The sequence below is a fragment of the Canis lupus genome, chromosome X (assembly GCF_048164855.1).
Source record: "Canis lupus baileyi chromosome X, mCanLup2.hap1, whole genome shotgun sequence".
Taxonomy (NCBI): Eukaryota; Metazoa; Chordata; class Mammalia; order Carnivora; family Canidae; genus Canis; species Canis lupus.
This window is the reverse complement of record NC_132876.1, coordinates 102,026,280-102,170,458: the sequence shown is the minus strand read 5'-3', so window position 1 is coordinate 102,170,458 and position 144,179 is coordinate 102,026,280. Positions and strand designations below refer to the sequence as shown.

The 144,179-nt window shown below is 36.7% G+C and overlaps 3 protein-coding genes, 1 long non-coding RNA gene and 1 pseudogene across 11 annotated transcripts; 4 read left to right on the top strand and 1 right to left on the bottom strand.

Annotated features, from left to right (window-relative positions):
- Positions 1–34,577: 34,577 nt before the first annotated feature.
- LOC140628831 (DDB1- and CUL4-associated factor 8 pseudogene) lies at positions 34,578–37,561 on the top strand (annotated as a pseudogene).
- Positions 37,562–48,211: 10,650 nt separating this feature from the next.
- LOC140628832 (melanoma-associated antigen B10-like) lies at positions 48,212–94,476 on the top strand. 6 transcript variants are annotated; one of them, XM_072818371.1, is made up of 2 exons: positions 48,212–48,363; positions 92,652–94,476. In XM_072818371.1, the coding sequence occupies exon 2, from the start codon at positions 92,713–92,715 to the stop codon at positions 93,754–93,756; it is 1,044 nt and encodes a 347-aa protein (XP_072674472.1). In that variant the 5' UTR covers positions 48,212–48,363; positions 92,652–92,712; the 3' UTR covers positions 93,757–94,476. The 6 variants fall into 6 exon arrangements, with proteins under 6 accessions (XP_072674472.1, XP_072674473.1, XP_072674471.1 ...); XM_072818372.1 differs by having other exon boundaries at positions 48,213–48,363; positions 92,706–94,476; XM_072818370.1 differs by lacking the exon at positions 48,212–48,363 and adding an exon at positions 90,686–90,802.
- Positions 57,022–91,783, bottom strand: LOC140628834 (uncharacterized). 2 transcript variants are annotated; one of them, XR_012026768.1, is made up of 4 exons: positions 90,463–91,783; positions 79,314–79,437; positions 76,674–76,805; positions 57,022–57,194 (listed from the first exon to the last, which is right to left on the bottom strand). It is a non-coding gene; the product is annotated as an uncharacterized lncRNA (long non-coding RNA). The 2 variants fall into 2 exon arrangements; XR_012026769.1 differs by having other exon boundaries at positions 90,648–91,783.
- Positions 94,477–102,971: 8,495 nt separating the features above from the next.
- On the top strand, positions 102,972–105,000 carry LOC140627542 (melanoma-associated antigen B10). The gene is made up of 2 exons (XM_072815926.1): positions 102,972–103,111; positions 103,799–105,000. The coding sequence occupies exon 2, from the start codon at positions 103,851–103,853 to the stop codon at positions 104,985–104,987; it is 1,137 nt and encodes a 378-aa protein (XP_072672027.1). The 5' UTR covers positions 102,972–103,111; positions 103,799–103,850; the 3' UTR covers positions 104,988–105,000.
- A 32,633-nt stretch (positions 105,001–137,633) lies between these two features.
- Positions 137,634–140,144, top strand: LOC140628644 (melanoma-associated antigen B18-like). Of its 2 annotated transcripts, none has more exons than XM_072818021.1 (2): positions 137,634–137,940; positions 138,594–140,144. In XM_072818021.1, the coding sequence occupies exon 2, from the start codon at positions 138,655–138,657 to the stop codon at positions 139,696–139,698; it is 1,044 nt and encodes a 347-aa protein (XP_072674122.1). In that variant the 5' UTR covers positions 137,634–137,940; positions 138,594–138,654; the 3' UTR covers positions 139,699–140,144. The 2 variants fall into 2 exon arrangements, with proteins under 2 accessions (XP_072674122.1, XP_072674121.1); XM_072818020.1 differs by having other exon boundaries at positions 137,646–137,953.
- The last annotated feature ends 4,035 nt before the right edge of the window (positions 140,145–144,179 follow it).

Genomic DNA, 144,179 nt, shown 5'->3' with positions numbered 1-144,179 from the left:
TTAGTTTAGTAGAGAAATATTTATTTCTATTGTATAAAATGACTGTATTTCAATATCACTAAGATTTAGGAAGTATTTTATTTTTGTAAAGGAGTACATTTTGGGCAGCCAACATCTTTACAGAAGATGCTGTGAACTATGGAGATTGTGAAACTAATAGCAGTGAGGATACAGATATTTGAGAAAATCATGTTTTCTGAGAGATTGAATATGTTGACAAATAATTTCCAACCTGCCCATCTCCCCTATTCCTCCAAATTTTGAAGTAATTCCAAATGTTGGTGCCCTGCATTCTATTGGGTTTGAGGCCATATTACCACAGTTTTATTGGTAAAAAGCCTTCAGCCACCTTACAAAGCATGTTTAAAGTAGAAAAACAGAGATTTAAAAAAACTTCAAAGGCATATATTTCTGGATACAGACAGAATTTTCTGAAAATAGCTCCTCACCTGCATGTTAGTAGGGACTTAAAATATTTTTACCATGGCACCAATATTTTCCCCTCCCTAAGTTATGATGCTCCATAACGCCTAAGGAAAATAACATATATGGGGGGAAATGGGAGTCATAAGTAACTAATATCAGATCTATTCTTGGTGAAATTTGGAAAAAGTAATAAAACAATAATAAATTCTATCCCTTTCTACCAGGAAGGATAGAAAAATTTTTGCTTTTCTATCACAGAACTTTTCCTCTGTTATTGCTGGACATTTTAAAAATCACATATTGTATAACCTTAAATGTTATGTTAAACGTGTTATGTTCCTTCTTTATTGGTATCAGATAAACTGGAATGCCAATAAGTCAGTTACTTCTTATCTTCATTAAGAAATCTCATTAGACTTGCACTGAAACAATTTATTTTATCCTGTTAGGAAGTTGCACTATTCAAGAGGTCCATTAACTCTTTCATGATGTTGTGGAATCAGTGGGGAAATCTCTAATTGCTACAGGCACAGGTGAGTGCCATGAGTACCAAATTATGCACGGAAGCAGCAATTTCCTAAAAGATCCATGATTTCTTAGTGGTTAAAAGCTTTAATGCGCCTCCAGTGAGTGCCTAAGTCATTAAGAGAGAATGATTTAGGCACGGGAAGAATCTAACTAAAATGTAAAACTGTGAGGCCCTAAAAAAAAAAAACCAAAACAGCAACAACAACAACAACAACAAAAACAAACTGTGAGGCCCTTACAAATAATAGTATACCCAATAAAAAGGCTTGAATAGTTGTGTCAGATGCAAGCATTTTTCCCATTAATTCTCATGTCGTGAGATATACAAAGCAACCAAAAAGCACAAAGAGAAATCTTGTCATAAAAATGGGACAAGAACAATCAGAAACAAACCAAAAATCTTTTTCTTTATATATTAGCATCTTCTTCACATTTATAAGATCTTCACTTTGGAAGAATTTAAAATAACCATAGCCTCTATATTATTTGCATTCCTCCCTTTACTATAAGCTCCTTTGGGAAATGTGTCATTCAGTTTTTAAAGTGGGGGAAACTGAGACTAGATGTATTTCTGTGGCTGTGGGACTTGTGATATTCAATTATTTTATTTTTCTTTAGACTGTATTTATTCTTATAAAAATATAAATAAAAATTTTAAATATTATATTTTTTTCTTAACTATTTCTAAATGTCCAAGTTCTCCTTTTAGTGTATATTGAAATGTGATTTTTAAATAGTTTCAGTCATAACATACCAGCCATGTATGATTCAAAATACATTTTCAATTCCACCCTTTTCACGAGTGCATAATATTTCATTCAATTGAAATGCTGTAACTTAATCATTTCTTTATTTTGAAATATTCTACTGAGTGCCTGAGTAGCTTAGTCAGTTAAGCATCTGCCTTCGGCTCAGGTCATGATTTCAGGCCCTGGGATCCAGCCCCATGATTTCAGGTCCTGGGATCCAGCCCTAAGCAGGGAGCCTGCTTCTCCCTCTGCCTCTGCCCCTCCCCCTGCTTACGCTGTGTGCTCTCTCAGTCAAATGAATAAAATCGTAAAAAACAAGAAATATTCTACTCCCATAAATAATGCTGTAATTAACATCCTCTTTTTCTCTGGCTTCACTGGGAAAAATTTACATACAATAAAATCAGTCCATATTAAGTGTACAGTTTGGTAAGTTTTGGCAATTGTTTGTATTTGTGTAGCCATCTCCATGAACATGTTATAGAACTTCTAAATCAATCCCCCAAATTTCTTAGTGACTCTTTGCATTTATTCCCCCCATCCTTTGCCCCAAGCAACCACAGCTTTGCTTTATGACACCATAATTTAACCTTTCCTAAATTTTATACAAACAGAATCATACATCATGTAGTCTTCTGTGTCTCACTTTCTAACTTAGTATCATGTTTTTGAGATTCACCCATGTTATTGTGTATATTAGTATTTTTTCCTTTTCATTACTGAGTAATATCCCATAATATGGATATACCAAATTTGTTTATTCATTCCCCAGTTATGGGAAACTTATTTCTTCCAATTTGGGGATGATATAAATAATGCTACTTTGGAAATGTGTATATAACTCTGTGTTAGTTAATTTTATGTGTCATCTTGACTGGGCCATGGGATGCCCAGATTTATGATGAAATGTTATCTTGGGTGTGTCTGTGAAGGTAGTTTTAGATGAGATTGACATTTGAATCAGCAGACTGAGTAAGGCAGATAGGTCTCCCTAATGTGGGTGGCCCTTATGTAATCACATGAAGGCCTTAATATAACAAAAAGCCTGACCCTTTTTCAAGTAAGAGGAAACTCTGCCTGCTTGGCTGTTTGAGCTGGAACATAGACCTCTACCATCCTTCAGATTCAGATGGAAACATCAGCTTTTCTTGGGTCTCAAGCCTGCCAACTTTCCAACTGAAACACACAGCATTGGCTTTCCTGTATCTCTAGCTTGCTGACTGAAGACATGGGGACTTTTCAGCCTCTGTAATACTCTGAGCCAATTCCTTATAATATCTTTATATAAACACATACACAGACATACACACATTCTAATGGCTCAGTTTCTCTGGAGAACCCTAATTAATACAAAGTCTTTGTATGGACCTATTTTTAAAATTTATCGTGAGTAAATACCTAGATGTGGGATTGCTGGGTATGAGATGAGAACATATTTAATGCTCATGTTTAAGTGACAAAATGCTTTTTCAAAATGGCAGCACCATTTTGCATCTCCACCAGCAATGTATAAGAAATGTAGTTGCTTCATATGCTTGTCAAAACTTAGTATTTCAGGGTTTTTATTTTTTTAGGTCTTAGCAATTCTAGTGTCTGTATTGATTGTGGTTTTAATTTGAATTACTCTGTTGACCAGTGATGTTGAGCATCTTTTCATGTGATTACTGGCTATACATGTTATCTTCTTTGGTTAAGTAAATCTTTAAATCTTTTGCCCAGCTAAAAAAAAAAACAGTTTTCTTAATATTGAATTAAATTTGTTCTGTATATTTTCTAGATACATGCCTTTTGTCAAATAGAAGACTTCCAAATATCTTTTCCCATTTTGTGGCTAGAGATTTCATTTTCTTAACCATGTTTATCAAAGAACAAGAGTTTTTTTTTTTATTTTCTTTTATGGATAATGCCTTTTTGTCCTGCTTTAGAAACTTTGTCAAAGACAATATGGCAAAAATTTTATCCTATGTTTTCTCCAAGAGGTTTTATATCTTTATCTAATAGGTCTATAATTCTCTTAATGCTAAATTTTGCATATGATATAAAGAGGCAGCTATATATATTTTTTTTAACCATACAAATGACCAATTATTCCAGTAACATTTATTGAAAAGAATATCTTTCCCTGATTCAGTTGCCTGAATTTTACCTACAGCAAAAACCAAGTGATCATATATATGTGGATCTATTACAGAAATCTTCATTTTGTTTAATTAAGTTTGATGTCTTCTATTATGCCAATACCACACTATATTAGTCATTTTAGCATTATATTAAGTCTTGAATCAGGTAATGTAAGTTTCTCAATGTCATTCTTTATCACGCTGTTTTGACTATTGAAGATTCTATTTTCATATATTGTAATCAACCTATCAATTTTCTAGGATTTTATTGAATCTATAGATCAATCAAATTCAGCAGGCCAATTAAACTCAGCAATGAATGTTTTGCAATTTTTCAGTATTCAGACCTTGCATATCTATATTTAAACATATTTCTAAATAGTTTATATTTTCACATGATTTAAGATGGAATTTAAATATTATTTCTTGGGACACGTCCCAGCAGTTGAGCATCTATCTGCCTTTGGCTTAGGGTGTGATCCCGGGGTCTAGGAATCAAGTCCCACATGGGGTTTCCTGCATGGAGCCTGCTTCTCCTTCTGCCTGTGTCTCTGCCTCTCTCTCTCTATGTCTCTCATGAATAAGTAAACAAAACCTTTAAAAAAATAGATTATTTCTTAAATATGCATTTCCATTTTTTAAAAGATTTTATTTATTTGAGAGAGAGACAGCGAGCATGCACACAAAAGCAGGGAGGGGGAGAGGGAGAAACAGCTCCCGCTGAGCAAGAAGCCCGATGTAGGACTCAATCCCAGAACCCCAAGATCATGACCTGAGCCAAAGGCAGACGCACTGATTGAGGCACCCAGTTGCCCTGAATTTCCATTTTATAGAAATAAAATTAATTTTTGTGTACTGGCCTCGTAAATTGCAACTTTGCTAAATGTACTATTTATAGTAACTTTTTTTTCAGTTATTTTCCCAAGTTTTCCATGTACATAATTAGATCTGCAAATACAGTTTTACTTCTTTATTTCCCAGTCAAAAGGTGTCCCTTTTTTCATCCAATCATTCAGTTTCATGTTTTTGCACTGTCTGGGTCTTTTAGTATAATGTTGAACATAATGGTGGTATTATAAAAGGTAATACTATTGAACAAACTGAACATAGGAGGAGAAGGAAAAGAAGGAAAATTTATAAGCTAATTAATTTTACTATTGCTCATAATGAGGTACCAACAGATACTTTCTAAAGAGAAAGAAAACTAAGGATATTATGTAAATATATACGTTTAATGGTAACCACTAGAACAAAGTTTTTTTTTTTTATTCCAAATACTAAGAGGGTCTACAAAACACTAAACATATGTAAATATGTTTTTTAAGTCAGACGAATCAGAGAGCAAAAAAAAAAATCAGTGAAAGAAATCATTAGCATCCTTAGTAAAGACAAAAATAAAGAGTAAAACACAAGATGAGAAGTAATATAGATAAATAATCAAAGTCCCAAAAGGAATTTAAAAAGTCGTTTACAAACTACTTTAGGTAAGTAGGATTTTATTGAATCCTATGCAAAAAAAAAAAAAAAATCTAAATGAAATAGATAATTATCTAGAAAAATAAAATCTACCAGAAGTATTACCAGAAGAGAAAGTGGAAATAGATTAATTTCTCTAGAGAACTAGAGAAATTTGTAAATGATATAATACCCCCTTCTCTGCAAATACCACTAAGCACAGATAGGTTAGCATGAAATTCTACCAAATCCATAAAGAACATAACATTTGGATAGCAAGTCCCCTATTCAAGAGTATATACCAGAAGGAATTCTTAAAATTATTTTCATAAAATATAAGTAATATTTTATCCATAACTAGAAAAAAAGGACAAAATGTGAAAACTATGGAGTAAATTCTCATTTATTTTTCACTAATGCATCTCATTGATGCAACTCGACGCAAATTCATATGATTGATTTTTTAAAATGCTGAAAGGGCATTTTTGACTTGATTTAAACTTGTTGCTTTTATTTTTTTAAGATTTTATTATTTATTCATGAGAGACACACGGAGAGAGAGAGGCAGAGACACAGGCAGAGGGAGAAGCAGTCTCCATGCAGGGAGCCCAAGGTGGGACTCAATCCCAGGTCTCCAGGATCACGCCCTGAGCTGAAGGCGGCGCTAAACCGCTGAGTCACCCAGGCTGCCCAAACCTGTTGCTTTTAAAACGAAACGAAAACACCTTGATAAAATAAGATTCAATAGATATTTCATTAAAATGAACACACAGATATAAATGTATTATTTTTTTGCAGTATCAGTGTCCTCCAGTATAATGTTAAACATATATATAATATATATGTAATATTTTATTTAATTAGGATACATTTCAGTTACAATCATTAAGAGAAAATAATGCTCACCACCACCACTGATATTTAACATTATATAAAATGCATCAGCCAGTGAGATTAACAAGGGAAAGAAATTAGAGGTATAACAACGTAAAATGAAAATATGAATGTATTTCAGATGACAGAAGGTAATAAAGTGTTTTCTGTAGTTCCGGGAAAATGATCTGAAAATCTACTAAAAACAATGTTACTGGGATATAAAATTAGAACTGAGAAATCAATAGACACCTTCTGCATAAATAAAATCTATTTAATTAAAAAAAAACTCTGCTCATTAAAATAGCAACAAAAAATAATATATCTAGAAACAAAATCTAAAATGAAACCTATAGGGATGCCTGGGTGGCTTAGCAGCTGAGCATCTGCCTTGGCTCCAGTCGTGATCCCGCGGTCAAGGGATCGAGTCCTATATCGGGCTCTCTGTATGGAGCCTGCTTCTCCCTCTGACTCTGTCTCTGCCTCTCTCTGTGTCTCTCATAAAAAAAATAAATAAAATCTTTAAAAAGCGAAAAATTTTAAAAATTAAAAAATCAAACCTATAAGTTTTCTGAAGAACCTACATAGAGTTGAACAGAAAACTGCATTATGCCTTAGCTAAGGAGAATCAATAATAAAAATGTTTATTCCTCCTTAAGTAAATATGTATATCATAAAATCTAAAAGTACCAAATTAATCCTTTCTATCAACAGTGTCGTTGCTACTATTGTTTTGTTCTCTAAAATTAAGCAAATATGGTTGAAAATTTATACAGGAAAGGAACCAGTCAAAAGTAGATACCAAAACATTGTTTTAAAAAGACAACTAAGGGGCACTAGCCAAACAAAATTTAAAGTATATCATAAGATTTTAATAATTGCTGAGGAGGGCATTTGATGGGATGAGCACTGTTGTTATACTACATGTTGGCAAACTGAATTTAAATGAAAAATATATAAAAAAAATTTAATAGTTAAAAGGATGTTATATTTGTATATAGAGACAAGAATGGAATAGGATGGAAAGTTCAAAAATAGAGTGGTATAAATATGGAAATTAGTATGTGATAATGGTGGATTCTAAAAATCAGTAGGTAAAACGGATTTTTTTTAAAATAAATCATTTGGGGGGTCAGGGCAAGATGGCGGAAGAGTAGGGTCCCCAAGTCACCGGTCCCCACCAACTTACCTAGATAACTTTCAAATCATCCTGAAAACCTACGAATTCGGTCTGAGATTTAAAGAGAGAACAGCTGGAACCCTACAGTGAGAAGAGTTCGTGCTTCTACCAAGGTAGAAAGACGGAAAAAAATAAAGAAATAAAAAAGCATCCAACGGGGAGGGGCCCCCCAGGAGCCGGGCTAAGGCCCTGCAGCGAGTGTCCCCAGGACAGGAAAGCCCCGTCCCGGAGAAGCAGGAGCTGCACCAACCTTCCTAGACAGAAAGGCGCTCGGAGGGAGTTGGAGCAGGAACCCAGGAGGGCGGGGATGCCCTCAGGCTCCCGGGGTCACTACAGACACCTGCGCCCCGGGGGTGAGCCCCACAGCCCACGGCCGAGCTCCCTGAAGGGCTGCAGCGCGCGCACGGCTGGACGCGGGAGCAGCTCAGGCGGCTCAGGTGGCGGCTCCCCGCGGAGGGGGCTGCGCGGATCTGGGAGCGCGAGTCCAGCGGCGCAGGCCCCGGAGCCCAGGGCGCCAGGGGACACAGCCCGGGATCTGGCGCTCCCCCCGGGACAGGCAGACGCGGGGAGGACACAGGACAGCGAGGATGCTATCCCGAGCTGTGCAGATCGGCACCCCCGCCACCCCAGCATCCAGGCCCCTGCAGACTGGGAGCTGTGGTAGTTACTGCGGAGCTGACTCCAGAGCTCGACAGCTGGCCCCCGCCGATGTTGTTCCTCCTGGCGTCACCTTGTACCTGGGACTGAGCAGGGGTCTCACAGGATAAACAACTCCCACTGAGCCGTGCATGTGGCAGGTGCACACACCTGAGAGTCAGCACAGCAGGCCCCTCCCCCAGAAGACCAGCAGGAAGGACAGGGGAAAAGCAAGTTATTGACCAAGCAGCGCTGGAAAGTTCCAGGGGAAGTCGAGGGATTTACAGTACATAGAATCAGAGGATATTCCCCCTTGTTTTTTGTTTTCTGTTTCTTTACCCCCCCCCCCCTTTTTTTTCTTTTTTTTTCTCTCTTTTTCTCCTTTTTCCAGTACAACTTGTTTTTGGCCACTCTGCACTGAGCAAAATGGCTAGAAGAAAAACTCACCTCAAAAGAAAGAATCAGAAACAGTCCTCTTTCCCACAGTTACAAAATTTGGATTACAATTCAGTGTCAGAAATCCAATCCAGAAGCACAATTATAAAGCTACTGGTGGCTCTAGAAAAAAGCCTAAAGGATTCAAGAGACTTCATGACTGCAGAATTTAGATCTAATCAGGCAGAAATTAAAAATCAATTAAATGAGATGCAATCCAAATTGGAGGTCCAAACGACGAGGGTTAACAAGGTAGAAGAACAAGTGAGTGACACAGAAGACAAGTTGATGGCAAGGAGGGAAACTGAAGAAAAAAATGAAAAACAATTAAAAGATCATGAGGATAGGTTAAGGGAAATAAATGACAGCCTCAGAAGGAAAAATCTACGTTTAATTGTGGTTCCCGAGGGCGCCGAAAGGGACAGAGGTCCAGAATATATTGAACAAATCATAGCTAAGAACTTCCCTAATTTGGGAAGGGAAGCAGGCATTCAGATCCAGGAGATAGAGAGATCCCCCCCTAAATCAATAAAAACCGCTCAACACCTCGGCATTTAATAGTGAAACTTGCAAATTCCAAAGATAAGGAGAAGATCCTTAAAGCAGCAAGAGACAAGAAATCTCTAGCTTTTATGGGGAGAAGCATTAGGATAACAGCAGACCTCTCCACAGAGACCTGGCAGCCAGAAAGGGATGGCAGGATATATTCAGGGTCTTAAATGAGAAGAACCTGCAGCCAACAATACTTTATCCAGCAAGGCTCTCATTCAGAATAGAAGAAGACATAAAGAGCTTCCAAGATAGGCAGAAACTGAAAGAATATGTGACCACCAAACCGGCTCTCCAAGAAATACTAAGGAGGACTCTGTAATAGAAAGAGGAAGTCCAAGGAAACAATCCACAAAAACAGGGACTGAATAGGTATCATGATGACACTAAATTCATATCTTTCAATAGTAACTCTGAACGTGAATGGGCTTAATGACCCCATCAAAAGGCGCAGGTTTTCAGACTGGATAAAAAGGCAAGACCCATCAATTTTCTGTTTACAAGAGACTCATTTTAGACATAAGGACACCTACAGTCTGAAAATAAAAGGTTGGAGAACCACTTACGATTCAAATGGTCTTAAAAAGAAAGCAGGGGTAGCCATCCTTATATCAGACAAATTGAACTTTATCCCAAAGACTGTAGTAAGAGGTGAAGAGGGATACTATATCATACTTAAAGGATCTATCCAACAAGAGGACCTAACAATCATGAGTATTTATGCCCCGAATGTGGGAGTTGCCAAATATATCAATCAATTAATAACCAAAGTTAGGACATACTTAGATAATAATACACTTATACTTGGTGACTTGAGTGTAGCACTTTCTACAATCGACAGATAATCTGAGCACAACATCTCTAAAGAAACAAGAGCTTTAAATGATACACTGGACCAGATGGATTTCACAGATATTTACAGAACTTTACATCCAAACGCAACTGAATACACATTCTTCTCAAGTGCACATGGAACTTTCTCCAGAATAGACCACATACTGGGTCACAAATCAGCTCTTAACCGATACCAAAAGATTGGGATCGTCCCCGGCATATTTTAAGACCGTAATGCTTTGAAATTAGAACTAAATCACAAGAATAAGTTTGGAAGGATTCTAAGCACGTGGAGGTTAAGGACCATCCTGCTAAAAGATGAAAGGGTCAACCAGGAAATTAGGGAAGAATTAAAAAGATTTATAGAAACTAATGAGAATGAAGATACAACCGTTCAAAATCTTTGGGATACAACAAAAGCAGTCCTGAGGGGGAAATACATCGCAATACAAGCATCCATCCAAAAAACTGGAAATAACTCAAATACAAAAGCTAAACTTACACCCAAAGAAGCTGGAGAAAAAACAGCAAATAGATCCTACACCCAGCAGAAGAAGACAGTTAATAAAGATTCGAGCAGAACTCAATGAAATAGAGACCAAAAGAAGTGTGGAAGAGATCAACAAAACCAGGAGTTGGTTCTTTGATAGCATTCATGAGATAGATAAACCATTAGCCAGCCTTACTAAAAAGAAGAGATAAAAGACTCAATAAAATCATGAATGAAAAAGGAGAGATCACCACCAATACCAAGGAAATACAAAGGATCTTAAAAACTTATTATGAGCAGCTTTACGCCAATAAATTAGGCAATCTAAAAGAAATGGAGATATTTCTAGAAAACCACAAACTACCAAAACTGGAACAGGAAGAAACAGAAAACCTGAACAGGCCAATAACCAGAGAGGAAATTGAAGCAGTCATCAAAAACCTCCCAAGACACAAAAGTCCAGGGCCAGATGGCTTCCCAGGGGAATTCTGTCAAACGTTTAAAGAAGAAACCATATCTATTCTACTAAAGCTGTTCAGCAAGATAGAAAGAGATGGAATACTTCCAAACTTACTCTATGAGGCCAGCATCACCTTAATTCCAAAACCAGACAAAGACCCAACCAAAAAGGAGAATTATAGACCAATATCCCTGATGAACATGGATGCAAAAATTCTCAACAAGATACTAGCCAATAGGATCCAACAATACATTACGAAGATTATTCACCATGACCAAGTGGGATTTATCCCTGGGATGCAGGGCTGGTTCAACACTCATAAAGCAATCAATGTGATTGATCATAACAGCGAAAGAGAAAACAAGAATCATATGATCATCTCAATAGATGCAGAGAAAGCATTTGACAAAATACAGCATCCATTCCTGATCAAAACTCTTGAGAGTGTAGAGATAGAGGGAACACTCCTCAGCATCTTAAAAGCCATCTACAAAAAGCCCACAGCAAATATCATTCTCAATGGGGAAACACTGGGAGCCTTTCCCCTAAGATCAGGAACAAGACAGGGATGTCCACTCTCACCACTGCTATTCAGCATAGTACGAGAAGTCCTAGCCTCAGCAGTCAGGCAACAAAAAGAAATAAAAGGCATCAAATTGGCAAAGAAGAAGTCAAACTCTCCCTCTTTGAGGATGGCATGATACTGGACATAGAGAACCCAAAAGACTCCACCCCAAGATTGCTAGAACTCATACAGCAATTCGGCAGTGTGGCAGGATACAAAATCAATGCCCAGAAGGCAGTGGCATTTCTATACAATAACAATGAGACTGAAGAAAGAGATATTAAGGAGTCAATCCCATTTACAATTGTACCCAAAGGCATAAGATACATAGGAATAAACCTAACCGAAGAGGTAAAGGATCTATACCTTAAAAACTACAGAACACTTCTGAAAGAAATTGAGGAAGACACAAAGAGATGGAAAAATATTCCATGCTTATGAATTGGAAGAATTAATATTGTGAAAATGTCAATGCTACCCAGGGCAATTTACTTATTTAATGCAATCCCTATCAAAATACCATGGACTTTCTTCAGAGAGTTTTAACAAATCATCTTAAGATTTGTGTGGAATCAGAAAAGACCCCAAATAGCCAGGGGAATATTAAAAAAGAAAACCATAGCTGGGGGCATCACAATGCCAGATTTCAGGTTGTACTACAAAGCTCTGGTCATCAAGACAGTGTGGTACTGGCACAAAAACAGACACATAGATCAATGGAACAGAATAGAGAATCCAGAAGTGGACCCTCAACTTTATGGTCAACTAATATTCGACAAAGCAGGAAAGACTATCCACTGGAAAAAAATGACAGTCTCTTCAATAAATGGTGCTGAGAAAATTGGACAGCCACATGCAGAAGAATGAAACTGGACCATTCTCTTACACCATACACAAAGATAAACTCAAAATGGATGAAACATCTAAATGTGAGACAGGATTCCATCAAAATCCTAGAGGAGCACACAGGCAACACCCTTTTTGAACTTGGCCACAGCAACTTCTTGCAAGATACATCCATGAAGGCAAGAGAGACAAAAGGAAAAATGAATTATTGGGACTTCATCAAGATAAGAAGCTTCTGCACAGCAAAAGAAACAGTCAACCAAACTAAAAGACAACCTACAGAATGGGAGAAGATATTTGCAAATGATCTATCAGAGAAAGGGCTAGTATCCAAGATCTATAAAGAACTTATTAAACTCAACAGCAAAGAAACAATCTAATAATGAAATGGGCAAAAGACATGAATAGAAATTTCACAGAGGAAGACATAGACATGGCCAATAAGCACATGAGAAAATGCTCCGCATCACTGGCCATCAGGGAAATACACATCAAAACCACAGTGAGATACCACCTCACACCAGTGAAAATGGGGAAAATTAAGAAGACAGGAAACAACAACTGTTGGATAAGATGTGGAGAAAGAGGAACCCTCTTACACTGTTGGTGGGAATGTGAACTGGTGCGACTCTGGAAAACTGTGTGGAGGTTCCTCAAAGAGTTAAAAATAGATCTGCCCTCCGACCCAGCAATTGCACTGCTGGGGATTTACCCCAAAGATACAGATGCAGTGAAATGCCGGGACACCTGAACCCCAATGTTTATAGCAGCAATGTCCACAATAGCCAAACTGTGGAAGGAGCCTCGGTGTCCATCGAAAGATGAATGGATAAAGAAGATGTGGTCTATGTATACAATGGAATATTACCTAGCCATGAGAAAGGACAAATACCCACCATTTGCTTCGACGTGGATGGAACTGGAGGGTATTATGCTGAGTGAAATAAGTCAATCGGAGAAGGACAAACATTATATGGTCTCATTCATTTGGGGTATATAAGAAATAGTGAAAGAGAATAAAGGGGAAAGGAGAGAAAATAAGTGGGAAATATCAGAGAGGGTGACAGAACATGAGAGACACCTAACTCTGGGAAAAGAACAAGGGGTAGTGGAAAGGTAGGTGGGCGAGAGGTTGGGGTGACTGGGTGACGGGCACTGAGGTGGGCACTTGATGGGATGAGAACTGGGTGTTATGCTGTATGTTGGCAAATTTAACTCCAATAAAAAGAAATTTAAAAAAATAAATCATTTGGACAGCTGGGAAGCATTTAGGATAAATAAGTTTTAGAACTCTCCCAGTATGCATCAGGGTTAATTTCAACTGGTTTAAAGATTAAAAAAAAGAAACCCCACAAATATTAGAAGTAAATATAAGTGTAGTTTTTAGAAGTCTGTTGTTGGGTAGTACTTGCTAAGACAAGAGTCAAAATCCAGAAAGCTTAAATAAACAGAGTAATACATTTTACTAAATTATTTTTTAAGTCACAAGCAAAGTAAAAGACAAATGAAAAATAGTGAAACATCTTTACAGTTTGTACCACAGACAAACAGACAAAAGACTAGCCTTCTTAAGACATGTAGAGCTTTTCGAAATAGAGAATAATAAGATGAAGAATCCAATAGAAAAATTAGCAAGGAATATGAATTTGGCAATTCTCAGGAAGACATATACAAATGGCCTTTTTTTTTAAGAGAGAAAGAGAGAAAAAAAACAAAAGAGAGAAAGAGAGAGCAAAACAGCAGGGCTGGGGGAGGGGGTAAGCAGAGAGAATCTTAAGCAGGCTCCATGCCCAGCACAGAGCTTATGCAGGGTTTGATCTCATGACCCTGAGATCATGACCTGAGCCAAAATCAAGAGTCAGATGCTTAATTCACTGAGTCAAATGCCCCACAAATAGTCTTTAAAAATAGAAAATAATTTTCTGATTTTTCAATTATAATAAGAGAAATGGAAACACACTACAGAGATGCCTTTTCTCACCTATCATATTCCATTTTTTTAATGCATAGTTGGTGAGGCTGTGGGAAAACAACATTCCCATACATTGCTAGTGAGACTGATAAATGGTATAATTCCTATGCAGAGGAATCTGACATTATATATCAAAATACAAATACAATTATCCTTTAACCCATGATACCCACTTCTGTGTATTTGTCCTACAAAAATGCCTTCTACGTGAATTCTAAATGTCATATGAATGATCTTACTCATCAAGGGAGTGTAATAGTAAACAACTGGAAACAAACCATATGTATATCAATAGAAAATTGATTAAATAACTTAGGCTACACCTACACAATAAAATATTATGTATTTGTAAAAAGAATGAATATAGTCTTTATGTACCAAAATAGAGTGATCTTCAATAAAATTTTATTTTTTTACAATTAAATTTTAAAGTAAAAAAGAGATGAAATAGTATATACGCTATCAATTTTCTAAGAAATAAAGCTAGTGAATATATTTTTATATTTGTACATATTTGCATGAAATACTGAGGAGATAAGAAAATTCTAATAAAAATACTTGTCAGTACGATGGAGCAGAATGGGTTGGAGAGTGGTATGGTAAGAAGACTTCCAGAGCATGTATTTTATATTATTTTGATTTTTGAATCATATACATAATATTTAGTCAAAAATATTTAAATGTAAAAAATAATCAATAGGCGTATGTCTCTGATCTCTACATTTGAAGTACATTTTAAGTAACAGTTTAGGGCAGCCCCCATGGCCCAGCGGTTTGGCGCCACCTTCAGCCTGGTGTATGATCCTGGAGACCTGGGATCGAGTCCCACGTCAGGCTCCCTGCATAGAGCCTGCTTCTCCCTCTGCCTGTCTCTCTGCCTCTCTCTCTCTGTGTCTGTCATGAATAAATAAAATAATAAAATCTTAAAAAAATAAATAATAGTTTACATGGATTTTTGTACTTGATTTTAAGTCATATGATTATATGTGGAAAGAAGTTAGTGATAAATTTGATATTAGAGGATTTACATATCTCCCATATATAAGACAAGAGTGTTCTATTAATTATTGTTTCTATTTTTGTGAGGAACAGTGTCTCTTGTTTACTTTGCTGGGATAAACTGTTGGGAAACTGAGTTTGTAACAGGTTGGAAGATAGAAATTGTTTAAATGTCTGCTAGGAAGAACAAGGGGGAAATAAAAGTTTTTACTTCATCTATAATTGAAGTATAATTGAATAGGTTACTGGCCTACTAACTGCAAGAATATATGAAGTTAATCAAGAAACAGGGAAGCAGGTTATAAAAATTCACTGTGTTAATTCATTTTTAAAATCACAAAGGATATTTAATTCTTCACTGATACAAAATGGATTCTCCAAGTAACAGGACTATATTCATATTCATTAACAACATGATAGATCGTTGCCTAATTTTAACTAAATGCAGTTGATCTGCTTGCACATTCTAGGTATATTTCTTTTTTATATATTTCTTTTTTTGAAGATTTTATTTATTTATTTGACAGAGAGAGCACAAAAAGGGGAACAGCAGGTGAAGGGAGAAGGAGAATCAGGCTCCCTGCTCAGCAGGGAGTCCAACGCGGGGCTGGATTCCCGGACCTTGGGATCATGACCTCAGCTGAAAGCAGACGCTTAACTGACTGAGTCACTCAGGTGCCCTGCTATATTTCTATTTTAAATTAATCCATCTCACATACGGTATAAAATGGGAAAAAACAATAGTTTAGCCAGAAGGAACCATCTTGGAAATAAGTATATATACTCTGTTTCTGAGAAAATGGAATAACATCTTGTATATTTAAACATATTTAACATTAAATAATTATTAAGGGAAACAAAATATTAATGTTGTTATAGGATTCAAACCAAATACTGCATTTAGATTCCATGTTTGAAACTCCATGTTTTTAAAAATAAGAGTCATGGTAATAAGTTGTACCATATGCGAATTGCAGGACAGAAAGACTCTAGCCACAAGGACAAACTGCATGAATTGAGGTAGAATCCTTCGTTGTATCTTTCAGTAGCCCTGTAAGATTCATTCTGTGACAATTAAATTTGTAATATGTAGGAAAATGCAATCAAATACTAATCTAATTTCTAAAGGATGTGCAAACTGTTTAAGCAATGCATTCTCCTTCTAACATACTTAGAAATACTCTTTAGTATTAAAATAAAAGCTCAGATCAGCAATCCTCAAATGAAGACTACACTAAGAGTAAATAGCAGCCAGGACTGAAAATTTGTTTTTCTTCACCCAAGACCGAACTTATCTGCAATAATTATAAATAATAAATTTGACCTGCTGAATGCAGATGCTGGCATTTTAACAAGGTTAATATATTTACAATATCTTTATATTCAGATTTTATGTTTTATAAAGATCACACACTGCACTTTAAATGCCACTGAAAACCCACAGACACACGCGTACACACTGGCAGTGTTACAGATAGAATAATATAACTTGCCAATTAAAATTATCATAAATGAACTACATTTAATGTTAAATATAAATTTATAGGAATAATACAAAGTATATTATGAAATTGCTCAACAAAATGTCATTAATCCTTTAAGTATAAATATATAAGGTTAATATTTATATATAATAATAAATGTAAATCAGGACCTCTGTTGAAAAATAAAATACTGCAAATATAAATGTCCTTTCCACTTATTTCCCAACTATAATGTAGCTACTCTTGACAAGAACAAGAAGAAAGAGTTAGCAGCCTATCCTAGTGTTTTGTATTACCTACATCACTATAGTGTTAGCCTCTGCTTGTGTACTTTACTCAGTCTAACCAAAGCTTGATAACTTACAATCACCAAGAAACCAAAGACCACCCTCTACCATCCCATGCCAGTGGCCCTTAGGACATCCTTCTCTTCTATCTCTCTCCAAATAAATTTTCTCAGGGGCAGCTAAGTGATATTCTCTCTTTTATCAGTTCTCATAATCTCTTATTTTTAATCTGAATGAGACTTGGGGGATCAGTTCTTAACAGATTTTTCCAGACTAATTCACTAGCCCCTTCTTTTATGCCATTAGCTAATATCAATTATGTACTTCCTTCAAGCCAGTCATGAGACATATATCATCTCATGTATTTTGAAAAATGCATTTAGGTAGGCACAAATTTTAAAGAAAATTAAAATTTTTAACTATTTCTTAAAACTGAACTCCTATGTGAACAGTATTAGTTATTCACAAAATGAATATCTACCTAAAGCACACAGAGCCAGAAATAATGTTTCCATCACTCAGAGGCCATATTCCCTGACTTTTCCTAAAAAGACAATGAATATCTTGACTTTCAACAAAAGATTATTTGCTTGTTTTGGAACATTTTACAAATGGAATTACACAGTATGTATTCTTTTACATATGGCTTCTAATCTGCTCAAAGTGTTTGTTATATTTATCAGTGGTGTTTTGTGCAGTAGCAGTGCCTTTTTCTTTGTAATATAGCACGCCATTATCTGAATAGATGACTCATTTATCCATTTTATTGTTGAGTGGTATTTGGGTCGTTTCCAAGCTTGGGCATTGATCAGAGGATATGCATATCTGCAAATTTAGTGGATACTGCCAAATAACTTTTCAAAGTAATTCTATCAACATACACCCTAATAAGGAGTATATGAAAGCTCCATTTCTCCACATCCTTGTCAATACTATTGGACATTTTCAAGTCTTTTCAATTGTATTCATGCTAGTGAACATATATATATGGTAGATTTAATTTGAATTTCCCTGGTTACTAGTGAAATTGAGAATCTTTTCATAGATTATAAGCTACTTTTATATTCCCCTTTTCAAAGGTTATTAAAAAATCTCTTGTTCCTTTTGTTACTTGGATTTTCTATCTTTTTTTCATTTATTGATCTTCTTTGTGTATTGTGGATATGTTACTTTGTCAGTTACTACATAGATTGTATTATTTTTATTTTTCTTTCTTTTTTTAAATAAATTTATTTTTTTATTGGTGTTCAACTTGTCAACATACAGAATAACACCCAGGACTCATCCCGTCAAGTGCCCACCTCAGTGCCCGTCACCCAGTCACCCCAACCCCCCGCTCACCTCCACTTCCACCACCCCTAGTTCGTTTCCCAGAGTTAGGAGTCTTTCATGTTCTGTCTCCCTTTCTGATATTTCCCACTTATTTTTTCTCCTTTCTCCTTTATTCCCTTTCACTATTTTTTATATTCTCCAAATGAATGAGACCATATAATGTTTGTCCTTCTCTGATTGACTTATTTCACTCAGCATAATACCCTCCAGTTCCATCCATGTCGAAGCAAATGGTGGGTTTTCATCATTCCTAATGGCTGAGTAATATTCCATTGTATACATAAACCACATCTTCTTTATCCATTCATCTTTTGATGGACACCGAGGCTCCTTCCACAGTTTGGCTATTGTGGACATTGCTGCTATAAACATCGGGGTGCAGGTGTCCCGGCGTTTCACTGCATTTTTATCTTTGGGGTAAATCCCCAACAGTGCAATTGCTGGGTCGTAGGGCAGGTCTATTTTTAACTTTTTGAGGAACCTCCACACAGTTTTCCAGAGTGGCTGCACCAGTTCACATTCCCACCAACAGTGCAGGAGGGTTCCCTTTTCTCTGCGTCCTCTCCATATACTGGCTTCTTAAGTATTAAATGGTGTCTTTTGAGAAGAGAATTTCCTTCTTGTAAAATAGCCCAACATGTCGATCTTTTCCTTTATAGTTGGAACAATCTTCCCCTTTCCCCAAGCACATGAATATATTCTCCTATGACATATTTAGTGATAACTTTTTCATAATTTCAGCCCTTACTGTGTGGTTATGTTTCTGGCCTTTCTGTTTTGTTCCACTGATATATTTGTTTCCATACCAACACCACACTATCTTAATCATAATCTTAATATCTATCTTAATATCTAATCCAACTTTCTTCTTCAAAGTTGTTTTAGCTATACTTGAATTCTTCATAAATTTTAGACTCATTCATCAATTTCCACATTCCCCTTAACCCCTACACACACACACACCCCTTGCTGGAATTTTATTTTGATTGTATTGATTTTATACATCAAATTTGGGAAAATTGACATATTTTTGATAATAAATTTTCCTATCTATGAACATGTGTTCTTTCATTTCACTTTCATCTCCCAGATGAACGCCTCTGGGGAACATTTGCTGCAGTTTTTCAGATGATACTATGGATGGAGCAGCCAGCCAGTCACTTGTAGTAATGGCCAGATCAATAATATATTTTTTTAAACTGTTTTTTTCCTCTCCTGTCTTCTCTGCTTGGATTCCTCTCTTCCTCACTGCTATTTCCTGAGGTACATTCCCTAATAAAGAACTCACACATAAGCCTTTTTTCCAAAGTCGGCTTTCTTGCCAAGAAATCTCAACATCATGTGTAAGGGAAAGCCACAGACTTTTCCAACAGGCCATGCAGTTCTAAATAGACTGGCATCTTGCTACCTGCCTGACCTCATCTTTCTCTCCTGCTTAATTTTTTGACGTAGCATATCACCTAATATTAATATATCAGGACATGGGTTTTTGTTTCCTCATTCTTTTATCTGTTGCATCTATAACACTGCCTGACATTTAGTGACATTTGGTAAATATTTTGTTGAGTGAAATATTTTGATAAACCTGTGAAGAACATGCTTCCATTTTTGTAAAGAGAGGAGATAAAGAGGGGAGAGTAAGAAAATGTCTGAGTTAATAACTATTGAAAGAGTAATTTTTTAAATTTAAATTAAAACATAAATTCTAAAATAGAATATTAAGCTACCTGGAGATAGAGAGTTCTATAACACACTTCAAGTTTAGCAAGATGAAAATGAGGAGTACTCAGGTCTCTAGGGTGAGAGAATAAAGGAGAATGGAAGGAAGCAGCTTTAGGGAGGTATAATTTATATGCAATACAAATCATCCATTTAAGTCTATGGTGTGATGAGTTTTAACAAATGTATTCAGTCATATAACTATCACAGAAATCATAATATAGATTATTTCCATCACCTTCCAAAATTTCCCTCATGCTACCTTGCACTCAATCCTCTCCCATGACCCTGGCTCTAGGCAAGAGAGGACTGGTATTTTTTTTATTATTATTTTTTCAATCACTGTCCTAAACCAATTTTGTGGCTGTACTCCTAGCTGGGTATGAGATGAAAAATACTGAGTCCTAAGAAGTATATCCACAGGTACCCAAAACAGAGGACTCCATGGTTGGGCTAAGCACTGCAGCCTTGCTTGAAGATTCTCACTGGTGACTTTTGTAGGGATTAGCTATAAGATTGTAAGATTAGTTGTCAAAAATGTCTCTATATGGTGGTGGGGAAACAAACACTAAGGAACTTATCGGATAATCCTTATTTGGATTTAGAAGTTGGACTGACCCTCTCTCCCCATGACACCTGCGAACATTTAGGTCTTTATAAGCCATATGTTTCTAATGAATTAGACATGGGAGTTGGTTAGGGCAAGGAGAAAGATAGAGTGTTCTGTTAATTTAGTCCTATGATATATAAAACTGCACATTTTATTTTTGAAAAAAAAAACTTTAACTGTATTTGTAATTCATGCTGCAGAACATGATCACAAAATGATACATATTTAAAGTAAATTTATCATGATGATGGTGAATATTTGGGATGTAAACCTTTGATTTTGAACCTAAATATATTTCATTTCATTGGCTTTAACCTGGCATTCGATTTTAACTTTCAATTTTATATCACTAGTTTTTTTTTTCTTTTTCTTTATTTTTTTTTAAGATTTTATTTATTTATTCACGAGAGACACACAGAGAGAGGCAGAGACATAGGCAGAGGGAGAAGCAGACTCCCAGCGGGGAGCCCGATGTGGGACTTGATCCCAGAACTCCAGGATCACGCCCTGAGCCAAAGGCATATGCTCAACCACTGAGTCACCCAGGTGCCCCTATATCACTGGTTTTTAATGTCATTATTCAATACATTGATACAAGTGCTGAAATGTGTTGAATCAAGTACAGAAGTTTGAAACTTGTGATCACAAAATTTACTTTAGGCTGGCACTAATAATAATGACAACTAACATTTACATAGGGCTCACTATGTACCATAGTGAGCAAACGTTCTGAGCATTTTTAAAGTATTAATTTATGTAATATTAATTGATGAATATCAATTGTATTAATTTTTAATCACATAATTCTTTGAGATAGTTGCAATAAATAATCCCATTTTTCATACAGGGTTGCAGAAGCACAGAAATGTCCAGTGGTTTGTCCAAGATTATATAACTAGAAAAAGGCAGGGCAGGACTCAAACTCATCCCTTGGATTCCATGTTTTTAAACATCATGTTTTGAGTTTATCTATTGTGACAGTTTCAAATCTGATAGCACACATTATTGCATAGTCTTAACTTCTCTACCTTAGCTCAGAAACATTTGAAAGGTGCTGTGAAGTACCTTGCAGAGATTAATATATACATGCATCCCTATATTACTTTCCTATTGCTGCTGTAATAAATTATCACAAATTTAGTGACTTAAAACAACATAAGTTTTATCTTACAGTTCTGAAAGTCAGAAGCCTAAAATGGGTAGGCAGGGGTTCATTTGTTCTGGAAGCTCCATATTTCTTTTCCTTTTCTAGCTTCTAGAGGCTACCTACATCTCTTGCCTCACGGCCCCACATTACTCCCACCTCTCCTTCAATCATCACATCTTTTTCTCTGACTCTGACCCTTCTGCCTCTCTTGTATAAGTATCCTTATGATTACATTGGGCCTATCTGGATAATCCAGGATAATCTTTCCATCTCAAGATCCTGAATTTAATCACATTTGCAAATTCCCTTTTGCCATGTAAATTAATATATTCACAGGTTTGGGGGAGGAATATTATTCTGTCTACCACAATTCCCCTGTTCATACGAAGAGGAAACTCATCACTCAGAATAATCATGCTTCATGGTCACGCACTTACGACATTTGTGTTGAATAATGACAATGCACTGTCTCTCCACAGTTCAAGATTATTTAATAAGCCTTGGACAATCTCATCTTCAAATGATTTTTACTATTGTCCTTACACATAAATTATCAGCCTGATGAAAATGTGTCTGTTCATGTTCTGAAAGAAACAAGCTTTGTGTATTCTCAGTCCTGAAGCTTTTTAACCTTTTCCGGGAGGACCCTTCCTCTTCCTCTTACCAGTTTAGTCTCTGTTTTTCAATTCTTTTAAATTGTTTCCCCAGCTGCCCACCCTTTGGGACCCTTCTCTATTCTGTACCTCTTTGATTATAATCGTCTTTATAGCTCACTTGGTAATGAACACATGCTATTTGAGTGACTTCCTTTAGAATGTAAGTGGTGTAACTAAAATGAATGACAATATGTACTAATTGTTTTAAAGAAACTCACTAAACCTTTATGTTCCAAATGAGCACTACTTTTCAAAGTAGTCGCTGTGGAAGGTGATGCATTTGTTCCAAAGAATATGATATTCATCATATTTGTAGTCTCTTTTTTGACGCTGCCTTTAGGATTTATTTAGAAGTCATATAAGAAAAGCACAGTTTCAGCTTGTATTTGACTAAAATTGGCTATAGAAATGTAGAGTCTAGTCGTCTCATTTGCATTTTTGAAAACCAAATGGAAGCAACCAAATACTACCATTCACCTCTTTTCCCGTCAAGTAAATTCACTTAAAATACTTTATAAACCACCATCTTCCCCAATCCCTCGCAACACCATTTACCAGTAAAAGTTGGACTAGTAGGAAAACATGGTTTTAATGTCAGAAGCTAAAGTGGGGCTCACCTAACTCACCCCAAATCTAAAGCTCGAAATTCAATATTCATGGAAAGTGGGCTGGGTGGGGAGGGTGATAAGAGAAAGAAAAAACAAACCATATAAACTGAGAGTTAATGTGAACTGCCCAGCAGTGAGTCTATGTACCCCAACAGTGCATAGAAACTGATGGCAGGTCCAACAAACACACAGATTCAGTGGTGAAAGACAACACCAACAGGAAGGATGGCTAGCACTGCTATGAAAAGCAGGCCCTGATCACTGTCCGAGCATACTTACTGCATGTTAAAAGAAGCCCAAGCGTACTCACCATGTTTGAGCATCAAGACAAAAGCATGGGCAAGAAAGCAAGAGGGTATGTCACACATGAGCAGTGACTCTGCCCAACAATAAAATGTGGTCTGCCATCTATTTCAGAGACTTAAGTATACATTAGAAGTAAAGATTACTCCCAGTAATACATATTCAATAAAATATACCTTTGGTTACTTTTAAATCTAATGTGCATAATTCTCTATCATGGCAGAGGGCAAAAATTTCCATTAGATTATACCAGAATATTTTGTATCTTAGTTTTATAGCTTTATTTCACACATTATCATGAATATCTATCTTACATCTTCTTAGAAATAATGTTATGTTATTCATTTAAATTATATAAATACCTTCAGTGAGATGTATGAATATTCAGTTTTCTATGTTCATTATGTGCTTTATTAAATGTATAATTAATAATTGATGAAAATCAAAGATAATTTAGTTTTCAAAATTATATTTTTTACTTTCCTGAATGCCACAATTTCTATAACTCACTGAATTATGCAACTGATATAAATGTGTGGTATATATCAGGAGCTCAAACTTAGGCAAACCCAATTTGTTTTTCATTTGAAGCAAAGAAAATAATCAGAGTTGGGGGAGCCATATTCAGCTTTTATGACAGGTAGTAGTCATTTGTTCTTTGGAGATATTGATACATTTTTTGGCATAAATGAAAGAGACAAATAGACTAATTATAATGAAATAGCTGCTATTTTCTATCTATGCAGATGCTTCTCTTTCTAACTTTAAAATTATTCACATCCTCCTGGGACAGGGCAACAATTAGGCTGACAGAATAGGTTGGAAACAAAAGGTAAGGATAGAATAATACTAAATAGAGAAGTACTGGATAAAACAGCAACTCTGGCCAGATGGAAAAATAAGTATCAATAAAGGACATGAGAACTGAGTCTCTTTAGTGTTTAAAGTATTCTTTTTGTCTGTTGGAGCTACTCTCTTGAAAACATGAAGCCTAACTGTTTGGTTATCTTCTGAACTCATTTTAAGTTGTTCACAACACATTTTTTGCACAACGTGTCTTTACTTTCAATCACATCATGTCTATTTAATGAATTTTGAATTACAAAAATGCATGCTTGCTGATAAACATACTTCTGATTGTGTCATCAACCCTAGCTGGGGCTTCAGAAGTAGGAGGATGTGACAGGAGATTTGGTCAGTTTCTATGAGTAAGTCAAAGACTGTGTCTCCCATTTTCTACCACACATTCATATTAAGAGTAGGGTCAGCAAATTCCTTCAGACTTGTGGAAGTAATTCAACTTTCCACATTATGGATGGAATTTAGAAGTAGTGAATTTGAAAACAAGCCACTGTGCAACAGCTAAATTAATCGCACTTGGTTGGCAGTTAATCGGCATCCACTAAAAGAACTGTACATTTAGGAGAGCAAAAATCCAAGAATTCTGATTAATTATTTAAAATACTAAGACATTAAAAATAAACACTAAAACATCAAAAGTATTAAAAAATAAATACTAAAATATTAAAGCATTGAAAACAAATATTAGAATATACTGTGATCTCAACTTAATTAGATAAGACACTATGTAACTTTAAAACCCCCAAAGGCACTAGGAAAGGCTCAAATCCCATAAGCATCTGAAATTTTTCATATTCATAATGCAAATAGAAATCACCCCTTCAAACCTCACCCCATTCTATCCTTCTCATCAACCCTGAATCAGGGTCACATAAGGTAGATGACCAAAGTAACGGTGTTCCTTACTCTTTCTTCCACAATCCTTGTCCAGTAAGTAGGTCAATGGCATTTTCAGTCAACAGTGAATTCAGTACACCTCTTGAATCTCCTCTGGGTTGCCATTGCCATTAAGTTCAAGATTAGATCATCATCTATCTGTAATATACTATGTTACTTCTTTCATTTATTTTCAACAAATCTTTACTGGGTGCCTATTCTGTATACTTTGCCAAAAGCTGTAGTTATAAAGAATCAAAAGCAATACCTACTTTCAAGCAACTTACTCTTGAGTAGAGGAAACTAGACACATAAAAAACTATTACTGGTATTATATATGTGTCTGCAAAACAGTCCTTCCAGAGAGAATGCAAGAAATTGTTCAAATTTAGTTAGTTTCCAAACATGTAATCTTTCTCCAACTTATTTTCCACTCTGAGATTAATGATTATAAAATGCAAATCCAATCCTCGCTTAAATTATTTAAGTATCTATGCATCACCTACTAGACAGAATCCAATCTGTTCCCTGTAAGCCTTTACAAGAAGTAGCAGTTGTCAAAGTGTGTTTGGGGAATCCATGGTGGGGAGGGGTGTCCCTGAGACCTTTTTAGTAGGTCTGAAAGGTCAAAATTATGTTCACGATAGTTCTAAAATCTGCCTTTTTTTCCCTCATTCTCTCACAAACATACAGTTGAGTTTTCCAGACACTGCATAACTTGTGATATTGCAATAGATTGCTTGAAGCAGCAGAAAGGAGAATGCAGATGTTTCCTATGAAACCAGACAATAAAAAAAATTTGACATTGTACAACAATTCCAATTGTCTCATTAAATTTGTTTTGCTTGGGAAAATTGATTATCTTTTATAAAAATATATTATTCATGTTAGCATGTAATGAATTTAAAATTCTTGTTTTAGTTACTTACATATTTCTGAGCTTTAATTTCTAGTATGGAAAATATCAGTAGATGTAAATCACGTAAATATAAGTACTTCAGGGGATGCCTGGGTGGCTCAGTGGTTTAGTGCCTGCCTTTGGCACAGGGCATGGTCCTGGCGTCCCGGGATCAAGTCCCACATCAGGCTGCTTCTCCCTGCAGCCTGTGGAGCCTGCTTCTCCCTCTGCCTATGTCTCTGCCTCTCTCTCTCTGTGTCGCTCATGAATAAATAAATAAAATATTAAAAAATATATATATAAGTACTTCAGGATTCTCAATAATTTTTAAGAACACAAAGAGGTCCTGAGGCCAAAAGGTTTGAGAACTGCTACAATAAAGCATCCCAAGTTACAGGCTGGCCTTGTCTCATACTGTTGTTAGCACTTACTTGGTGCTTCAATCAAAGCAAGACTTTCCATTTTCCAGAATCTATCATGCTGTCTCCTCCCTCCCATCACAGACCTTGTGTTAATCTTCAACTGCTTCCAGTAGCTTCCCACCTTGCAGCATCCCACACAGAAAAGGAATTCAGGCAGAATGAGGATGAGGCAGGGGTGTGGGCATGCATACACAAAGGCACAGAAGAAAATTCATGTTAGGTGGCAGTGTACTGTTCTGTTGCTCTTCCTTCGATGTTATGCTCAAATATCCTTCTTGGAAGCCCACTGAAGTCCTATGGCTACCCCAAAACATCCTCTCTTGTCACTCTACTTTCATGGGATCCTCTTTAATAATTTCATTAACACACATGTTGCTACTTTAATTATTATTAATTATTTGTTTATAATGAAAATTATTCCAGAATATAGAGGGGTTTTTTTTCCCTCTTTTGATTCCAAATGGCATCTCAAAGTTTCTGGGCTTCCTAAATATTTGAATAGGTATTTCTAAAATCTAGGAAGCACATATAAGTGTGGGTTTTGCCAACATTTTATGAAATCTTCACAGAAACATTTCTACTAATCTTAGTGTTCACTTCACTTTATGATACTAGTTTACAAGTCTGTCCCTCAATGGGATGTTATATCTATGAGCACAGAAAACAAGACAAGCTTATTACATGAGGGAGGTAATATAGCATTTTAGAAATGATTGTCCCTTGAATCCCCAAACTCACTGAGGTAATCAGATAAAGGCTCCTTTGACTGCCACTTTCAGAATCATATTGATTCTGACATATTGCTGGTCTCTAAGAGTAGTTATGGCAACGTTCTGGGATATTCAAATGGCTCTGGAAGGTTTCTTCTAAAAAATATTTCTCCTAGAATAGGAAGTCCTTTTAGATTAAGGAAAGAGTTTCTGGGAAAATTAAGCTTATCAGTCAGTCATGTCTTAGAGTGAGTCACTTTAATCTTTTAATCAAATTGCTTTTGCTTTAACATCTTAGGTACAGATTACAGTGCTCTGGGTCATCCTGTCCTCCTAAGCTTCATGTATACTTGCAGGCTATAAAGTAGTGAAGCAAAAATGAACTCTAGTCCTCTCTAGTTGAACACACTTGCCGATCACAACAAAAATTGACTCCACTGGGGCCTCCAATCTGCTGATCCTATCAAATTTGTCTTCTTCATCTTCCCCATCTTATCCTTTATTCCCTTTTTAAAATAGTTAAATTCTGTGGTTCATTATAATTTCCCTATGTTGAATCTAACCTCCTTTGCCTCCCCCCAACTTCCCATTATCCTCAACTAGCAAAAGAATTCAGAATTTAGTTTGAATCCAAGTATTTGTCTACTCCACTCCTGTCCTCGAGTGTCTGAACTAGATAAAAACAAATAAACATGCTGTTTCTTTTTACTTTTATAGTATAAAACCATAAGTGAACCCTCTAAATTTACAGGCAACAATTCTCCATTTCCCTGCTGGACATTTCCCCATTTTCTGAGTTGACTATTCAGCACCTTCTTTGCCTCAAAGATCAACGCAGCTTTAATCTTCTTCATTCTTAGCTGATACCCTTCTTTCTTTATTCATTGGGAGAACAGAAGCAATTAGAAGAAAGTATGTTCTTCCAACACCAAATCTAACAACCTACTTGCCTCTGTGATACATATTTTGTCTCCCCTTCTGTTACAATTCCTCTACTTGAATCCTAGTCTTTCCCTCCTATTCAAGACTTCCCTCCTGAAAATTCTTCTATCTCTTCTGCATTGGCAGTTTTCACCCTTACTACTAAATCACTGTTACTAGCATATAACATTCTGTGATAACTAAGGTTTAAAAAAATGTTCTTGACTCGACTCCCCCTTGGAGCTCTGATTCTTTTCTCTGCTATGCAATAAAACTCCTATAGGAGCTGTCTTTACCCACTGTCTTCAATTCTTCCCTCTCTTTTCTCTCCCCAGACTTCCCTGGTCAAGTATTTGTTCTCACAAGTGCTATAAAACAGTTCTAACAGAGACCCTTGGGTGGCTTGGTGGTTGAGCATCTGCCTTCAGCTCAGGGTGATCCCAGAGTCCCTGGATTGAGTCCTGCATCGGGCTCCCCACAGGGAGCCTGTTTCTCCCTCTGCCTGTGTCTCTGCCTCTCTCTCTCTCTCTCTCTCTCTCTCTCTCCCTCTGCCTGTGTCTCTGCCTCTCTCTCTCTCTGTGTGTGTCTCTCGTGAATAAATAAATAAAATCTTTTTTTTTTAAAAAAAAAAAAAACAGTTCCAACAAGTCACTTGTCACCACCCTGTTATCAAATCCAATGGTCAGTTCTCAGGCCTTATCTTAACTTTGCACAGTTGATCACTCCTCCCCCTGTGAAATAGTTTCTACACTTCCTTCATATTCTTATGTTTCTCTCCTGCATAACTGGCCACTCCTTGGGCTGATATGATTGGATTCTCTTTTTTTTACCCTAAAATAAATATTCCAGTGCCCAACCCTCAGATGTTTGCTCTTTCCACTGTCTACTCACTCCCTAGGTGATTTCCTTTATTCCCAGTGGCTAATGACTTCCAAATTTATTTTTATATTTATAAACTTTCCTATAAACTTCAGACATCTGTATCCAATTGTCAACTCACTTTTTCTTCTGTCTCAGTGTTTAGTGGGTATTTTTATACTTGATATAAACAAAACAGAACTCTTGATTCTTCCATTCCCATGTCTCTAGCCCTCATTTCAGCAAATTTTACCACCATTCACTTACTGTTTCTCATAAACACTTGGGAGTTATTACTGATTCTTCTGCATCCTCCAGAAACTGGATATCTTATATGTGCCCATCCAGATTTATTCTCATCCCTTCTTTTCTATAAAAAATTTTATTGGGCAGCCCCGGTGACCCAGCGGTTTAGTGCTGCCTTCAGCCCAGGGCGTGATCCTGGAGACCCGGGATCGAGTCCCGCATCGGGTTCCCTGAATGGAGCCTGCTTCTCCCTCTGGCTGTTTCTGCTTCTCTCTGTGTGTGTCTCTCATGAATAGATAAATTTTAAAAATCTTAAAAAATTTTTATTAAAGAAATATTTTATATTTGTATTTTTTATTTTGGTAAGAACACCTAAGATCTACCCTTTTGACAAAATTTTAAGTGAACAATACAGCACTTTTAACTATAGGTCCCATGTTATACATCTGATCCCTAGGACTTCCCACTGCAGTTCCAAATGAATTTGAGCTTTGGCTTTCCCATTTCTTAAAAAAAAAAAAAAAAAAAAAAAGACTGTTGGAATTTTGATAGGGATTTCACTGAATCCATAGATCACTTTGAGTAGTACAGATATTTTAATATTAAATCTTTCAATCTATTGACATGGCCTGTCTTTCCACTTATTTGTGTCTTTAAATTCTTTCATCAATGTTTTGTAGTTTTCATTGTACAAGTCTTTTACCTCCTTGGTTAAATTTATTCTTAAGCATTTTATTCTTTTTGGTGCTAATGTAAATGGGATTTCTTTTCTTTTTTGAAAAAAAATTATTTATTTATCTGAGAGAGAGAAGGTGTGAGTAGAAGGGAGGAGGCAGAGGGAGAGGGAGAAGCAGACTCCCCACTGAGCAGGAAGCCTGACCAACTGACCAACTAGGCCCGATTCCAAAACCTCAATATCATGACCTGAGTCAAAGGCAGACACTTAACTAACTGAGCCACCCAGGTTCCCCTAAATGGGATTATTTCCTTAATTTATTTTTTGAATAGTTGTTAATTGTTAGTATCCTGATAGCAAATACAACAAACTAGGAATAGAAGAAATTGGCTTCAACATAATAAAAGCCATATATGAAAGTCCCACAGCTAATGTCATACTCAATGGTGAAAAACTAAAAGATTTTCCTCTAAATCAGGAAAATGGCAAGGATGCACACTTTAGACACTTTGATTCAGCATAGGACTGGAACTCTTAGAGAAATTAGGTAAGAAAAAAGGAAATAAAAGGCAACCAAATTGGTTAGGAAGTAAAATGATCTGTTTGTAAATGACATGATCTAATATATGGAAAATTATTCAAAAAAGATTTTATTACTTATTCATGAGAGACACAGAGAGACAGGCAGAGACATAAGCAGAGGGAGAAGCAGGGAGCCCAATGTTAGACTCCATCCCAAGACCCCAGGATCACGACCTGAGCCAAAGGCAGATGCTCAACCACTGAGCTACCCAAATGCCCCTAGTGGAAAATTCTAAAGACTCCACACATACTGCCTCTGTCTCAGTCTCTGCCTCTCTCACATACATACACTTTTAAAACAAATACATTCAGGGACACCTGAGTGGCTCAGTGGTTGAGCATTTGCCTTCAGCTCAGGTTGTGATCCTGGGGTCCCGGAATCGAGTACCACATTGGGCTCCCTGCAGGGAGCCTGCTTCCTCCACTGCCTATGTCTCTGCCTCTGTGTATGTGTGTGTGTGTGTGTGTGTCTCATGAATAAATAAATAAAATCTTTAAAAAAATAAAACAAATACATTCAGTGAAGTTACAGGATACAAAATCCTACCCTCTCCACATTACTCAGTGGGAAGTACCTGCAGGCAAGCAGAAAGAGAATAAATTTGGAGAATTTGTTTCCCTGGCTCTCTCTTTATGGGTTCATAGAGGGATGGCTAATGATAGCTCCTTTCAGGTCACACTCTCCACATCGCTCTATCTCAGGTTTTTGACAACTGCTCTCTCCCCTTCCCACCTTTAGGCTTAGGGGGTATAATATCTTCCTGTTCATAATAGCCCTGAGGTCCTGATCCTTCCCTTGTGATTTCCCTACAGGCTTCTCTCACCTTTTTAAAAAGCTCACTTATTGAACTGCTTCAGATTGTTCAAATAATATGTATTTCTTGCCAGTGGCCTGACTAATTTCCCTCACATTCACATTCAACTAATCAGTAAATGCTGTAGATTCCATAAATCATATTCCAAAACTAACCAATTTTCACCACCTGCGCTATTCACCCTAGTTTAAGCCACCTTAATTTCTCACCTACATTACGACAGTTGAGTGCTTCTGCTCTCTCTTCCCACTCCATTCTATTCTCACAGTAGCCAGTAATATCTTTTTAAAAAGATAATGCCATTATACTCCTCACAAGCTTCTAAAGGCTTTCCAGTATGCATAAAATGAAATAAACATGAAAATTCTTTATGATGTTCAGCAAGGCTCTTTAGTTGGCCTTTGATTCTTCCAGTCCTATTGCTGACACTCTCCCTAATGCTTACTGATCCTGTTTCAGCCACAGTGACCTCCTTGAAGTTCCATAAGCATTCATATTATACTATTTTATTTATTTTTATGCTATGATTTTATAGCATTTGCACTCAAGTGTCATTCTATAGAGAATGTTATCTTAGATATTTGCATGTTCCATTTATCTTTGCATTCAGCCCTCTACTTAAATATCATCCCATAAAAAAAAGACTTTCCCTGTATGCACTTTCTAAAATAACAACAGGCAGTCTATGTCTTACACACCTTTATTTCTTTTCATAATATTCATCACTGCCTCATATGATGTATCTATGTATTGACTGTCTATTGTCACTTTTTTCTGCTATATTATATACTTCATGAGTGGAGGAATTACCACTTTTATTCACCACTTGTAATATTGGGACCTAGAACATTGCATTATGCATTGAAGTTCTAATAAACTTTTGGTGAATGAATAGGAGTGGACATAAACCAAAGGGATCAGTTAAATTAAAAGCAAACTTAAGGGCAGCCCGGGTGGCCCAGCCATTTAGCGCCACCTTTGGCCAGGGTGTGATCCTGGAGACCCGGGATCGAGTCACGCGTCAGGCTCCCTGAATGGAGCCTGCTTCTGCCTGTGCCTGTACCTCTCTCTCTGTGTGTCTCTCATGAATAAATAAATAAAATCTTAAAAAAAAGCAAATGTAAATGAAAAGCCAATACATAGTCAAAGTTCGCTTAATGAGCATAGAAAAAAAGTCAGATGAATACAATAGCATCAGGTTAAAATGACCTGATTCAACCTCTAACACTGGAACTGTTCCTTGCAACAATACAAGGCATTTCCAAAACAAGTTAATAAGGTTTCCTCCCCTGGCCATTGCCAGGATGGGCATACTAGGGTTTGATGCTCTAGTTTTCCTGTTTTTGTGCTCCACGGCCAAGCAAGACCCCTTGCTTATCTCTTTAAAAAAACCTACTATGCAATACATCATACTTAGAAATACATCACACTTAGAAAAGGGCATATAAATGTATATGCCAGGAAATAAATAGTATATGTGCTGCCGAAGCGAGCGCATGTGCTGCCGAAGCGAGCACTGCCAGGCAATAAATAATAAAAAAAAGAATAACAACATACCTATATTTGGGGCAAGACATAAATATTACCAAGAATTTTTTAATTTTTTTCATTTATTTATGATAGTCACAGAGAGAGAGAGAGAGAGAGAGAGGCAGAGACACAGGCAGAGGGAGAAGCAGGCTCCATGCACCCGGAGCCCGACGTGGGATTCGATCCCGGGTCTCCAGGATCGGGCCCTGGGCCAAAGGCAGGTGCCAAACCGCTGCACCACCCAGGGATCCCTACCAAAAATTTTTGAAGCTCCCTCTCTACCAGATTTTAACTTCCTCCCTCCTGTAAAGGTAATGATTAATCTGAAGTTTGAGTTAATTATTTCCTTGCCTTTTAAAATCGTTTTATTCAAAGGGTTGCAGAAGGGGAGGTGGGTGGGGGGATGGGGTAACCGGGGTTTGGGTAATGAGGAGGGTACTTGATGGGATGAGCACTGGGTGTTATACTAGATGTTGACAAATTGAATTTAAATTAAAAATGTACACTGAGGAGGGCACTTGACGGGATGGGCACTGGGTGTTATACTATATGTTGGCAAATCGAACTTCAAAAAAATATTTTTAAGATGTAAAAAAAAAATAAAAGTTTTGTTAACATGAAAACTATAAAGATCTGCACAAAAATGAAATTACTGACTATTCTTTCACTTGTGTTTCCATTCACCATTCTGTTTTTAAGATTCATCCATGTTGATGTATTTAATTCATTAATCCTCATTTTTGTATATTATTCCATTATAAGGAAGATATACTGATTTATTTATGCACCTTACTCTTGATGGGCTTTCAGGTGGTTCTCAGGTTGTTGTGCTACTCTTTACAAATGGCTGTGAATATTCTTTTATGTGTCCTTCCATTACTACCACCTTGGAACCATTCTCTTTCTTTAGAAGACTTTATACTTCTATGTTTAATCAATTTTGCATTGATCTTGCAATTGCTCTGAGGGAACTCTTGTTTTCCTCATTCCAGCATTCTTAGCAGTTTAAAGTAGCCCTTCAAAAATTTACTGACATTACCTTAGATAATTCACTTGGAGAATCTCTGAACTTAACGGAGCAGTGCCAATTAATTGTCTCTGAAGAGTTTTCTTTCCTAAAAGGCCCACAAGAAGCCTCTGAAATATTTTGGGAGATATTTAAAATATTTTGATAGTTCTATGACATCACAAAAGAAAGCTTTCTTTCATTAAATTGTGTTGATGTTCCCTAAGTATCCTAAATTGAATTAACCCCTGTGGTAGAAAAAGAAAAAGGCTGTACTTCTATCTCAAATTGGTGAAGCAGTGACTAATTTCAAGGTCTATTTTAAATTGACCAGTTGATTTCAGCCTTGATTACACTGAGGAACTAAATTACTCTTCTCACTAAGAAAGTGTGCCAGATGTAACAAATAAATGTACAGGACACACGGTTACATTTGCATGTTAGATAAAAAAGGAGTATTTTTTGGTAGAAGTATGTCCAACTCAATATTAGGGATCTACTCATACTAAAAAGTATTGTTTAAATCTAAAATGCAATTAGCTAGGCAATGTGTATTTTATTTATGACATCTCTACCATCAAGGTTTCCCTAAGGTATCTGATTTCCTTAAGATATTTTTTAGATATCATAAACTCACTAGCTGTGGGGACCTCAGCAATCTTTCATTGTGTTTGCGTATCCATTTCGTACTGTACAGTACCTTCAAGCGAAGCACCGAGAGTCTCCGATAACAGTTCTGCCCAAGAAGTATCAACTTTTGCTGATGGTTCTCTAAGAATGTTTTCCAAAGTGCAACATGTTCCCATCTTCAAAAGAACAGAATGTACAGCGGCCAACAAGTGTAAGACAGATCCGGGGTGGGGCTGAGCGCCTGGAAAAGTCTGAGCAGTGCTGAGATACCGCGAGATGCTAGAAGGGACAAAGTCTTGTGAACCTCACCAGCTCCCATACTTCCAATTGCCTCAGCCGGCTGAGCACCCCTTCCATTTTCCTCCCGCGTTGGCGTCTTGCCGCTTGCCCCAGCCAATTTTCTCTGGACTGTCCGGAGCCCGGCCAGGCCCGCTCTCCTCCCCAGACTTCTGGGGGCTTTTTCCCACTCCCGACCGGCTACAGGAAGCATCATTTTAAAATGTCTGACAACGAGAGCAGCGCAGATAGCCCACAAAGAAGCCTGCTGAATAGCCCCGAGGAGCAGTCCGAAATGGACGCCAGGAGAGAGACATCTTCAGACACGGAGCTGAGCTTGAATTTGCCCGGAGATGGCGGCATCCTCAGCCAGGTCGGCCCAGAAGACGAAGGCACAGACGCAGACGTTTCGGGTGAATACATCAACTTTGAAGGCACGGAAGATTCTGACCAATTCTTCGTCTGTGAGGAAAACCTGTCCCCTTACCGCCCAGAAGGAGAGGAGGCGCGAGGCGCGGAAGCGGAGGAGAGAGGAGCGGCAGAAGAACAGCCGCAGGTACAGTGCAATGAGGCTAATTATGATCAGTATTTATCAGATGAGGATCGGGCCCTGGAGGAGTGGGTGACCTCCGAAACATCTACCCTGCCCCGCCCTCGCTGGCAAATCGTTTCCGCTCTTCGAGAGCGGCAGCTGGGTTCCAGTGCCCGCTTCGTATATGAGGCCTGTGGGGCAAGGCTGTTTGTGCAGCGTTTCCACCTGCTCCATGAGCTTGAAGGCCACCATGGTTGTGTCAATACTGTGCACTTTAATCAGCGTGGCACCTGGCTGGCCAGTAGCAGCGACGACCTTAAAGTGATAGTGTGGGACTGGGTGCGTAAGCACCCAGTACTGGAGTTTATGAGTGGCCACAAAAATAATGTCTTTCAAGCCAAGTTCCTTCCCAATTGTGGTGATTCCACCTTGGCGATGTGTGCCCGTGATGGGCAGGTACGCATAGCGGAGCTATCTGCTATACCACACTGTAAGAATACTAAGCGCGTGGCCCAGCATAGGGGAGCCTCCCACAAGCTGGCTCTGGAGCCAGACTCCCCTTTTAAGTTCCTAACTTCGGGCGAAGACGCAGTTGTTTTCGCCATTGACCTCAGACAAGGCCGGCCAGCTTCCAGAGTGGTGGTAACCAAAGAGAGGGAGAAGAAAGTGGGGCTGTATACAATCCATGTGAATCCTGCCAATACTTACCAGTTTGCAGTGGGAGGAAGAGATCAGTTCGTAAGAATTTATGACCAGAGGAAGATTGATGAGAATGAGAATAATGGGGTACTCAAAAAATTCTGTCCCCATCACCTAGTCAATTGTGAGTCCAAAGCAAACATCACCTGCCTGGTGTACAGCCATGATGGCACAGAGCTCCTGGCCAGTTATAATGATGAAGATATTTATCTCTTCAACTCCTCTGATGGAGATGGAGCCCAGTATGTTAAGAAATACAAGGGGCACAGAAATAATGCCACGATCAAAGGCGTCAATTTCTATGGCCCCAGAAGTGAGTTTGTGGTGAGTGGCAGTGATTGTGGCCACATCTTCCTCTGGGAAAAATCATCCTGCCAGATCGTTCAGTTCATGGAGGGGGACAAGGGAGGCACCATAAACTGTCTTGAACCCCATCCTTACCTACCTGTGATGGCGACCAGTGGCCTTGATCATAATGCCAAGATCTGGGCACCCACAGCTGAAGCTACCACTGAGCTGACTGGGTTAAAGAATATGATTAAGAGAAACAAGCAAGAACGGGATGAAGATCGCATGCACCACACCGACCTTTTTGACAGCCACATGCTTTGGTTCCTGATGCGTCACCTAACACAGAGAGGTCATCACCAGCGCCAGAGAGCTCCTGGAGTTGGAGTCATGGATGCAGAGTCCGATGAGTCTTCCACTACTTCCAGTTCATCTGAGGAGGAAGAGAACCAAGACCATGTGCAGTGCCTACCGTCCTGAATGCCTCATCCCTGTTCCAGCTAGCTGTCACTTCAGTAGGCTGGACTTTAAGTTTAAAATTCAGTTTAACTAATAAGTTTGTTTTTGTCTTCTATCTAGTTTCCATAATAAAAACTATCTCTTCCATCTCTTTACTCTCCCTTCTTTTACATTCTTCCTCTCCCATTCCTTTCCTCTCCCTTGGTTTCTTTACTCCTCTCTCTTTACCCATTATATCTCTGTAAGACAATATGTAAGGTTTTTTAATTTGGTGTTTTTTTTTTTTTTTAACCTCTTTTCATTTATTTTCCATAGGGGGAAAAAATCCCATTTTCCTATGGCTCAGCTCTTATAGCTGACTTCTAAAGGTTTCTAGTTCTGGTGAAAAAAAATTAATAGCCTTATTGAATCTTTCTTTTCATTTCTGACACCCTGAAAACTATCACCTTTTTTTCATCTTTAGCAGTTTAAAGTTAATTTCTCTAATTGACTTGAAAATTTCAGAAATGTGTTTATTCTTTAAAAGTAAAGTAAAATAAAGCAAACCATGGTCTTGTTCCTTGAATGCGGACACTTGGCCATACACACACACCCACGCACACACACACAGACTCTCTCTCACTGCCTCTCAAAAGGAAAAGAAGGGAAGGGGTGCATAATACCAACAGGATAATTCATGCTTCTTGAATAATTAGAGATTGTTGACATTTTCTGAATCCGTATATTAATATTGATTAATTTGAGCAGACAGAGACTGGTAAAAATTAAACCACTCTCAATTCTCTTGAAGTTTCATGGCAAGAACTCACAGGACTGCCTTCCAGGAAGTCCTCTTGGGACAACCATCAGGGATATAGGAATTCCTAATATTTGAGAATATATATTTGAACTGACTTTAAGAATGACTTAGTGTTGCAATAAAGAGTTGTTTATCCTTCTAGATAACTGATACCATTGGAAAAAATTCCCATTAGACATCCATGTATTGCTAAAAATTCTCTTCACCTGCTTATAAAAGGTTAAATTAGTTTTAAAAAAAACTTTGTTTTAAACCGTATTTAATGTAAATTTTGTGTGCTGGATGTTCAATTCGTGTACAAAAATAATACTCATTTTTGTTTTATACCTGTCACTTGTGTAAGTGAATGCAAAGGACTTCCCTTACTCCAATACCCCTGCTTTCCTTTGATAATACTCCTTAAAGTGGATATTATCTCTAGCACCTTGAGAGCAAGTTGAGACATTTACATAATGAAATTAGGCTTTGGAATGGAAAATAACCTGACCAAATTTCCTGTTCACTGAGATTCAAAGTCAGCAAAAACTGCCTGGGAATCTGGGAGGCTAGGGCAGCCCCTACCAAGGCCTGCTGTTAGGAAATAACCTAAAGGCCCAAAGGAACCCATGAGTCTGAACTAAGCACTGTGGTTTAAAATGGACACAAAGAGCACAAAATCATAAACTTGCACCTAAGTTTGGGGCAACCCTGCACAGTTGGGTGAGATGTATACTAGCAACAGCAACAAAACATTGAAAAAACACTTTTGGAATTTCTAGTGACACTGGGTGGCAGTGAGAACAATGACAAGAGCAGATTAATTATCCAAGTTTTTTTTCACCTGCTGTTTGGAAGCAGTTCTGAGTGGGAGTGTGGGGGAGGGAAGTGGGGGGGCAGGGTGGAGGTATAGGTGGTACTATGAACTGAAACTTTGCTTCAGAATTCCCTGCATGCTTCTGAAATTTTATTTTTTTTGAGGTTTATTTCATTTAGATAAAGTGGGTGCATAAGCAGGGCGGGAGGGGTGGGCAGAGGGAGGGAGAGAAAGAATCCCAAGTAAACTCCCCACTGAACCTGGAGCCAGCCATGGGGCTCGATCCCACAATGGCTGAGATGACCTGAGCCGAAACCAAGAGTTGGAAGCTTAACCGAATGAGCCACCCAGGAGTCCTGGTTCTGAGATTTCTTGTGCTGTATGAGACATTTGAGAGATCTGCAAGGCAAAGGTAAAGTAGTAGCTTTTTTTTTTAATGCTCAGGAAGTAGAGGAAGGGGCACATTGTCACTGATCTGCTGGCTTTACTGTGAGGCAGCAAAAAAGACTGACTACTTCTCCTGCAGGGCACTCACTCATCAAAGTTGGAGGTTTGGAGGCAGTGAAAGATCAACATGGGTTCCAGTCTGTCCTTGTAAGTTCCAGCTACTCATGGATTCTAATGTATCCTGGTTTCCCCCTATTTCACACCCATCTCTTCCTGAATGGTGTACTGACTTTAGGCTCCAGCACCTGAAGCAGACAAAAACCTTATGAAGACTGCTTAACAGCTCCCAAAATTACATACTATGAGGTCTCTGTTATAGAAGTCACTTGTTACCTGTGTATCTATCACCCCAGTGTTTCTGTTTCTCTGAACTGTGATAAGTACAACTGCCTCCACCTAATTTGAACTGAGTAAGTCTCTAGATTACTTAAACAATTTGCCATTGGAGGAGTAAAAGTCCTCCAAAGAGAGGTTGGATTTGAGTAAGATAGGTGATAGATGATAGCTAGCTAGCTAGCTAGCTAGATAGGACTCAAGTTGTTAATTTGAAAAATAAAGTTATGATTACAGGTAAAAGCCAAACAGATAAAGTAAGTCCCAGAAAATGAAGGTAATTGTTACAATTTTAATTTATGCAAATATTGGTCCTACTGATGTATAGAAGAGATCAATACGATATCACTACCAGCCTTCCATGAGATGGCAGGCAAAGCTAACAATCCTATCAAATAAGCAGACAAAACTGCACTTTTAAATTTAAATTTTCAACACCAATTATTTTCATTCCAATATGGAATTTCTACAGGACAGTTCTGTGTAAGCCCTCATGGCCTTTATGCAGTATTATAATTGTCTCCTAATTATGTACAAAATTTAACTGCATAAAATTGTGACAGATGCCAAACTATACTTTTAAAAAGACATCTTCTGGCAGCCACTCCTTAAGACAGGTATAGAAAAGAATACACATGAAAAAAAAATATAATGGGGCCTAATTGCTGAATAGCAGGCCAAAAAAATTTGGGTGAATTTTGTTAGTCTAACAACAACCTTCAGCAGTGCTCATTCTATCATGTGAGCCAAAAGCATAATGCAATAAAGTTACAATAGACTGGATCTTAGCCATCCTGTGATCAACTTCTATGAACTTCACTATCTTAATTTGCTTTGACTTTAGTCTCTTCAATGGTAAAGTGAGAGGTTAGATTTCTATATTTAGTTTTCGAGCCTTATGGAGCACTTAATATATATTCCTTTACTGGATAGTGAAAGTTCAAAGATGGATGTATGATAATCCAGGTTCACAAGGAGCTTAAGGTACATGAAAGCTGTGTTCTAGGGAGAACTAGAGATTTTTGGATATTTTCATTGGGGGGAGGTTAGGTAGTTTCCTAACCTGCGCTTTATTTAAAGTATAATGTTTATTCTTATTCTTCCTTCCTAGCTTTAGCAGCTTCTTTATCTTTAACTCCATTATATAAGCAACCACCTAAGGAAATTACATATACATATGCTATTAAGTATATTCAAGTGTAATTTCTCTTAAAAAGCATATTAAAATGAAGGACAGGAAACATAAGCTCTGAAAAATTAACCTTCCAAAGTCATTGAGCTAATAATATACAGAGTAGGGACTCAAATAGAATTTACAACTAAATCCAACTTAATAATGGTGCAGAGTGTCATTGTTTTGGTGCATAGTGATTTGGTTTGGTTGACAATAGAAATTGAGAACCCACATCTCAAGATTCTTTCATGACATATAAAAGGCTCCTTTCATCTATTAAGGTGGCCATAGTCTCACTTTGGATTTCTGCCAGCTATATGGCAGGTGTATTAGCAGCCCAAACCCCTGAAATTGAATTGTAGGTCACTGAAGAGAACAAACAGAACAACCATAACAATGAACCAATGAAAAACAAAAATGAATATGCAAAATGTAAAAATACTGCATGCTGGAGTAGGGACAGTACTTCTAGCCTCTGCTACACATTGATCGGGATGACATTAACTGGAAAAGTTGTTCCTCATGAATCTCTGTTTAGAATCAAATGCAAATCAAGGCCAATTTTGCATGATTGGTTCTTTTGATTATTCTGCTAAAAAGCTATAACAACCCAGATATTCTAGAAACTCTTCCTCAGCTGACAGGGATTATGAACACTGTGAGGGACCAAGAGCCATAATCAGTAACCATAAGATCTTCAGTCAAATGAAGAAGCCTCTCTTTTCTACAATGAGTTGTTCTCTAAGAGACAGGATTTGGGCCTTAACTGTCATCTTCTTAAGACTAATTAATGATAATTGATAATCCCCATCATAAATATTTTTAAAAGATTTTATTTATTTATTCATGAGAGACAGAGAGAGAGAGAGAGAGAGAGAGAGAGGCAGAGACACAGGCAGAGAGAGAAGCCTGCTCCATGCAGGGAGCCCAATGTGGGGCTCGATTCTGGGACCCGAGGATCATGCCCTGGGCGGAAGGCAGGTGCTCAACTGCTGAGCCACCCAGGCATCCTATAAATATTTTTTAAAAAGCTTGCAATGATAAATTCTTGAATGAATACAGGTATCCTTACAATTTTTTAAAAGATGTCTTTAGATATATGGAAATACACTTACTTTAACATTATCAGATAGAACCAAATATTTTTAGGGACAGATTTTTCTTTGCACATGCTTTTTCATAGAAGATTCCTCTCCAGAAACATCTCTGTAGAATTTTAGGGTGATGGAACTACTCTGTATGGCACTGGAGTGGTGTATATATGATTCAATGCATTTGTCAAAATTCATAGAATTGTACATCACAAAGAGTAAACTTTAAGATATGCAAAGTACAAGAATTTCAGCCAGGATGTCAGGAAGTCTCAGAATGTAGTACACATGATGACAAATGATTCTAACTCTATTACAAATTTATGACAACACCTCACTGAAGCACGTGGGAGAAAAGAAGCCGGCTAAACAACTTTGTCAAAACTAAAGACAAAAAGAACTGTACATAAAAACTGTACTCCAGGTGGCAAATTTGTTTCTCGTGATGATTCAGGTTAAATAATTCTCAACCTACTTTACAAATATATCTCATGTTTAATAATCAAGTAAATGGATGGTAAGAACTAGATTTCTTACTGTCAGAGAGGGAAATTATGGATAAGCAAGGAAGGAAGGCTAGATGAACTCTGTGGTACTGAATTTGAGTTGGGAAATACCAGTATGAATTCATAATTAAGTTAGCATAATATATATACAGATGGCTAAATGCTGAAATAATGATACAAATGTGTGTATACATAGGTTATTAGGTCATTATACTGATATATATATTTCATAGCTCTCTTCACTGAGAGGCCTTGTGACCCCTGACACCCCTGTAGTAATGAGCACTACCAGCACCTGGATTTTATTTCTTTTTTTTTTATTTTAATTTCTAATCCCATTTTCCAATGAAAGGAACCAGAGATCCTTGGAAAACTGTCTGATTCCAATGCTAGGGCAGGGAATATACAAGATAACCCTGGAGCACCTTGTAGGGCTGGAGAGTAAGGAAGTGGGATGAAGGTATATCAAAGTGGCAAATGGAATAATAGAGTTCCCAATGACCAAAGCTAGAAGAGTTTGATTTAAAAAATAATAATGTGGTATTACATTATGACCTAAAGTATAAGACAAATATTCATGAGTCCATCCTGATATAAAATTAAAACAACAATTTGGGGATAAAGGATAAATGTCCCTACAGAATAATTCCAAATAGCATAAATAGAGATGGATATTGATTTCCCTCCTGCTTTTAAGTATCTTGTATCCAAAAGAACAGAGTATAAAAAGAGAAAAAAGAGTAACTTTACAGTAAATAAATCCTACAAACACCACTTAAACAAGTGATAGTGACTATCACCAGTGATAAAGTCACATCAGTATTACATGCCTCCAATATGATACAGGAAGGGCATTCACCTCCATGGTTGTTCTTCCCCAGAGCCCAATAACTTCAGTCTAGCCATGAAGAAAATATCAGACAACCCCAAATTAAGGAACATTCTACAAAATACTTGGCCAGTATGCTTCAAAAATTCCAAGGTCATAGCAAAGAAAAAAAGGCTGAGAGTCTAAGGAGACTTGGTGACTAAATGCATAGTGGTATCCTAGATAGGACCCTGTAACAGAAAAAGTATATTAGAGGACAAAGTTGGGAAAACATGAATAAATTCTGCAGTTTACTTAATAGTCACAAACCAATATTGATTTCTTAGTTTTAACAAATATATTAAGGTAATATAGATGTTAACATTAGGGGAAACTGAGTAAGGGGTGTGTGAGAACTCTCAGTATTAACTTTGGAACTCTTTTTGTATAAATCTAAAATTCTTTCAAAGTAAAAAAAAATTAAATGTCAAAAACCCCATGAAAAAAATCTCTAACTTTAGTAGTCATAATAATTGTGGTAATGTTTATCATATCAGCAGAAATAATTCAGTTCCCTTGGTTTTTGAAGTCTCTGCTTATTTTGTGATTCATGCTGAGTAACTTTCATTACTTGTGACCTTTTGAAAATGTTCTTTCTTTCATCATTTCTCTATTTTGTTTGATGATCTGCTTCTGGTAAGTTGTTGCTAATAAAAGTGCAATAAAAAATGTAAATTCAAATAAAGATGAAATTTTAAAGGACAGCATTTAGTAAATTCTTAAAAGAAAGAAATGTGCTTAAAGAGAGACATTTTACCAAACTAAATTGTAAAGTACTTAGTATTTAGGAACTGCACAAAATATGCATGAATAGTTGCTTTCTTTAAACCACTGATAATTTAATAGAAAACTTATCTCTGCAGTAACATTTTTCGGATCTTTTTAGAACAAAGACGGAATGGAAGCCAGATTTGCCTTGGTTGAAAGTATACAGGAGGAGAGTAAGTAGATAGTGAGCATAGGCAAATCTTTCCAGAAGTTTTGCTATGAAGAGGAAAAGAACAATGGAGTGATAGCTGGAATAAGATGTATATTTAAGGGATCATTGTTATACTTTATATTTAAGGTGAAGGAAATTAGAAAAATTTATATTGACAATAAAACATGAGAAAGAAATGAATGATATGGGAAATTGTGGAAAACTCCAGGATTCAAGCACTGAGGGAGATGTTATTTAGAAACAAGTGGAGGAATGCCCTTTCCTAGGATCAGACCATATGTTATGGATTTGGTCAAAGAAAAAACTGACAAATTTGGGGGCAGGAAGGGGTGGGGGAGACTGATGTTATTGCTTTGACTCTCTGTCCTATAAAATATGAAGTAAGGCCATCAGTTTAGATTCCTGGGGAGGGAATTTTGTAGTTCTGAAGAGAGAAGACCACTGAACTTAATTTTCTCAGAAAGTAGGGAATAAACTTCCTAGAGAAATTTTTTTCAAGAAATTTAGAATTTTTGAATAAAACTGTTAACTAAAGGAATTTTCCTTGGCCATTACAGCAATGGCATTTTATTTGAAATTCAAATCTAGCTTGAAAGTACATAAAAAATAATGTGTGGCAAAACCTCACTCCACTGGAGACAAAGGCAGTGCCTCTATCTCATTTAGATAGCAGGCATTATCATGGCATCTATTATTTCTGTGCAGTGTCACACTAACTTGATTTAAGATCCAAACTGAAATTTATACTTTCCACCAAAATGCTTATAAAACTTTCTCTTGATTATACCAACACATGTATATAGAAAGAGTAGGCACTTTAGTGCCACTTAAATCTAGGTCCTTCCTAGAGTTATCAAGTAAGAAGCCTTCTACAGAATACCACAGTGGAGATCCATGCTCTACTACTTTTAATATTTTTATTTTTTACTTTTTAAAATATTTATTTATTTATTTGAGAGAGAGAGAGAGCACACGCAAGTGGGTGGTGGTGCTGAGGCAGAGAGAGAGAAATCCTCCAGCAGATTCCCTGCTGAGTACAGAGTCCAATGTGGGGCCTGATCCCAGGACCCTGAGATCATGACCTGAGCCAAAAATCAAGAGCTGGACACACTTAACTGACTAAGCCACCCAGGCACTCCTCTAATACCTTTTTAGGACCACAGTTTCTATAACCTGGACTAAAACTTGAGAAATCTCTGCAATGAGTATTAGAAGTCCAGACATGAGAAAACGACCACTTCAACATAGTCCAGAATGATGTATAAAGAAAAAAATCAGTGAAACAGTTCCCTCAGTTTCTAAGTGGGTACAGACAGATTGTAAAGTACAGAGTGGGGTCTAATGGGATTGTCCTTAAAGGCTGAAATTGTCCATTGAAATCAAAAGCCACTTTAGGGCAATTGGTATATTAGAGCAAAGACAATAAACTATTTACTCTTAAGTGAGTGCAGGAATCACATATGAGCTATTTGAAAATGGTCACTTTGTTAAACTCTCATATTAGTTCTAATTATTAATGAGATTATCTCAGATAGTCCATATGTGCTATCATATCATCGACATTCAGTCTTCAATATATTTTACATTTCTTATACTTCTTATTTCTCCTTCACTGTTTCTGGCATTTGCTGGGATCTCCTAAGCAAAGCTGAATGATAGGGGTATTGGGGTACATCCGTGTTTGTTCCATTAACGAAAATGTTTTTAATCTGTAATCATGTTTTTGTTTTTGTTTTTTTTTTTTTTTTACTTTTGGCATATATCTGTGCCTTGACTCTTTTTCTTATTTATATTAGCCAATTTTTAAATGTATTTTACCTAATTTTTCAATGTCAGGTTTTGGTTTTAGTGTAAATGAGATTACTAGTGTGTGTTTGTTTTGAATGGTTTTTCTACCTCATTAATTTCTGCACGTATACATGTTTTATTTCAATTTATTTGGGGTTTTATTCATTTTTATTTTTTTTATTCTTAAAGAGAAAATTTTCATCCTTTTAATTTCGATTTTTCAAGTAAAATCCATTTAATTCTGTAAAATTTCTTCTGAGTATGATTTAGGCCACTTCCCATAGGTTTTTCTTATAAAGATTTTATTTATTTATGTATTTATTTATTGAGAGAGAGAGAGAGAGAGCGCATGCAAGCAGGGGGAGGGAGAAGGACAAGCCAACTCCTTGCTGAGCCTGGAGTCCAACATGGGGCTCGATCTTATGACCCCGAGATCATGACCTGACCCAAAATTAAGAGTTGGACACTTAACCGACTGAGCCACCCAGGCCTCCCCATAGGTTTTAATATATAGTGTCCTCATTCTTCTCTAAATACATTGTGATGCTGGCTATGATTTTCTCATTAAAACAAAACTAAAAACTAAACTAGACAACACTAGCACTTTTAGTTATTTTATTATGATGATTAAGAAATAACCCATTTTCATAATAAAATATCCAAACAGTGGAGAACAGTATAAAATAAAATGAATTCCCCATGTCTTCATACTCTGTTATTGGAGGTTAGTAATATTAACAATTTCTTCAATCTTTTTGCAAAACATACTTTATACATATAAGAGCACATGTATCTTTTTTTTTTTTTTTACACAAAAGGGAATCTAAACTAGTTATCCATCACTGTGAAACACATTAACCCAAAATTTGGTGACTTAAGACAGTCAACTTATTTTTATTTCATATTTTCTGTGCATTAGGAATCTGCATGTGACTTAACTGGGTCATCTAACTCCAGGTATCCCACAAGGTTTCAATCAATGTGTCAGCCAGGACTGCAGTCACCTCAAAGCTCAAGAGGGAAAGGAGCAATGCCTCTGAGGTCACTCATGTGGCTCTCCGCAGGCCTTTAGTCCCTGCTAGCTATTGGTCAGAGACAACAATTCGTTGTCAAGTTGGCCTTTCCATAGGGCAGTTTACAAAAAGGTAGCTGACTTTCCTCAGAGAAAACAAGTGAGTGCAGGAGGGTACAAAAAAGATACTACAGTCTTGTAACCTAATCTTTGTCACCTCTGCTACATTCTTTTCACTAAAGTGAATCATGAAACCCAGCCCACTGGGATGCTTGGGTGGCTCAGTGGTTTGCCGCCTGCCTTTGGCCCAGAGTATGATCCTGGAGACCTGGGACTGAGTCATACGTGGGGCTCCCTGCATGGAGAGAGATCTCTGCCTATGTCTCTGCCTCTCTCTGTCTCTCATGAATAAATAAATAAAATCTTTATACAATAAATGAAACCCAACCCATTTTCAAAGGATAATACCAGGAGGGCAATGATTGAAGGTAGTTTTAGAGACTGCTTACCTCAGGATCATATTATGCCTTTATCCCCTGAAAAATATCTTTTACATCCTTTCGTGTTGTTAATTTACCTAATGCTTTCCAATCACTGCCAGTGTGATGGGGGGAAAAGCAGTGAACAAGCAAGCAAGCAAAAAATAAATACATAAAGAAACACATAAATGAGAACTCAATTTAGTAAATATATTTAGGTATGATTACTAAGCATATGTGAAAACTTCATGGTTAGTGGCGTACCCCTCAATACTGTAAACTCATTTCAAACTTGGCCAAGTAGTATAATGGACTAGCAGGATCCTCTTGAGAATGGAATCAAGGGTCACAGAGAAAAATAGAGAAGAGAATTCCTTCTGGGAAAGCAGAAGAGTCCAAATGGATAATCAGTGATCACAACTGTAGAATAGACTTAGAAGACATTGGTCTTCCTTTTTACACAAAATATTTGGAATCATAATGGGGCAAATTCTCCTGTTCCCTAATTCCTCAGCTGAAGCTGAGAGATGAGGACTTAGACGAGGGAGAATATAGGTTCAAAAGGCAGCTTCTACTGTACTGTGTCAAATAATCACCTTATTGGTTTTTCCAGGGCTTTTTCCTGGTCCCTATCAACCCCTTCCAGTCATGGAGTACCCTTGGACTAGTTTTAATCATTTGTAGCATTCTTCCTTGTACATATGATCTATTTCACCTTATGTATTCCAGTATTCCTTTATCAACTTTGTTCCAACATGGGAACTCCATATGTTTTCCAGTAGAATTATAGATTTTGGGGATATTTTTTGTTCATTATTTTCTAATCCAGAGCATTTTAAATCCAGTAGACCCATATTATAACATTTTTCTAGTTTGCTATACCAACATTGCAAATCCTTTCCTCCATTACATGGAATAATTAACATGAGAGGCTGAAGACTTCTTACCTGTCATGGAATAACCATTCATATTTTTTTAACCATTCATATTTTTATCTCCTTCTAGGGTTTTTAGAAGTTTCATGATTAGCAATGCTATCACTTTAAATTGTGAAGTTCTACATATTTCATGCAACTGCCCTCTTCCCAGTGTTCATCAAGATACTTTGAAATTCCACCATCCTTTCATGAAAATAGCCAAAGATATACAAATGATTCACTTGATTAATACTTTTTAATTTTATGAATATTTTTCCTATTCTGATTTTTTAATGAAGAAAATATATAGGTTTCTAAGGTATGTGATGGTCAAAAATAGGCATAGCCCTTCCCTACTATTGTTAAATAGGAAACTGTAGCAGTAGTGAGGAAGAAAAAATAGGTTAACATTTGCTCTACATAGATAATTTGGCTTCAATGTGTCCAATAACAGATTAGATTTACTAACTATGAGACAACTCAATGAGAATCTTCACTTGGTGTTTTTTTTTTAGTTTAGAGTCTCTTTTTACTGATTACGGTATGATGGTCAAAAGAACAAGCTAAAACTATTTTTTAAACTTTACTTATTTATTTTAAAGAGAAAAAACGTGCACGTGTGAGTGGGGGTTGGGAGAGAAGGAGAGAATCTTCAAGCCGACTTTCTGGTGAGTGCAGAGCCCAAGGTGGAGCTCATTCCTACTACCCATGAGATCACTAATCATAAGATCATGACCTGAGCTGAAACCAAGAGTCAGACACTTAACTGACTGAGCCACACAGGTACCCCAAGCTAAAACTATTTTTTGAAAAGATAACTGTCTGAGGATATTTAATCTGTAAAAAATGAAGCGTAAAATTACCTCTTAAGTATAAAATGAGAGGAGTGAGTCAAGTGGAAGCAGGTCCAAAAAGTGAGATAGATGTGTTTTATCAATGCAAACAAGAAACATGTCAGAAAGAGTACTGGATTTGTTTGGGGCTCTAAAAAATTACCTGAAGTGGCCGAGGCTGGGCATCTTATGTTTAGAAAGTTCTGGGGAATTCTGATCTCCTAGATTAGTTACAATGAGTGTGGTGCTAATTCACACTGAGACATCATCCTTATTTAAAGACCTTAAGATGTTTGAAAAAAGAAGAGGATAGTGCAGAAAAATTGAAATTCTTAGAGAGTTACACTGTTCAGATGTTAGGAAACCTGCTGAATCTTACAGCCTTCAGCAAGACTGTAGCCTCTGTTTTTGAGGGTGATAGAACTTCTCTGAAGAACTTCAGAAGATTATGTGGAGGAAGCTTGCTTAGTGTCTATAAATAATGGCTTTTTGGAATAAACGTCTGCATATACTTTCATTACACAAGACAAAAGATATCCCAGGTCATGCTGTGCTCCAAAATTTCTTACTTGGTTTCTTGCAAAATATTGAAGGTAAATAAGCTTAATTGTTTTCAGAAGTATCATTCACAAAAATGATTAGTTTAAAATACATTAAAAATATTTATAAGATTGATGAGAACTTATTTTAAGGAAACCTTTGCATGCCCTCAAAATTATTATTTCTTTGAGTGATTTTATGAAACATAAAAAAACCCTGCAATTTCATTTCAAATACTTCTTTTGGCCTAATTATGGGTAGCTGCTTTTCTCATATAATTAATAAAAATCAGGTTTCAGATTTATTGGATTTTGGATTTTAAAAAATTTCCTAGGAAAATTAGAAGCCATTCTAATAATGCCTATATTGCATATACGAAGAAATCTATTCCTTCTCTTAATTATTAAAGTAGGTCATAGACAAGTCAATTTGTGGTAAATACAGAGGAAAAATATAAACTATAGCTAAGGGTTTTTAACTATTCTAAAAACTTTTAATTGTGAAAACAAGGTATCTGTTGAGTCTGTGGAAAGGAAGTGCTATTATCCTTTCTCCTTAATTCACTGTCCAGTTGGTATGCAAGAATGAGAGCTAAGCAAGATTTTAACTTTCATACAAGTTTCCACTCCAAATAGGCTTCAGCGAAATTGTTATTTTAGAATAAATTTACAGAAACAGCATTGCTGGGAAAATGGTATATAAAAGACAAGCTTTTTGTTGTCCCTAAATTGCTCTTCATGCATTTGTTTCAGTTTTGGCTCCCATCAACAGTTTTAGACAATACTGGCTTTCTCATACTATAAACAAAAAAAGCCATATTTTAAAACTTTTCTTACAATGTTTAGTTACTCTCTTTCTTCTTTTGTTTCTATTTGATATTTTTATAGTAGCTACAATACATTATTTCACTGGATTTAAAACAATGAAGAGTCTATATAACGAAGTGAGAAAAATGAGGATTGCTCTTCTCTTTCAGTCATCCCATATATGTTCTTTTGGGCTTATTTATGATTCCCAGAAAGAGAGAAAAAGGGGGAGGGTAGGGAAGGAAAGGAGAGAGTGATGGAATAAGGAAGAAAGGAAGGAAAGAAGGAAGGAGGGTTGGCTGGTTGTAGCTCTAAAAAGAATTTTATCCTAGTATCTTGCATAGCCAAAGAATATTTTTCCCCCAGGGTCATAACCATAATATGCAAATGGTACCTTTGATTTTCTAAACAAATCTGTTTATTGGCATAGCACATGGGTTTGTCCTTATGCAAGGAACTGTAGTCCATAGAATCCATGCTCTCCCAGACAGTTAACTACTAGATTTGTACAAAAAAAGCACCGAACCTACCTTGTCTGAGACAAAAGTGAATGTCATATAAGAGGACAGTGTCAGAGATATGATGAGTTCATCATATCACATCCTCCGTCTTTCTTTACAAAGACTCTTCCAGATAGCACCATTACCCATAGCCTCAAAATAAGAGAAGCTATCTAAGCTATTTTAGTTATTGATTGCAATTGGATGTTGGTAAGAGAAACCCATATTATCCGGGGCTTAAACACAATGCAAGTTTGTTTCCTCTTAAACAAGTCCAAAGATGGGCAGTTCGTGGCCCTCAATATCCCAACCAACTCTTACCTTTATGCCTTGCCATTTATATCATGGTGGGGAGATGCTCTACCCAACATAATTTTTTAAAGATTTATTTATTCATGAGAGACACAGACTGAGAGAGACAGGCAGAGACACAGGCAGAGGGAGAAGCAGGCTCCTCACAGGAAGCCTGATGCGGGACTTGATGCCAGGATCTTGGCATCACACCCTGAGTCGAAGGCAGGCGCCCAACCGCTGAGCCACCCAGGCGTCCCTCCACAAAACTTTAATAAGCAATTGTGTTCCAGGCAGAAAGGGCAAAGTGGGGGAAGCAAAAAGAGATAACCTCTATATAGAGAATCAAAATCTTTTCCAGAAGTGCCTAGCCAACTTCTTACATCTTATCACCTCCTCCCAAATGTAAGTGACCTTGATAATTTCTATTATTTTAGCTGATCATATGGTCACATGTAACCTACAGAGTTTCTATTCATAAGGAGAAAGGAAAGAGAAGGACAGATACTGGGTAGATTTCCTGCTACAGGAATGCCAAAAGTATTTCATAAAGAAAGGAATTCCCAACAGTGCCAAGGATAGCTGAAAATCAAGTAAGTTAAAAGTGAAGAAATATCCATTAATTCTAAGAATAAGGTTATTTAGTGACCATGGCAAGGAAAGTTTCAATGATTGATGCAGGAGAAATCAAAAGGAGTGAGGGAGGGCTAGCACTAAGTGGACTACTAAAGACAAGGGTTCATAAGCAAAAACAGATTTTAAAAAAGAATCATTTTATAAACTGCACATGTGCACAAGGGAATTTTGGAGGGTGATGAGAATGTTTCTGGATTTTGGTGCTGGTTGCACGCATTCATAAATTCACTAAAAACATCACTGAGTTGACACAACCTGTGAATTTTATGACATGTAAATTATACTTCAATAAAACCTAAAAATAAAACAAATGATATTAACCTCTACAGATATTTGGCTGTGAAGGAAACAAGAAAGATGTAGCAATTTTCCCCATTATTAAGAAATCCCAACACTTGGTTTCATTCTTGTTAAAGATTTTTTTTAATTTTTTAAAGATTTATTTATTTGAGAGAGAGAGAGAGCACACTCGCCCATGCATGAGCAGGGGGAGGGGCAGTGAAGGATGGAGAAGGAGAAACTAAAAAAAAAAAAAAAAAAAAAAAAAAAGAGAGAAGGAGAAACTGACTTCCCACTGAGCATGGGGCTCATGCAGGGCTCAATCTCATGACCCTGATATCACGACCTGAGCTGAAATCAAGAAGGGGACATTTAACTGACTGAACCACCCAGGTGCCCTTACTTGGTTTCATTTTTATTTTGTTTTGTTTTAGTTTTTTGGCAGGGTGTGGGGGCAGGCAGATTTTATCAAAATCTAAGTTATTTTGAAGAAATGAGAATTTTGTTTCTTTTTTGTCAGGAATTAAGAAAAAAAATACAAAACACAATAGAGCAAAAGCTTATAAAGTTATGTGAGGTTAAATTTAAAAAATCTTTCCCTACTTGGTCTGCCATCACTACTTCTCAAAGGTCAATGCACTTATTAGCCTGGTGGTCTATCTTTTTAAAGTTATATGTATATACAAACATATACAAAGGTGGGCCCAGGCTAAGTGGAGCCCAAAGTCTATACAATACGATGGCTAATAAAAAAATACAAAAATTAAGAAAAATAATACAAAATTATATATTTATAATTAGGTTCAAATATATATATATGTTTTTTTAATTTCAGTTAAGTAATAAACAGCATAATAACACTTTTGTGTGTCAGCGTAATATTAGTTTCAGGTGCAGAATTTAGTGATTCAGCACTTCTGTACATCACCCAGTGCTCATCACAAGTGTCCTCCTTAATCCCCATCACCTTTTTCACCCATCCCCAACTCACCTCCTCTCTGGTAACTATGTTTATTCTCTATGGTTAAGAGTCTGTATTTTTTCAGCCATAAAAAAGAATGAAATCTTGCCATTTGCAACGACATGGTTGGAGCTACAGGATATTATGCTAAGCAAAATAAAGCAGTCAGAGAAATACGAATACCATATGATTTCACTCACATAGGGAATTTAAGAAACAAAACAAATGAGCAAAGAAAAAAGAGACAAAAGTGTACATATATTTTAATGAAAAGAGAAATCACAAGGAATTTCTGGAGCTTTAACAATTGAGATTCATTTCTTCTGAGGTCTCTTTACACAATTTTGTAGAAATGCTTATAGAGAAATACTTTCTGTGCAAACTGGTTTCCAGAATGTACTACAACTCCAAGCACTCCTACAAACCTAGGGACTTGTATAAGAGAGAGAGAGACCCTGAAGTTTAAGTTTCTTTACTCTCAGAAAATTTGCCACCATATATATATTTTATATATCATAAACATTAATAAATATATTAAAATTGATAAATAAATGTCAATTTATTAATAATTGATATTAATCTATTAATAAATAATATATTAATGTATGACATATTATATAGTGGGTAGCCAGCATATGGAGCTTAGTTGTGCAAAAGATACAATTCTTTTTATTTTCTCATATCCACTTTATTTTTATTGAAGATCTCTACTGGAGTAGTGGAAAGTTGTTCTCAGTTCAATAGGGTTTTATCCTATTCCTTAGAGATTTGGTCAAAGTTCCTGGAGACTTAAAGGTGCAAAGGAATGAGAACAGATAATTCTTTTTATTTTATTTTATTTTATTTTATTTTATTTTATTTTATTTTATTTTATTTATTTTATTTTATTTTATTATTTTTGTATATTTTTTATTGGAACCGATATTTTGGTTGGAGCCAATATTTTATTGAACCAATATTTTTATTGGTTCGATTTGCCAACATATAGCATAACACCCAGTGCTCATCCTGTCAAGTGCCTCCCTTAGTGCCCGTCACCCAGTCACCCCATACCCCCGCCCTCCTCCCCTTCCACTACCCCCTGTTCGTTTCCCAGAGTTAGGAGTCTCTCATGCTCTGTCACCCTCTCTAATATTTCCCACTCATTTTCTCTTCTTTCCTCTTTAATCCCTTTCATGATTTTTTTATATTCCCTGTATGAATGAAAGCATATAATGTTTGTCCTTCTCTGATTGACTTACTTCACTCAGAATATACCCTCCAGTTCTATCCATGTTGAAGCAAATGGTGGGTATTTGTCGTTTCTAATGGCTGAGTAATATTCCATTGTATATATACATAGACCACATCTTCTTTATCCATTCATCTTTCGATGGACACCGAGGCTCCTTCCATAATTTGGCTATTGTGGACCAACTGTGGAAGGAGCCTCGGTGTCCATCGAAAGATAATTCTTGATAAGGTCATTGAAGAACCAGCGTATCTAGGGCCATTGTATAGCCATTTTTTCCCTTGGTTCTTTTGTTACCAGGGCTTGCCCCCTTTCCCTCCCCTTCCTGGGACACTACAATACTTAGACTCTTACCTGGCAGGTTATCTCCAGAATAGCTCATCCAAGTTGTTTACAACCAACATATGTGCCTGATAGGTCGACAGCAGACCAGTACAGATCATTCTCTATTTTGAATACCAGTCTATTATTTTCTCCCCACCCCGTAAATAAACTTCTAAGATTTTTTGGGTAGAGACATTTTTAAAAATGAAGAAATTCTCATTCTTGATTTTTCCCCCATTTTCAATCAATTCTCAACATTCTCTAAGGACTTTAGATTTTAGGTGTCTATATCCAGAAGAAACATGAAAGCTCTTTTCTTTCTCATTCCTCCCCTGAAGCTATGAACTTAGGAATTTGAGTGGGGTGGGTTGGGGGACAGAGTGGAAATGGTATGAAAAGTAGTGAATAATTGCTAGGAAAACAATTAGTTAAAATTTATTAAATAATCTAACTGTACATTTTCCAACATATAAAAGATGTCATCAATGATTATTACATTAAATATATGCAATTTAGTTTTAAAATTTTACTTGATTACATTAATCTATGAAATATCTTACTGATTTTTTTCCTTATAGTTAAAGTTTGAATATTAGCTGGCTTCACATGGAGAATATAAAGATTCTGCTGCACCACTTTTGGACCCCAACAGTGAATGTATCATATTACTCTTTTGATATATACTGAAAACCAATTATATGACAATGTTCCAGCGTTGGGAGTGTAGTGGCTCACAAAAAAAGCCTCTGTCCTAATGAAGCTTTGACTTTACTGGGAATAAGGATAATAAAGATGTATACACATTTATAATGTCACCAAAGTACAGGTAAAGGCTATGGGAAAAAAAAGGGGGGGGGGAGGCAGGTGAAGGCTTAGAGACTGAATATGGTAATCAGGGACAGTCTTTTACAAGAGCTTTGAAAAAATTAAGAGTGAGCCCTGTGAGTATCTGGAAGAAGTTCCCTGACAAAAGGAGCAAGTGATGGAGGCACTGTGAGAAAGGCAGAGTCCCTGGGAAGAGGAGGAGCAGCCTAGAGTGATGGGAGATGGAGAAAAGTTTCAGAGCCAGATCCTGTGGTCAAGTACAGTGATATAGGCCTGGATAAGAACTTTGTATTTTATTCTCAATAAGTGTGATGGGCTTCTGAGAGTTCTTTTTGCTTTCGTTCCTTAGCTTTGTTTCTTAACCAGAGTGTCATGTGTTTCATAAACAGTGCACAATGTCACTACTTTTAGGACTGACAACTTAATTTCAAGGCATATATACTGAAGTATAACCAGGTCTCATTTGCATTCTAAATTTAATAAAAATAGGATGATATATAAATAAAGTGTATAATTTTATTTTTAAGACTAGCAGTTTATAGCACATGAATTTGGTCACAAACATGTATTTAGCTTAGAATATGCTGCACTCTATATCAAGCAAATAGGCTATTTCTCCTCCCTTTAATCACAATGCCTGACAGGTGACAGACATGTTCTATAAAAAATGTAATAAAAAAAACTTTAGAAAACATATTTTTCTTAAAAAAGAAATTTTCAAGTCAGTGTAGTTAGTGCTGGCATCATAGAAAAATATTTGTGAAGATTTTTCTAATGTAAATTGCAAACTTAACCATGTAAGGGTTTCTAAGCTAAATGACTCAACTGGAGACACAAACAGAATACCAGAATTTTTTTGCATGATTAAGTTGTATACTTCAAAAAATGATAACTATGTCAAAACTTATTCCTTGAACTGGCCACTATACATTACTTTTACATCATCTATTTTAAGTATCCCAATAAATCCCTTAGGCTGTATCCTAAGGAAATAATCAGAGATACGAAGAAAAAATTTAGGTTCTAAGATATTTATCCTAGTATGATAAAAGCAAATTTGACAAAATATAAATTCCCAGCAATAAGGTAATAATCAATAGATTGTGGTATTTTGTATCATGAAGTATTACCATGATAATGAATGTTCACTATTCTAAGTATAAAATAAAGGACCGGGCTCTGTGGTTTTTGTGTTCCCATTCAGGTATATCAAGCTGTCAAATTTGATTCTTCAAGAAGTTCCTCTTTTAATATGACAAGTCTAACATTTGTCTTTTCCACTGTTACTATTATTAATCTTAATTTCAGAAATGCAAACACTATTCATTGATTTGCTTGAGGTCTTTTGGGATACTTCCTGGATTACTTTTGTCTACATATACTTCATTTTATTTTAACACTTAGAAAGCTGAATAAGCAGTCACAAGGACTTCTTGTCCCTGTTAAAGCAAAATGTACTATTAGTCTCATCTTTCCCTCAAAGTTTATAGATATATGATTATCTATCTATCTATTATCTATCTATCTATCTATCTATTATCTATCTATCTATCTATCTATCTATCTATCTATCTATCTATCTAATCTATCTATCTATCAACTATCTATATCATAGAGCTTGTCAAGGTCGTATATTTCTGAGTTTACTTCCTTCTGATTAAACAATAGTATATCTTTTCAATAGCTCATTTTGAACAGAGAAGATCTCACTTGTTATCAGTTTTATTTGATCTTACCTAATTTTTCCATTTTTCTCATATGTGCAGATTATATTGAAGTATGATAGTCAGTCTCTGGAAGTATTGCTCCACTTTATCACTTCACTTCAACCGTATTTTATCTTCCTCTCTGTATTAAAATTAAAATTACCAGGCAGCCGGGGTGGCTCAACGGTTTAGCGCCGCCTTCAGCCCAGGGCCTAATCCTGGAGACCTGGGATCGAGTCCCACCATCGGGCTCCCTGCATGGAGCCTGCTTCTCCCTCTGCCTGTGTCTCTGCCTCTCTCTCTCTGTCTCTCATGAATGAATGAATGAATGAATGAATGAATAAATAAATAAATAAATAAATTTACCAAACATTAGTTTCTTAAATTACCAGTATACTTAACCATTGATAAATTTATAACTTAATGATAATTTATAGGGCAGCCCCGGTGGCGCAGCGGTTTAGCACCTGCAGCCTGGGGTGTGATCCTGGAGATCCGGGATCGAGTCCCACGTCGGGCTCCCTGCAGGGAGCCTGCTTCTCCCTCTGCCTGTGTCTCTGTCTCTCTCTGTGTTGTACATAGATAAATAAATAAATTTAAAAAACAATTTAAAAATGATAATTTATAACTATAAACTTATAATGATATTTATTGCATAAACAAGTGACATATTTTATTAGATGTTTGCATGTTATTGGTAGTAGAATGTATGACATTAAGAAAAACAAATGATAAATTTTAAGTTTTCCTTCTCTGAAATGAATAGTTAACTGAAAATTCAGTATCTGTGTAAACTGTGAATGTGTTTTTGCTAAATTTGCCTACATTAGTGTCATATGTTCTGGCTTTAAATCTTGGAATGGTAAAGTTAGAAGACTAAAGGTTATCATATTTAGTAGCATTACCTATGAGAAATGTACTAAGAAATGAAACCGTAATGAGGCAAATCAACATAATTACTTCTTTTTCATGGTTTGGGCAGCACTTCACAGAAAGAAGGACTATAAAGTAGATGTGAGATCTCAGCTCCATAGCATATCTATACCATAAAGAGTTAGCTGTCATTTGACATCTGCACCAGAGAAAAGTCAGAGAGATTCTTCAAGACAGAATATTTTCTATGTAATGTAAAATTTTGATCTTCCAACAACTGCCTAAACTATGATGAAAGATAATATGTGTTGTAATGGTTACTGGAACAGCCTTTGAAGCCAGCCTTCCTTAGTTCAAATCTTGGATCTGCCATTCACTGTTTAACCCGTCTGCCTCAGTTTCTCTTCGGTAAAATGGGAATAAGAATAATATTATTTATTCACTTCACAGAATTTTCTCAATGTCAAATGAGTGACTAATGTGTATAAAACACTGGGAACTATAGCTGATAATTATACAGTGTTCTTTAAATATGTGCTACTATTATTTTGATCCCTCTTATTATTACCCATTCACTTTTCTCATATTTCAGAAGTATTACCTATGATGGCTTGTGAGGTGCTGGCAAACATTTCAGAAAAACAAATCAAATAGGAAAACAAACAAAATCAACTCCTGTAGCCAGACTTTAGGAGATTTTACTGACATTTGAAAACTATTTTTGCCATCTAATTCTAAATGCATCTAAGCAAAAGGCTAGCTTTTGTTGTGTTTTAAAAGCTAAGTTTTATGTAAATCTGATCAGAATAAAGAAGGGAGAATATACATTTGGTTAAACTACAAAAATGCTAAAATGTTTAGTCTCCTTTTCCATTCATCATCTAGAAGTAAATTATGGCATGATACACCTTTATAAAATGCTCTTAAATTTTCTCCAGTCTTTTTACATAATCTAAATCCAAAGAACCAGGGATTATTTGAATACAAGCATAACTACAACTGACAAATAATCTTATTTTGTTTTTAAAAGTTCTTGGGACCACAAATGTAAAATAACTTCTTATCAGTTAATATGCCAAACCAACCAGAATGAGTTGTTTAGTGACCTTTATTAAAAAAAATACTTCGGGCAGCCCAGGTGGCCCAGTGGTTTAGTGCCTCCTTCAGCCCGGGGTGTGATCCTGGAGACCCGGGATCGAGTCCTGCATGGGCCTCCCTGCATAGAGCCTGCTTCTCCCTCTGCCTGTGTCTCTGCCTCTCTCTCTGTGTCTGTCATGAATAAATAAATAAAAATCTTTAAAAAAATACTTCCTAAAAAGGCATAATATTACTTTAATCTGACAGGATGGAAAGGGAACATCTGCCACATAAACTGTTTTTTTAAACCCTATATTGTATGCATAACCATTGAATCTTTATTCAGATGTCCAAAGTTTCCAGAAATTTTATATGTATACTGAAAAATAATTTATTAAAATTGAATAAAACCAGATCTTATTATAACAACTTTAATTACTTCTTTTTATAAATTCGTTCACTCTAATTATAAAATTAATACACAGTTATAGTAAAATTTTTGAACATTGCAGGCACTCGTTGAGAAAAAAATGACCCTAAACTAAAAATGGCCTTACACAGAAAGCAGCTTATTGGTAGTAAATTTCTTTTTTTCTTTTTTTAAAGATTTTATTTATTTATTCATGAGAGACACAGATTGAGAGAGAGGCAGAGATACAGGCAGAGGGAGAAGCAGGCTCCATGCAGGGAGGCCGATGCGGGACTCGATCCCGGGTGTCCAGGATCACACCCTGGGCCGAAGGCGGCACTAAACCGCTGGGCCACCAGAGCTGCCCAGTAAATTTATTTCTAGATTGCTCAGTCTTTGTATATATTCATATAGCTATCTCATCTTGGGTTCCTACCAGATATATAGCCATTTCCTCCTGCTTTTCTAAAATTAAACATTATTCCATGGATATTTCTGTGCTACTCTTTATTTTCAGAAAACCCGATTATAAGGGTTCCATGATAATTATTCATCTAGATTTTATTGGGACTCCAACCTTGTGTGCCTTTTCATATTTCCTTAACTATCTCCTTCTTTCACTTTCTTAGGTGGTAGGCAAACTATTCTAGGTCATGCCTCCCTTTTTTGAACTTGGATGAAACAGTACATTGTGAAGAGCAAAATCCAACTTCCAGAAGGGTCACCAAATTAGCAGGGGATTAGCTACCCTGAGGTCAACTTTGACCAATAGGAAATAAGAAACGGAAGAGATCAGGGCATATAAGTATCCCTCTTTTCTTTCTTCTGTGGACTACTCCCAGGACTGGCTACCTTCAGGAACAGGTCTCATACGCTAAGTCAACATGGCTTCAGAGTTATCTAATCTGTCTTTTTTGTGGCTTAGTTGAACCAGTAGCAAATGTGGCTATTTATTGCTTGACGTTGCTTTGCATCTTAACGCATTTCCTTTTTATCCTTACCCCCACTACACTGGGCTAACAACTCCCAAGTGAAATTTAAGCAAATTAATCCTTCAGGTTTCCACTTTCTTAAGAAAATTAATTTTTCTTAATTTATTTAACAATTTTCATTTCTTGAAGAAGCTATTGCCATTGTTTTGCTATTATAAATATTTAGCATAATAATATATAGCCATTTTGTGCATGTCTTTGACTGCATTTCTTTCTATTTCACAGGACCGATGAGAAATGCCCTTGTTAAGGCTCTTAAAATATTCATTGTAAATGGATTTTTCAGAAAGGTTATGCATATATTTATATATATATATATATATATATATACACATATATACAAACACACACACATAAATATCCCCACAAAAAAGTGAAAAGAATGCTCATTGCCAAAAATGTGTTTATAACTTTAAAATTTGCCAATCCAATGATCTTAAGTGGCATTTAAAAAAATATGTAGGCATTACTGAGATTGAATATTTTTTCATGTATTTACTGGTCATCCATATTCTTTTATAAATTGTCAGTTTGTGTTCCAATTATTTATAGGAAAGTAAGTTTCTGTTGCTTTATAAGTATTCTTTAATAATAACAGCATCCCTTACTGATTTTTTAAGAAATATATTTTATATATCTATATATGCTCTTTTTATGATATTTTAAAATTTAACCATATATACCATTCTGTCACCTACCATTGTGTTCATGTATAGAAAATTATTCCTCATATAAAAAATGGAAATATTCACATATGTTTCATGAAAAATAGCTTTCTGTTTATCACTTATCTAAGTATCCTGGAAACTCTTACTTAATAATATTTCCTTTCCCTATAACTCTTCTAGACTCTGTGCTGGGAACTCTTTACTAATCATAGTCCATTTTTTTTTTACCATTGGACTGGTATCATACAATTTTAATTAAGGTAGTTTTAGATATATCTAAGTTCAAGCTTTATCAAATTATGTTTTATTATGAGGATAATAAATGTACATGTTAAATAAAAAAATATTACTGAACTGACTAAAATTAAAAAGTGAAAGTGTCTTCCTTTTTCACACACACACACACACACACACAATTTAGTCATCTGCAGTTAATGGTTTTTGAGTTTAGGTTCATGGTAATTACCATTATTACTTCAAAAACAGTTTTATGTACCAAATATAAAATGTGTACAGTTTCTTTTCTTAAGATTTTAATTATTTATTCATGAGAGACACAGAGAGAGGCAGAAACATAGGTGGAGGGAGAAGCAGGCTCCCCACAGGAAGCCTGATGCAGGACTCAATCTCAGGATCCCAGGATCACGACCTGAGCTGAAGGTGCCCAATGTGTACAGTTTCTATATACAACATTTACATTACTTCCCTCTTGTTTTCACAGTATTCTTTTTACTTCTGGTAGTTTTATCTATTTTTTTTTATTTAAATGATGTACTTGAATTTGCATTTCTTAATATCTCACCTCTAGAAAATAACTCCCTGTTTTTATTTTTTTTAAGATTTATTTATTTATTTTAGAGAGGAGAGGCAGAGGGACAGAGAGAATCCTGAAGCATACATTTACATTTACAGTCATTTCTCTATAATTTTAAAAGATTTTCTCTATATGTTGATGTTAAAGCCTGAAAAGCAATAAACAGCACTTCTCATTCAACTATCCAAATGTATGCCATACAATTAAGTAGTACAACTGATTAGTCTTTGAATCATTATTTTCTGCAAAGGGGAAAAATACTGTATATATATATATATATATATATATATATATATATATATATATAATGGGTCTTCTTTAAATTTATTTTTTAATTTTCTTGAATTTCCTAGGTCATACTTTGATATCAGTGTTTTTTATATTACATGTTGCCATCTTTCTTAGATGTCTTCGTTTTATGTCTTTGATGTCTTTTCTTTGCCTTTTAAGCAACTTTTTCATAGATATTAGACTTCTCTGTTCTTAAGTGTCTGAAAATACATTTATACATGAATTTGACATTCATGGATGATGAATGATATGACTGGGTACAGAATTCTAGTTTCAAAATATTTATTTTTCATAAAAATTTAAAGATATTGCTTATGTTTTTTTTGTGAAAAATTACCTCCCCACACTTCTCCTTTCATTGCAAATAAAATTTATTTTCCTCTACAAAATCTGTAGGATTTTTATTTTAATGTTGATGATGAAATTTACTTATTCTACTGGGCAGTGAATGGACCCTTTAAATCTGAATATTTACATCTTTCCATAATTCAGGGACTCTTTTTTTCAGTTGATTAGTTCCTCCTTTCTCTGGGGTTACCTGAATCTACACACCATGAATTTACACACTTATCCTTGACTTTGCCTCAACTATTTCGAGAGATTTCTAGATCTGCAATTCAAGCATAAGTTATGTACATTTGTAATTTAGTCCATTGAATTTTAAATATCCAAGAATGTAGTTTACATGTCAGATCTTTTTTGCTTTCATGGTTGATTATTCTTATGTCATGGAAGCAATATTCATCTCAGTTCTCTCAGGATGTGAATTAGATTCAATTTATTTCATTTTTCCTTTGCATGTTTTGATTCCTTAATTCTGTTATTGTTTGTTCTTCTTTGACCATCTCCTTAACACTTTGTGTTTTTCCTCAAGTGCACTGTCATATGTGTTGATTTATTTATATTTTTAAATGAAGTAATTGATTACTTAACATTGGTACACAGCATGCTGGGTTCCACACTAGTGCTGGTTGTGCTTCTCCGATAGAACTTTTCCATAATTAAGGCTGACCACTGATTCTGTGTAAGTAAACAAATATTACTCTGTAGCAGTTATCGACTTTTGTATGGATGGTGAATAGGCAAAGAGGCATACCCAAGGTCTTCATAATTGCTAAACCAAAGAATTTTACTCTGAGAATCAAAATCTCTAATATATTTATCTTTTTTGTCCAACACTTTCCTTTTTATAATCCCTTGAGGCTTGTCTCAACTTCAGTTTAGCTTCCTCGCCAAGACACAATACATTTACTAGTAACCTTGTCCCAGAACAGAATATTTTATCTAGAAAATTTTCTTGGACTTCAGTCTGAGGGAAAAATTCAATACAGCCAGCTGTTCTGTTTATGACTGTAGACAGAGAAGCACAAACATCCCAGGTGTTATCAATAAAGTTTCTTAAAATAATTATCTTGAAGATGACCTACAGCTCAGTCTGTCTTTGATAGTTGTTGACTCTTAGCCTTCTCAGAGTTTCCTTGAGAACATCTGCTTACTTGCCGTGTTAGCTTCACGTTTGGCACTTCTGAATCTGCTATCAGTCTAAACTCATTGGCTTTCTACCTACCAATAATCATCTTATCTAAAAATACAAAGTTGTTTTAATTGACAATTCTATTATAGTTTATATATAATACTTGTACAAATAATAAATATATTAAACATATAATAAAGAAAGAGAGAATTCTTTATGAAGAATTGGCTCCCATAATGATGGAGGTTGAGAACTCCCATGATCTGCCATCTGCAAGCTAGCAGAAATCCCGGGAAATGGTGGTGTAATTAAATCAGTCTTGAGGCCTGAAAACCAAGGGAGCAGATGCTATAAATCCCAGTCCAAGGGCCAGAGAAAATGAGATGAGATGTCCCAGATCATGCAGTGAGGCAATGTTGAGGAGAGGGGTGGTTAAAAAAGCCAAATTCCTAATTCCTCTGCTTTTTGTTCTAATTAGGCCTTCAACTGATTAGCTGATGCCCACCCACACTGGACAGGACAACTACTTTACTGAGTCCATCAATTTAAATGCAAATATCATTCAGAAACATTCTCATAGACATACCCAGAAATTATAATTAATCTGGTCAGATAACTTGACAATTAAATTTAACCATCAAAACTTGATACAAGTCTCTATTCAAATCCTTAGGTCTCAACATAAAGTTGTATAGAATTCTTCATGAAGTTCACATTCAACTTTTATAGTTACACCAAAATTCTACTAGTTTATTATTATTATTATTGATGGGGTATATTTTTCATTATATTTCTACATTATCTTTGATGGTATATAGAATTTTTCATATTTACTTATTTTTTGTTCTCAGCAATAAAATAGATTTTTAGTTGTGATCATTTTTTCAGATAATTTTCTGAGTTTTCACGTAGATAATATCTTTTACAAATAACAGTAATTTTCTTTACTACTTTCCAACAGCTACATGTCATTTTGTTTTTCCACATTCTTCCATAGGCTAGGACTAGCAGAGAAATACCAAAAAGCATGATAGGAACATCATCTTTCTATGATTTCAGAATGAGAGATGCCAATTCAGTATTTGGTAATACAGATAATACAAAGGTATTCATTATTATGTGAAGCAAGGATCTTTATATTTTCCATCCATTCATTTTTAATTAGAGTTAATATGTCCTTTTATTAATGCCTTTTTGGTACATTGTTCCATTTTTATATTTTTAAATCTCCCACTACTTCAAAAACTGTAAGTATTGAAAGTTTGTCATCTGTAGTCTGATGATTTTCTAACCTTCTACAAGTCTGGGAATGTGATGCTATGCTAGAAAAGAACAACATTAAACTACTATTTAGAATATATTGATCTGTTTACTGGCCAATATGCTCTTAGGGCCATTTCTTACTTTCCTCTTACTATACTCTGCTCAGGGGACTTAGCCCCACAACTGCAAAGCCCATACTCCTTTACCAATTAGCATCTGACTAATGCTGTCAGATCAATCCTGTCAATGGGAGCCACTAGCAGGAGAGGGTGAATGGAGAGTGGAGACCAGATTCTAGGTTATTTCTCCCACCTATCTGCTTCAGATTACCTTTTTGGTGTGGCTCCATCTCCTTGTGGTTGTAACTTCTAGCAGCATTCCTCCTTCCCAAGTCCCAGTTCCTTACAGAAAGCCCCTACTCCTGTTTCTTTGTACCACTACTTCCTATCCTTGCTCCTCTAGTACTAGGTTTAGCCGTGGCTTCCTCCTGTGCTAATAGCCAAATTGCCTCATGGTCCCTTGTTTGCCCTTTCAGTTCTTCTAATACTTTTTGGACATAATATTCCCAATATTAAATTTTCTCTACTGAACTCTATAGCTTAAATTCTCTCTGCCTGGCTTCTGACTGATATATGCTTTTAAATTAAAATTGTTATTTAATAATCAGCTGAACAGGTGATGGGGCAAAAATCAAGCAAGACATAATTACAAGAAAAAATTAAAATATAATTTGAAAATAGAGACTTTGACATTTCCTTCTGCTCCTCTTTATATCTAATAATTCTATCATCCAACTAAAAAAGTACTTTAATACCTAGTAAATGAAATAATATTATAAAAAGGGAGATTCACCAGCTCATATATATTGACTTGTGTACCTTAATTCTCAGCCCAAATCTATAAGCTGGATTGCCTCATATGTACCAGAAAAATCATTTAGCTTAATTCTGTTTATGTTTGATAAATAATATACAATCAGTGTACCAGAAGAACATTTTCTTAGAGTATTAGAAAGAGTATTAGAAAAGCTTTCCTACTTATTTTTTTAAAATATTTTATTTATTTATTCATAATAGTCACAGAGAGAGAGAGAGAGAGAGGCAGAGACACAGGCAGAGGGAGAAGCAGGCTCCATGCAGGGAGCCCGATGTGGGATTTGACCCTGGGTCTCCAGGATCGCGCCCTGGGCCAAAGGCAGGCGCTAAACTGCTGCACCACCCAGGGATCCCGCTTTCCTACTTTAAAAGTATACTTTCATCAAAAGTCTTCAGGATACATAAGTAAACACAGAAATATCATATAATAAAAAAGTAACTCTCAACCATATTGGGTTTGCACTTTTAATATATGATCCTATATTTTTAACATACTTTTCTTAGATTAGTCATGTTAAATTCTTAAAAGGCCTATTTTTATATTTTATGGGGAAGGCAGAATGAAATTAACAAATACAAGTATATTTTAAAATTGGATTAATTTGCTAATACTTTTAGATGAGAGAATGGAAAGAAATTAATATGGAAGAATACATGGATAGCTGGGTTATCAGCATTGATCTAAGTGAATTCATTTTATTATTTTTATTTTCTATTTCAGCACAGAAATAATTTGGTTTCATATCCCTTTATTTATTGAACTAGATTTATTTTACATCTATACTTTCCTTCAAATGTTAGCCTTTATTTAAATAATCAAAGGCTTTTGCTAATACATTCAACTCATATAGGATTTAATCTCATTTAATTAATTAAAACTATTCTAACGACATACTTCATACACCTTTGAATAAAGGTAATACCATGACTTAGCTAACTTCAGAAAACTACCTTTATCCGAAGGTCTAATTTTGAGAGAATTTGGATTTATGGTATTATGTGTTATAATAATAAACTCAATATCAAGAATTAGAATTATCAGAAAATTTTTAAATGGGGTCAGCATGTAAGTTTTCATAATGCATAGAAGGAGATAAAATCTGAAGTATTTCAGAGGTGTATTTGAAAGTTATTTTGAAGACTGTAAGATTGCCATAAAAAAGAAACAATTGCTGCATCTCCTTAATACATTCTTCTTTCTTTAATGAGTTTTCAAAAGTGATATATTGGTTACTTTCACCTCCTTCACCTCTTTTTTCCACATCTGTACATGCCATTTCTGCCCAAGACATTTATTTGAATTATTTAAGGATTCCATTTAAAAATGAGGCTTGCGGTAGTGGAGAAAGCCTAGGAACGATGCATTCTTCCCTGGAAAACAGAGTGGAGGGGAAAGGTGGGATTGGACATGGAATTGGCTTATAAGCATATCCTTAGCTGGGATGAGGAGAAAGAAACACCAATTTCTCAAATCAATCCTTTCCATCCTCAGGACTTTGAGTACTTAATGTCATTGTCTCTACCAGATAACTCACCACACTGCTACACAAGTATCTCTTTGTTGCACAGTTATCATCATGGGGCCCTGGTATCTCTGAGAACAGGGACAGCATGTTCTGTATCCCCAGTACAGAGGATGGTGCTTGCCACATAACATATATTTAATAAAAGTTGTTAGGTAAAGTAATTAAATGCCCAGCTAAGAAGTGTAGCATAGTGCAGGATTTCCACTATGTCAGTGCTTTTTTTTTGAGTTCTTTCTAGAATGGTTTCTAGTATTGATTTTTTAGAGACACACATGGATAACCATCTACTTTGCCAGCAGCCAAGTATGTTTAGCTTTCTGCTTAGCCTTTATATTAAGTTATATATTTTAATAGTTACATTTAAAAGGACCTGTAAGTAATTTTTTCACAACCAAAATCAAAGCAAACAGAATTTAAGGGCTATTAGAAACTTACAAAGAGCTTTTAGCATATTATCAAATATTTAATTCTTGTTAAACCTACACCAATTTCTGTATTTTCTAGATAAAGTTTCATATATAGTCCTTGCCCTGGAAAATTTACAGGCAAAGGAAGCCTAAACAGAAATGGGACACGCACTTTTTGTCAACACTTAACAATATTATAAGATGTCAATACTATAAGATGATGACTAAGAAAGGCCTATAAAGTACACTGAAATGGTAGACCGCATAATTGAGAACCTGAAATGGTACCACATAATCTAGAACCTGCATCCTAATATACATAAATAAAAAATCTGAAGAAGAAAAAAACATATAATCAGAAAGCTAACAACATGATGAGGAAATAGAAACACCATATCTTGGAGAAGACAGAAATTAATAGGTGAAAGCAGTACTTGCAATGCTATATGCTACCCTTTGCAGGTGGCTAAGAGGGCAACAATAGCTGTGATAGGCTCAAAGGCTAAGTGAGCAAAAGATAAATTTCAGGTCCTGCCAAGATGGAGAACAGTTTTGTAACCTACCTGTCATTTAGGATAGTTCCTGGGATCCTGGAAACTAGGAGCAATTATGAACCAGAAAGAAATCTGTCCTTGCATGGACTGAAGCATAGTTTTAGGTCATCTAGTTTCTAAAAAATCTCAAACTCTAAAATTGGATTACGGTGATCTTAGATTGCTAAAGCCTCCAAACACTTGGCAGTAGGGGGGAAAATCTCCCTGGAAGCTATTAGCACAAATACATGAAATCATCATATTCATGTACAGAATACAATAAAATGTCTAAATAAGTGTAATCAAACAACGGATCTATACACAACAAAAAATAACCCAGTACATGATGAGACAAGATGATTGACAGTCCTACAATTAGTACAGATACTATATATAATACACAGAAACTATAAATCAACTATGCTATCCATGATCACAGAGCTAAGTGCTGAACTTAAAATATTCAGCAAGAAACAGCAAAGTATAAAAAGTAACAATACAATTTCAAAAAGAACCAATCAGAAATTCTAGAACAGCAAGATACAATGATCAAAATTAAGAAGGTAAAGGATGGATTTTATAGCATACTTAATTTAGCTGGAAAAGAAAAAAAAAAACTATTGTGATTTGTAAGATGGGTCAGAAAAAAACACCCAGAATGAATCAGGAAGAGAAAAAAGTAAATGAAATATAGAAGAAAGGCTAAGAGACAGAGAATACAATTAAAAGTTTTAAAATACATCTAATGGGAGTTCAAAAGAAGAGAGAAAGAAAATGAGACTTAAAAAATGGCTATAAATTTTCTAAAACTAGGGACGCCTGGGTGGCTCAGTGGGTAAGCCTCTGCCTTTGGCTCAGGGCATGATCCCGGGATCCAAGGATCAAGTCCCACATCAGGCTTCCTGTATGGAGCCTGCTTCTCCCTCTGCCTATGTCTCTGCCTCTCTGTCTCTGTGCCTTTCATGAATATATAAATAAATAAAATCCTTAAAATTTTTTTCTAAAACTAATAGAACATATCAACCCATACATTCAAGAATCCCAATGAATCCCACAAAAGATAAAAGAAATTCAGACATATGTACAATATATCTGTGGGAAATCAAAGCAAAAAATAAGTAACATCTTTTAAAAAACTCATGGGAGAATCACATTTAGAGGATCAACAAAGGGCAGCTTCCTTTGTAACATCAACAATGAAAGCCAGGAGCCAATGGGATTATAGCTTCAAAGTATTAAAATGATCACCAACACAGAATTACATATTCTACAAAAATATCTTTCAAAAATTAACAGAAAATAAAGACACTGACTGGCAAACAGAATCATGAGACTCCATCACCAACTGTCTTATAATAAAGGAAATAACAAAAAGTGTTTCTAAGGTAAAAAAAAAATCCTAAATATAAAGTCTGAGATGCAGGAAGGAAACAAAACTATAAATATGAGGAAATCTAAATCAACATAGAGTACATGAAATAAAAAATAATAATAGCTGTCAGTGCTTAACATTAAAGAATTAAACCCCATAGGAATAACATATACATAAGTCAAAATGGAGGTAATTGTAGTTAAAGTAAACTACATTGCCCACATTTTCTAAGAAGAGGGTAAAAATCAACAAATACTAGTCTTTGGTACTTCAGGGTTGCATGCTGTAATTTCTAGAGAAAAAGGAATTGAAGAAATAAAGAATATCATACTATAAATATCATAGAAAGGGAAAAATACATAATACCATGTTCAATGCAAAAAAAATATAAGGAAGGTGAGAAAGCCTAATAAAAAATGTAGGACAATATGAATGCAAGTAATAATTTAGTATTTATAAACCTCAATACATTCGTTTATTTAAGAAATGTAATGAATGCACTAATTAAAGGAAAAGAGATTCAGACTTGACTTAAAAAATCAATCATGTGCTGGGGTGCTGGGTAGCTCAGTTGATTAGGCATCTGACTTTTGATTTTGCCTCAGGTCATCATCTCAGGATTGTGAGATGGAGCCCCATGTTGAGCTCCACTCTGGACATGGAGCTTGCTTAAGATTTTCTCTCTCTCTCTTTATTTCTCTCCCTCTTTCCTTTTCTCACCCCCAAAGATCAACCACATGCTATTTACAAGGGAGTTATCTGAAACAAGCGGATATAATAATATTGAAAAAGCATGGAAAAAGTAAATGTACTATGTAAATCCCAATCAAAATAATTCAAGTATATTAGTATTATTATTTTTTATAAATCTTTTTTTAAAGATTTTTTATTTATTTATTCATAGAGACAGAGAGAGAGAGAGAGGCAGAGACACAGGCAGAGGGAGAAGCAGGCTCCATGCAGGGAGCCTGACGTGGGACTCGATCCAGGGTCTCCAGGATCATGCCCTGGGCCACAGGCGGTGCTAAACCGCTGCACCACCGGGGCTGCCCAGTATATTAGTATTAGATAAAATATATTTTAAAGCAAAAAAGCAATATTAGATATAAATATTATTTCTGAATGATCAAAAATTTGATTTGATGGGAAGAAGAATCATTATACCTCAAATAAAATGTACTCTGCATACACAGGCAAAATTTGACAAAATTACAGAAGGTGTAGAAAAATCTATAAAAACAGTGAAAGATTTTAGTATATGTCCCTGAACTGATAGATCAAGCAGGAAAAACATTTATAAAATATAGAATATATTAAGAGTTTTAAATTTGATGTAAAGGATATACAGATAATATTTTATCCAGTGAATTCATCACGCACATTTTTTTCAGGCACACCGGGAACACTTAAAATAACTAACTATACATACCAGGCCACAAAATAACTTTAAGAAAATTTCAGAGAATTAAAATAATGAAAGGCATAGTCACTAATCTTTGTAATTAAATGAAAATATCAATAATAAATAAATCAGGGCAGCCCCAGTGGCACAGCGGTTTAGTGCCACCTGCAGCCCAGGGTGTGATACTGGAGACTCAGGATCGAGTCCCACATCAGGCTCCCTGCATGGAGCCTGCTTCTTCCTCTGCCTGTGTCTCTGCCTCTCTCTCTCTCTCTGTCGCTCATGAATAAATAAATAAAATCTTAAAAAATAATAATAAATCAGAATCTCCTCTAACTTTAGAAATTATAAATACAGTGTTAAATAAACCATGGAAAAAAAGAAAAAAAAACAAAACAGAAATTAGAATGTATCTTGAAATAAATGAAAATAAAAATACAGCATGACATTTAGAGAATACTCAATGTATACTTAAAGGGAATGTTACAGTTTTAAAGCCAAATTTCAGAGATGAGGAGAGGGTGAAAATTGATAAGCTAACAAAAAATAGCATCCATCTCAAGGAAATAGCAAAAGAAAAGCAAAATAAACCCAAAGAATATAAAACAAAACATGTCATAGATAAGAAGATAAAAATCAATGAAATAGAGTTCAAATAAATAAAGTACCAACAAACCAAAAGTTAATTCCCTAAAAAGACTAATTAAATGGATAAACTCTTGAAGAGAAATCAAGAAAAAGTGAAAGCATAAGAAAGCCACTGTTAGAATGAAAAAAGAATATCAGATCCAACACATATCAAAAATACTGTATTACAAAAAACTTATTAAACTAGATGAATTCCTAGAGAAATGCATCTTCCTAAAATTGACATAAAAAGAAATAGAAAATCTGAATAGTAATGAAATTAAACAGAATCCATAATTTAATTTCCCTCAAAGCAAATTCCAGAACCAAGCAGCTTCATTAAGGATGAAAAAAACATTACATAAAAACATTTCCAAAAAAAAAAAAAAAAACACATTTCCAAAGAATAGAAAAATAGGGGACATCTCAACTCATTTTATGAGAGCAGCATAAATGTAACACCAAACCTTGGCAAGGACATTATGAAAAATAATATTATAGCTAATTTCTTTCATAAGTACAGATGCAACAATCTTAAAATATCAGAAAATTAAATACAATGATAAAAAGATAGTAAATAATAATAATTATTATTATTGTATTATAATAATAAAATGAATATACATCATTATCAGATGAGGTTTATTCCAAGAATGCAAGATTTCTTTAACATTAAAAATACCAAAAATTTTAACTCAAAAACATGAACAGGACCAAAAGGAGAAAATCACATATATCAATGAAGAAAATGTATTTGAGAAAAGTTACTATCCATTTTTAAAAAAGATTTATTTATGTATTTGACAGAGAGAAAAAGAAAAAAGAGATAGTGTGGAAGGGTAGGGACAGAGGGTGAGGGAGAGAAAATCGTGAGCAGACTCCCCACTGAGGATGGAGCCTGACAGGGGGCTTGATCTCATGATCTGAGGTCACCGCCTGAGCCAAAACCAAGAGTCAGGTGCTTAGCCAATTGCACCACCCAAGCATCCCAGTTAATAGTTATTATTAACAAACACTTATTAATCTAGAAAAGGAAATTTCCTGAATTGAATAAAAAGGGTCTAAATTTCTAGAGCAAACATTGTAGTTATCGTGAAATATTTTAAGTTTTCCCCTTGAACTCAGAAACAAGACAAATGTGCCTATTTATAACACTGTCATCACTTATATCTAAGATTTTGAAGGTTATCCCAGCCACTATAAGGAGCAGGAACACATACATATATACATAAAGACATAAGGATTCAACAAAACAATTAAATGTTTATTAACTTTTATTAATAACCATATAAAGTCCTGCATACAATTTTAAAAGGATCTACACACGAAATATTTAAAATTAATAAGGAACGTTATCAAGTTTGTGGGATACAAGTTGTTATAAACAAATAAATTGTATCATTATATTATGGTTTGTAAACAAAAATGAGATTAATAAAAGCATGTACAAAGTCACCTAGGGGGCACCTGGATGGCTCAGATAGTTAAGCATCCAAATTTGATTTCATCTAAGTCATGATCTCAGGGTCGTGGGAGGAAGCCCTGTGCCAGGCTCTGGGATCAGCATGAAGTCTAATTGAGATTCTCTTTCCCTCTGCCTCGGGCCTTCCCCCCATTCATGCTCTCTCTCTTTCAAAATAAATAAATAAAATATTTTTAAAAACATAAAATACTCAGAAATAAGTTTAAGAAATATACACAAGATGACATCACAAAATATAGCTGAGAGAAATTAAATAAGAGCTAAATACAAAAAAAGATGAACTAAATAATTATTCACTGATTGCAGAACTGAATGATTTAAAGATGTCAAATCTCCTTCAACTGAATATTAGATTCAATGCACTCCCAATCAAAATTTCTGCAGTTTTCTTTTTTAAAAATGGAAATTGACACACTGATTCTAAATGTGTATGGAAGCACAAAAGGCCAAGTACAGTCAAGGCAATCTTGAAGAAGAATAAAACTTAGTAACTTACACTACCAGATATCAAAAATGATTTAAAAACTACATAATTAGACAATGTGTTATTTACAAAAGAACAATAAAATAGGCCAACAGAAAAAACTAGAGAGTTCTAAAATGACCCACATATGCACAACAACTTGATTTATGACAACTGAATGCAGCAGGGAAAGAAGTGTCTATTTGTAAAAGGTCCTGGAACAATTAAACATTTATGAGAAAAAATAACTCATAATTTCTAACTCACACAATAAAAAAATCAGTTCTAGATGTACTGTGTATCTGCAAAAGTTAAAACAATGTAGTGTTTAGAAGAAAATGTCCCAGAATAAGCAACAGTTTCTCAAACAGGACACAAAAAACAATAATCACAATGAGAAAAACTAATAAAATAGAGTACATCAAGATTGATATACTTTTGGTATCAAAATGCCCTATTAAAAGAATGAAAAAAGAAGCCAAGAATTGGGAAAAGATAAGTATAGCACGAACTTCCAACAAAGTTCTTATGTTTAAAATACAGAGAACTTCCATAAAACAATAGAAAAAAGAGAGATAACCCAATAGAAAAAATAGACAAAAGACTCAAATCAGCACTTTGAACAGAGGATATCCAAATGGTCAATAACCATATGAAAAACAGTCATTTTCATTGATTCAATTTACATAAAGTTCAAAAACTTGGCAAACTTATTTTTTAGAACTTTTAAAACAAGGTAGTAATGTTTTAGAAGGCATAGCAATTGGAAAGAGCTATGTTGGGGGCTTTTGAGTTTTAGAAACAGATCGTCATGTCTGCAGTAATTTTTTTTTTCACATTACTGTCTCTGCTGTAGTTCTTTTTCTTGATCTGGATGATGGTTACATGGATGTGTTCACTTTGTGAAAATACACTGAGCTATAACTATAGTTAGCTCACTTTTTTGTTTTTATATACATTATACTTCAAAAATAAGTGTATAAACACGCTAACAAACTAAAGCAACAACAACAAAGACTTCACTGTGTGAATAAGAATAATTTCAGGCAAAATCCAAATTGTAGACCAGCTGTTTATGATTTGGCCTAGTAGATATATCCTAAATTTAAGGGTTAAAAAAACACGGGAGGGCAGCCCGGGTGGCTCAGTGGTTTAGCACCGCCTTCAGCCCAGGGCATGATCCTGGAGACTCGGGATCGAGTCCCACGTTGGGCTCCCTGCATGGAGCCTGCTTCTCCCTCTGCCTTTCCCTCTGTCTCTGCCTTTCTCTCTTTCTCTCTCATGAATAAATAAATAAAATCTTTTAAAAAAATAAAAATTAAAAAATAAAAAAAACACTGGAAGAATACTAAAGGTCATTCAGGAGAAAGAGCAACCTTTATAATATGACCTCAAATTCAGAAAATATATATAAATGATAAATATGACAGATTTAACTACAAAATATTAAAATTCTGTATGTAAAATAAATGAACAAAGTAAAAATATAAATTGGGAAAGTGTTTGCAACAGATACTATAAAAAGTCTAAAATACTGTAAACAAAATATATCTAATAGGCTCTTTTTTATAGTTAATACTTTTTGTCTTTTATTCAACATGTTCCACTTATGAAAATGTAATGGCTTTTTTTTGGTATATTTTTATTTAACTATCAGTTACTTAACATACAATGTAATATCAGTTTCAGGTGCAGAATTTATGGATTCATCACTTACATACAATACCCAGGGGTCATTACAAATGCTCTCCTTAATCCCCATCACCTATTTAACCCATCCCCCCACCCACCTCCCTCCAGCAACCCTCAGTTTGTTCTCCGTAATTAAGAGACTGTTTCTTGGTTTGCCTCTCTTTATTCTCCCTTATGTTTGTTTGTTTTGTTTCTTAAATTCCACATGAGTGAAATCATATGGTATTCTAAGGGATACATGTAGCCCAATGTTTATAGCAGCATTACCAACAATAACCAAATTATGGAAAGAGCCCAAACGTACACCGATAGATGAGTGAAATAAGATGTGAATATATATATATACACACATATATATATACATATATATGAATATTACTCAGCCATTAAGAAGAATGAAATCTTGACATTTGTAATGACATGGATAGAGCTAAAGAGTATTATGCTAAGCGAAATAACTCAGTCAGAGATAGGCTACGTCTTGATAGGAAATTATGGATGATTTTTATTTCTTCTTTAGACAGCTCCCTACTTTCAAAAATAAGGATGCCTTGTTTTAATATCTGAACAGTATACAATGAATTTTTCTAAAATATGTTTTAAAAATATATTCATAAATCAAGAAATCGCAACTTCCTCTCAGAAGTATTCTTATTTCCTAATACCAGGTAATTTTTATTTCATAAATTAGCACTTTGGTTTACCTATTATTATCACCCATTATTTCATGCTACCATACTCATTCTGGGTGAGCATATCTCTTGATATTCTTATTACTGCATATCTCTTATCAAGCATATCTCTTGATATTCTTATTCTTATTACTTATTACTGTCTTCTCAAATATTTTGTGTATCCTTGAAATCTTAAATATACACATAACTAACATCTTACTAAAAATACTACTTCTTATAGTCAACAAATGAACAGCAGACTTTCTTGTAAAAAAAACATCTTTTAAAGTGATAAAAATCAGTTACCTTAACCACATGCTATAGTAAAAATCAAGAAAAAGGTGTGCACTCCTGGGAAATTGCCATTTTGATAATTTTTGTGAAACAAATTTGACTGAAAAAGTCTAGTTTTCTTAACTATTAATATCATAGAGGGATAATAATTTTCTACCTTACAGTCTCTTCCAATCTTGTGAGCTTTGCTTCATTGTGACTGTCATCAACTGAAATATTGACACTTCTTATTGCAGTAATTAATTGTCCCACCATTCAAATATTAAACCATGAGCTCTCACTATTTGTTTCTATACCAACTTAAAAACTGTTTCCTCAAAAAGTTTTCAAGTTATTTTCATAATACACCCTCATTATGATTGTTATATTCCATGAGCCAATACGATTTATGTACCCATAACAGGGTTTGTGGCCTTCTTCCAATGTCCCTTGAGACATAATCACCTACACACGAGTTGTGTTTACGATTTGTAAACAAGGAAATCATTACTAGCTTGAAAATTTTAATGCAAATTCTAAATACCTGAAATTAAAGATTAACATTTTTGTTTGGGAATTGATATGGGGGGAACCACACAGATCTTGAGTTCAAACTAGGTATTCATATATCAAATTAACCATGAAAACCACAAAAGATAAGCATTTTAGAAATAGACGGTATGTCTGCAACATTTTTCTTACAGAACTATGTCTGCTGTGGTTTCTTCCTCAGTTATTAATGTTACCATGACACTCAGTTGACATTTTAAAGTTATTAATAACAGAGCCACATGTCAATGAACATCTTTTTGTCAGGGTATCAACCAAAACTATGAATGTGAATGACTGGATTCTAACCTGGCTTTTTCTTCTGTAGTTCATTCTACCTTCTTTTCCAGGATCTGAGATTAAGTCCTCTAATTCGCTGGATGAAAGCTAGGCCATTCAGTTTTGTCTTTCAGTTGACTCTAGTTCCCAATAAGTAAACAACTCAAAAAAGAAAATTAATGTGAGAGTAAAATATTGGAGTTTCATAAGCTAATAAACATCATTCAAGTATGTAGTCTATGTAATGTATGAGGGTTATTCCCCAATGTATTCTAGAAGTTCTAAATAAACTTAAAGACTCGAGGGTCTGCCGGTGGCATTTATAATTCATTTTTTCTAACAATGTTCTATTCAGCAAATATTTATTACATGTTTACTGTTTACTATGTGCAAGACACAGCTATAGATATTGCAAACAATATGAAGGTGAGTGAGGTACAATTCTTACAGAATGTGAGTATATATGTTGATTTGGTTCTTACATGAAATACCTCTTCTAATTATTTTTTCTTCTAAATTAATGGTATAGTACCTTCAACATATTAATAGTTTTGGAACTTGTAGATAGAAATGAGAACCAGCTCCCCTACCACATTCCCATCACCCAATTAATGTATTATTTAAATAATACCTTTAATTAGCAAATGAATATTATGTCTACATTACATCAAATATTTTGTCATTTCCAAAATTTTAATTCTTAATCAGTGAGTTGTTAACTTGTTTCCAAACTACAAGCTGTTAAGAAACGTAAGTACTTAGAGGATAAAAGGACAGATTAACTATTAATGTAATGTGCCTGCAATAGTTGACACCCTACTTAGCATGACCATTATGTACTACAGCCTACAAAATTATTCTTCATGCTCCCACAGCAGAGCTAGAGTGCCATATGGCCATGCTTGTTTTTCGTCAAATAATTTTTACATAAACAGCTGGTGAACTGTTTTTATTGTAACAGTGCACATATTTTTTGAGACAGTTGGGAAGGATTGATGCAACTCTAGTCACTGCCTGTTTTTATGTCCACATTAAGGAGAAATTCAAATTTATATTTTTAAAAATGTGGACTTTTGTATTCTTGTCACCATGGTCAGTTCACAAGAAAGATTTTTAATGTAGTGCAGGAATTATTGGCATGTTTATAAACTTGCATCAAGAAACAGAAATTAATCATAAGGGATCTTCAACTTAGATGGCATATTCAGTATTTTTATTTTTACACCCTCATGAATTTTTAGAGGCAGAGCTGATATGTTTTGGACTATTTTATAGGCAGTTTTAATATGACTATATTTGGTTTTGAAACATAGCTTCAACACATTTTGATAAGTGATATAATAACCAGAAGATTTTTAGCAGTTTTGTGTGTATCTGTGATTTGAGTTGATTTAAAGACTATCTGATCCAAAAGTACCCCCCATCCTCCTCAACAAGAAACTTTATCTGTTAAAACACTAGTGGTTTCAAAAATGCAACTAGAGCATTTTCTTTTGAAATCTAAGGTAATGATAACCACTCTGCACGTTTTTGTAAGGGGATTATCATAGTGCCTAGAATGTTAAATACCAGTTTATATTTAATACTTTAAATATTTCCCTGTAACCAGAAGCTACTCCCATTAGAACACTGGTAAGGATTCATCTCACTAATTCCTTATTCACAGGATATTAGAGACCATAAAATATGTTTCATTAAAGAAGGAAATGCATGCTTATCATTGTGCCACTAAAAAGCTTAGGACCTTGGGGTCAGAACAATAACATACTAATGGTAAGTGTGTGTATAATGTAAGAGGAAGGAAGATTTTTTCAAACCCTACAGGTTTATTATTTATTTATTATATTTACCTATCTTCCCTTTATATCTTTGATTAATTCCATTTAGGGACACATAGAAATTTTAACAGAATATTTTATTTTGATATACAAAATAGCAAAACAAAGGATCTTTTATTTTGTCTAAGCCTTAACTTTCCATTGAAGAAACTCACCTGGAATAAGTTTTATAATAAAAAGTACGTTTTGTGAGTAAGTTGTCATTTAAACATATAATACTTGAAATCCAGTTGTTTAAGTGGATCTTAATTTACGTCCTACTGTTTACTTTCTCCCAATAAAATATACACCAGATGGATGTTAACAAAATGGATTGAGTGAGACAATATATTTTTGTAAAGATGTTTCTTTTCCCCAAGTGAATCAATTCATATTACTTCACCAAAAGTTTAGGTCTAAGAGGGAGGAAATCAACTATACAAATGACTTTACCTATTAACTGGAATATGTAATGGCTAGGAGACAATTCTCTATGGATCACCTGCATTTCTGTGTATCTTGTGAGGCCGCGGTTGCCCCTTGTTCCAGACAATTTTTTCAAGAAAGTCTGAAGCAAACAGCCTTAGAAGATATCGATCTATCTATAGATATAGATAGACATAGATATATGTCTTCAGAGCAAGGGGAAGGCATCCTCACTGCCTATTATATAAGATGCAGGTTACCTAAGCACAGAGCTCCTCTCCTGCAATGCAACTCACTGCATGTGTTGGTATTACTTGGCCCTCTTCATGTCAGTCTGTGGTTACTGGGGTTTGGGTTACAACTGTAAGAAAATGCAGGTACTCTGGCGACTAGAACTGTTATGAGAATAAAGTTCTTTGTCTCTTACCCAAGAGCCTCATGCTTTTTGCCAGCATCCAAGAAGTGACAGGCTAACTTGTTAGCTTGCAAGAAGGATAAAAATCTTAGCCTCTTCACAGTTCATGACAGCTGCTACGTATCTCCATTTTTTCCTATTTCCAAAGAAAAAGCAAACAAACAAACAAACAAACAAACAAAAAAAAAAAAGCAAACAAAATTAGCTTGTAAAATAGCCATTAGGGTAGCCTGGGTGGCTCAGCGGTTTAGCGTCGCCTTCAGCCCAGGGTGTGATCCTGGAGACCCAGGATTGAGTCTCATGTCAGGCTCCCTGCATGGAGCCTGCTTCTCCCTCTGCCTGTGTCTCTGCCTCTCTCTCTCTCTCTCTCTCTCTCTCTCTCCCTCTCTCTCATGAATAAATAAATAAAATCTTAGAAAAATAAATTGTCATTAAAAGGTATAAAAATAGCATTTAAATTTTCCATTTTGCTCCTGTTTTGTTCTATGATAAATTTTAATATGTATCACCAATTTGAACTTATTCAAATCACTTAACTAGCTTCACATATATCATTAAAAAAGTGAGATACATAATATGATGAGGCATGGAAATACATCAAGGAATGTACTTTTGATATTATTTATTGAAGTGAATCTACAGCCATTTTAACTTATCTACTTGGGGTATTGTCTTCGTTTTTTAGCAGAATAACAAACTTACTGAGGTTAAATAATGATGATAAAAATAAACTCCATATTGTTACATATACATTATTTTTACTTTAAGTGTTGTCAAGACTGTAAGAATAATATATACATGGATATATATTATTCTTATATAATATATATCAATATAAACTAACATGTATTTCAATATTATTTATATATTTGTGTTATACATAAACATATATTTTACTCACTGATCTATTTCACTCACATATTGAGGAATACATGTGAATATTTAAACCACATCATTATAAGCTCCTTCACTAATTACTTAACTGAATTTCTTCTATGTTTAAGCAACACAAACAAAAAAGTAGAAAACAAATTCATTCTACCCATAACTTGCATATTTATCTTATATAAATATATAAAATAGTTGTATACAATGTTTGCATGGGATTATATGAGATAATATGGGGGAAACAAAAGTATTTAGTGAAAAATTTTATGACTCTGTGATAGGCTAATGTCTGATCTCCTTCCTCACATCTTTTTTATTTGTTTTTATTGAAGCATAATTAACAATGTTATATACTAACAGATGTGCAATACAATGATTCAAAAATTATATCTTGCCATTTGCAACTCATGTGTTTTTTCCTTTAAATTTTAACTGCTGCACAATTTCTCAACACCCAAGAAACAAATAATCCAATCATGAAATGAGCAGAAGACATGAATAGAAATTTCACCAAAGAAGACATACACATGGCCAACAAGCACATGAAAAAATGCTCCGCAGCACTTGCCATCAGGGAAATACAAATCAAGACCACAATGATACCACCTCACAGGAAATAACAAATGTTGGAGAGGATGTGGAGAAAGGGGAACTCTCTTGCATTGCTGATGGGAATGCAAACTGGTACAGTCACTCTGAAAAACAGTGTGGAGGTTCCTCAAGAAGTTAAAAATAGAGCTACCCTATGACCCAGCAGTTGCACCATTGGGTATTTACTGTAGTGAAATGCTGGGACACCTGCACCCCAATGTTCATAGGAAAAATGTAAAAAAAAAATTCAAACATGTATACGATACACAATTCTACATTCAGGTGTGATGCTGCAGATACCATCACTGAGTCATGCAGACACATGGGCAGCAGTATTACTAACTCCGTGTCATAGTTAGCTTGTGAGAGCACCTAGTATCTTCTCCCTAAATTTTGTCAGCATCAAGATTAATTTGTTGGCCCTAGTGTTGATCAGAATACTGGTGCTGGTGGGGTGAGAGTTCTGAACAACATTCATGAGGTTATTTCTCTCACCAAAGGACAAGGACTAGCCTGAGGAATAGGTACAGTTTTAGTCAATCATTTTTATGCAGTTGCAAAAGTCACTGTGGAAAACTTGGAGACCAAAATTAGAGTACATTTTTTATCTTTTAAGAAACTTTTCTAGCTCAGTAGACTGTGAATACTGTCCTTCAGATACAGTATCAGCATGGCTCCATGCTTAGGATTAAGCCCTAAAAAACCCAGATATAAGTAGATATAAGAAAGAGACTTCTGGAAATTCACCAGGTTACTATTAATTTGAGGATGTTTGAAGTCTGTGCTTCCTCTTCTGTTATTCCTGTTTACAGAACTAGAAACTCCTAAAAGGCAAAGTTACTATTTGTCCCTACTTCCTAAGCAGTATGTTAAAAAAATAAATAAGTAAAAAATTAAAAGAAAAAGGTTGATGGTTGTTATATCCAAGTTATATGATGATAGAAGTATTTACTTGTTCTTTGAAACTCATTCAATATTGCCAAAAATCTCAACTCATCCTCAAGCCTAATAACCATAAATAGATAATGGAAAAAGGGTCAGTAACTGGATAAAGCTTAAAGAAAGGGGTCAGAGATCAAGAATGTGGTGAATATTAGCATACGAGATATTGTCAATAAAGTAGTGACCATAAAGTGTTGGATTGTGGCTGATGGGTCACTGATCAGGTATGGAGTTAGGAATGATAGAAGTAGTAGAAAAGGGGTAACAATGCCTGTTGCATAAATTACTTACCAAAATAATAAATTATATCTTAAGAGCTGGTTTATGGTTTAAAAAAATCAAGATGAATATCAAAATACGATCTGCATGAGAATGACCATATACAATGCTTAAGTAAAGCACAGTTATCAATGCGGTGACCAATCTCAAAGAGAAGTAGCCTATTTTGAACAAAGTACCAGCTGCCTGTGAAATAAACAGTAAAAAAGCTTATCCTTCTAAACAAGGTCTAGGTAATATACAAATTTCTTACACACCACATCTTACTCTTTTCTTTGGAGCTTATGCCTTTAGGTCACATAAACGTGTTTGTCATAAGTTAGTTCGTTATTCTCTTTTGTTTAAAATAATTTATTGAATTTTCCTCTACTTTATGATAATCATATAGTAATGTGCCTCCATTATGATAATAATGATTGTTGATGGGGCACCTGGGTGGCTCAGTGGTTGAGCATCTGCCTTTGGCTCAGGACGTGATCTCGGGATCTTGGGATCGAGTCGCGCATCGGGCTCCCCTAAGGGAACCTGCCTCTGCCTATGTCTCTGCCTTTCTCTCTGCATCTCTTATGAATAAATAAATAAAATCTTAAAAAAATAATGATTGTTTATTAGTGACATTGGACATGGTTAACTACTTGTTTTTTTAGCGACACTGTACATGGTTGACTACATATATATAATAAAGATTTTATTTATTTCTCTATAAAAATGTTTATTAGCAACATTGTACATGGTTAACTACATACATATATATATATATAAGATTTTATTTATTTATTTATTTATTTATTTATTTATTTATGAGAGATGCAGAAAGAGAGGCATATATATATATATAAATATCACAGCCATGGTGAAAAGTGAAGATACATGTAAAATTATTGAAATATTTGGTGTATACAAAGTTAAGAAGGATTATTATTTATTTTATTTTTTTATTTTTATTTTTTTAAGATTTATTTATTTATTTATTCATGATAGACATAGAGAGAGAGAGAGAGAGAGGCAGAGACACAGGCAGAGGGAGAAGCAGGCTCCACGCTGGGAGCCCGACGTGGGACTCGATCCCGGGACTCCAGGATCGGGCCCTGGGCCGAAGGCTGGCACTAAACCGCTGAGCCACGCAGGGATCCCAAAGGATTATTATTTAACTTATGTTTTATTATTAGATGAAATAAAGTGGATAATTAAGCATTACCAATGAAAATTGGATATTCATGTTTCCTTGAAGAAATATTTGCATTCTTATTATTTTTATATAATATTCATAGAATATATGGACAAAACCTAGGTGTACAAATGCATACACACATGTAAACCATTCTCTATCATAATGCATTATTATTCTACCACCCCATAAAGATCATTCATGCCTTTTCTAGCCAGTTCCAGTAGACCACCTCTAACCTCCCACAGTTCTGATGTCAACTATAAATTAGATTGGCTTGTTCTAGAGTTTTTAACAGCTTTTTAAAGGTGTAACTGACATACAATAAACTACATATATTTAAAGCACACAATTTGTTAAGTTTTGGTGTATGCATACATCAATGTAACTACAACCAAAATCAACATAATGAATATATCCATTATCTCCAAAAGATTCCTCATGCTCCTTTGTAACCTCCTTGGCATTCTTCCCAGTCTATAGGCAACCACTGAATAATATATTTTTTAAAGATTAATAATATTAAATAATATTAAATAATATATTTATATATTTAATTTATAAATAATATATTTATATATTTAATTAATTATATTTAATAATATTAAATAAATTAAATAATATATTTTTTAAAGATTCGTTTATTTAAGAGAGAAAGAGAGAGACAGAGATAGCAAGAGAAAGCAGGAGCAGGAATAGAGTGAGTAGCAGGCTACCCGCTGATCAGGGAGCCTGAGGAGGAGCTCAGGCTCATCTGACCTGAGCCAAAGGCAGATGCTTAACTGAGCCACCCAGGCGCCCCCGAATAATATTCTTTATATCAGTATACATTCATTTTCACTTCCTAGACTGTTATAAAAATGGAATCATACAGTATGTGCTATTTAGCCTGCCTTCCTTCATTAAAAGTAATTATTTAGAGATTCATGCATGCTACAGCATTTATCAATAGTTAATTCCTTTTACTGCTGAATAATATTCTATTGTATGTATATACTACACTTTATCTGTTCACCTGATGGTGGATATTTTAAGGTATTTTCAGTTCTTCACTACTACAAATTAAGATGATATGAACTTTCAGGGCACCTGGGTGGCTCAGTAGGTTAAGCATCCAGCTCTTGGTTTTGGCTCAGGTTATGATCTCAGGGTTGTAGGATCCAGCCTCATGTTGGGCTATGCGTTCAGCACAGAGTTGGCTTGAGATTCTCTCTCTCCCTTTCCTCTCTGTCTCTCTTCCCACTCGGGCTCTCTGGCTCTCTCTAAATAAATAAAATCTTAAAAAAAAAGATGCTATGAACTTTCATATATACATCTTTGCATGGATATAAGCTTTCATTTCTCTCAGGTAAATGTCTGGTAATATAATAGCTAGATTATACCGCAGATGCATGCTTCACTTTTTAAGAGATTGCTAAACTGTTTTCCAAAGTGGCTGTACCAATTTACATCCCCACCAACAATGTACAAGAGTTCCTTCACAATTTTGACAGTACTCGATATGATCAGTCTTTTTACTGTGTATATTCTAGTATATGTGTAATGGTATCTCATTGGGATTTTAATTTTATTGCTCTAATGATTAATGATGTTGAGAATCTTTTCATGTGCTTTGTTATCACTCACATGCTTCTTTGACTCCAAGGTCAAACCTTTTGACCCTTTATATTGGGTTGTTTTCTTATTATTGAGTTTTGAAAGTTCCTTATAAATATTGCATACAAGTTGTTTATCACGTTGAAATCAGATAGTTAGTCCTCCAAATTTCCTTTTCTTTTTCAAAGTCATTTCAGCTATTATTGGCCCATTGTATTTCCATATAAACTTTACAATGTATAAATTTCTTTTTTTAAAAAGTCCTGTTGGGATTTTGGTGGGAATTTTACTAAACCTACAGATCATTTTAGGGAGAACTGACAAGTGAAGCATCTGATTTTCCAGTTCCTAACTCTTATTTCATTTGTTTGCTTTTATGTGCTAGCATGTATTATAGTATTATAATGTGGGATAATAATGGTGATGGTAGCTATTCTTATCTAATTCCCAATTTCCATTCTTTCTCCACTGAGTATAATGCCTTTTTTAAAAAAATGTATTTATTTATTTTTGTTAGTGAAACAGAGTGTATGAGTGCACGAAGTGGGAGGGGGCAGAGGGAGAAGCAGACTCATTACTGAGCAGGGAGCCTGATGCAGGGCTCCATCCCAGGACCCTGGGACCATGACCTGAGCTTAAGGCAGATGCTTAACCAACTGAGCCACCCAGGTGCCCAAAATTTATTTATTTATTTATTTATTTATTTATTTATTTATTTATTTATTTAGAGAGGGGGAGGGAGATTGAGGAGCAGAGGGAGGAGAGAGAATCTTAAGCAGGGTCTATGCCCAGCATGGAGCCAGATGCGCGTCTTGATTTCACAACCTTGAGATCATGACCTAAGCTGAAATCAAGAGTCTGTCGCCTAAATAGCTGAGCCACCCAGGTGTCCCTACGATACTTGATAGAGAGTTTGTTTATTTGCTTTTTGGGTTAGCCATTATCTAGTTTGATAACATCTCTTTTTATCATGGATTACTACTGATTTTTATAGAGCAGATATTTAACAATTTAGATATTCTTCTCATTTAATGTGTCTGTATGGTATGTCTGTCCTGTACTTATTTGCCTTCACATCATTCTTTCCTCTTTTTTGCTCTGCTCTCTAGTGTTCAGGAAATAACTCCTGCAGGCTCCAATTCCTAGGTTCTCCAATATTTGGCTGTTCTCAAGGTTCAAGCAACAAGGACACCAGCAGATTACAGCCCAGGAGGACAGAAACAGCCTTCTTTCTCTTCATCAGGTGGTTTCTATTTTGATGGCTATAGCTTCTCCACGGCTCTAGCTCTAGCTCCCATCATACTGGTTAACCATGGTTTTAGATTCTGTTGACATCAACTCCCAATCTCCTGCAACACTACCGCCTTCTTCAATTTGTCCCTCTACACTAGAAATGGGAGTGACTTCCTCAAGTTAAGTACTGGTTTGCCTGACTACCTGGTTTGGCCTCTCCATCACTTGAATAACCAATATCTTGCATTAAATTCTGTCCAAGTTATAGAATCAGAGTAGTTTCTGTTTTCCTGAAGTATCTCTGACAGTTGCACTTAGCTAATTATATTGTTGATTTTCTAACTGTGAATCCCTCTTTTCAGTCCTAGGAAAAACTTAACTCAGTTATAAGCAATTAAATGAGCTCAAGTCTCTTAGATCACATATAACCAAAACAAAACAAAGCAGAACACCCCAGGGACACTAACACTTCCTCTAAGTAATTCTATTTCTCTCCTCTTCTTCACAAAGGATCCTTTTCAATAATAATTTTCTGCACTCTAGTATGTATATCTATATATTCAAAAATTCTAAGAAGAAATACAGAGACATATTCAGCTTGTAAAAAAATTCCAGTACTACATATAAAACTCTATAGAGCTACTTGTGGAAAATAGCCCAAGTGGTACTCAGAAGGATATTTGCAGTCGTAAGAAGATTTATTAATAAAATAGTGCAGCCACTATAAGAAACAGTATGGAGGTTACTGGAAGAATTCAAAACAGAACGACCATATGGTCCAGCAATTCCATTTCTGGGATTTTGCTGGAAGAAAACAAAAACACAAATTCAAGAAGATATATGCCCTATGTTCACTGTAGCATTATTTACAATACACAACATATGGAAACAACCTAAGTGTCCACCAATGGGTGAAGGGACAAGGATGTGAAACACACACACACACACACACACACACCCCACAAATATACATACATATATTCACAGTGGAATATTACTCAGTCATTAAAAAGAATAAAATATTTTCATTTGCAACAACATGGATGGATCTTGAGGGGAATTACATTAGATGAAATAAGTCAGAGAAATAAAATACTATATGGTCTGATTTATATGTGGAATCTATTAAAAAAAGCTCATAGATACAGATAACTGATTAGTGGTTGCCAGAAGCAGGGGCTAGAGGGTGGGTAAAATGGGTGAAAGTGGTCAAAAGGTACAAATTTCTAGTTACAAAATAATTAAGTCTTGGATAAGTAATGTACAGCATGGAGACTATAGTTTTTTTTTTAATTTTTATTTATTTATGATAGTCACAGAGAGAGAGAGAGAGAGGCAGAGACACAGGCAGAGGGAGAAGCAGGCTCCATGCACCAGGAGCCCGACGTGGGATTCGATCCCGGGTCTCCAGGATCACGCCCTGGGCCAAAGGCAGGCGCCAAACCGCTGCGCCACCCAGGGATCCCGAGACTATAGTTATTAATACTCTACTGTATATTTGAAAATTGCTAAGAAGACGGATCTTAAAAGTTATCATCACAAGAAAAAATTATATTACTGTGTAGTGATGGATGTTAACTAGACTTACTGCGGTGATTATTTCACATTATATATACTATCATATCATTATGCTGTACATCTAAAACTAATATTATGTTGTATGTTGATTATATCTCAATAAAAAATAAAGTCCATTAATGAGAAAAGAAAGCATGGAGATCATAACAAGAAATTAGAAAAAAAGAATGAGCTAATTTGAAAAAGAGCTAAACTGATATCTAGAAATAAAAATATAGTTATTGAAATTAAAATCCCAATGGACAAAAAATGGTAATATTTACAGCATGCAAAAATTTCAAGAAATTAGAGAAAGAATACCATATTGAACCCAAAGAAATAGAATATAGAAAATAATGAAATGCAGAAATGATGAATTAGAAGACAAAGGAACCAACTAACAAAAGCCTATACTTTGAAAAGACTGATATAACTGACAGTTTTATAAGTATAATCAATTAAGAAAAAAAAAAACAGAAGTAAGTAGTATTAGTTAAATTATATTGTGCAAAATATAGGGGCAGAAGGAATTTAAAAATTATAAGAGAATACTATATATATCATTACCAAATGGTGAACAAGGATAGGTTTTTACATAAAAATATATTTCATCTTGGACACCTGGGAGGGATCACCAGGTTGTGATCCCAGGGTCCTGGGATCGAGTCCTGCATCAGGCTCCCCACAGGAAGCCTGCTTCTCCCTCTGCCTATGTGTCTACCTCTCTCTCTGTCTCTCATGAATAAATAAATCTTTTAAAAAAATTCATCTAATAAACTCAGAAAAATGATAGAAATAACAAATTAACATTGTGTAACCCTTAAATAATGGATAAATATGCTAATATTCAAAGTTTGCAAACATGAACACAAAGGAAGACCGACATTTGTTTCCTAGTGATAAAAATTCACAATATCAACTTTGGGTAGTCTTTCCAAACAAAAAAAGAGAGAGTAAAAAATTATACTTTAATCTGATGAAACTTCTACCGATTTAAAGAAATACAGACGGAGGACACCAGTGTTGCAATCAGTAAAACCTATGCCATATGAAACTGGACAAAACACGAGTTCTTTTTCAACAGAAAAATGACAAGGAAAATAGGTAATAAATGTATGTGGGGAGGTGTAGGATCTATAAATTAATGGGAATAAGAGCAATGACAATGAATAGACTGGATTTGACCCTAGTTCAAGAAAAAAATATATTTTTAAGAAGTCAGGCAAATGTGAAAAATAACTGGACACTTGATGATATTAATTTTAAAGTAGGATATGTGTAATTGACTATTTATGTTTCATAAAGGATTCCTATCTTTTAGAAATAGACACTTAAGGGGTGCCTGGATGGCTCAGTGATTGAGGGTCTGCCTTTGGCCCAGGTTATGATCCCAGGGTCCTGGGATCGAGTCCCACCTCAGGCTCCCCGCAAGGAGCCTGCTTCTCTGCCTATGTCTCTGCCTCTCTCTCTGTATGTCTGTCATGAATAAATAAACAAAATTAAAAAAAAAGGGAATAGATACTTAAATATTCAAAGATGAAATGGCATGATATCTATGATTTTTTCTCATTATTTCAGTGGCAGAGATGGGAGTAGATATGGGTATAAATGTAACAGGTAGGCTGTGTATTGATGATTGTGGATTCTGATGTCAAGTATATTGGTTTTATTATACGATTCTCTCTACTGTTGTATATGTTTGAAATTTTCTACAATAAATAGAATTAACAAATATATGTAGCCATTAAATTTTAAGCCCCAAGTGATAATAGACCATTATTTAGAGAAGATATTAATTACTCAGTAGGTTCAAGCAGAAGTAGAAAACTGTTATTGAGAAATACAAACTGAAACTATCCTCAAAGCTTCAGTCACATTCAAATGTTTCAGGACAAGGCAGTCAGGAACCAGTTCTATCAAATAACAAGCAAAAAGTTAACCACCATGTCATGTAAACACATCCAAGGCTTACAGAAAGATGGGCAATTTTCACCTTATTTTCCAATCTAGATCTGCATAATAAGAAAACCAGCTAAGGACACTTTAAAAACAGAACGCTTAAGCCAAGCTCACCCACATATAGGCAAAGATTCTAAATAAATTCATAGAAATTTAAATATAGCACTGAATTAAGTGGAAAAATGAGGCTGAATCCAGGAAATGTAATGATATAATATTAGAAAAAACTGCCTAAAATACTAATAAGATTTAAAAGGCATTTGATCATGTATTGAAGTAAAGAAAAACTTTGGAAAAAAAATTCAATGTGAATGCATAATATCATTTAGCTAGCTAATATTAGAAGGGAACTTCCATTTCCTAAAATCTATAGCAAACAAATTTAAACGTGAAATATGAAATGTTAGTAGCATTCCCATTATTATAAAGAGCAAGGCACAGCAGTGTGCTACCAACTGTAACTGTTCAAAACTAGATTAGAACGCATAGCCAGAGGATAAGAATACAAAAATAAATAACAGTTAGGAATAGTAAAAAGAAATATAAATTATTTATTGCAAATATGATCATCATTTAGAAAATCCAGAGGAAAAGGCTACAGATTATTTAAGTAAATAAGTAACTTCAGAAAACTGGTGTATATAGATAACTATTGTAAACTCAAGACCCTTGTCGTACAAAGCAGTAATTATTAGAACATGTATATATGTATTATAAATGAGAATCAAAATTAAAATTAATTTCACCACAATGTTCAATGTTGGATAAAGTCAAAATACCTGAGTCTCCTAAAATTATGCAGATCTGCCTCTTTCCTGTAGGAAGTAGATCTTTTCGAACAGAAAGTTCCTGAAAGTCTGTTTGACTAGTGAAGAGATCCCATCAACACTAAGTATTTTCTCTGACATCTCAGAACCTGTCCTGCACCCCACCCCGACCCCCACCCACCTCGCTGTGCGGCTTCTGGATCTCACCCCACGGCTGGGATGTGGAGCCACCGTCTGCAAGGGTTTAAGCTGAGAAACTGTCCAGAGCTTGGGAGAGGAGGTGATATTTCCCAAGGAGCTTTTAATCAAAGAACCAGGAGCCAAAATAAGAACCTACTTCCCGAGAGGACTTTGGATACTACTCACATTATAACAGAGGGGGAACCACAAGAGTCATACTCCTGGGACCCCAGCCGGCCCCCCATGAGTGGCCGGATGTGCGTAACAGTGACTTCCGTTTCTGGGGTCTGTGGGAGGTGAGCCGGTGGAGCAGCTGAGGGAGGGATCCAAGCGCTGCCCAGGTAAAATACGAATATCGAGTAAAGTTCGAGGGAATCCCTCCCTAGGTGGTTCCAGGCAGGGATGACCCAATGTAGTACTCTCCGAATTCTTCGAAGAACTCAAAGAAATAGCTTTGGACCCAGGATGGGGGTATCGGAGGAGTCGGTGAGGGCCCTCGTGTGTATTCAGTAGAACTTCTCGTCTCCCATGACAGAGGCGTCCGTGTGGAGCCGGGCCCCTGCCGCCATCCAACTTCTCCTTCAGAGAACTCGGAGAAATAATAGCTTTGGACCCCGGGAGGGGGTATCGGACGAGTCGATGAGGGCCCTCGTGTGTATTCAGTAGAACTTCTCGTCTCCCATGACAGAGGCGTCCGTGCGGAGCCGGGCCCCTGCTGCCAGCCATGGGAAACCCCGAAGGGTGAGGATGTCTGACTAGGGCGTCTGCCTCCGGCCAGCAGAGGAAGGAGTCCTAGGCTCTGTCAGGAGCCAACAAACACCCCAATTTATCTTTTAGGAGAAGCCGCCTCCCTAGAACAGTGGAGGCCGTAAAGAGCCCCACTCCTGCTGTTAGCCCTTGGAAGCCCCTGGTATGGCCGTAAGGCTCAGGTGCCTCCTCGCTTCACCTTTTGGTTAGTTGGAGGAGGAGGGGTGCATAAGAGCCTTGGTCTAAGGCTGTATGATTCAGGTTAGCAGAGGCTGCCCTAGGGGTCGCTTCGAGTGAAATTCAGAACCTTATTAAACAAGGACTGAGCGGAATTCGTCCTCAGGACAAAAGGGGCCGGAAGAGTACATCCCCTACTATAAGCCCTGGTGGATCCTCAGCAGGGCTAAGAGGCTAAGATGTCTCTCATTCTCAGTGGTCCCAGGGAGACAAGAGCCCTATTAGAAGGAGATGACTCAGGCCATTCTGGAAGTCAAAGTGAGACAGAGGTGGGGAGGATACACAGAGTTAGGACCTTCCTCTGTAGTCAGCCCTGGAAAACCCTGGGAAAATTGCATTCTGAGTTTCCTCTCACCCCCACACCTTACCCCCACCCCCACCCCACTGCATATTCCAGGATATCAGGTGGATGAGAGCCTTGGTGTGATTGTTAAAGCCCTCAGGTCTGCACAAAGGAGAATACCTGGCAGTCAAGGGGAGGAGGCATGATAAGGAAACTGAGCATTGAGCAGACCACTCATCACAGAAGAAGCTGTTTCATAGAGCCCTCCATGTGACATCATCCCTCAAAAGGGTCCCTGGGGAAGAGATATTAAACTGAGTCCTCCCTAAACTCTTCCTCAAACCTTTCAAAAATATGAGATTCTTGCTTTGTGGGGATAGGTCTAAGGTCAGCCAAGAGAGGAGTCCTAGGCTCTGCAAGAAGCCAAGGTGAGAATTCTAAGTGAGGAGTGAGAACCCTTATTATCCCAGGATGGAGAAGGTCCCGCATAGCTTTGCCATTGCTGTCATCTCAGGGCACCCCTGAGCAGATGTGCTGAGATGTGATTTCCCTTCAGTTCCTCCTCCAGGATGTCAGGGAGGTGAGGGCTTTGAGTCAGCCTCAAATCAGTTAAGCAGAGGCCCTCAGGTCCTGCAAGAAGTCAAGGTAATGGTGCTGAATGTAAATGGAAACACCTACTACTCCAAAACAGGGGAGGCACCCTAGAGCCTGGACCTGCCAAACCCTGTGTCAGCTCCAGCAGGACTCAGGTGAACTCTAGTTACTTCCAGAGTCCTCAGAGGGAAAGGCTACTCCAAGAAAGGAAGCCTTGTGGGTTCCTAGAGCAGTGTCCTCAAGGAAACCTAGAGAGATGGCTGTTGATAAAGCCCAAGATGGTATCTCCCTGCCAGAGGTATCATGCCATTTCATCCCCTTTCCTCCAGGTCACTGAATCATCTATCCTCTTTTCCACACTTGTGCCTGCTATCCCTAACCAGAATCATCATGCCTCGGGGCCAGAAGAGTAAGCTTCGTGCCCGTGAAAAACGCCGCCAGGCTCGAGAAGGGCCAGGGCATCTGGTAGCTGCTCAGGCCACTGTACCAGAGGAGGAAGAGTCCCACCCTTCCCCATCTCATGTTGAAGATGCTCCCCAGAGCTCACCTGCCACTGAAACACCAGGAAATCCTCAAGTTACTGGGAAAGTCTCTACCAGCACTACTGCTGCTGCAGCTGCTCCAAATACAAAATTTAATGAAGGTGCCAGCAATCAAATGGAGGAAAAGCCAAATGCCTCACAGGCCAAGGATACCACTGAGCAATGGCGCAAAGGCCCGGTAGACAAGAAGGTTGCTATGTTGGTGTACTACCTGCTGTACAAGTATCAAATGAAAGAGCCCATTACCAAGGCAGATATGTTGAGAAATGTAATCCAGATGTACAAGAATCAATTCCACGAGATCCTCAGGAAAGCCTCTGAGCACTTGGAGCTGGTTTTCGGCCTTGATGTGAAGGAAGTGGATCCCAACAGGAATACCTATGTCCTTGTCAACAAATTAGAATCCAGCTGTGATGATAAAGTAAATTATAATTCAGGTGTGCCCAAGACTGGCCTGTTGATGACTGTCCTGGGCGTGATCTTCACAAAGGGCAACTGTGCCACTGAGGAGCAAGTCTGGGAAGTGCTGAATATGATGGGGTTATATGATGGAATTAAGAACTTCATCTATGGGGAGCCCAGGAAGCTCATCACCAATGATTGGGTGAAAGAAGAGTACCTGGAGTACCGGCAGGTGGCCAATAGTGATCCTCCACGCTATGAGTTCCTCTGGGGCCCCAGAGCTTATGCTGAGACCAGCAAGATGAAAGTCCTAGAGTTTGTGGCCAAGATCCACGATACAGTCCCCACTGCCTTCCCAGTCTGGTATGAAGAGGCTCTGAAAGATGAAGAAGAGCGAGCCCGAGCCAGAGTTGTAGCCAAGGCTTGCACTGCTGCTGTGGCCAGTGCACGTGGCAAGGCCATGGCCAGCAGCTTCTCCTGCCCCAAGTAAAAGATGAGGAAGGTTATTACTATGTGTTTGAAGAGAACAACTAATGTTCTCATTAGTGGAAGGTCAGGGGTGGAGCTGGAGACTAGAGTACATAACATGTTTGTTTTCCTGTTCTGTGTAGTAATCTGAATATTTATTTAAATGTTGATTTTTTTTTCTTTTATTAGAGAGAGAGTGTGTGAGCATAGCAGGAAAGGGCAGAGGGAGAGAGAGAATCTTAAACAGGCTCTGTGCCTAGGGCAGAGCCCAATGTGGGGCTTGCCTTCAAAACCGTGAACCTGAGCCAAAATCGAGTCAGATATTTCACTGACTGTGCCACCCAGGCTCCTCAGTGTTGCTCCTTTTAATAGAAGGTTTAACTAGCTTCAGAATCTGAGTTTGTAGATGATGTAAATCACACATTTATTGATGTTTATGAATTTTAAGAGAGTTTTACTATTTTATAGAACAAACTGGGAAATTTCCCATTTTATTTAGTTACTTTGGAATAAGATAAAGTAGTAGTGGATTAGGCATTCCCTTGGAAATGTGAATGAACTCAGCAGTAAAATTCAGGGAACAAGAAATAGAGAATAAAGTGAAAGATGATACATTCTTGCATTCCTTTATCACTATTTGGTCTGTTCTGTAAAATTAAGAGATAAATATATATGCTTAGATGTGCTTCACTTATTCAAGAATGTAGAATTAATTGCAGCATAATAAATTAGACCTCTTGAACATTGTCTCATTTATTTCTTACATTCCTTCAGCATCTGCTCTTTGGGAGGTTCCTGCTAGTACTGGGAGTGTCAGGATAAACAAGACCCACCCACTGTGCCCATAAAATTTTAGAGTGTAGTAACAGCTGTTAAGTAGGAAAGAGGATGGAATACACCCTAAGCCCTAAGGACAAGTCAAAAGAAGAGGATATGGAAGGATCCAGTCGTGAGAAGCCAAGGGTTATCGCCCTGAGGCCAATGGGTGTAGGGCCTTAGAAAACTGCAAGTCCTTTGGTGTGAGTCAGTTTTACCTGAAGCTGGGTGGTGGATCAGATGAGCTGTGGGAGTGGTGGGCAGGAGCCAGACCCTCAGAAGTATTACATGATCGCAATAAAGGCAATTCACTAATGGGGGAAAAAAAAAAAAAAAAGCAGCTGTGTCCAGAGTTGAGAGGCTAAAGCCTGGAATGAAAAACTGTTTCTAGCAATTACTTTTTAAGACCATGAATTAATCAGAGAGAAATCTCCACTTGGGACAGGAATGGAAGGTATCCTGAATTCTTTCCCACTGTTCCTTTCCAGTGCAGTTGAGCATAGCACACAAACTATGCTTTATGCATGCCATTGCCACAGAGTTTCTGAGAAATAGGAGTGATACACAACATGGATATGCTCAGAAGCCACTATGCTAGCAGTTTTTGTTCTGGTATGGAAGAGACACAGCCCACTACATTAAAGCTCATTTTATTAAGTTGTGTGTAATTTGGCAAACTCCCAAGTGGGGGCTATTTTTTTTTTGAGGGCTATATTTTTAATGTAATTGAAATAAATGAAAAAATAGAGGTGGTTTGGATGTAAGGACAATTGGAGGGAGGTGGTTCTTGACACATAGGACCTTTAAGTTCCACCTAACTGGGGAAGACTCCCTCAACACACAATAAGTAGCATATCCTAAAAACTTGCAGAGTAAATAATTTAGCTTTACTTGCTATGCATGATGTTGGCTGATGTGTTGTGCTGTCCCATAGAATGCTGCATATTCTCTGATACCTCTTGGATAAAAAAATAACAGCAGATTTTAGTAGAGTCAGGGGTCAAAAAAGTAATAGTAATAACTGAAAATTATTAAAGAATACATGCCAGACACTGTGCCAAGTGCTTTTATACATTATATACATGCCAGGACATCATCTGGCTCATAAATGTCAGAAGTGGGGGCTGGACTTCTGGTCTGAATTCGTTTAGAGTCCCTCACTGTTCCATGTCTTTTTGAATTAAGCAAAAGTTTTTTTTTCTCTTAATTAATTTCTATTCTCACTACTCCACAATATCTTTCAGGCAATTGAGATGAAGGACCCTGTTGCCAACGTATTAAGCCCAGGCATAACAAATAAAAAAGAAAATGATAATTAAAAACAATTTCAGGATAGTCCGTGGGCTTAATTAACCTCGGCTCCTCCTGCTTCTACCCCCAGAGCTCCTTGAGAGCTACTCAACCCAGGTCCCAGCACTTGGGACCAGTTCTAGCACTTCTGAATTACATCGCTCTTGCCCTGGGTCTTCCTAGTATGCCCTCATGTCAAAATTTGGATCCTGACCAGCTGTCTAGCTCCTTTCATCAGGCTGTACTCTGTTCCCAATGAAACAGAAAGCCCAGAATCACCTGCCTTTCCCCTAATTTAGAGCATTCCAAACACTGAAGGTTGTCTGTCCTATTCCTGACCATGGAACCACCATGAAATAAGAACAGTCCCATCCAGGTGGCTGTTTATTTCGACAGTAAAGTTTAGACTGCTCATCTGCTCTGGGTGCTTCTTTCGCACTCAAAGTTTTTTCCAAGTCAGCTTGTGAGCAGTAGGATTGGGCACAGGATCTACTGATTCTTGTAAGATAATCCTGAAGTTAGGGAAGAGATTTCAGAAAGCAGATGAGATTCTTAAGGAATTTAATCTGATAAATTATTGAGACTGACCACTGAATTCATAATATACTGAAAAGTGAGCTTAAGTAAGTGGCCAGGAACCAGAACCTCCCTCCTAAGTGGTAGATGAGGAAAGCCCGAAGAAATCACTATATAGCAACCATTGGCAGAGGCTGCATTCCTAAAATCATGGGTGTCTTTCCAGGAGGGTGTAGTAATTTTCTACTGCTGACAAACAAATTACTACAAATCAGGATACTTATAACAACACACATGTATTATTTCATATTTCTGTAGGTAATATATATGGGTTGGCTGTGCAGTTTTCTTTGTTCAGGGTTACACAAAGCCCAAATCAAACTGTCAGTCTGAGTTCTTGAGAGATACTTAGAAGAAACTCATTCCACACATACACAGATTGCTCTCAGAATCCAGTTCTAGGAGGAATTCAGTGCTTTGTGATGATAAGGCCTCATTTCCTTGCTGCCTGTCAGCTGGAGCTGCCATCACTCCTCAAGGTCTCTCTCCACTTTTTGCATATAGGCTCCTGCTTCAGAAACTGCACTTAGTCTCCTCTGGAAACTCTCCTACCCTCATTCTGCTGTATCTTTCTTCTGCCTCCAGTCAACGAAAGTCCTCTGCTTATAAGGGCTCATGTCATCGGATTGGGCCCACTCAGATAATAATCTCCCTGTTTTAAGGTCCATTCCAAAATTTTAATTACATATGCAAAGTGCCTTTGACCATGTAACATAACATATTGACAAGTTTTAGAGATAAGGGTATAGGCATCTTTGTGGAACAATTATTCAGTCCACCACCAAGGCAGAAAATGTTTGTCTCCCTGGCAGACATGCCAGCTTTGATAAGAAAAGAAAAAAAATCTTTCCAACATACTCCTGACTTTTGTCTATATCTGCACCAGAGGAAAATCCTAGTTTTTCAATGTGCTTAAAGATACCTGAACAAGTGTTCAGCCGTGTTCTTCAGGTGGTGGACAACAGAGACTCGTGAGTTACAGGTTTTTCATGCAGCAAAAGGAAGCAGAGAATTCTCAATATATTGAGATTATACAGGTTATTGAAAAGGTCAGAGCAGAAAGGTGCTAGAGTGAAAAAGGGTGACACTTCCCTGCTGAGATTTTTCAATGTCCTTTAGAAAACTGGTGTGATCCTGTATTTGAAAACACTAGTCACATATGGGTACTAGAAAACAATTGTTGAATTGCAAGGAAATTTGATCTTCTTGGAAAATACAGAGGGCTAATGTCATAACAAATTATAATAATTTCTCTGAGTACCTATTATGTAACAGTTAATGGGAAGGTCTGCAGATGATCAGTCACTTCATGTCTTGCTCTCTATCCTTGGTTCATATGGAGGCTACCTGCCAGTGGTTATGGAGGGTCATGTGACACTGAAACCTGAGCAGAAGCATGCCTCTTACCTCCAGACTAAGGTATTTGAAAACTAGCGAGCCACTTCTATGCTTTTTATTTCATTGAGCAGTAAACATTCAAAGCCTGTGTTGAGATGTGGAAGCTTATGATGGCAGCACCCTGGATCCCAGGGTCACCTGACAATGGAGACACTCTGCCAATGTCCATCAGCTTTTAGGAACATAAAAAATAAAATTTTGTTACGTTAAGCCATTATCAATCAGATTTTTTCTCATTACATCTCATATACTTTATCTGAAAAATACACAGATACTGCTTCTATTCTCTTATTTAAATATTTCAATTACAAAGGAAATAGGGCATATATGCTTGTTACCAAAAATTCTAACAATAGGGATAAATTACAATTCTTTTTCCTTATTATGTTTCTTCAAATTTTATCCCACCCTAGAGGTAACTACATTAAACAATCTTGTGTGTATTATTTTAAGACTTATTCCAGGCCTATTCTTACATACATGTGTTAGAAAAATACACTGTGAGTTTTAAAAATACATGTGTAAGAGTGTACATATCATTTTGCCTCTTGCCCTAGTCCCTGAATAAAAGAAATGCAGGATTTTTTTCGAGAGAGCACAAATAGATCCACCTTACTCTGTTAATTGTAGAATTCTAAAGTATGTATGTGTCATAATTAATTTAAACACTTTTCTTGATAGACACACAAGTTGCTTCTCACGTGTTGCTATGATTGAGACAACTGATATCAACATCATTGAACATTATTTCTTAGGCAAATGTGGATGTTTTATTATGGAGAGATGTAGAAAAGTGCAATTTAGGTGGAAAGAGTCTGATGACAATACATTTTTATGAATATTGCAGATATTCTGTTCCAATAATGTACCAAATTATCTTTTCATATATTTATAGATGTGAATAAATTAAGACCTCAATGGCATTTTATTTTATCAATCTTTCAAATTTTGGTCAAACTTTTTACTGTAACTATATTATATCTCTGCTAGTTTGTATTTGTCTATTTTCTAAACAGATTAAGTAGAAAATTAATTTAATCATTCACCCACATAAAGCAAAATTTCTGCAGCAATATCTTAAGTACTAGAATTCCTTTGGGTGCATAGTTTAAAATTCTATGTCCATAAGACTTTCCCCTTTACTTTAAGACATTAGAATTCAACAGGATGACCAGGTGCCAGGAAATGGACCTGGATAGGAAAACATCAATAAGTGAGGAACATCGGGAGGACCAGAGGTGGAGGAAGTAGAGCAATTTCCAGAATCATGAGAGCAATCACATACTAACACAAGTCCAGAGAGCCCAGGGCAGCTGGCAGTCAGGGACCTGAATGCAGGCTTCAGCAAAAACACAGAACAAGTGCCAGAAGGAGAGAACTTAGAGAATCTGGTGCAAGGTACCAGACAGCTTACATAGATAGGCTAGGGAATCTCTGAATCATCACTGCCATCCTGAAGTTGTAGAGTGATATGAGTGGGTAGATCTGCTGGATGAAAGGACCAGAGGCATGCCTGATACCTGACCCCCACCCAAGAATACCCCCTGACCACTGTCAGAGTATAGATAGCTGTTCCCCGCTGTGGCACCCACCAAGTAATGGTTACTGATGGAATCTAGGAGAGCTACATCTCTTCACTACTCTAATCATGCCATGCATCCTTGCCAGTGACCAGAGCTATGAGTAGTCTTAATGCCTGATGGAGAAGGCTTTTTCTTCCCCTATTATGTGGCCCTCCTGCCACTGAGATTGAGGCTCTGCAAGCAGGTGGGCTTGACTGATGATTCAGAATGTTTAAAATAGGGCAAGGATTACCAAAGAGGGCTGGAAGGGGGTGTGGAGCTGCAAGGAGGGGGAAACTGGAGGGGGAATTTGTTGAGGCTAATACCCCAGTGACTCTGGGAATAAAGGGTAGACATGTCTTGAAAACAATCAGGTGTTATCCCCAGCTCTGATTACCTCCCATGGTTCCTGACTTCTTTGCACACCAGAGGGCAGATGTAATCTGACTGCATTTGGTGGTCTATGTTGCTACCAGATACTGACTGGCGTAGGTGGTGGGCCTATGATACAAACATTTACAGGGTGGATGGAAAACAACTGTAGTTGGTGTAGTTGCTTATTAAACTGACAGAGTGGCAGATATATGTGGAGTCCAAAGCTATATTTTTTGTTGTAATGACTCCAATTGGATTAAAGTAAAAAAATAGAGTCTGTGTTAGCCATTCTAAAAAGCATCACATGATCTGTAGTAAATATAGTAAAATCTAAAATTTTGAAGTGAGGACAGTGGATCAGCCTGTCAAACTGAATTCAGCAGATAGAGGAATCCCAGACCCTAATAGAAGTAAAGGTGGGACTCCAGGAAAGTGTATGGAGGTTTCTCAAAAAGTTGAAAATAGAACTATTCTATGATCCAGCAAGTATACTACTAGGTATTTACCCAAAGGAGCCAAAAATACAGATTCAAAGGGGTACATGTACCCTGATGTTTATTGCAGCATTATCAACACTAGCCAAATTATGAAGAGAGTCCAAATACCCATCAATTGGTGAATGGATAAGGAAGATGTGGGGGATATATATATATTTTTTATGTGGGGGATATATATATTATATATATATAATATATGTGTATATATGTATATAAAAATAAATGTGTGTATATATGTATATATTTATGTATATATAAAATGGAATATTATTCAGCCATTAAAAATATGAAATCTTGCCATTTGCAACGATGTGGATGGAGGTAGAGTGCATTATGCATTATGTTATCTTTTTGTCTCAGTCAAAGACAAATACCATATGATTTCACTTATATGCGCAATTTTAAGAAACAAAACAGATGAACCTAAGGGAAGGGAAGGAAAAGTAAAATAAGATAAAAACAGAGAGGGAGGCCAACCATAAGAGACTCTTAATGATAGAGAACTGAGGGTTGATGGAAAGAGGTGGGTGGGGGGTGGGCTAAATGGATAATGGGTATTAAGGAGGGCACTTGGGATGAGCACGGAGTGTTATATGTAAGTGATGAATCACTAAATTCTACTCCTGAAACCAATATTACATTATATGTTAACTAACTAGAATTTAAATAAAAAAATGAAAGAAGAAAAAGAAGAAAAATTGAGGATCTGAATGAAATCAGAGGGAAACACCCATCCTAGAATAGAAGGTGCCACCAGACAGAGCCCTATTGCTGTGGGTGGCTGGGAATGGCTTCCCCAGAATTCTGTCTCTAGTGTCTTAGGAAAATGAATACCTTGATCTGAGGTGGGCAGTGTCAGGTTAGCAGAAGAATCCACTCTCTGCTTGGAGTTTATACAAGGTCCCTGATTAAGACAGAATCCCCACCCCAGAAGACAGAAGACCCCACAGAGGCTCACTCCTGCTTTTAATGCTAGCAAGCTCTGTGCAGGGATTGCCTAAATAGTGCCCTCTGAATTTCCCCACTGGGGTCTCAGGAAGTTGAGGGCATTTGGACCCGGTTGTGCCCTCAGGGCTACAGAGAATGAAATCCCAGGCACTAACAGAAGTAAAGGTGAGGACTCCATCTGATTTCTCTGGGACCTCCCCACCCCAGCAGATGGGCACCACAGTGGCCTCTTTCTGTTCTCAGCTCTGGGCGGCCCTGGTATGCTTGCGATGAGGCTCTGGAACCCTTTCACTTCACCCTCTAGAAACTGGAGGTTTAGAGCTAATCTGGGGAGGATACCTGGGATCAGCCAGAAGTAATAATAATTAATTTAAAAAATTAAAAACCCTATGTCAGTTCCAAGGGAATCCCCCATGCACAGAACAATGTCAACCCCACAGAATCCCATCCCTTTGTCAGCTCTGGGAGAACCCAGGCAAAGTTGCCCAGAAGTGGTACACTGACAGCTGCTTTGGGGTCTCAGGGAAGTGAAGGCATTGCTCTGAGGGAAGTGGCATCACATAAACTGAGGGAGGAGCTCTGGGCTCTGCTTGGAGTTAAGGTAAAGATCCCGAGTTAGGTGTGATGTTACTATCCATCCCAGACTGGAGAAGTTCTGGAGAGTACCGCCCCTATTATCAGCCATGATAGAACCCAAGCAGGAATCTGATGTAGTGAACTCTGAGAAACTTCTAAATTTCCCAAGGGGACTAATGGGGGTGAGGTTGTCAGCTTCAGACCAGCAGAAGAATGGGTACCAGGTCCTAATGGGAAGAAAGGCAAGGACTTTGAGATGTGGGGCAACCACCCACTGCAGAACATAGGGGGCCTCACAGAGCACCCCCCACCACCAATGTCAGTCCTTGGAGGCCCCACTTGGTATGCACCCTGACTTCTGTCTCTGGTGTCTGAGGGAAGCAATAGCTTTGGCATTAGTGGGGCAGCATCAGGAAAGTCAAGCTCCAGGCCCTGCCTGGAATTAAGGTAAAAACCCAGAGTTATGGGGATCCCTAGGTGGCTCAGCTGTTTGGTGCCTGCCTTTGGCCCGGGGTGTGATCCTGGAGTCCTGGGATCGAGTCCCACATCAGGCTCCCCGCATGGAGTCTGCTTCTCCCTCTGCCTGCCTCTCTCTCTCTCTCTCTCTCTCTCTCTCTCTTTCTCTCTCTCTGTCTATCATGAATAAATAAATAAAATCTTTAAAAAAATGAGTTAGGTGTGAGAGGACCATCTAATCCAGATTAGAGGAGTTTCCAGTCAGTTCTACCCTGGCTATCATTCTCCAAGGAACCTAGACAGGAAATGTCTGACATATGGAAGTCAGACTACCTTCTAAAGTTCCCTGAGGGGAAGGAGGGGATGAAGTCATTGAAACAGGGTGTTAACTTCATACCAGCAGAGGGACTGGTTGTAGGCGGCAAAGGGAGTAAAGGTGAGAACTCTTGAGTGATGTCTGACGGCACCCTACTCCAGCACATAGGGGGCCTTGCAGTGCCCCGCCCATACTTTCTGTCTCAGAGGCTGCAGGTTAAATTGGATTAATGTAAGGCATCCTGACTTCTGTATCTGATGTCTCAGGGGCAGTGGATACTTGACAATGGGAGGAGGATGGTTGTTAGGGGACAGAGGGGCTCCCAGGCCTTGCCACCATATAGTGAGGACACTGAATGAGGTCTCAGGGAAACATTCACTCCCAACAAAGGGTGCCTCACAAAGGCCCCCCACTGTTGTCAGCCCTGGGAGGCATTGGGTAAGGATGTGTGGCTGAGGCAGTCCCTCACATTATCTTCAGGGAAGTCACAGGAAGATGAAGTCTTGTCTGAGACAGCAGCCTCATTGTCATTAAAAGGATGGAACCCAGAGTTTTCCAGTAGTCAATGTAAGGATCCTGAGTGGGGACTGAGGAGATCACCCACTTCATAACAGTGAAGGTCCCAGAGAATCCTATCCATGCCTCGAGGGTACCTGGAGCAGATATGTTAGACTGAGGCCTCAGGACTTTCATGGATTTTGGGGCTTTGCTCTGAGGGTCTTAGGTCAGCAGAGGGAAGAGTCCCCAGCCCTATCAAAACTGAAAGTGAGAGCCCTGAGGGAGGACTGAGACCTCTAATTACCCTAGAATGGAAAGGGTCACACAGAGCTCTGCCTATACTTTCTTCCCTGTGCGTTCCTGGACAGGTGTGGTAAGATGAAGTTCCCCTCAGTTCCTCCTCTGAGGTTTCAGAGTGATGAGGGCTTTGAAATGAGGGGTCAGCATCAGAAAAGTAGAGAATAGGGACTTTGGGTCCTGCCAAAAGTGATGATCCTTAATGTGAACTGAAATGCTCCCCTGACTCCGAGCAACTGCTCTAAGCGCAGTGAGCCCCAGGTGGATCTGTAGGCAGGAGCTAAGGCACACCCTAGTTACTTCCACAGGATCCTTAGGGCAGACGCAATCAGAGAATAGGAGCCTTGTGGGTTCCTAGAGCAGTGTCCTCAAGGAAATCTGGAGAGTTGGCCGTCAGTAAAGCCAAAGTTGTATTTCTCTGCTAAAGTGGCCAAATGGTCTTCTCCTCTCTCTTTCAAGTTACTGAGTCATCTGTCTGCCCATCTGCCTGCTGCCCTTGTCAAAAGTCACCATGCCGCGGGGTCAGAAGAGTAAGCTCCGTGCCTGTAAGAAGCGCCGCCAGGTTCGAGAAGAGCTGCAGGATCTGGTGGGTGCTCAGGCCACTGCAGCAGTGGGAGAAGTTTTCCACTCCCCTTCCTCTCTTTGTTTCAAGAGTTCACCTGCTGCTGGGTCATATAGCGTTTCCCAGGGTCCTCAGGGAGCCATATCCACCAGCACTACTGCTGCATCTGTTTCACACACAAGATCAAATGAAAGTGCTGACAACCAAGTGGAGGAAAGACCAAGATCCTCCCAGGCTCAGCCCACCGCTGAGCCGTTCCCCAGAGGCCCGCTAGATGAGAAGGTAGTTAAATTGGTGCATTACCTGCTGTACAAGTATCAAATGAAAGAGCTCATTAGTAAGGCAGGAATGCTGAGAAATGTAATTCAAATGTATAGGAATCACTTTCATGAGATCCTCAAGAGAGCCTCTGAGCACTTGGAGCTGGTTTTTGGCCTTGACTTGAAGGAAGTGGATCCCAACCGGCACATCTATGTCCTTGTGAACAAATTGGAACTAAGTTATGATGCAATGCTGAGTGATGATGAAGGGGTTCCCAAGACTGGCCTGTTGATGACTATTCTGGGTGTGATCTTCACAAAGGGCAACTGTGCCGCTGAGGAGCAAGTCTGGCAAGTATTGAATGTGATTGGGTTATATGCGGGGATGGAGCACTTCATTTTTGGGGAGCCCAGGAAGCTCATCACCGAGGATTTGGTGAAAGAAGAGTACCTGGAGTACAGGCAGGTGGCCAACAGTGATCCTCCACGCTATGAGTTCCTGTGGGGCCCCAGAGCCTATGCCGAAACCAGCAAGATGAAAGTCCTGGAGTTTTTAGCCAAGGTTCATTATACCGTCCCTAGTGCCTTCCCAGCCTGGTATGAAGAAGCTTTGCAAGATGAGGAAGAAAGAGCACAAGCTAGAGCTGCAGCCAGGGCTCACACTGCAGCCATGGCCAGTGCACGTGCCAGGGCCATGACCAGTGCACATTCTAAGGGCATAACCAATGAGCACTCCAGGGCCATGACCAATGTGCATTCCAGGGCCATAGCCAGTGTGCGCTCCAAGGCCACGCAGACAATTCCTCCCACCCCTAATAAAGTCTGAGCCCAACTTTTTACTTTGTTGTTAAAAAGAGAAGTCTATATTTTAAGGAGTCGAAGACCAGGGTGGGGCTAGAGAAAACACACTATATAATGATATTTGTGTTTCCTTTCTATGTGGTAACCTGGATAATGTTTTTAAATATTGTTACTCTTAATAGAAGATTTAAGTAGCTTCATAACCCAAATTTATGAATGATATTGCTCATTTATTTCTGTGAATGAGACTTAAAAGTAAGAGTTTTATTGTTTTGTAAAATTGGAAAACTTTATTAAGTATTACTAAGTAATTTGGAACAAGATAACATGGCAGTAGATGAGGCACTTCCTTGGAAGTATGAAAAAACTCAGTAGTGTAAGAATTGGGATCAAGAAATGGAGAAATAGATAAAAGATGATAGACTCCTGGTTTCATTGATCACTTTTAGTGTGTTTTGACACATATATATGATATATATATCATAATACACACACCTGGATATACTTAGTTTATTCAAGAATGTAGGGGAAATAATTATATTATAATAAATTCTACCTGTTTCTCAGTGGCTCATTTTTTTTTCTCCAACAATAATTGAGCATCGACTCTCTGCAAAGCTCTATGCTAGTACTGGGAAGGCTAAGAGGAACAAGAAATACCCCTGCTCATAGAATTTTAAAGTCTTAGAGAGAAGCTACAATGTAAGGAATATTGTGAGATACACTCTATGACAAGGACAAATCAAAAGGTGGCATGAGCACATAGAGAGGTTTTAGGTGTGAGCTGTCAGGTGTAAAGGCCCTGTGGCAAGGGGGTTTGAGACCTTGGGAAACTGCAAGTCCTTCAGGGTGAGGTAATTTTAATTAAGCTGCATGGTGGGTCAGATGAGTTTGTTTGAGTGGTGAGTAGGGGCCAAATCCTCAGATGATGTGTCTCAGATGGAGAAGCCTGAAATAGAAAAGTGTTTTTAGTACTTAAAGATCATAGATAAACCAAAGAGAAATCATCACCTGGGGCAGGAAATAGAAGAGGTCCTGTGCTTTTGTCCTAGCACAGAAAAATACTATACACAAAATATGCGATGTGTGCACGTCATACTGAAAGAGTGGCTGTGATACTCGCAGGAAGTAAGATGCTCATAGGTTACTGTGCTGGTGATCTTTGCCCTGGGATGAGAGAGGCATAGTCCATCCATTAAAAAGGCATTTTAATTAGGTTATCTGGAATGTAATTTGGTAAAATCTAAGCTACTATATTTGTGATGGAGGTGAAATAATTGCAAATAAAAGTGTTTTAGATGGAAGGGCAGGTGGAAGGCAGAGATAGAAATAGACTTTATTTTTTAAAAAAGATTTTATTTACTTATTCATGAGAGACACACAGAGAGAGGCAGAGACACAGGCAGAGGGAGAAGCAGGCTCCATGCAGGGAGCCCGACGTGGGACTCGATCCCGGGTCTCCAGGATCATGCCCTGGGCCGAAGACAGGCGCCAAACTTCTGAGCCACCCAGGGATCCCAGAAATAGACTTTAAAACAAATTTCAGGAGTTCTGAGCATCAAAGTGAGGAAGATTCCCCACACCCATAATAAATAACATATCTTCAAAAAAGTTAAATAGCAAGTAACTTAGTTTAACTTGCTGAGCATCATATTGGCTGATTTCTTGCACCAGGTCCTAGAGGGTTATAAATTCACTGGCATTCCCTGGACTAAAATATATATATATATATATATATATGGAGGATAGTAGGTTTTAGGGTGAAAATAATAGTAGTGGTAATAACTGGCATTTATACAAATCTAATACATGCCAGAAAGTGTGCCAGTGTCTTCCTTAAGTCAGATATTTTACCATTTGTATGTATAAGATATATGTAAGCCAAGAACAAGAGGACTACTTATCAAACCCACTTCATACATAAAGAACCTGAGGGGACAGCCCCGGTGGTGCAGCGGTTTAGCGCCGCCTGCAGCCTGGGGTGTGATCCTGGAGACCCAGGATCGAGTCCCGCATCGGGCTCCGTGCATGGAGCCTGCTTCTCCCTCTGCCTGTGTCTCTGCCTCTCTCTTCCCTCTCTCTGAATGAATAAATATATAAATCTTTAAAAAAAAACCTGAGGCTTTACATAACTGCAATTTTCATGAGTTCACCTGGCTTGTAAGTGACAGTGCTGGGACTAGAGCCCTGGTCTGAATTAGTCTAGAACACACACTGTTCCACTCCTCCCTGCCTGAGGCTGATTTCGTATCTCTTAATTCATTTCTCTGCTCACTTCTCCTCAATGTCTCTCAGGAAGTAAAAAGAAGGAAGCTGAAGCCAATTCACTAAATTCAGGTGTATTATTAAGGCAAAATGAGAATTAAACATCAGGTGGGGACGCTCTATGGGTTGCATTTGCCTGAAGTACACCCGCCCCTAACCATAGTTTATTTTTTGTTGTTTTTGGGTTTTTTGTTTTGTTGTTGTTGTTGTTGTTTGTTTGTTTTAGAGAGGGAAAGAAGGAAAGAGAGAGAGAGACTTAAGCAGCTTCAACTCCAGCATGGAGCCTGATGCAGGGCTCCATCTCACAACCCTGAGATTATGACCTGAGCAGAAATCAAGAGTTGGATACTTAACCAACTGAGCCACCCAGGCACCCCCACAAGGTTCTTTGAAAGCTGACTCTGCCCAGTGCTAGTACATGGGACCAGACCGGGCACTTTCCCAGTTACTTCACTATTGCCCTGCGTTTTCCCCAGTGTGTCCTGGTGTCCAAATCTGGATCCTGACCTGCAGTGCAGTTCTCCCCTGCTTCCTTTGATAAGACTGCACTCTGCTCCCAGTGGAAAAAAAGCCCAGAATCACTTTTCTTTACCCTAACTTAGAGCATTCTGATACACTGCAAATGCCTCCTGTCTGTCCCATCCCTGACCACGGAACCCCTTGGTAACAACAATCTGTTCTATGTGATTGTCTACTTTGGCAGTGACGTTCAGATGTTTGCTCATCTGATCTGGGCAATGCTATCACCTCTCAAAGTATTTTTCCAAATTGGCTTCTGAGCAAAATCTTATTTGGCATAGGATCTACTGATTCTTGAAAGACAGCCCTGAAATTAGAGAGGAGATTTTAGAAAGTGCATGAGAAATCTGGTGACTTATCTGAGACTGGCCACTGAATCCTTAAACTGATGAGTGAGCTTAACTAAGTGAAGAACCAAAGCCTCCCTCCTACATGGTAGGTGAGGAAGGCCAGGAAATCACTGTGTAGCAACCATAAGCACAGGCTGAATTCTAACAGACCTTATAGTCCTTCCAAGAGATTGTACTTATTCCATAACCACCATAACAAATTACCACACATTTAGCAGATTACAACAACACACATTTATTATCTCACATGTCCGTACGTGAGAAATCCAAGTTGCTTCTGTTGAATTCTCTCTTCTGGGTTTCACAAGACTCACGTCAAGCATTCAGGTGGCAGGTCTCTCATCATGAGTTCTGGGAAGTATCTCTTTCCAAGATCATCCAGGTTGTTGGCACGTCCAGTTCTTTGTGGTAATACTATTGAGGCCATGTTTTTTTGCTGACTGTCAGCTGGAGCTGACATTAGTTTCTCCAGGCCCCTCTCCAGTCCTGAGCCCATCTACTTTGAATCAGCAATAAAACACTGCATCCTTCTCACCCCTTTTTTATTAGTCATTTTCATAACCTTAGTACCTCTGCAAAGTGTAGCATAACAAATTCACAGGTTTCAGGGATAAGGCTACAGGTATCTTCGTGGAGCAATTATTCAGTCTACCACCAAGGTAGAAAATGCCTCCCTGCCAGACCTGCCAGCTTTGATAAGAAAAGAAAAACTAGCTGGCTATCATTTTCCTGACTCTTGTCTGTATCTGCTGCAGGGAAAACTCCTGGTTTTCAGTGTGCCCAAAGACACCTGTACAAGTGTTCAGTCATGTTCATCGTCAAGTGGTATGAATCAGAAACTCAAAAAGCTGTGGTTTTTAGCTATGCAGCAAAAGGAAGAAGAAAATTCTCAGTCTATTGAGACTATGGAGGTTATTGAAACAGTCAGTCAGTATAGGAAGGTGCTATAGAGTGAAGAAGGATGATGCCTCCCTGCTGAGATTTCCAGTGTCCTTTAGATAAATAGCGTGATCCTGTATTTGAACACCTGTCACACAGTAGGCTCTTAGAAAGATTTGAAGTGTTGCAAGGCAGTTTGGCCTTCTCAGAAACTTCTTCAAGGACAGAGGGCTTTTGTCATATAAATTCTAAGTGTTGCACTCTACTGATGACCTACTGCTTATCTGTTTTATAGAGAGACTCTAAGTGCTCTTCCACATCGCGTTTTGCTCTCCTTCCTGGGTGCATGGGACATACGATATTGGCAAATGCACTTGTATCAGAAAAGGTTTTGTGCCTACCCTCGCCACTGACATATGAACAGAAACAATGTCATCTGCAGACCAAGGTGTTTGAAAGTCAGTACGCCACTGCTATGCTTTCTGTTCAATGACCAGCAAACACACAGAGCCTGTGTTGAGATGTGGAATCATATGATAGTAGCAGCCCAGATCTGGGATCACTTGACAGCAGAGACATTGCCTACCCCTGTCAGATTTTATGTGCATGAGAAATAAACTTTTGTAGTGCTAAGTCATTGAAATTTCTGGTTTCTTCCATTACATTAGGCAGCAATTACTTCATCTGAATAACACACATCTACTTTTTCTATTGTTAGCCTTTCTTAAATATACTAATTACAAAAATAATAGTGCACATATTCCTGATGCTAAAGAAATTCAAAAAATATGGATAAATAAAAAAATTTCATTCCATATTTCATCCTCCAAAATTCAGCACTCCTTAGAAGTAACCACAATTTAAAAATGTTGTATATATTATTTTAAAATATAGTCTGGGCTTTTTCTTACATGGATGTACTAGAAAAATACAATTTGAAGGTTTTTTAAATATACTTGGATAATGTTGTACATATTGTTTTGCCTCTTGCCCTTCTCCCTAATAAAATGAATGCAGGATCTTTCTGTGAGAGCACATATCGATCCACTTAACTCTCAACTACTTCCAAAAATTCTAAAGTGCAGATGTGCCATAATTAATTTAATCAGTCTCCTCTTGTTGGATACGTGAGTTGTTTTCCCTTTGTTATTATAACTAACAGAAGTATTATTAACATTATTAAATACAAATTTTTGGGCAAATATGGATATTTTCTTATAGAAAAGACATAGAATTGAACATTGGGTTAAAGTTAAGTAGTGTGATGAATGCTAAGCTTTATGAGTATTGCTAATATTCTGTTTCAACAATGCTGTACCAATTTATGTTCTCACATGTATGTAAATATCCTAAACTCTCACAGGCATTTTAATTGATCAATTTTATATGCTGATCAATCTTTTGTGTCAAAATATATTCTCACTGTTATCTTATTTGGAATTTACATGTTTTCTAATTATGTTGTTCAAAAATAATTCTTTATTAATTAATTCCTCATCCACAGCAAGAATGAATTTTTGCAAGCTATCTTGATTACTGGGGTAACTGTGGGTATTTTAAAATGCTATGTCAATAGATTTTTTCCATTTAGTATAAGAAATAAGGATTTGGTCAGAATTACTAGGTCTCAGGTAATAGTCTAGACAGGATGCTGTCAGCTAGTGAAGAATATCAGGAGATCTGGAGGGTAAATAAATCTCTAGAGCTCATGAGAAAGATCACATACTAAATGAAACCCAGATACCCCAAGGAAGGCTGGCAGTCTGAGTTGTGAATTTAGAGCTCTCCATATAATGGATAGAGGACCAGAAGGAGAGAGCATGTGGAATCTTGGAGGGTCCTGGACAAGTTCTGGGAAAAAGCTTGGAATGTCTATGAATCATTATTACCAGCCTAAAGTTGTACAGCAATCTGAGTGGACAGATCTTCTCGATTAAAGAACCAGAGGCATACTTGATACCCCTCCCTGACTTAGAATATCCCCTGCCCATTGTCAGACAGCAAACAGCTAGCTCCCATGCATCACCCAGTGATATTAATGAATTTCGTGAAGCCTATATTTCTTCACTACTTTCACGGTTCCATACGTTCTTTCCAGTGTACCAGGGCTAAGAGCTGTCTTGAGGCCTGATGGAGAAGGCTATTTCTTCTGCATATAGCACCCTTCCAGTACTGAAGTTGAGGCTAGATCATAAAAAAATGATCTAGATGTTAACCCAACTTAGACTGCCCTGCCTTGTTTCCTGCATAGCAGGAATGTCCTATGGCTCTTTTTGCTGATGTATGTTGCCACCATATACTTTCTGGGGTGGAGGGCTGACTCCAGGTATATAACCATTTTTACAGAATGGATGGAGAGAATCATTGCAAATAGTGTGGTTCCTTGTTAAATGGAGTTGATGGTGATATGTAGTGTTTAAAGTGCTTCATTATGATAATAACTCTGGCTTGATAGAATTAAAAGATTTTGTATAAAAGATTCTCAATATTTTCACATGATCTGTAGTAAATATTATTCCCTTTCAATGAAAGGTGATGTTATTGGACCAGAGTGTCAATCTCAGGCAGCAGAGAGAAGGATCCCAGGCCTGAAGAGAAGTAAAGGGGAGGAGCAGGAGGAAAATCTGTAGGAAATGCCCACCAGAGAACAGACTGCCTCACACAGAGCCTTGCCCCTGCTGCCTGCCTTGGGAGCACCAGTTATAGTTGTTAAGCACAGGCACTGCTTTACTGCATCCTCTTGAGATTGGGGTTAAGGGTGGAATCATAGGGTAGGGTAAGGATTTGGCTTTGATCTAAGGCTAGCAACTTGGCTCAGCAGAAGGGGGAGTCCCAGTTCTGTCTAGGAATCAAGTTTAGAAATCTCAGTGAGGACTGAGGATATTTTCTCCTATAAAACAGAGGGACCAGCTTAGAACCCCAACCCTGCTGTCAGCCCTGGCAGACCCTATGCAGGGTTCTCAGAAATTTGCTTCCCTTTACCTCTGCCTCTGGTGTCTCAGAGTAGTGAAGGCTTTGTTATGAGTGCAGGGGAGTCAGGTCAGCAGATGGAAGAGGAGCCCTGGCCCTGCCAGGAGGTAAGGTAAAGACCCTGAGTGATGTTTGAGGGGACACCCACCACAGATTGAAGGGTATCCCACAGAGTACCAACTCTGTTTTCAGCCCTGGTAGACCCAGGCAGGGACCACCTGATTTAGCACCTCTAAATTCTCCCTGTGGATTTCTGTCTGCTGAGAGTTTTAGACCATGGTATTGACCTCGGGCAAGCAGAGGGAAGAGGCCCAAGCCCTAACAGAAGTAAAGGCAGGAACTCTGAGTGAAATCTAAAGAAATAACCCACAGCAGAACAGATGAATCTCCACAGAGCACCCCTCTGCTGTCAGTACAGGTAGGCCCCAGGAAGGTTGGCTGAATGGGAGAATTGGACATTGGTCAACACTTGGTAAGTGTACCACAAGCTGAAGTGTTCCTGTTTATTTAAAATCATTTATTTTTAAAAATAGTGAAAGGGAATAAAGGGGAAAGGAGAGAAAATGAGTGGGAAATATCAGAGAGGAAGACAGAACATGAGAGACTCCTAACTCTGGGAAACGAACAAGCGGTGGTGGAAAGGGAGGTGGGCGGGGGGTGGGGGTGACTGAGTGATGGGCACTGAAGGGGGCACTTGATGGGATGAGTACTGGGTGTTATGCTATATGTTGGCAAATTGAACTCCAATAAAAAAATTTAAAAAGGGAAAAATCATTTATTTTTAAGCAAACTTATAAATTAAAAGTAGTTTTATATTTACAGAAAAGTTGCAGGTAGTACAGAGTTCCCTTATGCCTGGCACTCATTCTCCCCTATTGTTAATATCTTACATTGATATATTTGTCACAACTAATGAACCAGTATCTACATATTATTATTAACTGGAGTCCATACTTGATTCAGATTTCCTTTATTTTTTTCCCTAATTTTTTTTTTTTCTGGACCAAGATCCTATCCATGATATCATATTGCATTTAGTCATCATTTTTCCTAGGCTCCTTTAGGTGGTGACAGATTGTCATTTTCCTTATTTTTTTTTATGACCTTGACAGTTCTGGGAAGGTATTTTGTACTGTCCCTCAAGTGGGATGTGTTTGATGTTTTTCTCACTATTAGTCTGGCACTATGGGTTCTTGGAAGGAAGGCCTCAGGAGTAAGGTGCTATTTTCATTACATTCTATCAAGGGCCCATTCCATAAACATGACTTAACTGATGATTATCACCTTGATCAGCTACTCAGGTAGAATTTGCCAAGTTTCTCTACTCTAAAGTTACTCTTTCTCCCTCCTTGCATTACAGTACTCTTTGGAAAAAAGTCTCAGTGCTCAGCCTACACTTAAGGAATGGGTAGTTGTGCTCCATCTCCTTGAGGGTAGAGTAGCTACATAAATTATTTGGAATTATTCTATACATGCAATTTGTCTATTATCTCAGATTTATTTATTCATTCAGTCATTTATAGCAGCATGGATTCATAGATATTTATTTTATATTTAGATCATAAGCCAGTATTAGGTTATTTATTTTCCTGCTCAGATTATTCCATTATGACTAGAATCTTGTTCCTTCTAAGCCATCTCAGAAGATAGATCTTGGAAAGTGTCTGTATACTAGCTCATGTATGAACATATTTTTATAATTATTTTTATATTTGTCCATCTGTACCTATATTAAGCTAAACAGGAGTCATATTGATGTCTCCAAACTCTAATCTAGTATCACATTATTCACTCTAGGCTTCCTCCGTTGCTTACCTCTCTGAGAAAATTGGCTCCAACAGTCCACCATTCATATAATTATTTTTTCAGTCCCAGTATACATGTTTATTGATTTCAGATTATTAACCCATAGCCTTCTGAGAAACAATTTTACTAACTGGAATACAGTATCTATGTACAGTTCCTTTTTCTTTAGTCATACATTATCCACTCATTTTCAAAATTACTTAGGTCAGCACCTCTCTTCCCTCATCCTCTTCATTGATATTATTTCACACATTTGTAATACCGCTAGAATTATTTGGTCACAGTTTACATTCCTGGGATACTTAGATCTCTGAACTGATCTTTATTTGCATACATTAAGGATCACTCTTCGTGCTCTAATGTTCTATGAGATTTGAAAAAAAAGTATAGTGTCATGTATCCATCATTAAAATATCATACAGGATAGTTTCATCCTCCTAAGACATCCTCTGTGCTTCAATATTTCAACCACTCCCTCCCTCCTGCAGAGAAAATCCTAACAACTACTGATTTTTATTTTGTCTCTTTAGTTGTATTTTTTCCATAATGTCATATAAATGGAATCAAACAGTATTTGTGGACAGGCTTTTTTTGCTTAGCAATGCGGATTTAAGATTCATCCATGTTATCTCATAAATTGATAAATTATTACTTTTTATTGTTTAATAGTATTCCACTGTATGTATGTGCCACAGATTATTTATTCACTCACCTATCAAAGATAGCTTGGTTTTTGGTGATTATGAATAATGCTGATGTAAGTATTTATGTGCAGTTATTTATGTTGAGATGTTTTCAAATCAGTTGGAAAAATATCTAGGAGGGCAATTTCTGGATCATATAAAAAACTATGTTTATCTTTTTAAAAAAGATTTATTTAGGGACACCTGAGTGGCTCAGGGCATGATCCTGTGGTCCAAGATCGAGTCCCTCATCCGGCTCCTTGAGAGGAGGCTGCTTCTCCCTCTGCCTGTGTCTCTGCCTCTCTCTGTGTGTCTCTCATTTTTAAAAAATATTTTATTTATTTATTCATGAGAGAGAGACTGTGCATGTGCACATGAGCAAGAAGGGAAGAGGGAGAGGAAGACAGAATTTCAAGCAGAGTCCATGCTAAGCATGGGAGCTGGACTTGGCACTCTCTCTCAGGACCCCGAGATCACAACCTGAGCTGAAACCCAGAGTCAGACATTTAACCGACTTCACCACCCTGGTGCCCCAAGACTATGTTTATCATTATAAAAAACTGCTAAATGTTTCTAAAGTGGCTGCACCATTTTCCATTTTCAACATCAATGTATGAGAGATCCAATTGCATTCTTTTGTTTTTTTTTTCCCGACCCCCCTTTTTTTTCCAATTGCATTCTTGCTAGTAATTGATATTTGAGCCTTTCTAAAGGTGTGTACTTGTAACCGATTGCTATTTTACCTTGCATTTCCTTAATGTTAAATTATGTGCATCCTTTCATATGCTTCTTTGTCATCTCTATGTCTTCCTTGATACATTTTTGTTCAGGTCTTTTCCACACTCTAGAAATAGGGTTGTGTATTATTTTCCGAGGGCAATTGTAATAAACACTAACAGTGGCTTACAAGAAAAAATATTTATTCCCTTAAAGTTATGGAGGGAGGCCAGAGTCTGAAGTCAAGCTGTCAGAAGGGTTTGTTCCTTCTAGAGGCTCATATTCCATGCCTTTCTCCTACCTTCTGGTAGCTATCCAGCAATTCTTGGTGTTCCTTGGATTGTAAATGCATAGCTTCAATCTTTGCCTCCACTTCGGTCTTAACATGGCCTTTCTCTCTGAATGGTTTTTGTCTCAGTTCTTGCTGAGAAAGATAAATTCGGGATGATCACATATTGAGATCCTCAATTTAATTACATCTGTAAAGATTTTTTTCCCAAATACGATCACATTCGCAGGTTCCAGAGATTAGGAAATGGACATATCTTTTTAGAGACACTATTCAAACCACTACTGATTACTTGTTTTATTATAGTTGAGCTTAAGATTTCTTTGTACATTCAGATACAAATCATTTATTAGATATGTGATCACAGCTTATTTTTTCATTCTCTTAAGAGTGTTTTTCACAGAGCAAAACTTTCTAATGAAGTCCAACCTATCATTTTTCTTTTATCGATTGTGCTTTTGGCACTGTGTCTAAACCTCATCATCACACCCAAAGTAACAGATTTTCATCTAGAAAGTTGCATAGTTTTCATCTAGAAGGTTGTATAGTTTTGTATTTTACATTTGGATCTATAGTTTATTTTGAGTGAATTTTTGTGTAAGGTGTGAGGTTTGTGTCTTAGTATCTAAGTTCATTTTTCCCCATATGGATGTTCAATTGTTCAGGTCTTTTCCACACTTTAGAAATAGGGTTGTGTATTATTTTCCAATACAATATATACGTATATATTGTTTTTCATTTATTTGCCCTTGCACCTTTGTCAAAAGTTAGTTGACTATATTTGTGTGGGTCTATTTTGAGGCTCTCAATTCTTCATTCCAATAATCTATTTGTTTATTCTTTCACCAACACTATATTGTCTTGATTACTAGCTTTATATTGAGCCTTGAAATAGGGTAGTGTGAATCTTCAAACTTCATTCTTCTCTTTCAATATAGTGTTGACTATTCTAGGACCTTTGCCACTCCATATAAGTGTTATAATCAGTTTGTTGATATCCACAAAAAGTTACTAAGAAAAAAAGTTGCTGAGATTTCAATTGAGATTGCACTAAATCTAGAGATCAAATTAGAAATAACTGATATCTTAGTAAAAGTGAGCCTACCAATTCATGAACAGGGAATAATTTCTCCATTCATTTAGATACTGTTTGATAAGTGTTTTATAGTTTTCTGCAAATCTGATATGTATTTGTTAGATTTATCTAAGCATTTCATTTTTTGTGCAACTGTAAATGTTTTTACCTTTTAAAATATCTAACTTCAGTTGTTTTTTGCTGGTATATAGTAAAGCAATTATAATCGGTTTTTAGTTCCAGGAGGTCTTCTTTGTAGATTCTTGGAGATTTTTTCATAGACAACCATTTCTTTTACAAAAATTAAAATTTCTATTTTATTTATTTGTTATTGCTTGTCTTGCACTAAATATGACTTGCATTATGATACTGAATAGGATTAAAGAGGAGACATCCTTGTTTCATTTCCAATCTTAGGGTGAAAGCATTCACTTGCTGATCATTAGGTACAATGATAGCTGTACGTTTTTTATATACCCTTTATCAGGTTAAGAAAGTTCCCTTCTAATCCTAATTTTTAAAGTTTTTATCATAAACGGGTATTAAAAATTTCAAATTATTTTTCTACATCTACTGATATGATTACATTTATCTTCTCATTCAGTCTGTCATATGATGAAAAACACTAATTGATTTACAAATGTTGAATTAGGCTTAAATTTTGGAAATGAACCCCACTTGTTAATGCTGTATTATTCCTGGGAAGCCCGGGTGGCTCAGCCGTTTGGTGCCACCTTCAGCCCAGGGGTGATCCTGGAGACCCGAGATCCAGTCTCACATCGGGCTCCCCGCATGGAACCTGCTTTGCCCTCTGCCTATGTCTCTGCCTCTCTCTCTCTGTGTCTCTCATGAATAAATAAATAAATAAAATCTTTTTAAAAAATGCTGTATTATTCCTTTTACATACTGTTGGATTCTATTTGCTATTATTCTGTTAAGGATTTTTTCCCTGTCAACATTTATGAGAAATATTTGTCTGTAGTTGTCTGGTAATGTGCTTATCTGGCTTTGGGCTTAGTATGATGTTAGCCTCAAAAAAAGAATTGGGAAGGCTTCCTTTTCTCTTCTGCTGTTTTCCGAAAAAAATTACAGATTACTTGTATTATTTAACCCTTAAATTTTTTTTTTTTTTTTTTTTTTTTTTTTTTTTTTTTTTTTTTTTTTACCCTTAAATGTTTGACGTAATTCATCAATGAAACATCTGGGCCTAGTGATTTTTTTTTTTGGAAGGGTTTTAACTATTAACTGAATTTCTTTAATAGATATAAGGCTCTTCACATTATCTGCTCCAACTTAAATGAGTTTAGGTAGTTTGTGACATTCAAGGAATTGATCCATTTCATCTGTTCTCTAATTTGTACAGATAGAGTTGTTCGGGGGAGCCTGGGTGGCTCAGTTGGTTAAGTCTCTGACTGGCTCTGGTCACAATCTCAGATCCTGGGATCCAGCCCACATGGGGCTCTGTGCTCAGTGGAGAGTCTGCTCATCCCTCTGCCCCCTCCCCTGCTTGCATGCATGCTCGTTCTCTCTCTCTCTCAAATAAATAAATAAAATCTTTAAAAAAAGAGTTATTCATACTATTCCATTTTTATCCTTTCAAGAATGTCTCTGGAATCAGTGTAGTGACCCTTCTTTCATTCCTGATACTGATAGTTTATATCTTCTCTTTTTTCTTTCTTGGTTATCCTGGCTAGAGACTTACCAATTTTACTGATGTCATTGAGGGTTGTATTGATTTTTTCTGTTGTTTTCTTTCTCTTTTTTCTAATGTATGCATTTAATCCTCTAAATTTCTCTCTTAAGCCCTAGTTTAGTAGCAATCTACAAATTTTGGTAATTTGTATTGCCATTTATTTCAAAATATTTTAAAATTTATTTTGAGATTTCTTTGACTCATGGGCTAGAAGTATATTGTGGAAAATTTGCAAATATCTGGGAACTCTCCACCTATTTTTCTGTAATAGATTTCTAACGTAATTCTGTCATCACCTGAAAACATACTTCGATTAATATTCTTTTAAATTTGTTAAGGTTTGTTTAATAGTTTATGAATGAAGACATGCATAAAAATGTGGTCTATCTTGGTGAATGCCACATGTGAGGTTAAGAAGAATGTATATTCTTCTGTTGTCGGATGAAGTACTTTATGATGCCAATTAGGTCAGGTTGATTATTAGTATTGTTCATGTCATCTTTATACATTTACTTATTTTCTGACTGCTTTTTCTATCAATTACTGCCGCAGGAATAGTGACGTCTGCCAACTGTGATTGCATATTTCTCGGTTCACTTTAATCAGCTTTTGCCTCATATATTGTGATTCTCCTTTGTTAGGCACATACATGCTTGAGATTGTAATACCTTCTTGGATTTTTGATCCTTTTATCATCACATAATGTGTCTTCTCCTCTCTGATACTATTCCTTGTTCTGAAATCAGCTTTGGCTGAAATTTGTATAGCTACTTGAGCATTTTTTGACTAGTGTTACCGTGGTAGATCTGTCTCCATCTTTTATCGATCTACTCTGAAATGAATTTCACTAAATTCAAAGGTGACATTCCTATATGAGATATAAGACACTAAAATAAAGTTATACAAGATGTTTCATGAGACAAACCAGTGATGAGACCTATTCATATAAAATCAGACCAGACACTAGTTTGCACTGCAGCTCTCATGAATGTATTTCTATTTAATAGAATTATACATTAACAGTAGCAACACAATGGCTACAAGATGAGACCATACATGTTCTTGAAATTTAGTGACCTCTGACTAGGCTTTAACAAGTCTACCACTCTTTTCTTACCATCCAAGTAAACAACAGAGTTTATCTGTTAATTGCAGAAACTTTAAAGTTCTTTATTCATCTGGAAATAAGCACAGTTGAGGTGGCATTTTATAGCAACCTGCTTCTTCAATTCAGATTTCCTAACAGGTTAATTTCAACATAGGAGAAGGTGTCATCTGCTGCTCTGCACCATGGCTAGTGAAAGGGACAAGTTTAATTGTTTTGTGCTTAGGTTGCTATGTTTCATGGCTAGTCCTGTTCTTTCCTGCACCTTCATCCTGAGCATTCTGAGAGTTGGTCAGCTAAAGATAAAGGAAATCTACTAGAACTTTAAGAGATGTGTTGCTAACAAGTTAATTCATCACATCATCTAAGAGTCTAAAGACTCTTCATTTTCTGCAACCTACCTTTGCTCGAAGTCAGGAGGCTATCAAATACTTCCTTTAAAAAGACAGCATTGTGGAGCACTGACTAGATGTCACCCACCATCACCCCCAAGTAGTTGGTCTGATCTTGGATGTTCTAAGATAACTCCTGGAAGTTGAAAAGAGGGTATGGCAGATAGACTAGAACTGCTAAATTGTGTTGTGGGCAATAGCCAGAATATGGGAATCAATGTGCTAAAAATAAGACAAACTTAAGAATTAGCATTGGATCCAATAGTGCCTTTGTTCAATTACAATGTAGATTCAGTTCAATTACTGAAGTAAGCTGGTTATATGTACACCATATATGTGGACTTTATTCACTTTTAAAAAATAATAGACTTTATTTTTTAAAGCAGTTTTAGGTTTACAGAAAAAAATGAGCCTAAAGTCTAGTTCCCATATACTCCCACTCTATCACATACCCACAGTTTCCCCGATTATTGACATCTTGCACTAGTGTGGTACATTTTTTATAATTAATGAGCTAATATTAATACATTAGTATTAATTAAAGTCCATAGATTACATTAACATACATTCTCTGTATTGTATGGACCCTATAGATTTTGACAGATGCATAATATCATTTATCTGCCATTATAGTATACAGAAGAGTTTCACTATCCTAAAATCCTTCCTTTTACTCTGAAACTGTCAAGAGTCTCGATACACAAAATAGGTTTCCTACAGACAGCATATAGTTGAGTCTCTAAAAATTTTTTTATCCACTCTGACAATTTCTGCCTTTTGATGCCATTCACATTTAAAGCTATTATTGATTATAGTTATAGTTAAAAGCTACTATTTGTGCAACTGTTTTCCATCTGTTGCATTTGTTCTTTTTTATATCACCTTTATTGTGCTCTCTAGTATTAATTGAGCGTTTTATATGATTCTATCTTATATCTTCTCTTGATATATCATTTATGCTTTTTTTAGCCTTTTCAGTGGTTTTCCTAGAGTTTATAATATACATTTTTTAAAGATTTTATTTATTTATTTATTCATGAGAGACACAGAGAGAGGTAGAGACATAGGCAGAGGGAGAAGTAGGCTCCCTGCTGGGAGCCCAGTGTGGGACTCCATCCTGGGACTCCAGGATCACACCCCTGAGCCAAAGGCAGAAGCTCAACCACTGAGCCACCCAGGCATCCCTGTAATATACATTTTAAATTAATCTAATTAAGTCCACCTTCTGAAAGTTCTATATTATTTCACATGTTGTGCAGATTCCTTATAACAGAGTAATTCCAATTCTTTGTCTTGTGACATTGCACTTATTCATGTGCTGTAATCATCTAATCCATTATTATTATTGTTGCTTAGAAAAATAATTTTTAAAAAATTAAGACTGAGAAAAGTTAAAGATTTTATTTTATCTTAATTTATTCCTTCTCTGATGAGTTTCCTTTTTTAATGTGCATCCAAGTTTCTGACCTGTATTTTCCTTCTGCATAATGAATTTATTTTACCATTTTTTGCATAGCAGGTCTATTAACAATGAACTGACTCATTTTTTGTCTGAGAAAGTTTTTATTTCTCCTTCACCTTTGAAGGAAAATTTTGTTGGATATAGAATTCTAGATTGGCATTCTTCTTTCAATACTTTAAGGACTTCATTTCACTTCCTTCTTTCTTGCATGTTTTCTGATGATAAGTTTGCTATAATTTTTTATTTTTTTCCTCTATTGGAAGGTGTTATCCACTCCTATGGCTTTCTTCAAGATTTTATTTTTGCCTTTGGTTTTCTGCAGTCTAAATATGATATACCTAGGTGTAGTTTGTTTGTTTTAGTATTTATCTTGATGTTCTCTGAGCTGCCTGGATCAATGATTTGGTGTCTGCCACTAATGTTAGAAAGTCATTGGCTTATTGCTTCAAATATATTTTTCTACCTCCATTCTTTCTTCTCCTTTTGGCAGAAAAATTATTTATATGTTACACCTTTTAATAATGTTCCATGATTCTTGGGTATTTTGTTAATTTTTTTGTTCTTTCCTTCTCTTTTTGATTCGTTTAGGGAGGTTGCTTTCCACATATCTTCAGGTTTACTGATTGTTTCTGTAACTGTTTCATATCTCCTGATGAGCCTGTTAAAGGCACTTCTCATTTCTCTTGCTGTATTTTTTATTTCTAGCATTTAGTTTTGATTCTTACTTACAGATTCCATGTCTCTAATGACACTATTCATTTGGTCTTGCATGTTGTCTATTTGTCCAATAAGAACCCTTAAAAATAGAAATCATGTTTATTTAAATTCCTTGTCTAATAATTTCAAAATCTGTATCATGTCTGTCTGGTTCTGATGCTCTTTTTTGTCTTTTCAGACTATGTTCTTCCTTGTTTTATCATATATCTTGTAATTTTTTTAAGGACAGATATGTAGCAGTATTAGGTACTGAAGGAAATATGTTTTTAGTGTATTTATATTAACATGGCTAGGATTTGGCTTATGTTTGATGTTTATTGTAGCTGTAAGTACCAGAGGCTTCAAATTCCTCTAGTGTCTGCTTTTTGTCTCCTGTCTTTTCTTTAGGGTTTGTCTTTGCATTGGTTCTCTGGGAGCATCTATGTTTTGCTACTCTTTCAGCTGTCATCCACTGTTGTTAGACTAGAAGTGTGTTACTGTGGTGGGACTGTGGGGGATGTAAGATAATTGTTCTAGAATCTTCTAATTAAATCTATGTATTTTAGTTTGCCTGCTTCCAGGGAGTGTAGACATCACAAATATTTCTGTCCCTCCCTGCCCACCCACCTGAGCCCTCTACTTCCTTGCCTTGCTGCATCATTCCCAGAGTCTATTTCTTTGGAGAGTTATCTCTTGTTGATCATATTTTGTTTTGTATTACTTAGGTGAGACAGAAAGGCTGGTGGAAGATGGAGTAAGGTAGAAAGTCTTCCCTTAGTAGGATAAGGTTTCCATACTACTCTGGAGAGTAGGTTTTTGTTATGTAAAAGGGTTTGGGAAGATTACACAATGTTGTTCTCTCCCTGCCAGAGCCAGGAGATGATTTTCCGGGATCCTCACTGTACACATCTGGTGTGGTGCCTGGAGAGAAAGCCTGCAAGTTTGGAGTCCCCTCTATAATTGCAGCCTCCGGGAATTTTGCAGTCTCACACTAGTGGACATTCAGCCTCCAGCTATCTGTCAACATTACTACTGAAGTAATTGGTTCTATCTGTAGAGCTTGTAGCAGCTTCTGCTCTGGGTAAGCAGATCACTATATCTCTCTGAATGTAGCTGTTCTGTGACTTCTGTGACCTCAATTCCCTGTTGGATCCAAGGAAAGTTGTTGATTTTCAACTTTTCCAGCTATTTCTTATTGTAAATATGACAGAAGTGATGACTTCTAAGCTCTTTATACTTTGGAGCTGAAACCAGAAGTCTTTAAGCCCTTTATTTTGAAATTATTTTAGATTCTTATAGGAATTACAAACATAATACAGAGAATTCCTGTGTACTTTCTCTCATATTCCTCTGACTATATCAAGTTACATAATGGTAGTATAATCATCAGAACCTCAGAAGTGATATTAACTAATCTAAAATCTAATTTGCATTTAACCAGTTTTAACATGCAACCAGTGATTTTGTTGTTATTGCTTTGTTTCATTTGGTATATAGTTTATGAAATTTAGCCACATGTGTAAATTTTTCTAATCATGATCACAATACAATCATTATAGAAACTATTCCAAACACTCCAAAGACAGGCCCTGGTATGCCTGTCTATAATCATGCCCTCTCCCCAACTCTAGTCCTGGAAATCACTGATTTTTTTTTTCTCCATTACATAATTTTATCACTTTGAGAATTTTACACAAATGGAGTCATAGAGTAACCTTTGGATATTGGTATTTTTCACTCAGCAACGTGCCCTTGAGATCCATCCAAGCTGTTATTTATATCAATAATCTATTCCTTTTCATTGCTGAGTTGTATTCTGTTGTTCTGTTGTATGGGTGTTATAGCACGGTCTGTTTATCCATTTACCTGTTAAAAGATATTTGGGTTGTTTCCAGTTTTTTGCCTATTACAAATAAAGCTGCTATCAACAGTTTTCATTTCTCTAGGATAAATATTTAGGAGGGGCCTGCTGGATTATATGATAAGTCCATGTTTAAATTTAAGGGAAACTGCTAGATTGTTTTCCAGAGAGCCTGGAACATTTTACATTCCCAGTAATTTACATTTACCCAACGGATAATGATGTTGAACATCTTTTATTTTTTTTAAGTGTTTATTTAAATTCCAGTTAGTTAACATATAGTGTAGTTTCAGGAGTAGAATTAGTGATTCATCACTTACATATCACACTCAGTGGATACTGAACATCTTTTAATCTGCCTATTTGCCATCCTTATATCTTCTATGGTGATGCATGTATTCAAATTGTATGCTTTTTAAAGAAATTTGACTTTTTCTTGCTTAATGTTGGTTTAAAGAGTTTTTGCCTGTACAAGTCCTTTGTTGGATATGTGACTTGCAAATATTTTCTTCCAGATGTGACTTGTCTTATTCTCTTAGCAATGTCATTCCCAGACCAAACTTACTAATTTTGATCAAGTTCAATTTATCCATTATTGTTTTTATATATCCTGATTTGGGGTACAGGTTTAAAAACTTTTAATCAGCTTCTAGGTCAGTAAGATTTTCTCCTGTTTTTTTTTTTTTCTAAAAGTTTTATATTTAGAACTAGAATCCATTTTAAATAATTTTTATGTAAGGTATGAGGTTTAGGCCAAAGTTCACTTTTTCTTTAGTCCTATAGTAGTTTAATTGTTCCAACATCATTTTTTGAATAAATAACCATTTCTCTATTGAATTGCTTTTGCTATGTTATCCAAAATTAGTTGGCTATATTGGTATGGCTTTATTTCCTGACTGTATTTTCTTCAATTTATCTACGTATCTATCCCTCTGTCAACACTACAGTCTTAATTAATGTAGTTATACATTTAGTCTTACCGTCAAGTGGTATAATTTCTCCAATTCTAGTCTCTTTTTTAAAAACTTGTTTTAGCTATTCTAGTTCCTTTGGTTTTCCATTTAAACATTAGAGTCAACTTGTGTATATCAATAAAACATCCAATTGTGATTTCCATAGTAGAGTTGTTAAACTTACTGATCAATTTGAAGAGAATTGCCATCTTTACTATGTTGATTCTTTTAACATGTGGATATAGTACTTCTATTTATTTAAATATTTGATTTCTTCTATTGGCATTTTATAGTTTTTGGCTTACAGATCCAGTACATGTTTTCTCTGATATAAACCTAAGTACTTAATTTTTCAGCTATTGTAAATGTAATGTGCTTTTTAATTTCAGGTTCCAATTATTTATTGCTAGTATGTAAAAATATGATTGTATTCTGTGACCTTGCTTTTATCCTGAAACCTTGCTAAAACAACTTATTAGTTATGTGATTTGGGGAGGATTTTTCTTTTTCTTTTTTTCCCTTAGATTACTTGAGATTATTTTTTAACAATCAGTCATCTGCAAATAGGAATCTTTTATTTCATAGTTTCCAAACTGCATGATTTTTATTTCTTTTTCCTGTGTTATTGCACTGACTGGGATTCCTAGGACTATGTCAAATAGAAGTCATGAGTGTGGACATACTTTATTCCTAATCTTAATGGGAAAGCATTCAGTCTGCCACATTAAATCTAATATGAACCGTTTTTCTTTTTTTTAATAGGTACTCTTTATTACCTTGAGAGAGGCACCTTGACAAAGTTCCTTTCTATTCCTACTATGCTGTAAGGCTTTATAATGAATGAATGTTGAATTCTGTCAAATGTTTTTTTGTGTCAATTGATATGAGTATTTGGTTTTGAATTCCATTTATTTAATATCTATTAATTATTTAGCCTATTATAACTTAGATGAGTTTAGACAGTTTGTGGTTTTCAAGGAATTAGTTCATTTCCTTCTGAGTTATCAAATTTATGTTTGTAGAGTGGTTCATAATATTTCTTTATAGTCCTTTTAATGTCTCTTGGGTTTGTAGTAAAAACCTCTCTGATATTGTTTGTGTCCTCTCAGCCTTTTCCTTGTCAGTCACATTAGACATTTACCAATTTTATATTATCTTCTGAAAGAATCAGTGTTTGATTTTATTAATTTTCTGTATTGTTCTTCTGTTTTCAATTGCATTAATTTCTGACCTTAACTATGATATATTTCCTAACAACTGCCTCCTTTTCTTGTTTCCTATGAAGGAACCCTAGATTATCGATTTGAGATACATTTTTTATGAATATAAATAGCTAGTAATATACATTTTTCTCAAAGCATTCATTTAACTGCACTATACTGATTTTTAAATGATTTATTGTCCTGTTCCTTCAATAAAATATATATTTAAAAAATAAAATAAAATATATATTTTTAAATTTCTATTGAGAAATCCTTATGGCTTACATATGATTTAAAATATATTGCTTAATTTTGCATTGTTTGGAAATTTTTCTGTCATGTGTCTGGCATTGATTTCTAGTATAATTCCACTGAGTGCAGAGAACATAATTTATATGATTTCAATTATTTTACATTTTAAGGCGTGTTTCATGACTCAGCACATGGTTGTTCTTGGTGAATATTCCATATTCCATGTGTGTGTAAAAAAACGTGTATTCCATTGTAGTGAGGTCAAATTTTTTATAATGTTAAGTAGATCCTGTTGTCTGATGGTGTTGTTCAGTTCCATATCCTTGATGATTTCCTTCTAGTGGTTCTTTTGATTCTTGATAGAGGTATTGAACATCCCAACTATAATCGTAGATTTGTTTATTTCTCCTTTCAGTTCTGTCAGTTTTTTTAGGTATCTTTGAACTTCTTCTACTTTTAGGTACATTTAAGATTATTATGTCTTCTGGTGAACTGGCTCTTTTATTATTACTTAATATCCTCCATCATAGGTACTTTCTTTGTTCTGAGTTCTACATTTCTGTTATTAATAAAGCCACTCCTGGTTTGGTTTCTTTTCAGTTTGAATAACATCCTTTTACTTTTAACTTATGTGTATCATAAAATTTGAAGTGAGACTTTGTAGACAGCATGTAACTAGGTCATATATTTTTATCCATTCCACTAACCTCTTTTAGTTGGTGTGATATGACCATTTAGATTGAATGTAATTATTGATATATCTGCCATTTTATCATTTGTTTTCTGTTTGTTTCCTTTGTTTTACACTCTTCTCTTTCCTTTCCCTACCATTCTATTGGTTACTTGAACTTGGTAATTTAAATAAATTTAATGTAAATATTAAAATGAATTTCATTTAAATAAGTACTGGTTAGGTGTAAGGCACCTGGGGGTAGCTCAGTCAGTTAAGTGTTCAATTCTTGATTTCAGCTCAAGTCATGGTTTCAGGGTCTTGAGATAGAGCCCTGCATCAGGCTCCATGCTGGGTGTAGAGCCTGCTTAAGATTTTCTCTCTCCTCTGCCTCTACTCCCATTCTCTCTCTCTAAAAAATTTTTTTTAAGGTAACAATTGAGGTATATTTCTTTTAAAATTTTCAGTGGATGCTAAAAGAATTACAATACTAATATTTAACATCTGATTCTGCTATTATTAACCTTTAATAACTTTATCTGGGATGTAGAAACTTTACTACTATTAGGTACTATTATCCTCCATACTTTATGATACAGTTGTCTTACATATTTCCAATATATACATTGAGAACCACATTAGACAATATTATAATTTTTTTAGTATTAATCACACTATATTTTTAATTGAGGTAAAATTTATGTCACATAATTAGCCATTTTAAAGTATAGGATTCAATGGAATTTAGTGTATTCAAAATGTTGTGTAACCACTATCACTTTCTAGTTTCAAAATTTTCCTTACCCTAGTAAAATACTCTGTACCCATTAAATAAGAACCTCCCATTGTTCCCTCCCTTACCCTCTGGTAACTGCTAATATGCTTTCTGTCTCTATGAATTTGCCTATTCAGGATATGCCATATAATAGAATTCACACAATATGTGATTCTTTGTCTCTGAGTTCTTTTATTTAGCATAATGTTTTTGACATTCATCTACATTGTGGCATGTATCAATACTTTGTTTCTTTTTTATGGCTGAATAATATTTCATTGTATGTATGTATCACAATTTGTTTATCCATTCATCCATTAATGGACATTTGATTTGTTTCCACCTTTTGGCTCTTATGTAAATGCTATTATCAGTATTTGTGTACAAGTTTCTGTGTAGATATATGTCATCATTTTTCTTGAGTATATACCAAAGAGTGGAATTGCTGGGTCAGGTGGTATTTCTAAGTAACTTTTCAAAGGACTGCCAAACTGTTTTTCACAGAAGTTACACATTTTAAATTCCCATCAGCAATGGGAATAGGATTCCTATTTCTTCCCATTTTTCCAACACTTGTTATTTTGTTTTGCTTTTTAAAAAAATCAAAGCCATTCTAGTGAGTGGGAAATGGTACTCATTGTGGTTTTGACTTGTTTACTGACCACTAATAATGTTGGCTACCTCTTCATGGGCATGCTAGCCACATGTATATCTTCTTTGGAGAGCTGTCCATATATTGGAATGTTTTTCCATTTGTTTGGGTCCTCTTTCATTTTGTTCAGCAATGATTCATATTTTTCAGCGTACAATCTTTCCTGTCTTTAGTTAAGCTTATTCCTAAGTATCATATTCTTATTTATTTATTTATTTATTTATTTATTTATTTATGAGACACACACACACAGAGAGAGAGAGAGAGAGAGAGAGAGAGAGAGGCAGAGACACAGGCAGAGGGAGAAGCAGGCTCCATGCAGGGAGCCTGATGTGGGATTTGATTCTGGGTCTCCAGGATCATGCCCTGGGCTGAAGGCAGCACTAAACCACTGAACCACCCAGGCTGCCCTATATTCTTTTTTAAAAAATATTTTATTTATTTATTTATTTATGAGAGACACAGAAAGAGGCAGAGACACAGGCAGAAGGAGAAGCAGGCTCTCCATAGGGAGCCTGATGTGGGACTCCATCCCAGGACCCCGGGATCATGACGTGAGCCAAAGGCAGATAGATGCTCAACCACTGAGCCACCCAGGTGCTCCCCAAGTATTATATCTTATTGATGCTATTGTAAGTGGAGTAATTTCCTTAATTTCTTTTTTAGCTTCTTTATTGCTTTTAAAGCTTCTTTAAAGCTTATTCTTTTTATGTATCGAACTGCAAATTTGCTGAATTCATGTATTAGCTCTAGCGTGTTTTCTTTCTTTTGTTTTTTGGAAATTTTGAAATTTTCTACATACATAGAATCTTTTTATCTACAAATAGAGATAGCTTTACTTAACTCTTCCAGTTTAGATCTCTTTTATTTCATTTCTTTTTCTTTCCTAATTGCTCTGGCCAGGAAAATGTTGAATATCACTGATAAAGCCAACATCCTTGCCTTGTTCCTGATTTAGGGATAAATCTTTCATTCTTTCACCATTGAATGTGATATTAGCTATGAGTTTTTCATAAATTCCATTTATCATGTTAAATAAGTACCCTTATATTCCTAGTTTGCTGAGTATTTTGATTATGAAAGGGGGTTAAATTTGGCAAATACTTTCGCTGCTGAGATGATCATTTTTTTCCTTTGTTTTTATACCATGGCATATTACATTGACTGGTCTTATGTTGAATTAGCCTTCCATTCCAAGGATAAACTCCACTTAGTCACTGTGTATAATCCTTTATATGTGCTGTTTGTTTCCATTTACTATTATTTTGTTCAGGATTATTGCATCTATATTCATGAGGGATATCAATTTGTAACTTTCTTTTTTTAAGAATTATATCTTTATACTCGTGTGCCTATTAAGAAAGATTTATAATTTTAATTTTATGCACTTGTCTTTTAAATTATATAGGAAACAAAAAGAGTAATTACAATACCAAATATACAATATCAAGAATACAATAATGCTGGCTTTTATATTTACCTATGCTTACTGGTGATCTTTATTTTTTCATATGGTTTCTAATTACTATATAGTGTCCTTTGATTTCAGCCTGATTTACTTTAGTATTTCTTATAATAACAAACTCTCTTAGGTGACTGAATATCTTATCTTTAGTCCATTTGGATTTTCATCATACACTGTCTAATTATGTGCTAATTATAAAAGCTGTTGTTTCCTATTTTACAGTCCCTATCCCTTGATTTCTTATTATTCCATTGCTGTACTATGCAAAATTTTTATTAAAACATTGATGGCAGGTATCTTTGTCTACTTTTCAGTTTCCAAGCAAAAGGTTTTATTTTGTTTGTTTGTTTTTTGTTTTGTTTTTGAGAGAGAGAGAGAGAGAGAGAGAGCATGTGTGTGCACAAGCTGGGTGGGGGAGGAGGAAAGGTGAGCAGAGGGAGAGAGAGAGAGAGAAAATCTTAATCTTAAACTCCATGCTCAACATGGACCTGACATAGGGATCAGTCTCATGACCCTGAGATCATGACCTGAGCTGAAATCAAGAATGGAATGCTCAACCAACTGAACCACCCAGGCATGCCTCCAAGTAAAAACTTTTAACATTTCCACACTGTGTATTTTCTGCTTGAGTTTTGTGTTCTGTTTTGTTTTGTTTTTGGTAGATATTCTTTATCTAATCTGATAACCACATATTATCTTTACTGCAAATGAGTGCTGACTTTTATAAAATATTTTACTGTATCAATTTAGATATGATTTTTCTGATTTAATTTGTTAATATCAATGTGGTATGCTAGTCCTAGATTTATTTGCCTTTCCCCTTCCCCTGCTCTATTCTTTATTATACATGGGTTGAATCCATAAGTCTTAGCCTCTCCAACATTTGTCTGCCATTGCATTATAGGCCAAAAAAGGGTGATAAAAAAAGGTTTTGGTCCTGAAGGGCAGGAGCAATTAGGGTCTTTTTCTTTCTCTCTCTCTGCATCAAGTGGCTTCTCCTTCCCCATGCTATTGGCTCACTATAATTATAGATTCTGTTGCTGCAGACTCCTAAGGCTCCAGGAGCCTAAAGTTGAGAGTGACATTCTCAAATCGTAAAATATTAGGTTTCCTGTCTCTTTCCTGTTACTTTTTCATCCCTTGAGTAACCAACATTAAATTCCTTCTGGGTTAAATATATAGAGACTTTTCTGTGTCTCTGGGCAAGCCTTGACTGTTACATGTGGCCAATTATATTTGCTTTTCTAGCACATGGCACAGAAAAATATTTTCAAGTTGTAAAATTTTTAAGAATACACATAAAGCTCTGTAACATTCCCTGTGAGATAAGCCCAAGTGGTATTAAGAGGGATGATTATAGTCTTAAGTTGAAATATTAGTAGATAAGAAACATTTATATCATCTAAGCAATTCAGGAAGGTAGAGAATGAATAGCATATTAAACCTAAAGAATATGCCACATTAACAAAATGAAAGTTAAAAATCATATGATCATCTCCATAGATACAAAAAAAAAGCATTTGACAAAATTCAACATCCATTTATGATAAAAACACTCAACAAAGTAGATATAGAGGAAATGCACCTTAAAATAATAAAGGCTATATATAACAAACCCACAGGTAACATCATACTTAAATGATGAAAAACTGAAAACCTTTCCTCTAAAATCAGAAACAAGACAAGGACGCTCACTTTCATCACTTTTATTTAACATAGTATTGTAAGTCTTTTTTTTTTTTTTTTTTTTAAGTATTGTAAGTCTTAATCACAGCAGTTACACAGGGGGAAAAAAGGCATCCAAATTGGAAAGGAAGAAGTAAAACTGTCACTATTTATAGATGACATGTTGCTACATACAGAAAACCCTGAAAACTCCACCAAAATACTATTAGAACAAATAAATGATTTCAGTGAATTTGTAGGATACAAAATCAACATAAATAAATCTGTTGCATTTCCATGCACCGAAAACAAACCATCAGAGAGAGAAATTAAGAAAGAATTTAAAATTTCATCAAAAAGAATAAAATACTGAAGACTAATTTTAACCTAGGAGGTGAAATATCTGTATTCTGAAAACTATAATACACTGATGAAAAAAATTAAAGATGACACAAATAAATGGGAATATGTACTGCACTCATGGGTTGTAAGAATTAATATTGTTAAAATGTCTATATTACTTAAAGTTATGTACAGATTCAATGCAATCTATATTACTTAAAGTTATGTACAGATTCAATGCAATCTCTATAAAAATACCAATGGAATTTTTCAGAGAACTAGAAAAAATATTCCTAAAATTCTATGGAACCATAAAAGATACCAAATAACCAACACTCTTGAGAAAGAAGAACAAACCTGGAGGTAACACACACTTAGATTTCAACATAAACTACAAAGCTAGAGTAATCAAAACAGTATGATACTGATACAAAAAAAAAGACACATCAATGGAACAGAATAGAGAGCCCAGAAATAAACCCACACCTATACGGTCAATTAATCTATGACAAAGGAAACAAGAATATAAAATGGGGAAAGGACAGTCTCTTCAATAAATGGTGTTGTAATAAGTGGAGAGCCACATGCAAAAGAATCAAACTGGATCACTTCTTATACTGTATACAAAAATAAATTTTAAGTGGATGAAAGACTTAAATATAAGACCTGAAACCAAAAAACTCCTAGAAGAAAACATAGGCAGTAAGCTCTTTGACCATAGTCTTAGGATTATTATCTTGGATCTGTTTCCTTAGACAAAGACAGTGAAAATTAAAATAAACAAATAGGACAACATTGAACTAAAAAGCTTATGCACAGCAAAAAAAAAAAATCAAAAATGAAAAAGCAACCTACTAAATGGGAGAAGATATATGCAAATGATCTATCTCATAAGGGGTTAACATCCAAAATATAAAAGAACATCTATAACTTGATGGCCAAAAAATAATAAATAGATAAATAAACAATCCAATTAAAAATAGGCAGAATGGGCAGCCCCAGTGGCTCAGCGGTTTAGTGCTGCCTTCAGCCTGGGGGACCCAGGATCGAGTCCCACCTCAGGCTCCCTGCATGGAGCCTGCTTCTCCCTCTGCTTGTGTCTCCGCCTGTTTCTCTGTCTGTCTCTCTCTCTCTGTCTCTCTCTCATGAATAAATACATAAAATCTTTAAAAAAAATAAAAATAAAAAAATAAAAATAGGCAGAAGATCTGAATAGACATTTTCTAAAGAAAACATAAAGATTGTCAAAAAGCATATGAGATGATACCTAACATCATTAATCATCAGGGGAATGCAAATCAAAACCACAATGAGATATATCACTTTACACCTGTTAGAATAACTAGAATCAAAAAAGACAGGATATAACAAGTGCTGGTGAGAATGTGGAGTAAAAGTGAACCCTCATACATTGTCGGTGGGAAAATAAAATGGTGCAGCCACTATAAAAAACAGTATGGAAGTTCCTCAAAAAATTAAAAATAAAATTACCATATGATCCAGCAATTCCACTTGTAGGTATTTATCCAAAGAAAATCAAAATACTAATTCAAAAAGACACGCATTCCTATGTTCATCACAGGATTATTTACAGTAGCCAAGATATGGAAGAAACCTAAGTGTCCACTAACAGATGACTGAATAAGTAAGATGTGGTATATATATATGAGGTGGAATATTAGCCATAAAAAAGAACGTAATCTTGACATTTGTGACAACACAGATGGACCTAGCAAAATAAGTCCCCAAAAGACAAATACCATATGATTCCACTTATGTGTGAAATATAAAAAAAAAACAAGCAAAAAAACAAAAATGAAACACAAACAGACTCACAGATACAGATACACTTATGGTTGCCAGAGGGGAGAGGGGTGGATGGGATGGATGAAACAGGTAAAGGGGGTTAAGAGGAACAATCTTTCAGTTATAAAACAAATAAGCCATGGGGATTTATTGTATGGTATAAGGAATATAGTCAATAATATTGTAACAACTGTGTATGGTGACAGATGGTAACTAGACTTATTGTGACTATTTTGTCATGTATATTAATACTAAATCACTATGTTATATACCTGAAAGTAGTAAATATTTTATGTCAATTATTATTTAATAAAAAACTAATTAGTAGAAGATAAAGAATAACAAGCATAAATATAGAAATAATATATAGAAAATAGTAAAGCCAACTAACTAAAGCCAGATCTTCAAAAACTGCATGGAATATACAATTTTTATAAATATTATCAATTACAAAAAAGCACTAGAAATAAGTAATGTTAAGTAAAATTGTCTAAAACATAGGTGCAGAAGAGACTTGCTATGAGAACACCATAAATATGTTTTGCCAATACCTCAAGGTAACCATTTGGTGGACCAGGAAGGAAAGGTTCTTCCTATAGAAGTTTTTCAGATGGAAAACTCACAAAGAATGATAGAATAAGAGAATTACCAACCCACAGCCTCTAATGGATTAATGGATAAAGGTAATGATCATCATATCTGCCAACATCACTAAAAAAGAGACACACACATGTTCCTCCTAATAGAATTGCACAGTGTCACTCCTGAAGTAACCTTACAAATAAAGCAGCAAAAACCTAATGAATGCTAATCTGATCAAACTTTCGCCTCCAACTATTGATGATTGCTGATACTGAGTGTCAGGTATATTGAGTTCATTATACTCTTCTCCGTACTGTTGTATACCCTTAATAATTTCTCTAGCGAAAATGCTTATTGTAAATATCATGCCTTTATACCACATTTTCTTTATCCATTCATCTGTTGATAAATATTTAGATTGCTCCCACATTTTGGCTATCATGAATAATACTGCAAATAATATGGGGGTGCAAATATCTCTTCAAGATCCTGATTTAAATTCCTTTGCATAAATATCCAGAACTGGGATTGCACACACTAAAAATTTTGTTAAGAGAGTAGATTAAATGTAATGTGCTTTTGTTCTTAACCACAATAAAGAAAACTCCATGTTTTTAAATTTTAAAGACCAAGTTAAATGAACTTGTTCCTTGAGAATCATAATGACTAAATTATTCCAAATAAAAATAGAGAACTTCAGTTAGATAATACAAACTGAAATTCTAGTCTACATTCCAGCCCCCCTCAAAATATTCCAAGACCAGTCAGATTTGGAATCTAGTTGTACCAAATGGTCAGGGAAAAACTGGTGGCCACCTTACATAAACTCTTCAAATCATACAAAAAGATGGGAAATTACTAAACTCATTTTAACAGGTGTGCTGATCTTGATACAAAGACCAGATAAGGACACCCAAAGAAAAAAAATCACTTGAGCCAAGTGTTGTCATGTAGAAGCACCTATCCTAAATAAATCTATAGCATATCCAATACAGCAGGAATAAACAGGCTGAGTTCAAGAGATGCAAAGATATTAAAATATTAGAAAAAAACTGCCGATTACAATTTCTCTACATTAATAGATTAGAGGACAAAATACATTCGATCACACCTAAGGGTGGATAAAAAGCCTTTGAAAAATGTTTAGCAACAATTCAAGGTAAAATGTTTTAGCAAAATAATATTTGAAGGGAATTTCTATTTCCTAAGATCTATAATAAACTATACATAAATGTGAAATGTTAGAAGCATTCCCATCAAAGACAGGACAAAGATGCAGATGTTATGATACTGTTTAAAAGTGGACTGAAATATATAATGAGGAATAAGAATAGCAAAATAAATAAGAAAAGGGAACATTGAAATGACTGAGATAATAAATGGTGACAATATGATCCTTATTAGAAAATCCAAAGGAACCAGTGCACAAAATATTCAAATGAATTAGATACCCCCAAGCTATTGTATAAAAGATTACTAAAATTGGGTGCCTAGCCACACAAAACCAATAACTAATTAAGATAATAGAAAATATCCCAATAACAACAGCAGCAATATCCAAAATTTACCTAAAAAGAAATCTAACAATCATGTACACAATCTTTTTGGAGGCAGCTATAAATATGCACTGATATACTTAGAGAAAGAAGTCCCAAATAAATAGTGGACTACACTATGTTTATTCATGGGAAAAAGCATATGGTAAATACATCAATTGTCCTTAAATTCTTTACAGATTTAAATACAAACTGCTATGGACTGAATTGTGCCATTTCCTCCAACCTCCATTTGGTATGTTGTAGCCTTAATTCACCAATGTGACTGTATTTGGAGATACTTAGGAAGGTTAGTAAGGTTAAATAAGGTCATAAAGGAGGTGAGGCCTGAATCTAATAGGCCTAATATATTTTTTTTAAACAAAAGATTTTATTTATTCATTTGAGAGAGCGGGGAGAGCACAAGCCAGGGGGAGAGGCAGAGAGAGAAGCAGACTCCCTGCTGAGCAGTGAGCCTGATGTGGGGCTCATCCTAGGACCCTGAGATCATGACCTGAGCCAAATGCAAACACCAAGCTGACAGAGCCACCCAGGCGACTCTGATATTCTTATAAGAGGAAGAGAGATACCAATGATCATTCTCTCTCTGTGCATTTGGAGGAAAGTCCATGTAAGGACATAGCAAGAAGGTGCCCAAAGGCAAAACCAGGAAGAGAGCTTTTACCAGGAATTGAATCTGCCCTCACCTCTATCTGGAACTACTTGCCTTCAGAACTTTGAGAAAATAAATTTTAAAAAATATTTTATTTATTTATATGACATAGAACGAGCAAGAGCACAAGCAGGGGGAGCGACGGAGAGAGAGAAGCAGGCTCTCCATGAGCAGGGACCCTGACATGGGGCTCAATCTCAAGATCCTGGGATCATGACCTGAGCCAAAGGCAGACACTTAACCCTGAGAAAATAAATTTTTGTTGTTAAGACACCCAATCTATGGTAATTCATTATGGCAGCCAGAGTGTGCTAATACATGATCTCACATACAACTTCCAAGATGATACCAGACTCCAGCTGCTGTTTCCTGAAACCAACCCTAGATGAGAAATTCCTGAGAGAGACTAAGTCTGTGTTGAACTAGAACCTGTATGTGGGCAGATGGGGGCATGCCCTGAAGCTGGAACTGGTATGTACCCTATAAGACAGGACTGGTCAGAGGAAAGGTTTTAAGTTCAGCCTTTGATTCTCCCAGGATGTTATGGGACAATGAATTTCTACTCTTTAGTGAAGGGAGCTAAGGCTGTTCTTCAGAGGCTGAATGGCCAAGACCATGGGGTTAATATCAGGACAGCATCAAAGTGTGGCGTTGTTTGAAACAGTAAGAGTCCAGAGGCTGTGCAATAACCACCTGAAACCTCTTTAAAGGGTAAGGACTGGCTTTTTTTTTTTTAAAGATTATAATCAAATATAAGGACTAGAAAGAATGAATCACACTTAACAATGGTAGGTATTCTTTCATAAAAAAATACACACATAGACACATGTTAAAGATGTCAATATATTTCTTATTATGAATGAGAGTCAAAAACAAAATAAAAGTTACTGCACTGGACTGAGCAATGTTAGACAATGTGGAAAGAACTGAGTCTTACAAAAAGATGCAGCTTAATCTCTTCCTTAGAAAATAGATCTTTTAGAGTAGAAGGTTCCCAAGTCTAAGTTTGGCCAGGATATTTTTCCACTTAGAGGCCACCACCGTCCTAGGACGCTGCCTTACAATGCAACTTCCCATCTCAGATCTAGCCTGGGACCCATCAATTTTCTGCACGGTTTGAAGTTAGGGAAACAGCTTAGAGCTTTCAGAGACTTAATATTTCCCAGGGAGTCTTTAAAGAACCAGCCAAGAGGAAGACACCTTACTCCCTGCCTCCACCCTGAGGACAGACAGGACAGCACACCCCAGAACAGAGAAGCGGGCACACAGCCCTTCCCCTGCTTTCACCGCTGGGAAGCGCAGAGCAGAGCTGTCAGCATGAGGTACTGACTGACTCCTACCTCCAGGGTCTCAGGTCTGAGGACAGCCTCAGGTCTGCAGAGGAGATAGGCAAGGCTGAGAGTCAAGGTGAGGGTCCCTACTTAGAACTGCGGAAACATGCCCCACCAGAACAAAGGAAAGCTATAGAACTCTGCCCCGATCTGTCCCGCGCTAAGAGGCCCGAGGTCTGGCTGTTAGGCCCAACGCCCCCTCAATTCCGACTGAGTGTCTCAGAGAATGAAGACTTTGATCTGAGGCTGGTGTACTAAGATCAGCAGAGTGAAACATCTCAGGCTTTATTCGGAGTCAAGGAGAGGACCCGGAGTGAGGACTGAGGGTATTCTCAAACCCACACAACCCTTATCCCTGCAATTTACCCTGGGAGGCCCCGGGCAGGGCTGTCAAATTCCGGGAGGTGGGGGTCTTGGTCTAACCGGAGCGGGCACATGAGTGAACACGGAAAACTAATCATCCTGGACCATGGGGATCCCGTCAAACTCTGCTCCTATTGTCAGCTCTGGAAGGGTGCAGCACAAGGGGCTAACTAATGTTCTTCCTCATCTGCTGTGCAAGAATCTCAGGTCATTGCTGTAAAGAGTTTAGCCTCAGAGCTGCGGGGGGGCGGGGGGGGCGGAGCGGTGCGGGGAGGACCCGGCCCCGCCAACAGTTGACAGGATGATCCTAAATATGAACTAAGAGAATTCTCCACCTCAGAACTGAGGGAACCACACAGAGCCTATAACTTGTCAGCCCTGGCTCTCAGCCCCAGGTTGACCCAGACAGGGCTGGAAACTGCAGCCTAAGGCACACTCTAACTTTCTCTACAAGGTTCTCAGGGGACAGACTGATTAAAAAGGGGGCCCTGTGGGGTCTTAGAGCTGTGCTTTCACAGAAGCCTGTAAAAACGGCTCTGGTTAAAGCCAAAGTGGAATGTCTCTGCTGAAGGTGCACACACTATCTCATTCTCCCTCCTCCAGGTGCCCTCACTGCCTGCCCTCCTGCCCACACCCCTGCCTACTGTCTCTAACCAGTGTCACCATGCCTCGGGGGCAGAAGAGTAAGCTTCGTGCCCGTGAGAAACGCCACCAGGCCCGGAGCGAGGCTCAGGGTGCCCCGGATGCTCAGGTCACTGCCGCAGCAGAAGAACAGCCCTCCGCTGCCCCCTTTCCTCCTCTTGGTGGTAATGCCCAGAGCTCCTCAGCTGCTGGGTCAGGTAGAAAATCCCAGGGGTCCCGTAGAGCCCCATCCACTACCGCTACTTCTGTAGGTGTTTCACACACAAGAGCTGATGAAGGTGCCAGGAGCCAGGATGAGGAAAGACCAAGCACCTCTCAGGCACAGCCCAGCACTGATCATTACCGCAAAACCCCCCTAGATGACAAGGCAATTTTATTGGTGCAATTCCTGCTGCGCAAGTATAACATGAGGGAGGCCATAACAAAGGAAGATATGATGAAGTATGTCATCAAAAAACACAAGGAGCACTTCCATGAGATTCTCAGGAAGGCCTCTGAGCTAATGGTGCTGGCCTTTGGTATTGATCTGAAGGAAATTGACCCTACCAGGCACTACTATGCCCTTGTCAGCAAATTTCAGCACACCTGTGATGACAGGCTGAGGGGTGAGGAGATCATGCCCAGGACGGGCCTCTTGATGACTATCCTCTGTGTGATCTTCATGAAGGGCAACCGTGCCACTGAAGAGGATATCTGGGAAGTTCTTAATGTGATGGGGATATATGCCGATAGGAAGCACTTCATCTACGGGGATCCCAAGAAGCTCATCACTCAAGATTTGGTGCAGGAAAGGTACCTGCAGTACCAGCAGGTGGCCAACAGTGATCCTCCACGATATGAGTTCCTGTGGGGCCGGAGAGCCCATGCTGAGACCAGCAAGATGAAAGTCCTTGAGTTCTTGGCCAAGATTCACAATACTGTTCCCAGTGCCTTCCCATCCTGGTATGAAGAAGCTTTGAGAGATGAGGAAGAGAGAGCCAGAGCCAGATTTGCAGCTCGGCTTCGTATGGGTGCCCTGGCCAGTGTCCACTCCAGGGCCCATTTTGGCAGCTTCTCCCACCTGTAGTGAAACCTGAAGGACTTTCCTCACTTTGTGTTTGAAGTAGTATGAGGGCTTAGGTTGTACTAGAGGGAACATAGTGCATATCATATGTTCTACATGAATAACATAAATTTATCTTTTGTTTTTGAAAGTTTTCAAATGTTTCTTTTAAAAAAGTTTAATTAGCTTCACAATATAAGTGTAGGAATGATATTAGTTATATATTTAATGCTGTTTATGATGTTTAAGAGCTTTGCTATTTTTCAAACAAACTGGGTAACTTTCCATCTTATTTAGTGATCTAGAACATGAAGACATAGCATTGAAATAGCCATTTCCTTAGAAATGTGAAAGAAATTAGCAACAAAATAGCTGAGATAAAAAAAAAACAGAGAAAAAACTAAAAGATAGTCAATTTTTGTTTTTTCCTTATTCCTTGTGTTCTGCTGTTCTGTAAAATAAAAGTTATAAACCTGAAATTGCTTCATTTATTCAAGAATTTAGGAGAAAATAAATAATAATAAATGGCTTAATTTTTTTTTAATTCCTCAAACATTAATAGAGCATTTGCTCTTTGGAAAGCTCCATGGTAGTATAGCGGATGGTAAGAAAGAGAAGACTGAGCCACTGCCCATAAAAGGAAGATGGTGAAATACACTCTAGGACAAAAAAGATGGGTGAAAAGAAGGATTAGGTGGGAGAAGAGAGGGAGTGTCCTGAGGCAAATGTCCTGAGGTAAGACAATTTGAGGCCTTGGGAAACTTCAAACCATTCAATGGGAGGTAACTTTAAGATGGGTGGTAGGTCAGAGGAGGGTATGAGGGTGGTGAACAAGGGACAGACCCTTGGGTGTTAAGTCTCAGAGATGAAAAATTGAGCCTCAAATGGAGAACTGCTTTTAGTAGCTACATTGGGATCATGGGTAAACTAGCTGCAAATCTCTACCTGGGTAGGGACTAGAGGTGCCCCATATTCTGGTTCCAATTCAGGTGAACAGAGTGCACAAATGAGGTATTTTATCCATATCATCACCCAAGAATTTCTGATAAATAAGGGTAACACTTCCCTGAGGCTAGATGCCAAAAAACCACTGTGTTATTACTCTTTGCCATGGGCTGGGAGAAAGAGAGCCTGCTCCATTCAAAGGGCATTTAACTGAGTTATTGTGGGTAAAATTTAGCAAACTATAAGGGAGAGTTTGATTTTGATAGGGGTTAAATGAATGAAAATAGAGGTGATTTGGATCAAAGGGCAGCTGGGAGGGAGGGACAGAGTTGGTTCTCAACACACATTTTAGGAGCTTTGAGCTGCATCCAGATAGGGAAGACACCCCAACATCCAAATTTAAAAATATATGCTCTAAGTGATTTACTGAGGTATATTTTCTTGCTAAACACAATTTTTGGATGACTTGGTGGACAGTATCCTATAGCAGTACACATTCTCAGAAATCTCCTAGACTAAAACAACACAACAAAATAAAAAACAAAAATCTCAGCAGGAAGTTTGGTATTATCTGGGGTCAAAAAAGTCATAGTAGGGATGCCTGGTGGCTCAGTGGTTGAGCATCTGCCTTTGGCTCAGGGCGTGATCCTGGAGTCCTGGGAGTCCCACATCGGGCTTCCTGCATGGAATCCGCCTATGTTTCTGCCCCTCTCTCGGTGTCTCTCATGAATAAATAAATAAAATCTTAAAAAAAGGATTAAACCCCCCCCCCAAAACCCAAAAAAGTCATAGCAATAATCACCATTCTTTAAAGTTTCAATGCACACTAGTCACTGGGCCATGTGCTTCACATACATTTTACACATTCCAACAGTCCTAGAAGACAGGGCTTGGTAATATGCTGAGTTTATACAATGAGTGACAGGACTGGGATTGAAGGTATGGTCTGATTCCTCCGGAGACCACACTGTTCCACTCTTCCCAGAATGACATCAACCTTATGTCTCTTAAATACTTTCTCTTCTCACTGTTCCATGATGTCTCTCAGGCAATGAGAGAAGGACCCTGTAGCTAAAGTAGTAAAAATAGGCCTAAAGAAGGAAGGTGCACATGGAAATCAAGCACAATTTGGGGATTGTCTGTGGGGTTTATTTTCCTAGGATTCTCCTGCCCCTTGCCCCAGCGTCCCCTGAGAGCTGGCTCTGCCATGGTCCCAGCATATGTGTCCAGTCCTGGCACTTTTCTGCATGACACCTCCCTCTTCTGGGACTTCCCCAGAGGGCCCTCATGTCAACATTGGGACCTGACCTGCTAGTCAGCTTTCCTCTGTGTCCTCCTCTGGGGCTGCACCTGCTCCTGGTGGAACAGACAGCCCATATCCATCACCACCACCCCCAACTTAGAGCATTCCAACTCCCTGCAGCTCCCATCCTTTCCCATGGCACCCCTCTGACAGCAACTGCACTTCTCTATAATTCTGACAGTGAGGTTTAGACACCTCCTCATAGCCCCTGGGTGCCTCCACCACATTCTCAAAGTGTTTTCAAATCTGTTAGTGATGAGAGTCTGATTTGGCACAGAGCCTAGTGTTTCCTGGGATGTAACCCTGAAGTTAGAGAGGAGGTTTTAGAAACCACCCTGATATCTGCAGTAGAGTTTTAATGGGCTGAATTATTTGAGACTGGTCACTGACCACATTCAACAATAAGTGACTTTACCCTGTTGGTCAAAACCAAAGCTTCCTTCATTAAGTAGTAGATGAGAAAAGGTTGGTGGAAATCACTGTGTAAACAAACATGTACATAGACAGAATTCCTAAAAACCCAGGAGTCCTTCTAGTAGGTGGCAAATGGTTCCATGGCAGTTGTGCCATCCTTACTAAGAAAAGAAAAAGTCAACTTTCTTCCACTGACTCTTGTCTTTATATTCTCCCCTGAGGAAAATTTGGCTTTAGGTAATAGCGCAAATACTCTTATTGCCCCCAAATTCTCACAATATGGATAAATAACAATTCCTCTTTGTTACTGCATCCCTCCAAAATTCATCCCTCTTTTCAGAAGTAACCACAACTAAAAATTCATAGGTTATTTTAAAATTTCTTCTAGACTTCTCCTTGTATAGATGTGCTATAATATACATTGTGAGTTTTTAATATACATAGATAACATTGTAGATGTTGTTTTGCCTCTTGTCCTTGCCACTGACTGAAATGAAGGCAGGATCTTTCCATGAGATCAACTATAGGTCCACCTCACTCTTTTAACTCTTTCACATATTGTAAAGTGCATATGTGCCATATTTTACCTAACCATTCTACTCCTGATGGGCACATAAATTGTTTCCTATACATTGCTATGATTACTAGAAATGATATCAACATCACTGAGCATGAATTCTTGGGCAAATATATGTGTTTTCTTAAAGGAAAGACATAGCACAGTGTAAACTGGATGAAAGTGGAAAAATGTAATGATTGTAAATTTTTATAAATATTGCTGAAATTCTGTTCTAACAAAGCTATGCTGAGTCATTTACTTACCTTTAATGTATGTAAATAATTGATACTTTAGAAGCATTTATTTTATCAACTTTTAAAATTTTGGTCAAACTTTTGGGTAATAATATATTGTCTCACAGTTATTTTAATTTCCCTGTTTTCTAAATAGGTTGAGCAGAAAATTAACTTAATCTCTCATCCATAGAAAGCGGGATTTCTTCAGTGATGCCTTGAGTACCAGAATTCCTCTGGGCATGCTTTAAAATTCTGAAATGTCAATAAGCTTTTTCTCTTTACTTTAAAGAAGAAGGATTTGACCAGAATGATCAGATGCCAGGGAATGGGTCCAAACAGAAAACCCTCATCTAGTAAGGAGCATCAGGAGGACTTGGGGAGAGTGCAATGACCAGAGTACAAGAGAGGGACCATGAAGTCCAGAGAGCACAGATCCTTGAAGGCCAGGATTACATGACATAATCTGGACCTAACTGTTATACAGTGGTTGTAAACATTTTAGGCTAGGACCTCTTATTCCAATTTAAGCCTTTCCCAGAAATCAAATCCCTGAATTGAAGGCAGAAAAATGTGGGTTAAAAAAGGACTGTAGGGGCAGCCCTGGTGGCTCAGCGGTTTAGCGCCGCCTTCAGCCCAGGGCCAGATTCTGGAGACCAAGGATAGAGTCCCATGTCGGGCTCCCTGCATGGAGCCTGCTTCTCCCTCTGCCTGTGTCTTTGCCTCTCTCTCTCTCTATGCCTCTCATGAATAAATAAATAAAATCTTTAAAAAAAAAAAGGACTGTAAGCCCACTATCCTACCCACTCCGCACCTTTTTATCCTTCTCAGGGCTGTGGGCACTGAAACCCAAACAACTCTGGGGTTCACTAAGTACTGATAGGAAATCTGGGTGCTGGAAAACTCTTCTATGATTCTTTTGGGTCCTGTTTGTAAACTTTGTTAGTTAGAACCAAAGTAGCATTTAGCATTTGCCTCACTATTGAGGCAAAACACTTCTGAGTACTCTGTTGATGGCCCATGAATTCTGTGGTTTTCCACTCTGACTGAT

Excerpts from the sequence above, each read along its gene's own strand:
- LOC140628832 (XM_072818368.1), top strand. The coding sequence starts at position 92,083 with ATGAGATTCTTGCTTTGTGGGGATAGGTCTAAGGTCAGCCAAGAGAGG. Across the intron at positions 92,157-92,651 it reads AGGCTCTGCAAGAAGCCAAG|GTCACTGAATCATCTATCCT; the intron begins GTGAGAATTCTA and ends CCTTTCCTCCAG.
- LOC140627542 (XM_072815926.1), top strand. The coding sequence starts at position 103,851 with ATGCCGCGGGGTCAGAAGAGTAAGCTCCGTGCCTGTAAGAAGCGCCGC.
- LOC140628644 (XM_072818021.1), top strand. The coding sequence starts at position 138,655 with ATGCCTCGGGGGCAGAAGAGTAAGCTTCGTGCCCGTGAGAAACGCCAC.